General features: G+C 43.9%; 2 protein-coding genes and 1 long non-coding RNA gene across 6 annotated transcripts; 2 read left to right on the forward strand and 1 right to left on the reverse strand.

Annotated features, from left to right (window-relative positions):
• The first annotated feature begins 45,134 nt into the window (after positions 1-45,134).
• vrk2 (VRK serine/threonine kinase 2) lies at positions 45,135-61,170 on the forward strand. Its single transcript, XM_024424860.1, has 15 exons — positions 45,135-45,240; positions 45,656-45,807; positions 46,090-46,145; positions 46,472-46,541; positions 47,494-47,581; positions 47,770-47,878; positions 48,115-48,207; positions 48,399-48,531; positions 54,670-54,790; positions 56,227-56,285; positions 56,811-57,010; positions 59,234-59,365; positions 59,592-59,762; positions 59,876-60,025; positions 60,320-61,170. Exons 2-15 carry the CDS (start codon positions 45,678-45,680, stop codon positions 60,788-60,790), a joined length of 1,983 nt encoding a protein of 660 aa, XP_024280628.1. The 5' UTR covers positions 45,135-45,240; positions 45,656-45,677; the 3' UTR covers positions 60,791-61,170.
• fancl (FA complementation group L) lies at positions 60,900-75,169 on the reverse strand. 3 transcript variants are annotated; one of them, XM_024424863.2, is made up of 15 exons: positions 75,050-75,169; positions 74,790-74,911; positions 74,503-74,561; positions 74,153-74,213; positions 73,635-73,691; positions 73,409-73,506; positions 68,538-68,634; positions 67,489-67,557; positions 63,859-64,009; positions 63,590-63,673; positions 62,666-62,711; positions 62,347-62,428; positions 61,742-61,858; positions 61,398-61,469; positions 60,900-61,041 (listed from the first exon to the last, which is right to left on the reverse strand). In XM_024424863.2, the coding sequence occupies exons 2-15, from the start codon at positions 74,874-74,876 to the stop codon at positions 61,006-61,008; spliced, it is 1,116 nt and encodes a 371-aa protein (XP_024280631.1). In that variant the 5' UTR covers positions 74,877-74,911; positions 75,050-75,169; the 3' UTR covers positions 60,900-61,005. The 3 variants fall into 3 exon arrangements, with proteins under 3 accessions (XP_024280631.1, XP_024280629.1, XP_042179506.1); XM_024424861.2 differs by having other exon boundaries at positions 74,987-75,124; XM_042323572.1 differs by lacking the exon at positions 60,900-61,041 and having other exon boundaries at positions 61,409-61,547; positions 74,987-75,126.
• LOC112253011 lies at positions 75,140-121,459 on the forward strand. Of its 2 annotated transcripts, XR_002953920.2 has the most exons (6): positions 75,140-75,200; positions 75,768-75,806; positions 76,254-76,426; positions 88,757-88,848; positions 95,199-95,313; positions 119,768-121,459. It is a non-coding gene; the product is annotated as an uncharacterized LOC112253011 (long non-coding RNA). The 2 variants fall into 2 exon arrangements; XR_002953922.2 differs by lacking the exon at positions 95,199-95,313 and having other exon boundaries at positions 75,142-75,200.
• The last annotated feature ends 14,277 nt before the right edge of the window (positions 121,460-135,736 follow it).

The raw sequence follows: 135,736 nt of genomic DNA on the forward strand, positions 1-135,736 counted from the left end.
ACCCACAATCTAACCCCTCCCCGTTTCTCAACTGGTCGTTCAATTGAGCTTTCCGGAATGTAAAAATGCACTGAAAGCAGTCCTGAACACAGTTAACAAGATAAAGGATAGAGAGAGTTTTGTTGATGTTTATGTATGTTTTTAAATAACGTTCTGAGAACAATTCTCTGTTCTCTCCTGGTTTTTATGGGAAGTTTTCTCTGGGATATGTGGGATGCCAACAGCCAGTGGAATTGCAGGGCCAAATTCAAACAACAGAAATCTCATTAAAATTCCTCAAACCAAGTATTATACACCATTTTAAAGATAACTTCTTGTTAATCCAGCCACAGTGTCTGATTTCAAAAAAGCTTTATGGAAAAAGCACACCATGCGATTATGTTAGGTCAGCGCCTAGCCACAGAAAACCATACAGCCATTTTCCAAAGAAGGAGAGGTGTCAGAAATAGCGTTAAATTTAATCACTAACCTTTGATGATCTTCACCGGATGGCACTCCCAGGACTCCATGTTAGACAATAAATATGTTTTGTTCAATAAAAGTTCATCTTTATGTCCAGAAACCTGATTTGAAATTGGCGCATTATGTTCAGAAATGCATTGTCTCAAACAAACATCCGGTGAAAGTGCAGAGAGCCACATCAAATTACAGAAATACTCATCATAAACATTGATGAAAGATACAAGTGTTGTACATACGATTAAAGATGAACTTCTCCTTAATGCAACCACTGTGTCAGATTTCAAAAAGGCTTTACGGCAAAAGCACACCATGCAATTATGTTAGGTCAGTGCCTAGCCACAGAAAACCATACAGCCATTTTCCAACCAAGGAGAGGTGTCACAAAAGTCAGAAATAGCATTAAAATTAATCACTTACCTGTGATTATCTTCATCTGATGGCACTCCCAGGTCTCCATGTTAGATAAGACATGTTTGTTTTGTTCAATAAAGTTCATTTTTATGTCCAAAGACCTCCTTTTTGTTTGCGCATTTAGTCCAGTAATCCAAATGCACAAAGCACGCTCACAAAGTCCAGACGAAAAGTCAAAAAGTTCCATTATAGTTCGTAGAAACATGTCAAACAATGTATATAATCAATCTTTAGGAAGTTATCATAAATCTTCAATAATATTCCAACCCGACAATTCCTTTTTCATTAGAAAGGAAAGGGAACAGAGCTCGCGCTCACTGCCACGCGTGATAAACAACTCAAGGCTTTCAGCCTGACCACTGGTTGAAACAGCTCTTATTCGCTCCCTTTCACAGTAGAAGCCTGAAACAACTTTCTGAAGACTTGACATCTAGTGGAAGCCTTAGGAAGTGCAATCTGACCCCATAGACAGTGTATTGGATAGGAAATCACTTTTTAAAAACTACAAACCTCAGATTTCCCACTTCCTGGTTGGATATTTCTCATGTTTTTGCCTGCCATAGGAGTTCTGTTATACTCATATACATTATTGTAACCGTTTTGGAAACTTTAGAGTGTTTTCTATCCAAATCTACTAATTATATGCATATACTAGCTCCTGGGCCTGAGTAGCAGGTAGTTTACTCTGGGCACCTTATTCATCCAAGCTACTCAATACTGCCCCCTGTTCCCAAAGCAGTTAACGCTATTGGACCAATTTGTGAATGTAACTTTAAAAAGCACCATAAGGAAATGTTATGCTGAAGTACTGAAATTCCCGACAGAAGAACGTGGTTTCATAGTGTTCTCTGAACTATTTGAGAACATTCCCAACGTCAAACCAGTTGGAGAACGTTCCTAGAACATTACCAAAATGTAATTCAAATGTAACCATGTTAGAACTTTTAGGAAACGTTCTGGTTAAGTAATGAAATACTAAGAAAGTAATGTTTTTTTGTCAAGTTCCTTAAATGTGCTGAGAATGTTTCAAAGCCAAGCAACTATCCTGCACCATTCCCAGAAAGTTGTGGGAAGATTGTATGCGAAATAATCACAGGACAACATATGGTTCTCAGAACGTTATGTGCTAGCTAGGTTCCCTCTGCTCCCTTTTCTCTCTCCCCACCCCTGTCTCCTGTTGGGACTTTGATTGCCAGTCCTGTTGTGTGTCACTGACTATGGAAGGTAATTTATGTAGCCAATCTAGCGTTCATTTGTCAACCATCACTCTTAATTTGGGCGCCTGCAGGACACACATACGCAGGTCTCTGGGGCCTTGACATATGTTGTTTTGTTATTTTGATTGCAATTAGCGGATGTGTCTGCGTAATAACAAATGGTGGAACAGGGCCATGGCAATATGGCCATCTAACCGAGAGACTGGAGGGGGACAAAAAGAAGAGAGGGAGAAAGACAGACACAGAGAGAGAGAGAGAGAGAGAGAGAGAGAAAGAGAGAGAAACAGAAAGAAACAGAGACAGACACCCAGCTAACAATTCTAGGCAGAGAGAAAGTTTTTGTAATGTTACCCAAAATGTAGCCCTACTGTTGGAATGTCCAGTTTTTCCATTAGTTAGGGAAACATTCTATCTATCTATGTTAGCAAAAACCTTCTGAGATTATTTTTAGCATGTTTTGGTGTAAGTTAGGAGAACATTCCCTTAATGTTAAGCAGAACGTCCCACCAAACATACACAGAACATGGTTGCCATGACCTCAGAATATAAGATATTCATGTTCTAGACACGTTTCATGGGAACATTGAAAGAACATTCCTGTGTATCAGTTGTCAGGACGTCGCCTGATGGTCCCAAAGAGAAAACGTTCTCCAAAACGGTTTTGTTTCATTACACATCGCGCCTTGTTGCTGTTGCCAAGCCCATCAAGGCCATGATTGGTGAACCACTGATCCATTCACAGCTATTTTTAATTGATACAGTAATTATTATTCAACATGTCCTCAACTGGGATTTGAAATCACAACCACTTGGTTCATGGCATTCAGATTTCCCTGCTACGGCACCATGTCTGTCAGTTATCAGTTAATTAGACTATTCTCTCATCATTGAGTTGATATACTTATTTAATCAATTTAAGGGCTTTCTGTAATAGCTGTCTAATGTTGGTGGGGCATATTAACTTGTTTTAAAATACTCCTGAATCACTGTGAGCAATTCAATATTTTCTTGAGTGTACTTTTAACAGAGATGAGCTTAACTTCAAAGCGCATACACCCTACTGTTAACAACTGTCATTATAGGTTTTTTCTTGAGGGGCCCTAACTATACTGGCCCAATAAGCACATGCCCTAGAAATATATCTTATTGGGACAATGGTTAGGGTGTTTGCTGTTGGCCTGGGTTTGAGACCCGCTAGGTGAGTGTAACGTGTATGCTAAGAATTGGGAATTCACAGGGAGTGAATTTCATAAATAACGGAACATTGAACAAAATAAGAAACACGAGTAGCGCACAAACATAAAACACAGGAACAGAAACAATAATGTTGAGAAAAGAACAAAGGGGAGTGACAGATATAGGGGAGGTAATCAGGAAGGTGATGGAGTCCAGGTGAGTGTCACGAGGCGCAGGTGCGCGTAACGATGGTGGCAGGTGAGCGTAATGATGAGACGGCGTCTGGCAACTTCGAGCGCCAGAGAGCGGGAGTAGACGTGACAGTACCCGCTCCCTGACGCGAGGCTCCACCTGACGGACGATGCCGACCAGAGGAACAGTCTCAAGGACCAGGAGCGGGCCGGTCGCTTCTTCTGAGGTGCGGGAACCTGTAGAGCCAGCTGAGGCATGGGAACCTGTAGATCCGGCTGAGGCATGGGAACCCGATGAGCCGGCGGTGTTCGGGGCTCCCATCTAAATGCCGTGGCTTTCTACTTCTGTGCTCCCTCTACTTTACGCATCAGATGGGAGCCCCCACCACCGAGAGATCCAAGTTTGCCACGGTTATTTATCTGCTGCCTAGATGGTCGCCGAGCAGGGATACCTTCTACGTCAACACCATGACCAGCTGGCACAACTGGGAACGACTATGGAGTTCTTTGTAGTGTGCAACATCTCGAACATACTACTGTTATGTTGTCTCGTTCCATGTTTGTTGTTTTATTACGTTTCACCTGCATCTGCTTCTGGACTCTCAGCTTCCCTGTGACAGGGAGTCACCCTGCTCTCACATTCTTAACAATGTGTGTTGTCATTATTTGGCAACAGTTACAACACACCGATCTGATCTAATTTAAAAAAGGTACGGGTGTGGTACAGAAAACCTGTCAGTATCTCCTTCGCATAGAGTTGATCAGGCTGTTAATTGTGCTCTGTGGAATGTCGTCCCACCCTTCTACAATGGCTGTGCAAAGTTGCTGGATATTGGCGAGAACTGGAATACACTGTCGTACAAGTCGATCCAGAGCATCCCAAACATGCTCAATGTGTGACATGTATGCTGAGTATGCAGGCCATGGAAGAACTGGGACATTTTCAGCTTCCAGGAATTGTGTACAGATCCTTGCAACATGGGGCCGTGCATTATCATGTTGAAAAATGAGGTGATGAAGAATGATACATCGGACACAATGGGCCTCAGGATCTTGTCACGGTATCTCTGTGCATTCAAATTACCATCGATAAAATGCAATTGTGTTTGTTGTCCGTTTTTGTCTTCAAATATTGTAGTATTATTACAGTTACTTTTTTAAGTGTCCCGTACATTACTTTCAGAAGCATATTTTGGCGTGTAATATATATATATATATATGCTTTAGGCTAACCCCGTTTCCAATCGTAAAGCCAGAAATCAAAGAAAGATGGCAGCTGTGTTCTTACCCCAGTTAACATCTTTTTCTTGTGGAAATGCTCTCATTATTTAGAGTTAATCGAGGAGAAAGAGAACAACATTTTAGTCAAACGCAAACTCTGCAAAGGCAGCATTGATTTCCTCGTCCAGAAACACCACAAAGGCACAAAGCTGGCAGCCAAAGTTTCAGGAATGTGTGAAAGAGGAGAAGTCTATACATATTATGATAATAAACAAAGATGCATAAATAATATTTCAAAGTGTAAAACAAAATGTCCATATAAACAATCGAAATGTCTGATAAATACAATTCAAAATGGCAATAATGACTAACTCTAAACCCTCCTCCCTAGGGACTTATAGACCTGAAACAACTTTATAGGTGTAAGCAATACTTTGAAGAAGATCTCAGGTCTGTTAAAAGTTTATTCAAGAAAATATTTTATTGATCATAGTGATTCAGGAGTTTCAATAAAAGGTTGACAGGTTGACATTCCCCACCAACATTAGACGACTATACAGAAAGCCCTTCAATTGTTGAAATAAGTCAATCAAATCAATGATAAGAATAATCAGATTAGCTGATAGATGACATGGTGGCGTAGCAGGAAGATCAGAGTTCAAATCCCAGGTGCAGATAGGTTGAATAATAATTAATGTATAAATAAACAAGCACAATATATTTTTTATGTATGTCATATGTAAGTTGAAAACACTAGGTTAAAAGCACTGTGTGTGAGAGTATTCCTAGCCTTGCCAACAGACAAAGAGCTATGACTGGGTCAGTGGTTCACCAATCAGAGCCTGTATTGGCACAGTAACAAGACATGATTTGTAATGACATTTTTTTGTCTCACATAAATGCTCTTACAACATTCCCATTGTGAGTGCTTTCGGCTTGTCACCAAAAGCACTCACAAACTTCTACAGATGCACAATCGAGAGCATCCTGGCGGGCTGTATCACCGCCTGGTATGGCAACTGCACCGCCCTCAACCGTAAGGCTCTCCAGAGGGTAGTGAGGTCTGCACAACGCATCACCGGGGGCAAACTACCTGCCCTCCAGGACACCTACACCACCCGATGCTACAGGAAGGCCATAAAGATCATCAAGGACATCAACCACCCGAGCCACTGCCTGTTCACCCCGCTGTCATCCAGAAGGCGAGGTCAGTACAGGTGCATCAAAGCCACCACTAACATTGAGTGGCTACTGCCAACACACTGTCAATGACACTGACTCTACTCCAGCCACTTTAATCATGGGAATTGATGGGAAATGATGTAAATATATCACTAGCCACTTTAAACAATGCTACCTTATATAATGTTACTTACCCTACATTATTCATCTCATATGCATACGTAGATACTGTACTCTATATCATCGACTGCATCCTTATGTAATACATGTATCACTAGCCACTTTAACTATGCCACTTGGTTTACATACTCATCTCATATGTATATACTGTACTCGATATCATCTACTGTATCTTGCCTATGCTGCTCTGTACCATCACTCATTCATATATCCTTATGTACATATTCTTTATCCCCTTACACTGTGTATAAGACAGTAGTTTTTTTTAATTATTATTTTTATTTTTTTTGGAATTGTTAGTTAGATTACTTGTTCGTTATTACTGCATTGTCGGAACTAGAAGCACAAGCATTTCGCTACACTCGCATTAACATCTGCTAACCATGTGTATGTGACAAATAAAATTTGATTTGATTTGATTTGAAACGTGTCTAGAACATGAATATCTTATGTTCTGAGAATACGGCAACCATGTTCTGTGTATGCTTGGTGGGACGTTGATGGAATATTCTCCTAATCAACCGAAAGCTGGACACAAATGTTCTTACAACGTTCTCATTTAACGTGTCTAGAACATTATACCTTAAGTTCAGAGAACATGGTAACCAAGTTCTGGGCAAGATCTATTTGACATTAAAGGAATGGTCTCTTGTAAACATTTATTGCACATCACAGGAACATTCCTACATTCCTCTTAAGGGAACGCTCTCTAAAGTTGTGGGAATGTTTGTCGTTAGCTGGGTACCTTGTTCTATAATAACACACCACCTACTCGCTCACACACACTCTAAACTCCAAAACACACAGTCTCTGGACCCCACATATGTCCCTTACAGGAGAAATGTGCTCTCCCTCCAGGTGTGTCCTCTTCCCATCGTCCCCTCTGGTTCACCTGACCAGCTGCTGCCGGGCCAACCTAAAAAAATGAGTCCAGTGGGGAAAACCCCAACCTTCCTGGACAGACACACACACACACACAACCTCCTTATTTCTCGCCCCAGATTGCCCATCCTCGACCCAGACGCCTGTAACCTCTCTCTGCCCCTAAACACAGAATTATTGTGATTAGAGTGTTATTGACAGCGCTGGTTATCAATTCTAATCTTGGGCACGTATGTGGGGTGGTGGGCAGAGGGCATGCGGCTGTATGTGCCAAGAGGACGCTGCTCAGAGGCTAATTCACTCTGACAAGCTATCAGTGCACGGTCACATCCACTCCCCTGAAACTGGCAGTGCCTATTGGCAACACTAACTCTCATAGAGGAGGAGAGGAGAAAATTGTTGTTTCAAATGGGCCTCAAATGCACAAATCAGTTATCACAGCACACACTCAGCACCCCTCTCTTAAAAAGGGAATGTGGAGTATGTTTAAAAGTCCCTTTTTATCTCAAGATTAGTTTAACGGCCTTCCATTTACCTCTTGAGCATTTGTGAAGAGGTTTGAGTGGTTTTCATGCTGAGTGAAAGGCAAAATATAAGTTAGAAAGGAATGAAAATGTAAAATGTAAATGTTTAAAAAGCAACTCACCCCCTCCACCTGAAGTTGCTTTTACTCGTACTTATTGAAGATGTCTGTGGTGCCAAAAGGCCAGAGGGACATTACGGAGGACACACGTGGTTGTTGAGTTAAGGGGGTTATTTCAGAAAGGATTTAGGTACCGTACATTATTTATAATAAGGAATACTCTGAGAAAATCTTCCTTCTCTGTAATTATAATGGATGATCCTCCCAAAAGTGACCCACCGTCTAACCAACATAATGATAAAAACATACTGTAGATAGCAGATGCCTGCCGTTTACCCTCACTCTGGTTAACTAAACTGAACTAAATAAGTTTACAAATGTGTTGTGGTTCCATTTTTATTTAGTTTTCACACAATATTAAAAAAACATCAACACACAACATAGGCATAACAAACACAGTCAACACCACACAGTGCCATGCATGTGTGGCCGATGTGAAATGGCTAGCTAGTTAGCGGTGGTGCGTGCTAATAGTGTTTCAGTCAGTGACTTTTGTGGCACGATGGGTAACGGTGCTTCGTGAGTGATCGTGGTTGGTGTGTGCAGAGGGTCCCTGGTTCGAGCCCAGGTTGGGGCGAGGAGAGGGACGGAAGCTATACTGTTCAACATGCAGCTCCACAAAGTTTTTCACAAAAGAAAAATACACTTAAAATTTACATATTGGTTAAGCCTCCCACCAACAGCCTGTAGCTATATCTTCTCAAATAGCAAAGACTAGCAAAAATAAAGAAACTGAAAAGAGATGTAAGTTACCCCACCAATTGGTCTCTTATTGGAGAGATGTTCCTGCTTCAACTACTTTTTACTGTGGAGTATAGACTACTGAGACCCAGGACAGGCGTGGGTTTACAGTTAATTTCCTTTACCAATAGGGGGCACTGAAACACTATATCTTTATGGCAGGTAAATGCAGATTATGGAGTGGCCTCAGGGTTTGGTATGTACTGTATACCTGTCCTGAATACAAATAGTGTGTGTGTGTGTGTGTGTGTCAAATTGTGCCACATCCAATGTTTTGTTGTGTCCATTTGCTTTACTGTAAATGTAATTAAAACATCAGAGAGATGAACTACGATGAACTACTTCCCTGCCGTATAAAATCAAATCACAAGCCCACACACACAGACAAGAAGACAAGAAAAGACAAAAAAGACAGACAGACTGACACACAAACACACAAGGATGGGTAAGGGTGTTAGTGTAAAGGATCTGTCAGCGTGAGAGGGGGCTGTGAGCAGGCGATGGCTGCAGAGTGTCTCTGGTAATGGGCTAAAAAGACTAGGAGGTCTGGTGAAGCAACTCAATTCAATTTGTCAGCATGACTATTCATTGGGCCGGAGAGGTGGCGCACTGTAATTTCTCCATCTTGTCCCTTTGTGTGTGTGTGTGTGTGTGTGTGTGTGTGTGTGCGCATACCTGTGTGTGCGCCTTTGTTAGTGTGTGTGTGTATTTATCAACATCAACGAGAAAGAGAGAGAGAAATTTCTCTGTGCGTCTATGGTTATATGCACAATGGCACTGCCTACTTCATTTGTTCATTTAGCAGCTCATGATCCAGTGCCTTTATCCCAGTCAACACACCTATATTTGAGCTTTAATTAGCTTTAAAAAGCAATATCTTCTCTCAGCCTCATGGCAAATGGTGTAGAATAGCATGAGATTAGCTATAAAACTGCACATTTTCCTTTCTGCCCCATGGCAAAATGTGTAGAATTGCAGGAAATTAGCTTTAAAACAGCAAAAAAATTTCCCTCAGTCTCATGGAAAAATGTGTAGAATGGCATGAGATTAGCTATAAAACAAATAGTTTTGCCCACCAAAATTTCTGCAGGCCCACCAACCAGTATCTGGCTACGCTACTGCCGCCGCCTGAGCGTAAATGGAGTTGAAATTGCCTGAAATGAGCGAAGGAGGAAGGAGATGGAGAAAGGAGCGAGGAAAAGGAGGAAATGAAACATTTTGAATTTCATCCCCAGAGGAAATTACTAATAGCCATTTCTGCTGAAACCCTGTGCAATCTTGTCAGACTATTCAAAAGAAGAGGGTGCCTAATTTGCCAGTGTATTTTTCTCCCCGTTGTGTGCTCCTCTCACGGTCTCTCTTTCTGAACACTGTTTCTTCCACCTCCTCCCCCATATCTCCTTTCATTCTCCCCCATATCTTCCTCACCCCCTTCTTTCTCCATCTCACCCCCCCCTCCATCCAGCTCTCTGTCTATCTCCATCTTTCACCACCTCTCTCTCTCATTGCAAAGATGGACACAAGGCAGAGAGGATTGTGGGCATAATCATCAGAAGAGGATCTACATATTCAGTCCTAAATCTTATATAAGCTGTTCACTGCCGATTCACTCCTCTAACTTCTGACCCCTCACTCATCTGGAGAGAGCTCTCCCTCTCTGCAGACAAGGGCATTCTAATAGCCCTCCCCCCGTGCCCCACCTACCCCTCTATGCCTGCCCAACGCTTTTTCTCCCCAATATTTTCTCTGTCACTCTCTCCCTGTAATTCTCTGACACCTCTCCTTTCATTCTCCCATCATCTCCCCCCCATTCTGCCCTTCCATCAGTTTACTCTCTTATTTCCTTTTGTTCCCACAAAATCACAAGTACACTGCCTCTACTGGTGAATACATTGCAATGCATATTTAATGGTTGTTCTACAGGGGTTGTTTGAACTAGTGGTCTCTATTTTTGAGAAAAGGAAGGAGTTAATGATGATAGTCAAATAAGTGAATACTCTAGACTTATTCATACAGTAGGAGGTTATAGAGATAGAGAGAAGGGGGGCAAGAGAGGGAGAAGAGAGTGTGAGAGCTGAGGTGTTGGAGTGGCTCTTAATCATAATTAATACCGGAGGTGCATTATAGATCCTGGCCATAAATAGTGTTCTGAGGTGACGCGCTTAACAGCCCTCTCTGCCTTCATGTCAACATTTAACGACAGCTGTAACCCAGGGTGACACTATTGCTCCCATCCGTTATTAACACACAGCCCCGTATGCAAAGGGAACACAAGCAGAAGCACACACACACACACACACACACACACACACACACACACACGCTCACGCACGCACTCAAAGCTTCACCAGTACGGCCAGAGTAGCAGCCGCAACCCTCTACCTAATGATCTCTCAGGGCTTGGAGCGAGGGAGCATTCCTCTCTTTCTCTCCCTGCCTTTCTCTCTCTCTGGATGTGTCATCCTGTGCTGACAGCAAAGCCCTGTCAGCCCTCACGTCAGAACAGGAGAGAAAAACTCTACAAAGACCCCCCTCTCTCTCACTTCTGTCATTATTGTAATGATGTTTTTATGCAATTTCAGTGTCACCATCTTTTAAAAAACTAAAACATGAGAAAGAAGAGCCAGGAGAGACAATGTCCAAGTGGCATGGCAGAGAGCAATCTTTCATTTATTCAATTAGCTAACGAGGCGACAAAGCCAGACACGAGCAAAGGATTGATGGAGGAGAGCAACTACTGCCAGCAGGCAGTGCTTACTCAGGAGTTTCCATATTTTCTTTCCCTTTATCCAGGAGAAAGTTAGAGAGGAAGAGAGAGAGAGAGAGAGAGAGGTGGAGAATGGAAAGTAAAAGTCCTAGGGTAACCTTGAGAGGAGAGTTGGATTGAGCAAGAATTTCATCAGCATTTACATTTCTGTTATTTTACCAGATTATTTGCATGAACTAAGAATGACTTGTGCTACAGGGACAAATGTCTCTGCACATGCTAAATGACATAATGTCTGCCATAACACATGACACCATGACACTGACTTCCAGTTCCCCCACCATCAGCTAGCAGGAAATGACCTTTTTGTATGTGTTTAGTTTCAGTGGTGATTGTGCATTTAATTTGTCTTGTTACCACATGGAAAAGAAAATGACAGTTTGCCTTTAACCCCTTTTACGATATTTACAGCGGTGTAAAGCACTTAAGTAAAAATACTTTTAAAGTTGTTTTTTGGGGATATCTATACCAGGGGTAATGAACCTAAATTAGTTTCCAATCATTTAGTTCTGAACAGAACAACTGTTTTTATTTAGTTCCATTCCTCTGTTCCCACCAGCAAAATTAAGTTCTCAACCGGTTCCAACCCCAAAAAGTAACAGTTTATATCGTTCCTTTCTGTTCATTTTTTAACCTATGAAATCAACAGTTGCTTACATTTAGCTCATTAAATGACTTCACCAACCAGTGTGGATAGACCAGGCAAGCTAGTTGTTCACATGCGGGATGAACAGATAAGTGTAGCCTATGGCGCATGCGACTGACATTTCACGGGTGGGGAAAAAAGTCAGAGTGTTGAGGAGGAGGAGAAAATGGGGGTTCATGTTAGCAGGATGAGCAAAAAGTTCAAGTAGTAGCCTATGCTTTGGAGGGGGAGGGGCAGGTAGCCTAAACAGGCACACACACTGACAAAGATTTTCAGCTTGCAGACAGACACTGGAATACGAGTGATGGCTTCGCATAGGCACTTTGTTGTGTTTTTTTTGTGGGACTAGCAAAAAAAATGCCTGGAAAGTAAAAGAACATTATTAACCGGTTCCGAGTCATTTTAAAATAAGGGTTCTGTTCTGGAACTTCATAGATCACTTTCGTTCCAGGTTTAGTTTCTGTTCCTTGAAAAATGTGGTTCTTTTAAGGTTTTCTGGTCTGTTCCCTGAACAGGTTCCAACCCTTAATCTGTACTTTACTATTTATATATTTTTTACAACTTTTACTATTACTTCACTACATTCCCAAAGAAAATAATGTACTTTTTACTCCATACCTTTTCCCTGACACCCAAAAGTACTTGTTACATTTTGAATACTTAGCAGGACAGGAAAATGGTACAATTCACACACTTATCAAGAGAACATCCCCGCTCATCCCTACTGCCTATGATCTGGTGGACTCACTAAACACAAATGCTTAGTTTGTAAATGATGTCTGAGTGTTGTAGTGTGCCCCTGGCTATCTGTAAATTACACTGAACAAACATATAAATGCAACAAGTGTTGGTCCCATGTTTCATGAGCTGAAATAAAAGATCCCTAAAATGTTTCAGATGCACAAAAAGCTTATTTCTCTAACATTTTCTCTATTAGTGAGCATTTCGCCTTTGCCAAGATAACCCATTCACCTGAAAGGTGTGGCATATCAACAAGCTGATTAAACAGCATGATCATTACACTGGCGCACCTTGTGCTGGGGACAATAAAAGGCCACTCTAAAATGTACAGTTGTGTCACACAACACAATGCCACAAGTTTTGAGGGAGTGTGCAATTGGTATGCTGACTGCAGCGATATCCACCAAAGCTGTTGCCAGAAAATTGAATGTTTATTCCTCTACCATAAGCCACCTCCAACATCATTTTAGAGCATTTGGCAGGACGTCTATCCGGCCTCACAACTACAGACCACGTGTAACCACGTCAGCCCAGGACCTCCACATCCGGCTTTTTTACCTCAGGTATCGTCTGAGACCAGCCATCCAGACAGCTGATGAAACTGTTGGTTTGCACAACCAAATCATTTCTGCACAAACTCTTAGAGGAAGGTAGAGATATTTTATTTCAGCTCATGAAACATGGGACCAACACTTGACATGTTGCATTCATATTTTTGTATAAAAAAAATGTTTGAGCCATCATGTTTACTTAATATAAAGAATTTGAAGTGATTTATACTTCTACTTTTGATACTTAATTAAGTATATTTGAGCAATTACATCTTCTTTTGATACTTGTGTATATTTAAAACCAAATAATTTTAGACTTTTACTCAAGAAGTATTTTACTGGGTGACTTTCACTTGAGTCATTTTGTATTCAGGTATATTTTACTCAAGTATGACAATTGGGTAATTGTGTGTGTATTTCTTTAGATATTGAGATATATATATATATATACACACACACACACACACACACACACACACACACACACACACACACACACACACACACACACACACACACACACACACACACACACACACACACACACACACACACACACACACACACACACACACACACACACACACACACACACACACACACACACACACACACACACACACACACACACACACACACACACACACACACACACACATTGGTCAAGACAATTATTGAGATTTGAACTTGTTTAAAATCAGAGAAAAAAAAGCTGATAAAATGACTCCATTGAATTTGCTCATAGTGCATATGCTGTTACTCTAGGGGGGTGTGTGTGAGTGGATTTCTTTAGATATTGTTCTCATACACTACCGGTCAAAAGTTTTAGAACACCTACTCATTCAAGGGTTTTTCTTTATTTTTACTATTTTCTACTTTGTAGAATAATAGGGAAGACATCAAAACTATGAAATAAAAATAGCCTTTACACAGCCTGAAGGTGTGTTGGGTCATTGTCCTGTTGAAAAACAAATGTTAGTACCACTAAGCCCACACCAGATGGGATGGCATATCGCTGAAGAGTGCTATGGTAGCCAAGCTGGTTTAGCGTGCCTTGAATTCTAAATGAATCACTGACAGTGTCACCAGCACAGCACCCCCACACCATAACACCTCCTCCTCCTCCATGCTTCACAGTGGGAAATACACATGCGGAGTTCACCCACACCACGTTTCACAAAGACAGGGCAATTGGAACCAAAAATCTCCAATTTGGACTCCAGACCAAAGGACAAATTTACACCGGTCTAATGTCCATTGCTCATATTTCTTAGCCCAAGCATGTCTCCTCTTCTTATTGGTGTCCTTTAGTTGTTGTTTCTTTGCATCAATTTGACCATGAAGGCCTGATTCACACACTCTCCTCTGAACAGTTGATGTTAAGATGTGTCTGTTGAACTCTGAAGCATTTATTTGGGCTGCAATCTGAGGTGCAGTTAAATCTAATGAATCTATCCTCTGCAGCAGAGGTAACTCTGGGTTTTCCTTTCCTGTGGCGGTCCTCATGAGAGACAGTTTCATCATAGCGCTTGATGTTTTTTTGCGACTGCACTTGAAGAAACTTTTAAAGTTCTTAAAATGTTCTGTATTGACTGAAACTTAATGTCTTAAAGTAATGATGGACTGTCATTTCTCTTTGCTTATTTGAGGTGTTCTTGACATAATATGGACTTGGTCAGATAAAAAAAAATAGGGCTATCTTCTGTATACCACCACTACCTTGTCACAACACAACAGATTGGCTCAAATGCATTAAGAAGGAAAGAAATTCCACAAATGAACTTTTAACAAGGCACACCTGTTAATTGAAATGCATTCCAGGTGCAGCTGGTTGAGATAATACCAAGTGTGTGCAAAGCATCAAGGCAAAGGGTGGCTACTTTGAAGAATCTCAAATATAAAATAAGATATACTTTTTTGGTTACTACATAATTCCATATGTGTTATTTCATAGTTTTGATGTCTCCACAATTATTCTGCAATGTAGAAAATAGTCAAAATAAAGAAAAATCCTTGAATGAGTAGGTGTTGTAAAACTTTTGACCGGTAGTGTATATATATTGGTCCTGGCAATCAATATACCAACAATTATTATTCATAAGACTTGATTTATGAGATGTGTATAAAAAAAAAAATGTAACCGACACATGGGGTTGGCCGACTTACAAAATGTCTTCAGATCTGTCCATCAGCACAGAGAACAAGTGCACCAAAGAAAATAACACATTTCTGTTATGGACATGGATGGGTCAAATGTAAGTGTAACTACCTTTACTTAAGGAGGACATTGTGTGGATGCATTGGAAGGCCTTTGGCCGGGGTCGAGCCCTGACATTCATACTGACATTTAGGAGGAATCCCGTCACCGAACACAGGGTTGTGAGCTTTGACCCTGAGGGCACAAGTGATTTAGAAGGGAAGTGCGGGTGTCTGTCAGTCAGGTCACCTTGGTGCTCTTGTAGAAGTGGGTCAGGATCAGAATACCTCTCTGCCCATCTGTGCCACTGGAATACCATCCAACCTCCTCAACTACAGAGGACATGAGGAGACGGAGAGGAGAAGGGGGGTCAAAGGATGTTAGGAATTCAAGATTATGGCAAGAAAAAATTGCAGCCCTTGGTCCCTGAAGAGCAGCTGTCTGTGTGTATATATATCTGGTGAATTTAAACCCATGAGCTCTCTCAACGTAGTTATAAAAGCTATGTGCTCATAGACAGGGCCTCTCAACTGTAATGGATTACCTGGCCAGGTTCCTCTCCCAAACTGTCCCCGTTTGGCTAGGGCCTGTACACACACCTGCATTCACACACACACACACACACACACACACACACACACACACACACACGGAGGCTGCCAAAGGCCTCCAGGACCGCTGGAAGGGCAAATTAATAACTGATAATAAAACATCAAGAAACAACGTACACAAACATGCATACACACACAGCGTCTGAACCGCCAGTCGGCCAGCGGGGCCAGAGAGGACCTGCTGCCAAGTGACACACACATGTATCTGACCAACTGCCAACACACACACACACACACACACACTGATCTCCAGCCAGAACACAAAAGTTTACTCTCAACAATGCAATCTGACCCTCTAAGGCAGTGCACACTGACTGCAGTCATTTCTCCCTGTCACCACACAGCTGGTCACACCATCAGTCACACTGTATGATGTGTAGGCCATGGCTGAATTAATCATGTCTGCTGATACTATCATAATCATATACCTTCAGAATATTTGAGATGATTCAAACAGACATGCACACTTGCAGACAGACATGCAGACATGAATGCAGACATGCACACAATATCTTTTATAATAAGGTTGAGGAACACAACAGTTTGACCAAAGGTCTGCATTGTTTGCCGACTAATTATGCGGTACCTTCTATCTCATATAGTCAACCAAAATGGCAGTGCCCTTCAAACTACCTGCCCTGTTCAGTCCAGCGGGCTGTGAACTCCTCCCCTGGCTCCACACCCTGTCCCTGTATTCACCTCCCACCACCATACCACCCCAACCCCTTTCCCCCTACAGGCCCATCCCACAGAGTTTCTCCTTATTTACCAGAGGAATGCGGCGGAGTGACAGTTTAGGCCTGATGGATGACTGTGCCAGCGGAGGGGAGATAAACAGGCAGATGATGGATCTGCTGCCGGCCCGGTGAAGACATCACGCCACACGCTCCAGCCCGCCGCCAGACAGCTCTGAGCCACGGGTGGCCGGATGGCGGCCATTTTGTGTCCACGTGGGCCAGAGCTGGGGCCTAATCGCTCCCCGCATCTCCAGTTAAAAAGACCCCGACTAATGAGCCAGTTTCACAAGCCCAGAGTAGCTGATTGTGAGTGGAGAGGTCCTACTGAGCTGGTGCTGTTCCAAGTCCCCCTCTCATACTCTCTCTACCCTCCCTTCCCGTTTTATGCTCAAATAAAAATGTAGTTGCCTGTAATTGTCAGTAGAGAGCACTGTTAGGCTGCTGCCGAGGTCTGGCTGTACTGTATGTGTTCAAAGATCAGTGATTAGTACTGCGAGTGTTAGTAGTGACAAGTGAGTGCGTGAGTAAGTCAGAGAGAGAGATACAGAGAGAAGGATATTATCTTAAATTTGTAAAAATGGAGGGCTGTTTTCTTTTATCTTGGGCTTGAATTAAGCTCATTAGTTTTGCAAGTCTCTCAGAAGTTTTTCAAATCTTGAGTAATTCTGTCATTTTAGCCTGATTGATCTTTGTTTGGCAGACGAAACATTTCACCATAAGAATGACAAATTAATCATTCGGTCCTCTTGCAAAATAACAGGTAATACATTCATATATTCCTTACCTGCCAAGGTACTAACCGTATGGATCACTTATGAGATTCAACTGTGCTTGTATTGTACGGTCTCAAATGTAGTTGACACATAAAAGAGACCAGACTTGTCTTTTTACTGTCATCACACTGTGTTATCAAATTTCCATAATAAACCCGGTTGTAAATGGAACACATTCACATCATCCCTTCTATAGAAACGTGAAGTAACGACATGTCTGGATTTAGTACTTTATAGTTGCTAACCATCAAACTAAAGACTACTACTCAGAATTTGTCACACGTGCACGTTGCATATTGATGAGCAGTACAAAGAACTGCACTATGTCTGCATTCTTTATTGACAAAAACACTTCATCCCGATTGTCAAATGTTCACATTGAAAGAGTTAGAGATAAAGTATCGTGCAACATATTATCATCACATTACATTGACCTGTCTGGGGTTTTCACCCATATCATGATCAGTTTCACTTATTCACAAGCGTAAAGACTCACACAAGTCTCATCCAACCAAACCCGTTACCAGACAGTGCCAAATAGCCACTGGATCCATGACTCGCTGTAAAAAAAAAATCATGTTTTTGTTACGTTACCGTAGGCTATTTGAACACCTTCAATGTATATCATTTCATATTGAATGTTAAGATATCTACTTAACATCTTAACAAGTAGATACACTGGGAATGGCCTGAATCTGTAAACGCCATAAAAAAATAACTCTTACTCCCCCCCTTTCTCACCTTGTCTCCCTTTTCTATCTCTCCACATCTCTCTCACCATCCCCCTCTCTCTCCCTTTCTCTCCATAAGGATGTGTGAAACCTGCACACTGTGACGCTGAGGGAACTTTTTTTACAGGATGGCCGTGGCGCTAGGCGCTAGCTGGGAAGAGAGTCGCCTAATTAAAAAGTACATGAATATGCATGAGACACTTGTACTGCTCGCACTAATTACATATTCGGCAAGGTTTGTCGGTGTCAGTGTCAGTGGCGGTGGCAGTGGCGGTGGCGTGAGTGGTCCTCATTGATGTCTAACTCAACCCTGCGTGCTGACAAGGAGACATGGGGAGTCAGGATATCTCAATAGAACCATAACACCACGGTAGCAGGAAACAGGTTCTGCAAGGCCACAGAGGCTGTACCTTGGGACATTCCCGACATGGTGGAATGTTGACAAGCTTTAAAAGAGGAACGTTGTGAACTATATGGCGGGTCAGATGCGTGGCTAAAAGTAGCCTTGCTTATGTTTGATCAAGTTGTCGAAAACAGTACAGAAATGCAAGTGCAAAGCGTAATTACATAGGATATTCTACACTAGTTAATTGACTGTAGTGATACTATTGTCTAGTATGGGCACTACTGTGCAATGTAAAGTGGGACCCATTCTGTGAAATTCTAAGAAGAAGGAGAGAGAAAGAGAGGAAGAGTGGGAGATGGAATGAGAGAAAGATGGAAAGAGAAGAAGGGAAAAGGGAGTTATACGGTGGCAAATATGATGGTTAATCACCACTTTGCCAGGCTAATGTGGAGCCCCTGTGGCAACAGAACATGTTTTATTCAGAGACTTATTACATTCCAGTCCAGACTGATACTTAACACTACTAGAATTAGCTCACCCATAGGTAGTTAACATTATAGCATGCTAGCCATCCTATTCTTAACCAAACAGACTGCTAAAGGAGCATTTCGGTGAGACTTTAGCAGGCCTTTAGTAGCATCAGACAGACAGATCACTCTACTCCCTATGGCAGCACAAGCACTACAAGGAGAGGAGGGACAATTTGGAGGGTGGAGAAAGGAAACTGAATGGAGTGCAGAAGGAGAGGTGAGAAGATGTGACTGCAAGTAAGGTAGATTTGAGTGTGCTTATGGTTAATGGTATGAGTGTGTATGTGTATGTGTGTGTATATGTGCAAGCGTGTGTGTCTGTGTGTGACTGTGTGTGTGTGTGAGTGAGTGTACGCGCATGTATGTGCACGGGTACATGTCTGTGTGTGTGTTGGGCGTTATGCGGGTACATGTCTGTGTGTGTGTTGGGCGTTATGCGGGTACATGTCTGTGTGTGTGTTGGGCGTTATGCGGGTACATGCTGGCCATATGGAAAAGACAATGAAATAGAGTAATTAAAACAGAACAAAGAGAGAAGCGCAGCACCATAATTAGAACACTGATTAATCAGCTGATAATTTTATCTTGATTAATGTGACTGATTTTCTCTTCATATTGACCCCAGACAGTCGGGCCTGGTCCAATTAAATTTAAATTATGCGGTAGAAATCTGTCCAGTTCCCCCCACCACACCATCTCCCCTCTATCCAACCCCCATCTCAAAATCACATCACATGCTGAGAATTTAATTGTTTTAGGATGAAAATAATGTGGGAGAAAGAGGTTTTGGATATACATTTTGCACTAAATTATTTACACACAAACAAATACATTTAATTATTGGAAATTAATTCATTCTAACAACACCATATGCTGCATTCAAGTGTCTCTCATAGACAGTATTTGTCCGTCTCTCATAGATGGTATTTTTATGGGGGAAACCTAGGTTTAGCCATGTTCATGACAGTATCTTTGTTTGCGTGGACAAGTCTTATTCTGAAAACCGAAAGCATCTATCTTTGAAGCCATTTGCGATTTGATGAAGGGAAAGGTAACAGTGCTGCACATTCATATCTCTGCAATCGGCTAATTATCTTTCATTTTGAAAAAATGACACAGTAGCATTGGCATGTTCTTCTCTCAACTCCTCAAAATGCCATTAAAACAAGTGAGTGACTTCAGCATGCCACCATCCCCTAGGTCCATCCCTCAAACCGTTTCCCCTCTGTCACCTCCTCCTCCACCAGAACTAATCTCTCTGATACTACACAATGGCAGGTGCATTTATTCTGTCAATTAAAATGCGAGAAGGGAAACAGTTGGAGGGCTAAATGAGAGAGCTGCTCTCCTCCCATCCTCCTTTCCCTCGCTCCCATCCCTCGCTCCTCTCTTCTTCTCTCTGGCTGTTTTTTGGCCCGGACTCAGCTGACTGGGCGAGGGCCAGGTCCTGGAGAGTGACTTTGGGCCTAGCTGCCAACGCATGGTGCCTGTGCCAGCCCCTATTCCAGTCCCCAGCAGCCCTCTCTCTCCCCCTGGCCTTGCTGCCTGGCAGGTTGGATGCTCTGGCTACTGTTTTTGCTCTGTAGTGGAGGGCACCGCTGCTGTCACACAGGGTCCCCAGCGGGAGTGACCAGGGCCAGGGTGTTAATGCCTTCAGATCTGGTTAAGAGCACGGTGACAGCTCTGTTACCGATAGGGGGAGGAGGGGGAGGAGGAGAAGAGGGAAGGGGATAGAGAAGGGGAAGAAGGCAAGGGAAGCTGCTTCTTCTTGTGGGCAGGCTCTCACACATAAGATACGAGCCCTGTAGACACATACTGTATGTACACAAGCACTCTTTGTGCACAGAGACAGATGGCAAATCTCAAAGGATTGCACATGGGCAGCCAGTGTTGGGGAGTAGTGAACTACATATAGTTCAATTAGTAATTTAACTACATTTTGCAGTTGCTTGGTGGTATAGTAGTTGAACTAAATTCATTTCTAGGTAGTGTTTTAAGTAGTTAATTACTTTTTTTTGCCATGTATCGGTGTAGCGAACTGCTGGAACTACACACTAAGCAAGAATTCCATGTCTTCTTCAGCATCAGAACTGCCTAATTCTCACTTCAAATATAGTTATGTTTAATAGGCTAAATTTCACATTTTGTTAACATTTCCCACTGGGCACAAACATCAATTCAACATCTATTTCATTGAATGACGTGTAAACAGCGTTGATTCAACCAGTGTGTGCCCAGTGGGCTGACTTCAAAGTGAACTGTTTTTGCAATTTGTAGTCTCTGACATTTCCGATTTAGATATGATAATTCATCACAAAGTAGTTTGGATATAGTGAACTACTTTCTAAGTAACTTTAGTGTTGGGTAGCTTAACTTCTTCCAGTGCAAAGTAATTAGTAGCTTGGTAAAAACCACCTTCCTAATATTGAGTTGCACCCCCTTTTGCCCTCAGAACGTTGGAGCATGGACTCTACAAGGTGTCCAAAGCGTTCCACAGGAATGCTGGCCCATGTTGACTGCAATGCTTCCCATTGTTTTTTCAAGTTGTCTGGATGTCCTTTTTGATACACACGGGAAACTGTTGGGTGTGAAAAACCCAGCAGTGTTGCAGTTCTTGACACAAACCAGTGTGCCTGGTACCTACTATTATACCCCGTTCAAAAGGCACTTAAATCTTTCGTCTTGCCCATTTACCCGCTGAATGGCACACATACACAACCCACGTCTCAATTGTCTCAAGGCTGACTCCTGTCTCCTCCCCTTCATCTACATTGATTGAAGTGGATTTAACAAGTGACATCAATAAGGGATCAGAGCTTTCACCTGGACTCCCCTGGTCTGTATTTGTCATGGAAAGAGCAGTTTCTAAAGAAGAGGGAAACGCTGCACAATCTGAGGACCTCTTTTGAACTGGAATAAATACTGCACTTACAGTATTAAACAATGAGCAACACAGTCAAAATAGACGATTGTAACAAATACTGTAGCCTACATTGACTATATCCAACAGTTGTGCCACTATCATGTATTCCGGTGGTTTGCAAACTCTTTGAAACGTTACCCCCAAAAAGGAGTGGTACAAAACGTGCGACCTCCCATGCAAGCGCATGCATGTGTACACATGAATATGTGTGCACAATCGCTGTGCAAATCTAGTCATTACAGTCAGAAAAACTACATTTTGAGCTGAAAGTAATTTGTTGTTGGCAGTTAATATAAAACTAGGGATATACTGTATCATGTCACTTGACTGGAGTCCAGAGAACGCAAAATCATACGGCCTACTTGAAGGTTGCAGGATCAGATAGAAAACATCCGAACAAGTCTACAAGCCTGTTTTGCTAGTACAGACTAGGATATGTTCCGGGATTCACCCGATAGCATTAAGCAGTTTCACGCAACAGTCACAGTCTTCGTCAGTGTATAGGTGATGTCACCACAGTGACTGTAACAACGTATCCAACCCAAAAACCATGGATTACAGTAAATATCCGCACTGGGCTAAGGGCTAGAGTTACCGCTTACAAGAAACGGGAAACAGACATGGATGCCAACAAGACAGACTGCTACAACCTCCGACGAGACATCAAACATGCAAAAGGACAATATAGGAGGAAGGTGGAATCCTATTACACCGCCTCCGACGCTTGTCGTATGTGGCAGGGCTTGCAGACAATAACAGATTACAAAGGGAAACCAAGCCGTGAGTTGCCCAGCGATGCAGAACTCCAAAACGAGCTAAATGCCTTTTATGCTCGCTTCGAGGAATAGAACACTGTGGCTTACGTGAAAGCTCCTGTTTTTCCGGATGACTGCGTGATCTAGCTCTCCATGGCAAATGTGAACAAAATGTTTAAACAGGTTAACAATCACAAGGCCGGACGGAATATCAGCGCGAGTTCGTAAAGATTTTCAATCTGTCCTTGTCCCAGTCTGTAATCCCAACATGTTTCAAGCAGACCACCATTGTCCCAAGAGCTCCAAGGTAACCGGCCTAAATGACTATCACCCTGTAGCACTCACATCTGTAATTATGAAGTGCTTTGAAAGGCTGGTCATGACACACATCAACACCATCATCCCAGACACCCTGGACCCACTCCAATTCACATACTGCCCCAACAGATCCACAGATGACGCAATCTCAGTTGCACATCACACTGCTCTCTCCCACCTGGACAAGAGGGGAAATAACTATGTGAGAATGCTGTTCATAGACTACAGCTCAGCATTCAACACCACAGTCCCCTCAGCAGGGGACCCTGGGACTGAACACCTCTCTCTGTAACTGGATCCTGGACTTCCTGAAGGGCCGGCCCCAGGGGGTGAGGGTAGGCAACAACACCTCTGCCACGCTGACCCTCAACACAGGGCCCCTCAATGCTGTGTGCTTAGTCCCCTCCTGTACTCCCTGTTCACCCATGACTGCATGGCCACACAAGACTCCAACACCATCAAATTTGCTGACGACACGACGGTGGTAGGCCTGATCACCGACAGCAATGAGACAGCATACATGGAGGTCAGAGATGCTGGAATGTTTTGGGGGCCCGTGCTACAGACCTATAACAGCCAGCTAATATAGGACTAGTAAAGGCCCAGTGCACTACTTTTGTGCATTTCTTATTTTTTAGTCATATTTATTTTTCATTCTGCTTCTTCAGGAGGTGCAGTAGCACCCTCAGCCACCCTAACTCCCGTGGCTATGCTGATGCCTAGTCACTTTACCCTACCTTCATGTACATATCTACATAAAATACCTCGTACCTCTGCACAGCCTCATAAGCAAGCATTTTATGTTAATTTATTTCTGGGGCATGTGACAAATAACATTTCACTTGATGTTCTGTCCAAACCATGCCATCACTTTAGATGGAAGCCTACCTGCAGAGCTCTTCCTCACAAATATCGTAATAAATTCACCATGCTACATCGTCATCCGATAATATTGAAGGCAGTGCGATGTTACAGCTGCTTATCTTTAGACACATAGCGAGTAGCCACCCAAACAAGGCCCATCTGAAATAGGAAAATATCAAATCCCCAGGTATTGTTATAGTAAAGATGTATTGATAGTAGATTGTTAAACTGTATTTATTTATTTTATTGTGTGAATTTTACCCCTTTTTCTCCCCAATTTCATGGTATCCAATTGTTAGTAGCTACTATCTTGTCTCATCGCTACAACTCCCGTATGGAGTCGGGAGTCATGCGTCCTCCGATACACAACCCAACCAAGCCGCACTGCTTCTTAACACAGCGCGCATCCAACCCGGAAGCCAGCCGCACCAATGTGTTGGAGGAAACACTGTGCACCTGGCAACCTTGGTTAGCACGCACTGCGCCCAGCCCGCCACAGGAGTCGCTGGTGCGCGATGAGACAAGGACACCCCTACCGACCAAGCCCTCCCTAACGACGCTAGGCCAATGGTGCGTTGCCCCACGAACCTCCCGGTCGCGAACCCAGAGTCTCTGGTGGCACAGCTGGCACTGCAGTACAGCGGCCTTAACCACTGCGCCACCCGGGAGGCTGTTAAACTGTATTTTATATAGATGAAAAACATAGGCCTACTCCATTTTTGCCAGGCTGGACGAAATGAAATAAATTCTTTCTGGTCACTAATCTGGATTTGGGCGCCTATGCTGATGACTGTCATTGGTCAGCAATCAAGATGCACAACATTTGTTCTGAAGTGTACAGTGCTTTCTGAAAGTATTCATACCCCTTGACTTATTCCACATTTTGTTGTGTTACAGACTGAATTTAATATAGATGAATTAGCGATTTATTTTGTAACTAGCCTACACATAATACCCCTTAATGTCAAAGTGGAATTCTGTTTTTTAAAATGTTTTATTTAACAAATGAATTGAAAAAATGAAAAGGCTGAAATGTATTGAGTCAATAACTATTTAACCACTATGTTATGACAAGCCTATATAAGTTCAGGAGTAAAAAGTCACATAATAAGTTGCATGGACTCACTCAGGGTTTAACATGATTTTTGAATGACTACCTCATCTTTGAACCACAAATACAATTATCAGTAAAGGTCCCTCAGTTCAGCATTGAATTTCAAACACAGATTCAACCACAAATACCATGAAGGTTTTCTAGTGCCTTGGAAAGAAGGGCACCTATTGGTAGATCGGTAACAATACAAATCAGATATTGAATATCCCTTTGAGCATGGTGAAGTTATTAAATTACACTTTGGATGATGTATCAAAACACCCAGTCACTACAAAGATACAGGGGTCCATTCTAACTCAGTTGCCGGAGAGGAAGGAAACCGCTCAGGGATTTCCCCATGAGTCCAATGGTGACTTTAAAACACTTACAACGTTTAATGGCTGTGATAGGAGAAAACTGAGGATGGATCAACAACAGTGTGTTATTCCATAATACTAACCTAAAAGAAGGAAGCCTATACAGAATAAAGATATTCCAAAACATGCATCCTGTTTACAACAGGGCACTGAAGTAATACTGCAAAAAAAGTTCCAAAGCAATTCACTTTTTGTCCTGAATATAAAGTGTTATGTTGTATTGGATTTGCCCCTAACATATTACTGATTACCACACTCCAAATTTTCAAGCATAGTGGTGGACTGGGGAATTTTTCAGGGGGGAAAATAATTTAAATGGAGCTAAGCACAGGCAAAATCCTAGAGGAAAACCTGGTTTAGTCTGCTTTACACCAGATACTGGGAGATGAATTCACCTTTCAGCAGTACAATAACCTAGAACACAAGGTTAAAATCTACACTGGAGTTGCTTACCAAGAAGACAGTGAATGTTCCTGAGTTGCCAAGTTACAGGTTTGACTTAAATATCTACGGCAAAGACCTGCAGATCTTGCATTGACCAACAACCAATTTGACAGAGCTTGAACAATGTAAAAAAGAATCATGGGCAAATGTTGCACAATCCAGGTGTGGAAAGCTGTACATAACACAGATGATCTGATTTCAAAAAAGAAAGCTTAGGCTTGACTACTACATTTCAGTAAGTGAACCTCACTGGCTAGCAGTTCTTCAAAAGCTAGTAACGTCTGCCCAGCATCCACATACCTATGTCCTGAATGTCTCTTGCTGTGCCAGTCTGGTTAGTCAATAAATAAATGATGAAATGTGAAATGAATAAAAACATGAATGACTGTGGCGATGACACCCAGTGACAGCGCTGAGATGGGAATTAGGCCAAAGCAGCTCTAAAGCTGGTTATTGGGCAGGGGCCCCACTAACGAGCCGTGAGATTGAGTTTGACACGTCAGAGAACAGGTGCTCCTTTATTTCATGAATAAAAGGACCCGGCAACGTATTGCCCGCTGCCATGCCAGCGCAAAAACACAACAATATATATATTTTTTAATTCACGTTTTGTGAGAATTAAAGTGTGCTAATGAAGACAGCATGCTTGTTTTAGGTTTATCCGTCTCCCTATCCTCACTCTTCATGCCGCCCTGGTTTGCCGTTATCCTGTTCGCGACGCTCTTCAGATATTCTAATATCCGCCGGCTCGTTTTGGGCGCAGGTGTGGTAATGTGGGCAATAACAAGCTCCTAGTAATTACCATAGCTATATCCATAACAGCCCTAAACCCCCAAAGTATCCTCTGTATCCTCTGTACCCCTGGCACCCCCTCCTCCTCCCTTCCTCCACCCAAGCCCCCCTTCACTCTCTCGCAAAATTACAGAACTGGGCTTCTGTCCAGGCCCGGCACTGCCCGGTTAGAGGGAAATAAAGCTGTGGATCCTCGTGGGGACGCGCTAATTTCTGCGTTAATTGTGAGTTATGGGTAAACATGGCAGGACTGCCGAGGTCAGGCCTGTCAGCAATCAGACTTTTCAGGAGGAATTTATGAGATGCTTCCTGTTTATCCCGCCGTGACAGGAAGGAGCGGGTGGAATTAGTGCCTGGGTCTGTTGTTGTCGTTTTTGTTTTTGCATTTGCTCACTTCTATCAATGGCGTCCTCCCTGGCTGTCCTCCAATGGTAGCAGTTAAAACAGAGTTTAGGCTCCTCCAGCGCCTTCATCCTAAATGTAACGACGTCATTCAGTTCTGTAGCTTTGGGAAATACAGACATGCAGTACAATGGAATACAGCAGAGGAGGGATCATATTCATTCAATGGCTATATCTCAACCCCTCTCACAGTCTCTGGCTCCAAGGTGAAATGATACCCATAACACCCCTTAGAATGGGTAGTTATTCTCTCTGAACCATTGAACACTCAGAAACCAGGGTCCGTGTCTCCATTCCCCATTAATATGTCCGGAACATGCCAGGTGCCATACAAGAGAATGTATCAGAGCATGTGTTGTGCCAGACTAGAATAATCTGGTCGGGATAGGAGGTCAAGCAAAGTAGAGAGACAGACAGCGAGACAGAGAGAGAGAGAGACAGACAGCCAGCGAGACAGAGAGAGAGAGAGAGACAGACAGCAAGAGAGAGAGAGAGACAGACAGCAAGAGAGAGAGAGAGAGAGAGACAGAGAGAGAGAGAGAAAGAGAGACACAGAGAGAGAGACAGAGAGAGAAGGCAGACCTCAGGAGAGGTCGGTATTAACGGTTGTGAGCCACGCAGGTCCAGCAGCAGAAAGCAGGGTATGAGATAGCATTACTTTAACAGCTGTGCAAACAGCGCTGATGCCAGCTTCTGCTGGGCCCTGCGAGTCCACACACAGCTAATGATACCACACTTCTCTCTGTTTCTCCTAAAGCCCTGAGTTAAACAGAGATGCAGCCCCCCAAAAATGATGTCTTTCTCTGTTGTCATCCCAATGAGTCTTGAAATGAGCTGATGAAGATACGTAGACAAGGGAGAGATGTTAGGAAAGTTAAACACACACAGGTTGTGATGCATTTTTAACAGCATGCCGAGACAATGAGTATGGGTTTATTAGAGCCACCGCTACTTCCCTCTCTATGAGTTACTATCTCAAGACGTCTAGTCCTAACCTGAGCCATGTACAGTATTTAGAGTTAGGACAACTTTTAGAATTGTGAATATTGTCGTTCAGTTACATCGTATAATAAAACTATTCCCCATGTAATGTTAATGGGGTTCTAACATGGCTGACATAATGTCATGTCAATGTATCATGATACAGAACCCTCAATGGCCGGACTCTCTAAATACATGGCTCTGATCCTAACCCCCCCACATGACCTACGTTAGAGTTCTCTCCAGGATCACCTAGAATGCATCTGCTACAATTACCTGGCCTCTCCCCCTCCCACGACCTCTCAACCTGCCAGCGAACATGAAAGAGACCCTCGGTATTGTAAATAAATACATAGAAATATGTTAACTACGCTAGTGAGTGACAAGGAATAAATCATAAATAATACACACAGAACATCACAGGCTACGCAGGAGAGCGAGTGGCTTCCCTCCTCCTCTGGAGATAAATAATGCATTAAAAAGAAGGAAAAGCTTGTTCATATGTGGCTTTTGTGATTCTTCACAGGCAAATTATTCCTTGGGAATTGACTGATAGGTCAACAGACGGAAAGTGCTGAAGGTACAGTACATTTTTCTTACCGTGCTTGAAGTTGAATTACTGTACTGGCTGTAGTGTCAGAAGGAGTTTTGAAGGGGTGTGAGTCTAATTAGATTTAACTAACTACGCCACCTCTTGGTAAATAGTGGGAGCCATGATGTTTTCTAGATGCTGCATGGTTGCTAGAGTATGAACATATTAATATCCTACAATACTCTTCAGATGTGTTACTTCTCCTGATGTGAAACCTCACTTTATTGATGGAGAGTTTATTTACAATTTGAACACAGACCAGTTGACTCTCCTGAATGTCACATCAGGAGAGTGTGTGAGCTGTAAGAAAGCTTTCTGTACTCTGATGAGCTGTCAGATCAATGGAAAGCCTGTGTATGTGTGCATGTATCTGTGTGTGTAAGCATGTGTGTGCGGCTTTAAAGGCTTGCTGATTCCAACAGTGTTAAAAGTGTGAAAATTCACCTCACGAACAGGTCGGGCCATGGAGAGGTGTGATCCTCAACTCAGCAAGAGAAACAGTAGAGAGGTGAGAGGACAGCACAGAATTAGCTACAGCAATTAGAGCCACGGCAACACACAGGGATGCTTCTTGGTAAGGTGGAGGTGTGTTAGCCAGCAGGTTAAACCAGATACTGTGTTTAACAGGAAATGATGAAGGTCTTAGGTCTCACGGGTTTAGTGTCAGAAGGGAGATATCGCCAACCAAAATAGATTTTTTTTAACAGCAGCAACACTTGAGATTGGTGGATTTTATTTGATTCTTTGGTGGTGTGTAAAGCGTGCCAGTTGTGATGACAGGTCATGTGTGTGAGCGTGTTTACAGTATGTCTGTATGTGAAAGAATGAGAGAGTGTGCGTGTGCGAGTGCGAGTGAATGTGTGTGTGTGTGTGTGTGTGCGTGCGGGCGGGCGCGTGCAAGGCTGGTCACAGGTGAGTGTCATGTGTGATTATTATTATTATTTTACACCTGCTCCGCTCCTGCAATTAACTTTGGATATGCAAATTAGGTGCATTGCATCATGAAGCACTCTTTCCTCCTCTACAGACAAGAGGATGTTCATCTGCTGGATCTAATTAGGATAATGAGAGAGGGAGGGAGGGATGAGGAAAGAAGAGGAAGAAGGAGGTAAAGAGGGAAGGATGACTTGGTTGAGAGGACGAGTGAGGGGTAGAAATTGAAATATTGTGGTGAAAAAACAAGGGGGTGAAGTTGTGAGGAAATAGAAGCTCCTGTGTGTGTGTGTGTGTGTGTGTGTGTGTGTGTGTGTGTGATGACCTTTCCTCTGTCCTGTGCTTTCTCTGGTGGTACCCTTAATGCCAGCTCTGATAAGAGTGGATTGATGAAGTGTCGGAAGGAGGGAGGAGAGGAGGAGGATGAGAGGAGAAGAGGGAAGGAAACAGCAGGTGTTCTGACAAGGACAACAGCTTTCACACCACCATGCCAGTCACACACACACACACACACCTAAATGCTATACTGTCTCACCTCCCATCTGCAGAGTTAGTATCATCACCTGGATCTATCACACACGGGGTCAGACAAATATCCCCAAAAACATGTTTTTCACAAAAGTCACATTTGAAAGTGACCTCACACCAGATTATTGACTCACACCTTAAAGACATGCTCTAGAACTTTACTGATTATTTTTAAACCTCCCGCTTTGAGCTGGATGTGTCAATGTGTAGTTCATACATGCATAATCTAGGAGCAGAATTACTGTTTTACCTCAATTAGCAATGAAATGCCTAGTTTGACAGCAAGAGAGAGAGAGAGAGAGCAATGACGTGGTGCACATACCTGCACATATGTAACGTAGTACGCAATTTTTGGGTACCACTTTTGTCTCGTGAGCGCTACTTTCAGAACTACTGGCTAAAAAGTATTCAGGGGCATCGGAGAATATCTTTAACACTAATGACAAGTTACCCCTAAAAAGGTACAAAACTGCACAACTTGTTCTTATTGATTTGACTGAATAGTCTAGTGTTCCAGTGGACATTGAATTGCATGACTTCTTTATTTGTGATCAATCATTTTTGTTGATTTAGAAAAAAACAAGTCATATCTTGTTTTTTTGAGCACACGTTCCTATTCCTTGACATTTCAGGAGAGAAGTACAGACACACTGGAACCTCTCACTCTTCTTTTCCCCCTCTATCGCTCTTTCTCAAATACAATACAATGCAAATCCATCCATCTGTCCCTCTCTCCCCTCTCTCTCTATCAAATCAACCGCAGTTTCTCCCAGCAAGCGGCTCCGCTCTCCTCTTTCCATTCTCCCTCCTGCTTTTAATCTCTGTGCTCGAGGTGACTGATTGGGGAGGGTGTGAGCTGCTTATTGGATGCAAGGGAAACAAATTGCAGTTTTAAGTGTGCTGCCATGCTACCAGACGAGAGTCAAGATGAAGCATCTCGCCAGCACTCTCCCCAGTGTGGGCAAAACACAAAACACAGCCTTCATTTGGACTGCTGCCAGCTCAATCGCTCTTATAAACACTGAATGAGCACACAAACACATACACGAGCATACAAACCAATGTGGGTACACATGCACAAAGACATGAACACATAAACACACACATAAAATGCATACTCAAATCCATACAGCGCATATATGTTTTCTTCTGTCTTGTGAACCTACAGCGATGACCCTCAAGTTTTGTATGACCTGACCTGGTAGAGACAGCACACAGCAACAGCGCTTGAAACCTGTCACTATAGCCATTCGACAGCGCTCACCTATAGAAAAACGGCTGTAAAGATACTATCTTACAATGAAACATATCACAGTGCTAGGACTTGCTGTCAATTCCATTTAATTAAATCAATGCAGAAGTGAATTTAAAGTCCAAAGTCGTCTTAGGAAACAAACAGTACTTCTACTACCTTGTAGAATTTCTGTTATTTGCCTAACATGACTGAATTGAAATGGAATTGACACCAACCCTGCTCAATACCGAAGTTGTCTAGCTAGGATTCTATTGCAATATTATTTGCTACACTGAAGTAATTAACTGATCTGCATGTACAGTGCCATTAGAAAGTAGACACCCCTTTACATTTTTCCACACTTTGTTGTGTTACAACCTGAATGTAAATTTTTTTTTTTTCTTTTTTAAATGTCACTGGTCTACACACAATAACCTATAATGTCAAAGTGGAATTTTGTTTTTCAAAAATTGTACAAATGTATTAAAAATGAAAAGCTGAAATGTCTTCAGTCAATAAATATTCAACCCCTTTGTTATGGCTACCCTAAATAAGTTCAGGAGTAAAGATGTGCTTAACACGTCACATAATAAGTTGCATAGCGTTTAACATTCTTTTTTTATGACTACCTCATGTATGTCTGTACCCCACCCATACAATTATCTGTAAGGTCCCTCAGTCAAGCAGTGAATTTCAAATACCAATTCAACAACAAAGATCAGGGAGGTATTCCAATGCCTCGCAAAGGGCACCTATTGGTAGATGGGTAAAAAAAGCAGACATTCAATATCCCTTTGAGCATGGTGCAGTTATTAATTACACTATGGATGGTTTAAGCTAGAGATATCTACCGCATCCCCTTATGTCGGCCTTACGCTTCTGGTGAAAGGTGGCCTAGCTACAGCAGTGTTTGTCAGACCATGAGACATCCAAAAATTGATATTCTCATGAAAATGTCTGTAGCGTCTGAACGACCCCCGCAAGCCCGATGGGACTCGTCTGAAGTCAATACTGCTAATGTGCCAACTTCTGTCTGTAGAGTCCGAACCGTTTGGGCTACAAACTAATATGAAGGACGGCCCCCACAAGTCTCTACGGCCCCCACAAGTGTCACAGGACTCGTCTGTAGGTACCATGCCTTTGTTAGTAGCTACTATGTTAGTAGCTACCATGGAGGAAGTATGGAGGTAGTTTTGTGCCGACCAAAAAGAGGGGTTAAATATGTGTCCAAAAAAACAATTATATCTCAGAGATACACGACACACTTCAAAATCTTATTCCTTATTTTTGGACAGTCTGTTTTGCCATTTATGACCGTGTTATTTAATGCATTTCTATGGGTAGTAAAGGCCAAATTCTATATTTTATCAAACTATTTATTAATATATTTTTTGGTACCTACAGGTTTCATACAATTCTAAATCAAATAGCTAAATGATCCTTGGTATGACCATCTTAAAACAATTCCATATGTTAGCTTTCCATGGGAAACAATGTCATGCTTATGCTTGTAATCGTTAAGGACTGGGGAGGTTTTTTGGGGATAAAATATAAACGGAATGGTACAGGCAAAATCCTAGAGGACACTGGGATATGAATTCACCCTTCAGCAAGACAATAACCTAAAACCTTATCAAAAAGACGGTGAATGTTCCTGAGTGGCCAAGTTACAGTGTTGACTTATATCTACTTTAAAATGACAAGACCTGAAAATGGTTGTCTAATGTCTAGCATTATACTGTACAACGGGTGGGACTAATACTGAATGCTGATTGCTTAAAACTGCATTCCAGCTGGTGACCATTCCACAAGTTACCACCGGCTAAATCTGCGTTAAAATGCCTATTTACTCCGTTACATCTGACTGCGCAATCCCCTGTCTCATCAGCCCAGCCAAGCAATTTATAAACTTGATCTCCACTATAAAAAGCATCTACACATTATCTCACATTTCTTTTAGACTAATATTTCGCTTTAAAGAGCTGAGATTTGTATAAACCTTGCTGTTTGTCTCTCCGACATTTGCAACATTGAATTTGAATATTGAAACAATCTCCAGCTGTCCCATAGTAATGAACGTGTCAGGAGTCTGGATGAGACTGACAGGCTGGTTTCTCAACCACTTGAAATCATGAATCCTCTCATCATTTTTATGGATATATACAAATAAATGTCAATTGAAAAAGGTAAAATGAAATGAAGTTCAGATAGTTTGCTGTCTTTCCAGCTTCAGTTTGAAGTGATTGTGTTAGCTGTGTTGTTGGCTAGCTGCTCTGAACAACAGTGTCTTGAAGAGTGAGCACATTTTCTATGCCAGGTGAAATTGCACCTCATTAGGTCATTGTTATGGATGTATCCAAAGACATGTCACTAGAAAACAGCTTAAACAAATGCAAATACAGCTACTTTGCTGTTATTCTGGGTGCACTGTTTGACATCACTGTAAGTTAGCCATAGTTGGCTAGCTAGCAAGCAAGGAATAAGAACTTTGCTAGCTGGTATGGCATTGAAACATTTAGAATGAATGACTGGGTCGCATCCATAGATACAGAACAAAAAAACTGAACGACTGGGTCGCGTCTCTGGCAACCGAACCGATAGAACGAATGACCAGCCGGCATGGGAAGCAACCCTAGATTTGCGTGGGAAAAGATAGTAGCTACTAACAATTGGATACCACGAAATTGGGGAGAAAAAGGGGTAAAATTCACACAAACAAAATACAAAAAATTATGATTTTAATTAATATGTCAATCATCATTTGAACATGTAAAAGTGATAATGCCTTCGAAGCCGGTGTTTGGAGGATATATTGTCACAGTTTTCCCGGCCTCGACTTCGTCTCGGGGCTAACAACACCCGTGCCAATATATCCTCCAAACACTAGCTTCTTGGGCATTATCACTTAAATGATCAACAACCAATTTGACAGAGCTTTAAGAATCTTGGAACGAATAATGGGCAAATGTTGCACATCCAGGTGTGGAAAGCTCTTAGAGACTTAGCCAGAAAGACTCACAGCTGTAATCATTGCAAAAGGTCCTTCAACAAAGTTTTGACTCAGGGGTGTGAATACTTACGTAAATTAGACATTTTTGCATTTAATTTCAATAAATTTGCAAAAATGTATTAAAAGATGTTTTAACTTTATTATTATGGGGTATTATGTGTAGATGGGTGAGATTTAAAAAAGTATACATTTAATCCATTTTGAATTCAGGCTGTAACACAACAAATGTGGCATAAGTCAAGGGGTAGGAATACTTTCTGAAGGCACTGTACATGCCACATTATTTGTCGGGTGAGATGCGTAGAGCTGGACCACAGGGCTGCCATAAAGTCTTGTTAGAGTCCATCACCAAACAAACGTCTGCACTCTGATTCTTTTGAGAAACCCGACCTCCTCCTCTCTCTTCATTATCGTTTCTCTCCCTCCCTCTATTTTGCGTTGTGAAGAACGTATGTGGCAGTTTTGTTGTGTCTGTGTGTGTGCCTGTGCGTTTGGCAAGTGACTTTCTTAATGCCAATCTGTCTGCGCTCTCACATTTCTCCCTTCAGCTCCACCACTTGATGAAGTGCGATGCCTTTCCTTTTGTTGCCCTTAAATCGGGGCTTAACGTCTTTACTGGGAGATCAATATACTTTATTAATTATTTGGCCTCCGTCTATTTTCATAGCCTCAGCTAGCTCATTAGCATGCTGCCTTTATTAGCCGGAGTCTTTGACCCATCCTTTGTGTGTGTGTGTGCACGTATGTCTGAACTGGAGAATGTGGGTGCAGTGTGATTGCATTGTGTGTGTGTGTGTGTGTGTGTGTGGGGGGGGTTCCTTAGGTATCGTGACTATGACTCCCGCTGTAATTAATAAGCTGCTCCTCAGCTCTGATTAAACTCAGATACTTCATGATCACTCCACCAGTCTTCTTCAGGCCTCCCCAGCCTAGTCATACTCACCAGGAACAACAACACAGGAACAGATCTAGGAAACACAGGAAAACCAGGAAGTAGGGGATACTTTCAAGACCCTCACAAACCTCTGGGAGGTGTAAGCCCACTTAAACATACAGTATTAGCCCACACTGGTGCGTGTATAAGATAGAAATATGCATCTGCATATTCATGAACAAAATGACAGTGATATCTAAAGCCCCTTTATTACAGTGCTTGTGATTGCCCTTTATGAAATCAAGTCAATAAGATCTATTAGAAGCCTTTAATAAAGAGGTTTCTCAACTCAACGCTGAAGAGCTTCTTCTCAGTGTAATCTGTAATAATTGTAGCCGTAATAATCCTGCAAACAGAGGAAAAGGTCAGGGCTGTGAGGGGAAGATGGGAGGTAAGAAGGAAAGAGAGAGAGAGAGAGAGAGAGAGAGGAAAATAGAAAGTTCCCCGCACATCTCCCACTCACCACATGTCTCTGCTGTTGCATCACTTTTGCCTCCACTTCTATGTACTGTAGCTTCACTGAAAATAACACACTGAGTAACTATAGTCACTCACTCTACATCTGCTGTATTAGAAGGCTTTGCTCGTCAATGACTAAGCGTTTCACAATTTTGTAAGGCACGTGTCACAAGCAGCAGCTATTTCTAGCCTGGGTGCCAGACTGTTTGTTACAACACTCAAATCATCCAAAACTATAAGTCTAACTGTCAGAATTTAAACTTAGACCTACCTGTAAAAACAATATCATGGAAATTAAGTAAACTGAAGCAAATTAAAATACCTTTATTCAGAGATATGTATTAAAGTCACACTCTAGCACAAGAAACTACGCGTTCCAGATTCTTGAAGTGAAACTTTGAAGCAAACTTTTATCCAAAGTTTAAAAAGTCACAAGAGGCAAATATCACACAGCGCTGATTCACGATGTGACCAAACACGGCATCCAAGTTGAAACTAATGAAGTCTTTCATTTGGTTATAGTATATTAATGTCAGAGACACTCTGCGATTAATCACGTTATAACACCCCTGTGAGTGTGTGTGACTGTGTGTGTCTGTGTGTGTGTGTGTGCTCTTGCGTGTGTGATGGCTGAGCCTCTGCTGGTAATAAGATCATTTTAAAGCGCTGCCATTATCGCCGTGGGTTACCCCGGCCCCCGTCAGAATCCCCCCCAAACCATTTTCATTCCAAACTCATTAATATGCAAACTTATTCAAATGAGATTGTAATTAAGGATCTACTGAGTGGGAACCCTTTTCATGATAATTTATGATAAACTCACAGCACCTTTGATTGAGATAGATTTTTGGTGCAGGGAAACCGTCATGAATACAAAAGGCGCACCTGAAAGACCTGAAAAAAAACCAAACAAATTTATACACCTAACTTATTTCATGGATGATTGTGCCACAGTCATCTGAGAAGAAAAATAAACTAATAAAAATAGATGCTTCTGCATAATAAATTCTCATCTGAAAGAGTGTGCCTATCTAGCCTAGGCTTGATGTCCAGTAACTGTTTAAACAGGCACACATATTAACCTGCCATATAGCATGCTTATATATATGTACAAACTTTAAAACAAGCATTTACTGTAAGGAAGAGATATCTAAACATAAAATAACCCAACTGCTGTTAACGCTCAATTTTTATCTTAGTACAAGGCAAAAGTGTATGTGCATGTGAGAGTTTTCTCAATTACAGTGTGCAGTTCATGTACATTTTCACTCTCTGTATCTGTACGCTTCATTGCTGTTCATGTGTGTTGGCCAAATAATGCATATGGGCGTGGACAGTACTGCAGGCACTGAGAGTATGTGTGTATGTGTGTTCTGGTGCCTGCTTGTGCGTGTCCGTGTGTGTGTGTGTGTGGAGGATTTATTTAGATGCTGATGATAATATCCTTTGTAATTAACAATGCCAGAGTGGGCACCTCGGTGATAGGAATATGAATCCATTGTTGTTTAGGAACAACATGAAAGGGAAATGGAATCTTGAGCAAATGATAGGCCTGTAATTGCCATACCTGGGAGTATTGTGGAGATATTCTCTGAGCTAGTTAGAAGTCCCAGGTGAGACCAGAGAAGATAACAGTGGGGTTGGCTCCCCTGCATCCCCCAGTCTCCCCTCACACCACATTAAACAAGCACAAGTACAGACAAACACACAAATTAAATGTAAACTTTCAAATCAGCATCTGAAGTGCTTTTGTATTTCAAAAGTCTCCATTGTTTATCAAGGTCAGAGTGATTTGGAGAATGATTTGGGGCGAAACAAAAAGCACCACGGTTATTGTGTTTGTAGCTTGTTCGTGTTCGACTTCAAACTCGACTGTTAACTTTCACAGCCTTGTCAATCAACTCTAATCCAGTAAACTACTACTCAGCAGCTGTATCCTCCACCCCTCCTCTCTGTTAAATCACTGTCTCCTCTTTCTCCCCATATGTCCTCTACCTCTCTTTTCAACTTTAACTCTCGTTCTCTGAGCACTCTTCCTCCACCTATTTCATACTTACTGTACGCTCTACCCATCTTATTTGCTGGCCCTCTCCACCCCTCTCTCTCGTCCTCTCCCTTTAGGAAGTGGCCTGTTGGAACAAACAGAGCCTCATGGAGAGCAGTAATCTACCAGGTGTTAGGAATGTTCCTCTGCTCAAATCTGACAACCAGGCCATCAATTCTTCTCTGCCTTTCACCCTCTTCCTCCTCTCGCTATCCCCCCCTCTCTCTCTGCCATCTCTTCTCTGCACATGATCTCTGCAAGGTGAGACTACAGGTGGTTCCATATTTGCCAGAATAACTTCAAAAAGTACATTTCCCAGCCTCTGTGCTGTACAAGCCTTAACACCTTGCAGGCCATAAGGAATGCAGTCCTTCCTTTACAGATACAGGGCAAACCGTTCACTTTCCTCATTTTATGCTACAAAAGGCCAGGGCCAGACCTCTGAGGGTGTCCTGGCTTGTCTGTGTGTAGAGTTCTCTGATCAGACCGTCCATTCTTTTTCATTTACCATTTTTAGGGGGTAGATCAGTGTTAATATCACAGATAGGTTGTAGGCTTCCATCAGTGTAATTGTGTGCATCATTTCCAATCCCCCATATATATCGTTTTTTGTAAGTATAAAAAAAATATATATTTTTGAAATATATATTTTCCTTTATTATTTTCCCCTAACCCTACCACCCCTTCCCTAATTTGAGTAAACTAACAGACAACAACACTTATGCTTCTACTTACAGCTTATACATACAGTACTATATACATTTCAAGGCCAGTGTATTTTAGAAAAGTTATCTTTATAAGAGCACTGGGAGTACTGGGAATACTTTGTCTCGTCTCCCATGGTGTGCTAGTCTCTAATTGGTTGTCCTATGGGGCCAGGGTGTGTCAAATCAAATCAAATTGTATTTGAAACATGCGGCGAATACAGATGTAGACTTTACCACGAAATGCTTACTTTACGAGTCCTTTCCTGTCACTATGTGTGTGTGCATATGTCTCCAAAGAGACTCCTCAGTGCATGTGTCTGTTCAACCAGCCCTCCCCCCCACCCACACTGACCCTGGAATCAACATTGACAACAAGATGACATACATGTTCGTGTGTTTTCATTTAATTTCTCATTTCAAGACTTCTGCTCTCTCCTTGAACCACAAGAACACACAATGGTGAACATCAAGAAAATTGAATTGAAAATAAATGTTAAAGATTGAGAACAATTGATGGGATACAGTGACCACTGCAAAATACCAACGACATTTGGGGTGTGTTCGTAAATTCACTCTGGCACACTCAGACGAGAGTGCTCTGAAATGGGAGTAGATAGCCAGAGTGAATTTACAAATGTCCATTGGTATTTTAGGACTTCAACCAAGCTCCCCCCCCCTCTCTTCTTTTCCATAGGGCTCTAGCCTGAATTGGCCAAGCTCTCTCTCTGTGTGTTGTGGATGTGTTGCTTGTACGTGTGGAGCGTCAGAGATAATCGAGGAAAGAGACAAACTTGATTTTCTCTTTGTCAAACTTCTCAAAAACATGTATTTCTTATGCTCTGTGCAACTTCTCAATCATTAATTTCCTCTTTGCTCATGCTGTTTGATTGAAAATATAATACGTTATTATATTGATCAGTTTTTGACAAAGGAAACTGACATTGAATGGTAGTTACTAAATACATAGAGGTACTTTATTTGATTTTATACACCATGGTCTGACAGTTAGCAGCACTCCTTTTGTCCTCTCATTATTATGAAAACATCAATGCAATCATTAACAGTACAGTAATGTAAGGTTGCACAATCATGCCTGTCAAATGATATAGCATCACCTGAACATACATTCTCATAGGCCTAACTAATTTCAGTCTCATAGTTCTCCTGGAGATAACCAATGAGCTCTTTAGCTCAGAGTGGCTCTTTAGAACAAATTAAATTACAATCCAACTACTACAGTCCAACAAATTATAGTTCAATAACTCCAACAGAGGCGCCAATATCCACATGCAGGGCCACATCAACAGGGTAGACGTATAGGACTAAATTATGTTTGGTTTGTGGTTTTACATTTCAATTTAGCCCCAGGCCTAAGAGCCATTATGGCCTAATCTGAATCCTGGTCAGTGCCTGCTCCCTGGAGCAGAAAGCAGACTTTATCATCCTCACATCACACACACAGACCTGCACTCACACAGTGCCACTGTCTATTATAGAGACACTGCTTCACATTACTGGCCATTAGATGTATAATGTATGTTCATTTGAAATGGCAATCTCATATTTTTTAAAAATTGAGAGAGCCACAAAGCAGAAAAGTTACATGTGATGCATGATGGAATTCAAAAGAAAAAGACAAACACACACAGTCTCAGAAACACATTCCTGTTGATTAAATATTGGGAGACTTCTAGAGAGTTGAAGAGTTATAGGTAGATGACTACAATTCAGACCTCACTGTCACACGGTGGCAGCGATGCTCACTCTACAGTGCAAACTCGTATCACGACAGACGAACAAAAGGAACAGAAAACTCTCCAGCCAGACTGATGGCCGCGGTTCCATATTGAGTATCTCTTCCTGATGGACACAGCACATTAACTGGCTCATTATCTATTTCCCACCATATGGACTTGGGCTGGGGTGGGTCACCACAGCGCCACCCTGCTCTGCTCCGCCTAATTATAACAATTATGCCATCTCCATCACGAGGGCCAGTTACACAAAATGGTGTCACGGCCTTCCCGAGATTGGTGTCACTGTGCCCAGACTATGAGAGCTGGGGAGAGGTGCCCGGTGGCACTCGGAAGGCCTCTTGGAGCTCACAGAGCAATTACCCTGGGTGAAGGGAGAGGAGACGGAGAGAGGGCAGAGGAGGGAGACAGCTACACCAGTCTAGCCAGAGATTAGGGGATCCTCTGCGTTAATGTAGGTGACTTTTAGAGATGAATCGCCTTCTCTACATCTCGACAAAGTCAGAACCAAAGTGATGTTACTGTGAACTCCACTGTTCCGCATGAATAAGGCGACCTAGTTGGAATAACATTAGGGAAACGGCAGGCCATCAGAGATGAGAGTGCAGATGAGTAGGCTGTGGATGTTTCCTGTAGTTCCATATTAGCGAATGTAGTAAAAAACGTAACTTGCTTTGCAATAACACAAGAGACTTACTTGGAATTGAAGATGAGTGAATGCAAAAAATATGTGAGAGATTATGCAACACCAAGGGCTTCATGCCAATTATATAGAACCTAATCATTAGCTGGTCATTCATATACAGAAGGCCTACACACAATTAGGCCAAATTCATTATGTTCTAGTTGGATATAAACCCAATGTTATCCATTGATCTTTCATATGCAGCAACACATGCATTGGTTAGACTTCACTTTTTTTCTCTAAATTAACATTCTTCTGATTTTTTCCTTCCCCTCTCTTTGTGCTCAGCCTTTAATGTACTTTAGCAGAGTCCTTGAGTCTTAAATTAGGCCCTACGGGTGCCCACCGATCGATAGCCTCGCTGCAGGTGCGTGCCAATGGGAAAAAACGGCAGTTTTGCTCTGCTCTAAATAAAACAACCTGGGCTGAGAGCAGAGAGCGCCTCCGTTTGTTAAACCACTCTGGGTACATTATGGAAGGATAATATTGACCAACACATGCTGTAAAGCAACACTAGGATCAAGCTGTGATACATCTCAGAGACCACCAGACTGCTGTCCAAAAAACAACTGCCTATTGATCTGTGTGTGAACTAAACCAGCAAGAACTGAGAGGTTGTTATTCTGGTAAATAATTGTTGTTAGTGTCTCTCTGTTGTGGTTTCTTCAATCACTTTATAAATAGACTGAAATGGAAGTTTCACTGTATCAAGAACGGCTATAATGATAATGTGCTGCGTTGGCTGTTACACAAACCATGCTGGAGCAACATCAAGGTCTCGAAGATAAAGCCTAGGGCATTATGGGATCCGACAGGTTTGGAGCAAGGTTAGAGCCAATGTCATGACATAAAGGTTTAAGCTGATAAAAACTGATTGAGCTGATTTCCTTCCACTGGGTCATCTTGACTAGGACAGAGAAAACTGGCAGCTCTACGTTTTACACATCTTTGCGCATCTTTTACATGTCAAAAGTTTAGCTTGTGTTCAGTCTCTATAGCCTAGGCCCATGAATAGACAATGCCATCGATCACGTGACACCATTCATTCCTATGTGAAGACTCAATAACCCATTGAAGCCAAATTAAGTTGGTTAAGATGGCGTCTCATGGATACTTAATATGTGCAGTTTGACCTACTCCAGGAAGCAACGTTGCAGGCTAGCTCAGTGCTGCCCCCTCAATGAGTAACTAAAGTTGATGCCCTACCGGGGTACTGTAGGCTGCAATTAGCAACTAAATTATCCTTATAACGTCTTCGATGTGCGATTTTTCAAATAATCGGTTCAAGGACATACATCTGGTGTATTAGAAGTAATTATTGGTAACATGAGTGTCTCCTAAACGTGTTTATTATTTTTTTTACACAAAGATGGAACACAAAAATGGCCATTTTCCCATTCACTAAATTGAGGGGTCCTGTTTTCTGCAAACAATGCCTGCAGTACTGTTGATTGGCCTTGAACACCGTGGCTTCAATGAGAGGGGGCAGTTGTTCTCCCCTGGCCTCATCCCATGAGCTGAAGAGATTTTGGCAATAGTTTTACTGCCTACTTCTACAATCATCCAGAAAGCTTTGGTTTAGACAACTGAGGCAGTACCAACGCTCTAAAAAGTTGGGTAAACAATACTTTCCTGTAGATATTCTGTCTCAAATTTTGCCCGCGTGCAGAGTAAGTAGAAATGTGATTGTATTCAACATTTTGGCTTGTAAGGAAACTTTCTGGTATCATAGTCTGATTTATCAGCCTACCTGCATATCTGCTTCATGTAACCTATTATTCAGGCTAAGTATATTAATAGTATTGTGGAGAAGTGTTAATTCCACTGACTCTACACGTTTCACATTTGATTGTTCCATTAGCACTAGCCATGGCATAGGCCAGTGAACACAATGCAGCAATGTTTTGTTTTTTTGGTCAAAAGTTGAAAACATACCAGTAAATGAAATACACAGAGCTTGATCAACTCGTCTAACATTAGCATTAACTTGAATCTTGTCTTTGTTATTTTAGTTTCTCTCTCCAGGACAGAGTGGTGGGGAGTAGCAAGCTGCAGGTAGTGTGCCCAAGAAAGATTGTACAGGCGCTGGGAATGTTCAAAAGCACTTGAACACAATCATGTCAGACTTCCCAGTTGACCGTTTCCCATGAGCATGTGAAGCCACTTTTACAGCCTGTGCTAATATAATGCGGCATTGTGCAGCGAAACATCGGAAGCCATTCAAATTCAAGCGGAGTGGGCAGGGACCGTTGAGCGAAAGGAGCATGGGCAAAAGGAGCATTGGGGAAAGCTGAACTTTATGCAAACCTTTTGCGATATTGCGAGGAAAGTGGCCAATCAACCAGAGCTTGTGCAAGGTGGCCTGCATGGGGAACCGTCAACCTTCTAGCCCGTAGAAAGCTAGGTCACACTTAGCCCAATATTGGACTAAAGGAGCCTAACGTTACTCCTTAGTCCAAGGACCGTATGTGTTCTGTGTAAAGGGCGCATTGGCTCTAGAAGCCAAAATAGTCAAATACTCCATCTTAATGTGAATTGATTCTCAATTGCTGTACAGATCTAGAAACATAAATCCCTCTACTTTCATATCACATAAAAATATATATATTTTTTCAGTGACAATACATTTGTGGTGTCGGTCTTCCATTTATACACGTCACACGTGTTCGGTGACGAAAATAGCTAATTAGCACAGGTAGTCCACTGTCTTCCGTCTGTTTTCCGTAAACAAACGCTGCAACATGGAAATATGGCTGTGTGGGAACCCTAACCCCATAAAGGTGTGTATCAATTTAACCTTTCATTTTTTGAAAATTGGTTCTCACTGATATGAAAGACAGGGTTCTTATGCTTCCAAAACCATACCGCAAGCCATGCGTGTTACTGTTCAGACCGAGCTTCGCGGCTCAATCTTTCCCAAACATCAGGCTACTGTTCCAGCCCTCCCTTCTACAAAACGCTCCCCTACAAAAGACGCCTTTGTCCAATGACTTATGTGTAATGTAATGGAACGGAGTCATGATCAAGGGCTGGGTCACACTATTTTTGTACAAAGTTTCTGCAATATTTTTACCTTTTGAGCCCTCCAAGAAAAGGAAAACCCTAGACTTGGATTCCTGGTGCCACGACTCCCTCCTTCCACTCCATCAGTGCCATCAATCAGAAAGACAGGCAGTCCAATTCTGATAGTTGTTTTAACTAATTGGTATTTTGTCCAATCAGATTATCCCTGAAAAAGATCTTGGGAAAAAAACATTAAAATAGCGGAGGTGGATAAAGATCGCGGCCCCTTATCATTTGATCGTGATGACTCTCAGGTCCATTACACATAAATCATTGGACGAAGGCGTCATTCTTAGGGGGGAGTTTTAAGATCCCCAATGTTCGGTCTGAACGTTACTATGCATCACTTGCAGTGTGGTTTTGGAAGCATTAGGACCTAATCGTTCATATCAGTGAGAAATCATTTTCAAAAAACAAAATGTTAAATTAATACTCACCTTTTATAAGGTTATGGTTAGTGTTCCCAGATGGCCACATCACAGCGCGTGTTTATGGAAGACCGAAGCACCACCTGTGCTAATGAGCTATTTAGCATGATCCGAACACTTGTGCGTAATGGAAGGACGCCAGACACTTGTCACTGAAAAATACTGTTGGCTGCAACTGTGATAAAGACGGTTAAAACAGTGTATATTTTGATTGTGTTATGACATGAAAGTTAAGGGCTTTATGTTTTTATAATCATATCGCAATTCACATTCGATTCGCGTTTAGATGGCCTATTTGGCTGTTTTGGCAGCCAGAGTCAATCCACCTCTGAAAATAACATAAGATCTTTGGACCTGAAGGAGTGACGGTAGGGTCCTTAGCGTCACTCTTGGGCTAGCTGCCCCCATGCGCTCACCACAAATGCCTCCTTTTACTAAATTCCCAATATATTGTACATTGCTTTCCTTTACTCTTTTTTTTGTCTGGTCATTAAGAGGATATACATGATCCCAATTTCAGCTTCAAGATGCTGGGAATTTGAAATACAGAAAAAGTAGTTTGTGCTGATTTATTAGCACATTGAACCATATCGCAACATGTAGTTTAAAAACTCAGTGGATAGTGCTAAAACATTGACGTCATATCTGCGTTCTGTCATCTTTATGCACGTTCGTAATTTGGCCGCCTGCCTACGTGTCTTTCTTACAAATATATCAATTAAATTGATACGACTCCCTGGCCTAATCTAAATTACATAGCGTTTCTGTTCTATACAGTTTTACCAGAACGTTTTGTAACGTTGTACTCCACTTAACGCATCCCAGTCAGACGTTTTAAAGGTGACTGACAGCAGTGTGAACCTGTACGGCACGTGCTGTGTCATCGTCCCGCCTCTAGATAGCATTCATTGGCGGTTGAATAACCGGATCTATCGCTTCCTAGATCTTTGAGACATTTCACGGAAAATTATCCAAACTCTAATGGTAATGTATCGCTAGATGTTTCATTTTTATAGTAGATTTCTAGTTGGGTATCTTGCTAAGAACAAGTTGACACTGAACTGTGCAATGCCACCGAGCCAAATGAATCGAATATATTGTTTTGCTAGCTAGCTAATTTAGTTATGTAGGGAGAGCTAACTAGTTTATTCGATACAGTCTGTTAGCTTGCTGTAGCTATCTAGGTAACGTTAACTAGCTAATATGCTGGCCAGTTTCCAGATTTAACTGACTTTCAGTTTTGTTTCTGGATTTATTACGGGACTATATAGCTTCTCTCTACTTTGCAAGCTAGCTAGGTGGCTGTAGTTGCATCTGTTGACCACATGTCAATAGTCTGTCTGTACCATAAGTTACTATTGCCAGCCAACTAACTTGACTCTCTTTTACGCCCAAATAGGTTCCCATTGCTGGCTAGCCCCATGGCCCCTCCTAGGAAACGAGCATTGCCTGCACCCCTACCAGACGGGTTTACACTGATCGACACTGAGAAGAAGCAATGGAAACTGGGCAGAATTATTGGCCAAGGAGGTTTTGGATTGATCTACCTAGGTAAGTAACCAGACGAGTATGTCAATCTGTCAAGGTATCACAGATTCTCAAATAAACACACGCATCCCAATTTATTTTACCAGGAATCACAGATTTGGGTGTAAAGCATTACCAACAGAGCATAAAAACTGGAGTACATCTGATTGATGCCAAATTACTGTCATGTTTATCACGGTTTATTTATCTGTGTCCCTGTTTTTTTTCTCTCCTCTTTTTCTCTCTCACACACTCACACCCTCCTTTTTCCCCATCTCCTATCTTTCGCTCCCTTTTTTCCTTCAGCTTCGCAGGACATGGAAATGCCTGTTGGGGAGGACTCTCATTTTGTGATTAAAGTGGTGAGTACAGGGATGGCTGTGTTGTGAGTCAGGGCATTTCTATCACTGTATACGCTTTGCCATTTGTTCAGAGATAACTCCAGATGTGATCGACAGTTTGACTTAACCACAATAATTTGCTGTGAAACTCTCTTTCACTTTCTTTCTCTCTCGCTTGCTCTCTGCTTACTGGGTTTTTCGTGGATATGGGAAGGTATAATAAGGAACTGCCGTGTTAATATCCTAATAAATAAACCTATAATTGTACGGCAGTCACGTGCAACAGTTCTCAGCATTTCTATTTCCACATTTACTCATATTTCACCCTCTTATTTCATTGTCTGCAGGAGTACCATGAGAATGGGCCTCTGTTTTCTGAGCTCAAGTTCTATCAGAGGGCAGCTAAACCTGAGAACAGTGAGTATCAACAAATTCAATCAGTCAACATCATGATGTAGCAGAAATATGACTAAGAGTTCATAACCTATGTCCAATATAGGCTACATACTGTGTGGTTACAACCAAACCTATTTTAGGCTACATCTTATTTGAGTGGCCAGGCCCAGTGCAGCGGGAGTGTACTTGGCTGATGAAGTGCCCAAGACTGCTGCCTGGTGTAATTAATAAGCCAAAGCAAACATGCACCTCAGTGGCAGTTAGCCCCTTCCCTGCTTGTTTGAGCTCTTAATTCATAGAGAGGGACCCAATCCCACATAATGATGCCTGCTCCTCTGCTGGGCCCCTGACCACCTGCCAGTCTGGTGGAGAGCCAGCCAGCACTCCAAGACAGGCTTCCTGTTCACTTTGTGCGTTTCTGTGTCTGATTTAGAAGTGCATGATTATTTCCACTGTCTTTAAGTGGTCATATGTGTTTTTGTGAACAGTTCAGACAGTCCAACCTGAATCCACAGTCATTAAAACCACATCGCGTCCTAATTTGTTGCACCACTTTTAAGACCAAAGGCTTAGGTCCTCTAGGATCGTATCTTGGGCACTTGGCCATATTTGCTCAGCACCAGTTGTGCACCTGCTACCTTTCAGAGGGAATGAAACAAAATGGCATGAATGTAAATACTGAGAGCAACAAGTAATTTATAAAACAAAAATGCTAAAGAGCAAATATCTGTTTTTACACTCTTATTGTGTCCATTATTTCTATAGAAAAACAATAGGTGCAATCGTTGCACTGGTGAAAATACGTTGTGGAAAGGGGCGGCAGGTAGCCTAGTGGTTAGAGCGTTGGGCCAGTTGCTGGAAGGTTGCTGGATCGAATCCAGTTGGACAACTGAGTAGGTATCTCCCTTTCCCTAAATATAGTATGTAAGATACCATTTTTGGCCCTTGTAATTCTGTCCTGCTGTTGATTCAGTGCAGAGGTGGATGAGGAGCAAGACGCTGGATTTTCTGGGGATCCCTGCATACTGGGGATCAGGATTGGCAGAACACAACGGAACCAGGTACTACTGGAGCCACTACACTGACTGGTGTAGTGATGGTCATGGTGAAGGCATTAATAATCCCTTGCTTTGTGGTTGGGAAGTGTGTTCGAGATGATTTTACCTCTTATCCTTGACCTTTGCCCTGTACCATGTACAGTTTTTATCCAGGTGACTCGATTAAGAACAAATTCTTATTTACAATCCAGGTACAGGTTCATGGTGATGGACCGCCTGGGCAGTGACCTGCAGAAGGTGTGTGAGCGAAACGGTGGCAAGCTGAAGAAGCACACAGTACTACAGCTAGGACGTGTCCTGGTGAGTCCCTCCCTCTGTTCAAATCAAATTGTATTCGTCACATGCGCCGAATACAGTGAAATGCTTACTTACAAGCCAACAATGAAGTTAAGAAAATACGAGTTAAAAAAATATTTACTAAATAAACTAAAGTAAACATAAAATATAAATAAAAAAACACAATAAAATAATATTAATAAAACATCCTCTTCCAAGATGGAATGTAAAGATTTCACCTTCTCTTTGTCTTCCTACAGCTGGATGTGCTTGAGTATATCCATGACAACGAGTATGTCCATGCAGACATAAAGGCTGCCAACCTGATGCTTGGTCACACAGACCCTGACAAGGTTAGCGTTAGCACTGTCTCAGAACAGTAGGCATGCATATTCAAGGCATTTCTTGTACTGTGTATAAAACATACGTAGTAACATACGTTACTAGCTATATTAACATTGAGCAATGTATATGTTAAGCTTTTTACTTGTAGGTGGGCTGACTGTTATCTACACACACTGTCTGTTTATTCCCTGTACTGCAGGTGTACCTGGCTGACTACGGCCTGTCCTACAGGTACAGCCCAGACGGCGTACACAAAGAGTACAAAAAGAACCCGAAAAAGGGACACAACGGAACCATAGAGTACACCAGCATAGATGCCCACAATGGAGTCGGTAAAGTGGGATTTCATTGATATGAACACTCATAGTTTCAGGTGGCAACAACTATTGTGTAGTGAAAGGGCAAGGTTTCTGGGTATACATACAAGAATTGGTGGACAATAGCTCACTTGTCTTGACTGTGTGGCCAATGATCTCGTATGGATGTATACTAACTGCGTTACTGTATCTTTCAGTTGGCAGTGTACTTGTTTATCAATGCACAAAGTGAACCCCCCCCTTCGTTCCTTGCTATAAAACCGCCCTCAGTAGGGAACACATTAGCTGGCAAATTGCGTACATGGTCCTTTTTTATTGGACATTGATTCTCTCTGCCTCGTATTCCCCGACACAGACTCCATTAAAAAAATCCCCTAATTAGCTAAAGTCATAACCTGCATCGTGTATTCATCCCCCATTAATTAAGCCTTTGATGTTTGGTTAGAGTGGGACTGGCCACTGATAACCTCTGTTTGCTAAGAGCGGAGGACGGTGCCGAGTTCGATATGCTGAACGAGTGTGGCGAAGACTCCCTAATCGCCATGCAACTGTTTCAATCAATGCTGTCCATATGAAGGAAAACAGACAAGATGCTTAGTCAGCGTTATTGATAAAGGCAAACCCGTCAATTTTAATATTTTATAGAGTGAAGAGGGTGGTGGGGGTTAACATGCTGAACTTGTGTTTTTATGTTCGGTTCTCTGAATCAAGAGGTGTATGTTGGGCCCATGTAATTCACAGTTGCATACAAGCTAAAATGTGGCAGGCGGAACATGCTTCAACATGTTCCGAGTCGTTGATCTATGGCTGTGAATTTAATTTAACAAGCGGTTGGATAGGAATGACATTTAAATCACAGGACTGGTTTAAACACCGGTCTGTTCTTTTACAGACCTACATAGAAGTACACACACACTGTCATCTAGTGCAATTTGTTCTCATGTCACATATACTGTATGTCGTTGCATATGGTCCTCATTCCAACTTTTTGGTCTTCGCTTAACAGTAGAAGCTCTTGTATAGGTGAATCATTCATTTGCTTCTATAGCCCAGGGGTCATGAATCTTCTACAAACTAAAGTAGGTATAAGATGAAAATATACACTCACTGGCCAGTTTATTACATACACCCATCTAGTATCAGGTTGCCCCCCCCCATTTTTCCTCCAGAACAGCCTGAATACTTCAATTGGATGGTGGTACAGCAAGTTCCATCCCTAAGATGTTCTATTGGGTTGAGGTCTGGGGACTGTGCAGGCCACTCAAGTAAACTGAACTCGCTGTCCTGTTCCAGGCAATGTTTTTCCATTCCTCAATTGTCCAGTGTTGGTGATTTGCATGCCCACTGGAGCTGCTTCTTAGCTGATTGGAGTGGAATCCAGTGTGGTCATTTGCTGCAATAGCCCATCCGTGACAAGAATCAACGAGTTTTGTGTTCCGAGATGCCATTCTGCTCACCGCTGTTGTACTGTGCTGTTATTTGTCTGTTTGGCCTGCCTGTTATCTTGCACGATTGCTGTTCTCCTTCAACCTCTCATCAACGAGCTGTTTTTGCTCACTGGACTGTCAATGTAATGACGCCAACAGACATGGCCGCTCTGCTTCTTTGCAGTATTTTGTTTTTGGGGTGTAATTTCTTACATTATTAGCCCAGAATGTTTTTGTGTTTTTACATACAGCCGGAAATAACTTTTGGATATCAGAGCGGCGGTATCTAACCAGCAATACAACCAGGAATATGACTTTCCCGAATTGAGTCCTTTGTTTGTACCCCCTGGGCAGTCAAACTTATCCCAGAGGCTGCTCCATGTCGGCGCCGGCAGAGAAGAGGTATTTGGAGTGGACAGTCAATCCACTGCTTCCGAGTATTTTACTTTCGAATGTTCATCTTTGGACAATAAAGTAGACGAGCTCAGGGTGAGGATCTCCTTCCAGAAAGACATCAGGGACTGTAACTTACTCTGTTTCACAGAATCATGGCACTCGGGATATGCTGTCCCCGTCCATACAACCAGCTCCGTTCTCAGTTCATGGCGCAGACAGGAATAAAGAACTCTCCGGAAAGAAGAAATGTGTGGGTGTATGCTTCATGGTGTGATTGTGATAATATATAGAAACTTAAGTCCTTTTGTTCACCCGACCTAGAATATAATCAAATGCTGACCGTATTACCTCCCAAGAGAATTACCTTTGGTTATAGTCACAGCCCTCAAGAAACTACACTGGACTTTATGCAAACTGGTAACCACATATTCTGAGGCTGCATTTATTGTAGCTGGGGATTTTAACAAAGCAAATTTGAGGCAAACGCTACCGAAGTTCTATCAACACATTGACTGTAGTACTTGCTTAGGGAAACACTAGATCACTGCTATTCACCTTTTCGAAATACCTATAAGGCCCTCCCTTCGGTGACCTAGTTCATCAGGAAGTGTGTAGGGGATATTTTTCCTACCATGACTTAAACCTACCCAAAACAGAAACCGTGGATAGATGGCAGCATTTGCTCAACTGAAAGCGCAAACCACCACATTTAACCATGGCAAGGTGACTAGGAATATGGTCAAATACAGTGTAGTTATTCCCTCTGTAAGGCAATCAAACAGGCAGCATTTGTCAGTACAAAGTGGACAGACAAAGTATGTGGCAGGATCTACAGACAATCACAGATTACTGAGTAAGACATTTAAGCGTGTTAACCCTTGCAAGGCTGCCGGCCCAGACGGCATCCCTAGCCACATCCTCAGCATGCGCAGACCAGCTGGCTGGAGTGTTTACAGACATTCAATCTCTCTCTATCCCATTCTGCTGTCCCCACTTGCTTCAAGATGTCCACTACTGTTCCTGTACCCAAGAAAGCAAAGGTATCTGAACTAAATGACTATCACCCCATAGCACTCACTTCTGTCATCATGAAGTGCTTTGAGAGACGAGTCAAGGATCATATCACCTCCACCTTACCTGTCACCCTAGATCCACTTCAATTCACTTACTGCCCCAATAGGTCCACAGACGGAATTGCCTGCACACTGCCCTATCCCATCTGGACAAGAGGAATACCTATGCTGTTCATTGACTACAGCTCAGCATTCAACACCGTAGTACCCTCCAATCTCATCATTAAGCTTGAGGCCCTGGGTCTGAACCCCGCCCTGTGCAACTGGGTCCTGGACTTCCTGACGGGCCACCCCCCGGGTGGTGAAAGTAGGAAACAACACCTCCACTTAGCTGATCCTCAACACTGGGGCCCCACAAGGATGCATGCTCAGTCCCCTCCTGTACTCTCTGTTCACCCATGACTGTGTGGCCACGCACACCTCCAACTCAATCATAAAGTTTTCAGACAACACAACAGTCGTTGGCCTGATTACCAACAATGACGAGACAGCCTACAGGGAGGAGGTGAGGGCCCTGGCGGAGTGGTGCCAGGAAAATAACATCTCCCTCAGCGTCAACAAAACGAAGGAGCTGATGGTGGATTTCAGGAAACCGCAGAGGGAGCACGCCCATCCACAGTGACGGGACAGTAGTGGAGAAGGTGGAAAGCTTCAAGTTCCTCGGCCTACACATCACTGACACTGAAATGTTCCACCTACACAGACCGTGTACGGCAACTGCACAGCCCGCAACCGCAGAACTCTCCAGAGGGTGGTATGGTCTGCCCAACACATCACCGGGGGCACACTGCCTCCCTCAAGGCCGTCAGACTGTTAAATAGCCGGCTACATAACCCTGCACCTTAAAGGCTGCTGCCCTATATACATAGATATGAAATCACTGGCCACTTTAATGGAACACTAGTCACTTTAATGTTTACATACTGCTTTATTCATATCATATGTGTATACTGTATTCTACTGTATTTAGTCAATGCCACTCCGACATTGATCGTCTTAATATTTATATTTTTCTTAATTCCATTCTTTTTAGATTTGTGTATTGTTGTTAATTGTTAGATACTACTGCACTGTTGGCGCTAGGAACACAAGCATTTTGCTACACCCGCAATAACAAATGCTAAATATGTGAATGTGACCAATATATTTGATGGATGGATGGATGTTTGTTTGTCGTACCAGTCTCTGTAAACCATAGACACTGTCTCGCGTGAAAAGCCCAGGAGGCCGGCCGTATCTGAGATACTTGATCCGGCACACCTGGCACCAAAGACCGTAACACGCTCAGTTGCTTGGGTCACTCGTTTTGCCCACTAACATTCAACCCAACAGTAACTGAATGCCTCAATGCCTGTGCGTGCTTTATATAGCAAGCCACGGCCACGTGACCGTCTGTAGGAGCGATCCCAAATTTTTTTGTAAACTGGTATGTTTTTATGCTTATAATCATCAGTCCTTTTATGTAATAACTTCTGTTAGGCCTACAGTACTCTACTATTGGAATGAGTCAATCAGGTAACGTTTCCCTTTTTGTCTACAGTTGATAAACAAACCAGAATTATATTCCAGGTGGCTAAATATGATGGCTGGTCTTACTTGACCTCTACGTTGTAAGTTCCTTTGGGTCAAATGGAAATCGAGATGCATGCAGATTGACGAGCTACAAGACTACTTTTTGCTCAAGATCCCACACTCCCATCTTACCTATCATCACCCTCGCTGGGTAGATGTTGCCATGACAAGGGCGGAGATAGAACAGAGTGAGGCATCACTGAACTCTGAGCTAATTATCGCCTATTGGAGCAGGATGCTTTGGAACACGGAGATTCCGAAAGAGCGTGTTAAGAGTGAAAATCTGAACATCAATAGGAGAGAGAAACCCGTGTGCCTACGCAAGCATGAGCGTGTGTGCGCGTGCATACACGCTCATGCGTGTGCGTACACGCAAGCATATGCATGAATGTGTGGGTGCGTTAGAGAGAGCTGTATGTGTGTGTGTGCTGCCTTCTCATTAGGGAAAGATTCATAAATACACGACCAAACAGCAAAGGAAAAGCTATTGTGAACAGGGACAATATGGTCGAAGCACGCCACTGGTGCTTTACGTAGTTGTTGATCTTTTTAATTGTTAATCTATTTTGTGGCTGTGGGAGTTGGTGTAGTTTTTGAGTGCTGGTGTCACTTGTGTTTTTCATCTTTATTCCCTCTTATCTGCCTCTCAGTATCAATGAGGCTTTATATAATTGTTTACAACAATGGCTTAATTAGAAGTGGCAGCAACAAATATACTGTAATGCTGACCTATACACTTAAGTACTTTACACCTTCCACTCTTGAGATAATTGATTCAGTAAATTACTTAAACAAGCGGCTTAATCACAAAAATGTTGAAGGCAACAAGAGGCAGACGCAGTGGCAACCCACATCTAAATACAACCAACCAACCCGTTGTCCGTCTCTAGGCTAGCCAGTAGTGCTGTCCTGTTGGGTGCCGCTGCCTGGCAGCCACTGTGGCAGCAGCCTATTTAATTGGGAACACTGTCTGGGATCAATGCTAGCCATGGATCTGGCTCGAGATTTCTCCTTCTGACGAAGCTAGTCAGTCGATGGGTAATTTCTCCGGAGATGCACGGCCGTTACAGTATTGAGCTGCTAAAACTCCTCTGGCTCGACCCCTCACATGCACTCAATCCAGACGTATTGATGAACTCCCCACAGTTTTTCATAAAGACACTTTCTCAGTGCAGGGTTTGTTCACTTCCTTGTATTAAAACTAGATGGAAGGCATTGTTTACAACGAGGCAAGTCTAGAGGTTAATGTCTAGCCATCATCAGTATTTAGTATTTAGATATCTCCCCAGTGCACAGCACCCTGTCGACTTCTGTAACCTGTGGTATTGATTTGGGCGTAGATATCTGTGTGTTTTACTGCCTTAGAGAGGGGGTGTTTGAGCAATCGAGTGTGTGTGTTTAGGCTGTGCAGCGGGCGTCTGAATTATGTCAGAGGCCACAAGGATCCAGTTTCCTGGAACAGGCCAGAGAAGAAGGAAAACTGACATAAAATGTCAGCCCTCCCCTCAAAGCCCTGTCTGTCTGCAGAGCACAGGAAAAGTTGAGACTAACACTCACTCCATAATTGTCATCCTCCTTACCCTCTCTTTGCATACTGTTTTACCTCTGAACACAGCCCCTCAAACAAAGCTGTTTCTATCCTCCCAAACCAGGTTCTGATCATCTTCTTCTCTGTCTCTATGTAGCTCCATCGAGACGTGGAGACCTGGAGGTGTTGGGCTTCTGTCTGCTCCACTGGCTGTGTGGGGCGCTGCCCTGGGACTCTGTGCTCAAGAACCCTATACAGGTCCAAGAGGCCAAGACCAGGTAAAGACCACCCTCTCTCTGGATCCCTCTCCATCTTCCTATTGCTCCTTAGTGTTAAATCCCCATCAAAATCCGTCAGTTTTAAGCTAGAGGGATGTTTTTTGCATGGACCGCGTCTCAATTCACCACACCCACCTAGAATATGTCGGTGGCAGAGCTACAGTGGTGTTTGTCACGTGACTTGTCTGAAGGTAACCCGGTACCAGTTAAAAATAAAATATGGAGCTAGTTTTGTGTCAAATAAGGGGTTAAATGTGTCAATATATATTTCCTGAGCTTTGTTATACACCTGTCCACATACTTGTGTGTGTGTATATAGAGTATCAAAATTGAGCACACCGCCATGCAATCTCCATAGACAAACTGAATGGCCTTACCGAAGAGCTCAGTGACTTTCAACGTGGCACCGTCATAGGATGCCACCTTTTTATAACAAGTCAGTTCGTAAAATGTCTGCCCTGGTCAACTGTAAGTGCAGTTCTTGTGAAGTAGAAATGTCTCGGAGCAACAACGGCTCAGCCGTGAAGTGGTATGCCACACAAGCTCACAGAACGGGAGTGCTGAAGCGCATAGCACGTAAAAATTATGTCCCCGGTTGCAACACTCACTACCGAGTTTCAAACTGCCTCTGGAAGCAACATCAGCACAAGAACTGTTCATCGGGAGCTTCGTGAAATGGGTTTTCACGGCCTAAGCCTAAGATGACCATGCGTAATGCTAAGTGTCGGCCGGAGTGGTGTAAAGCTCGCCCCCCATTGGACTCTGGAGCAGTGGAAACGCGTTCTCTGGACTGATGAATCACCCTTCGTCATCTGGCAGACGTATCTGGGTTTGGCAGATGCCAGGATAATGTTACCTGCCCAAATGCATAGTGCCAACTGGAGGAATAATGATCTGGGGCTGTTTTTCAAGGTTTGGGCTAAGTCCCTTAGTTCCATTGAAGGGAAATCTTAACACTACAGCAAACAATGACATTCTCGACGATTCTGGGTTTCCAACTTTGTGGCAACAGTTTGGGGAAGGACATCTTCTGTTTCAGCATGATAATGCCCCTGGGCACAAAGCAAGGTCCATACAGAAATGGTTTGTCGAGATCGGTGTGGAAGAACTTGACTGGCCAACATCTGTGCCCGACCTCACTAATGCTCTTGTGGCTGAATGGAAACAAGTCCCCGCAGCAATGTTCCAACATCTAGTGAAAAGCCTTCCCAGAAGAGTGGAGGCTGTTATAGCAGCAAAGGGGGGACCAACTCCATGTTAACGCCCATGATTTTAGAATGAGATGTTCGAACCTGTGTCCACACTAATTGACAAAGTATATCTCTCGGATATAGGACAGACCCTTCAAAACTTTGTCCTTACAGTATGTCTGTTGTCTTTAAGTTAAACCCTTGTTTCTCTCTCCCCCTCTATTTCATGCCTGTTTCTCTTTCCAGACTCCTAGGTAATCTACCTGGTTCGGTGCAGGAGCTGTCGGTGGGTGGAGCTTGCACAGGTGAGTGAGAGGGCCTCCGTACCAGTCAGTACTTGTCCAGTAGTCAGACTCCAGAGTCACCACTTTGTCCCAGAAGGGAATGAAACATTTTTAGGAGGGTTTTTTGAAATATGTTCCCACAACTCCATTATCCATCCCAGAGAGATGTCTTAGAGACTCCATTGTTGTTATCTCTGGTACTGTAAACAGAGGTCACGTCTCTGTGAGGTTATGGCTATGTGATATATGGTGATGACTGACTGGGATGATTCTCTACACCTCCTCCAGAGGCAGGGCCAGGCTGGTCGCCACAGATAAGGCCCAGGACATGCATCAACCCTATTGTATATGAGTGTGATACACACTCAACCACAGTGTGTGTGGGTACACTAGGTAGCTGGACATGTTAGTTGCAGTAAGGGGTGATGGTTTCTGTGTACTGAAACACGCAGATCACACGGCACATAGCCAGTGTTAAAACATCACAGATACGTCGGAGTGGGACTATTGCGCATTCTCTCTCTTTTGTCCCTCTTCCTCTCCCAGATGAGTTGGCCAGTTTCCTGCTCAGTGTCAAAGCTCTGGATTATGAGGAACGTCCGGACTACCAGAGGCTGAGAGAGCTGCTGTCTGAGGCGGGACTGAGAGCGAGCGGAGGCCAGGGAAGGCTGGACCTGTCTATGCCACGAGGAGCAATGTCAGGGGGTTCCTCCACCAGAGGGTCTGATTGGCCAGACAGGGGCAAGGTGAGAGTACCTGAGAGATTACCTTGCTCAGAAAACTGCCTATTGGGGACCCCTAATGTACACCTATTAATCAATCGCACACATCCAGATCTACTCACAAATGTAGGCTAAATAGGCTCTTCTGGGAAAGCTTTCCACTAGATGAAGGAACATTTCTGCGGGGACTTGCTTCCATTCAGCCACGAGCATTAGTAGGTCGGGCACTGATGTTGGGCAATTAGGCCTGGCTCACAGTCAGCGTTCCAATTCATCCTGAAGGTGTTCGATGGGGTTGAGGTCAGGGCTCTGTGGAGGCCAGTCAAGTTCTTCCACACCAATCTCAACAAACTTTTTCTGTATGGACCTCACTTTGTGCATGGGGACATTTTCATGCAGAAACAGGTAAGTGCCTTCTCCAAACTGTTGCCACAATGTTGGGAGCACAGAATTGTCTAGAATGTCATTGTATGCTGTAGCATTAAGATTTCTCCTCACTGGAACTAAGGGGCCTAGCCCAAACCTTGAAAAACAGCCCCAGACTATTATTGCTCATCCACCAAACTTTACAGTTGCCACTGCATTCGGGCAGGTAGCGTTCTCCTGGCATCTGCCAATCCCAGATTCGTCCGTCGGACTGCCAGATGGTGAAACGTGATTCATCACTCCAGAATCCAATTTACACCACTCTAGCCGACACTTGGCATTGCGCATGGTGATCTCAGGCTTGTGTGTGCGGATGCTTGGCCATGGAGACCCATTTCATGAAGCTCCCGACAAACGGGTCTTGTGCTGACGTTGCTTCCAGAGGTGGTTTGGAACTCTGTAGTGAGTGTTGCAACCGAGGGCAGCCGATTCTTACGTGATACGTGCTTCAGCACTCAGTGGTCCCGTTCTGTTGGCTTGTGTGGCCTACCACTTCAAAGCTGAGCCACTGTTGTTCCTAGACGTTGCCACTTTGCTCGATTTTTATACAGCTGTCAGCAATGGGTGTGGCTCAAATAGTTGCATCCACTAATTTGAAGGGATGTCATAATTATGTGTGTCATGCTGTTTTAATGAGCTTCTTGATATGCCACACCTGTCAGGATAGATTGCCTTGGCAAATGAGAAAGCCTCACTAACCGGAATGTAAACAATTTTGAGAGAAATAAGTTGTATGTGGAACATTTCATTTCAGCTCATGAAACATGGGACCAACATGTTGTTGATATTTTTGTTCAGTATCTAATATAGCTGGATAGGGTAAAGTGCAGGTCAGGGGAGTGTAATGGAGACCAGATGGCTAGACTCACTTCATGTTCATTGTTTATACTCTTGATTTATAACCCTCTGGGAGAGGTGATGTGTCTGTGTGTGGGTCTGTCGGGAGCCCCAGTGCAGTGTGGGAGATCTACACACACTGATAGCCTCAGCCACAAATCCAGGTCTTTATTTACAACACACATACACTCCAGAAAGTATTTCTCATCAAATATGTGCATTTCAATTGGACTACCAAATATGTCATCTCTCTGGCTCTTTGCATAGCGGTGTAGAGGTGAATCACATTTTCTTCTCTAAATGCCTGGCGGGGATCTTGACCGCAGTAAAGGGGGTCAACTTGCCCCTGACCCCCATGGAGGCACACCTCGTCCCCCTCAAGAGGCTCTGGAGCGGAGAGGTGGTGATTTTCTGGAATTTACCGGAATCACTTGAGCCTCCAATGGTGACTAACTTGACCCGCAGATGGCCAAAACAGCCCAATTTGAGGCGATTGATGACACACACTTTACACACACTTTACAGGGGCAGAGGATCAGCAGCCATAATTGTTCTAATTTTCTCTAATTTCCATGCTGAACTGCTGGGCAGTTGGATCTGTAGTCAAATATAAGTCAATTTTTGGAGGTTTGGAAAGTGAGTGTAAATGTCAGTCGAATTAATAGGGGTCATGGAAAGGCTGCTTTCAGTGTCTGTCCTACTCCTCTATTGTTATTTACTCCTTTTTCCTCCCCGATTTCATGATATCCAATAGGTAGGTAGTCGTTGTCCCATCATTTGTCCTGTACGGACTCCTGTATTATTATTTATCTTCATCATTCAAAGACAAATGAATAATTCAGTGAACAATGCTTCGTCTTCAACACAGTAGGTGGCCTTCTCCTGGTCAATGGAGAATCAAGCAAGTTTCTACTATCAGAAACAGTTGCATGCTAGCCTCTTACTAAGCCCCTCACCCTCTCTTCCTGTATCCTTTCCCCACAGAAAGCAGGCCGAGGTAGAGGCTCATCCAAACTAAAGCCCGTAGTTGTGGTGGATGAGGAGAGTGATGAAGAGGATGAGAAGATGGAGTTGGATGAAGCGAGGTCCAAACCTGTACCACCCAAGGGCGTAAAGGTGTTGGCTATAAACGGGATTCACTAAACTTTACTACTGAGCTGTTTGCAACTGGTTTTAGTACAATATGACCCAAAAATAAATGCATTGGAATGTACAGTAGTGGACACACATGGAGAAATGCCCTTTTATTCTGATGTGTTGACAACAGGAGTAAAAGTATGTTTTCATTCAGTTGTTTGTTTGCGTCACATGAAATAATTATTCCGGTGTCCTTTCCCCACAGAAAGCGGGCAGGACTAAACCTGCAACTAGAGGGGCCTCCAAACCAAAGCCTATATATGTGGAGGATGACAGTGATGAAGAAAAGATGGAGATTGAAGAGGGGAGACCCAAGCCTGTACCATCTCGCTACATTAGGGGACCACCAGTATCCAACCCCCAGTCAGAACATGGGGTAAGGTGTTAGTGAATTCACAAGCAGGAAATGTCCAGGAGTATGTTGTCATAAACTAGTGCATGCTAGCTTCACGTGAAATCTCAATCTGGTCTTGTATCTTTTCCCCACAGAAAGCAGGACGAGCTAGAGGGTCGTCCAAACCAAAGTCTGTATATGTGGAGGATGACGAGAGTGAGGAAGAGGAGATGGAAAGACCCAGACCTGTGCCGTCTCAATACATCAGAGGACCACCCAAATCCAAGCCCCAGCCAGAACAGGCGGTGAGGCCAAGGCACTAAGTCCTGCAATATTGACAGGATTCACAGCATTTTACTACAATGTTGTCCAACTGGTTTTACAAGAATGGACAAAATGACCAGCTACTTTACATTGATGCCCAACTGATAATGAAATACGTTTTATCAGAGCAAGTTCAAACCCAAAATAAATCACTTTTTAAAATTGTCATTATAATTATTTTAATTGCCTTTGTTGTAATTTCACATTAACGGCTGTTACAAAAGTTCAGGTCAATGGAAGAAACCCAAGCAAATGTGTGAATTATCCCCTAACAGAAAACATCAACACAAACCAAACGTCGTGTCAGGAAAATAGTTGCTGATGACAGCGTTGCTGTGACATCAAGACCACAAGTCAACCATAGACTGTTCCAACCCAGAGAAAGTACAACCCCTACAAAAAGCAAATTGGGTCAAACACATGATGACCAGTGGGAGGACCACAGTCAGACACACTGGGAAAAACATCTGTACAAAGAGGATGGTTCAGAAATCTTCAACCATGACCACCGGTGTGGGGGTAAGAGTAATAAGCACAATCCCCCAGAATCTGACCACTGGGAAAGTCCCATCCACATATATGACTGTGGTGAGTGGGAGGAATACAGCCACAAAGACCATGGCCAGAGAGCAGAGCCTTCTCCCAAACAGAAGAGTGGCTGTAATGTCACACTGTACTGTAGTGCCTTGGTGGTCTTATTCCTGTCCCTGGCCTTTCTATTCACTCTGGCTGACAGTCCTGAATGATGACTGTGGGTGCTGTTTCCCTGCAACTCTTTGAGCTTTTTTGTTGTTTCCTATTCATCATGCCTATTTTAGGTTTGCATCATCCCCAACTCTTACTCCAGTTCGCTATAGTGTCATGACGTGAGTGAGACGATATACATTAGATGAGATGTATTATGGATTTGCTGAGGCTCATGTTAAACCATATAGCTCTATGCCCAGGCTTCAGTCAGCTCTCAGGGTTTCTGGGTGGACATCTTCACTGTGATGGGCTGTAAACAACAAGAGTAAAAATGTAATTTAACATGGACTACATTGTTATTGGCAAATGTCAAAACAGGCTCGCTGTATCAATTACTAAAAGAAAACTTTGATTTGCAACTGTACCTCTGGGGATTTTCTATAGTCTTACAGTGTGATTTATATGCGTGACTGTTGTATAATATACTAACCAAGGACATGGTACCTCCACACTACTAAATGTGATCTGCTATATTCAATGTACTTATTGTGCATGAACAGCGCTCTATATTACCTTTTTTGAAACTTTATAAGGTATGTTATGACCTTTTTATGAAGGACATCGACTGTAAAGTGAGTCTTAATGCCATATGGCGGCTTGAAATACCTTGCTGCAGTAGGGACACTCTCCAAACACTATGTTGAAGCTCTGGCGACTGGAAGGTAGTCCACGCAACCACTGGAGAGAAACCGAACAGGAACTAGTCAAACTAACTAACAGGAACTAGTCAAATTGAAGTCGACCAATTCCTTGTGCCTGTAGTGGCAAGATTAGAGAAATGCAAAGAAGCCAAACACCTGAAATGAATTTGACATTTAAAAAAAAAACATTCACATCCCATTTTTGTATGAATTTATAACAAATGATTTTAAATTCATGTCTTATCCTGGATAGTGTGTAGTGTTTTGTAAAACAGACATGGGTAGGATAGTTGTGTGCGTGTCCCTTACCTCGTACAGACAGGCCTGGTGGAAGGGTTGGCCGCAGCGAGGGTCGTTGCACACCTGATCAGGAATGGCCGACTCCAGACGGTAGGCGTAACAGATCCCACACTCCGCACTGAAACTCTACAGGAGACATTCTTAGTAGCTCTCCTCCTGTCTATCCCCTCTACCAGTGTCCCCTTTCCCTCTCTGTTTGCATATTTCTTTTCATGTAACGAGAAGCCCTTTTTCTCTCCAAGCGATCCATTAAAAAGAGGATGGCAGGTACAATTTCAACATCTGGTAAAGTAAACTTTGCTCTTCGGAATGTTAATGATGCTGAGGCATTAATCACCGTGGCGACAGTGGATAAACACTGCGCCCTTTCAACCCATCCGGCGGCAAAAAAGAGATAAATGGGGGTGTGATTAAAGCGATCTCGATAGTGCCGAGGATTCTGCCATCTTTGTTATTCTAATGATCTTATCTGTAAACAACCCAATTAAAGGGGATGCACACCCACCTCCAGCAAACAAAAAAGACCAGAAATAAAAATATATTTCTATACACAAGATTCCTCGGCAGAGGTAATTGTGAGGGCTTGGTGTTTGAAACAGGGAAATGCAACGTACAGATTTTTCGTGGGTGGCAGGTGATGGGAATTCTATCTCCAAAACATCCCGGAGGTTTTGCAAGATGCTGCAGTCCGGGTTCCTGAAAGACACAAAACAGCTCCTTCACACACTAATTAAACACATGCAAATGAAGGCGAGACGGAGGGAAGAGAAGTTTGCAATTATGACCAATATGTCTTTCTCTCCCAGCTAGGAAATGTTGACCAATGCTATCACGTTGAAATGGCATAGAAGACCGTTAATTTAGAATCACATTGTATGGAACATATAATACCAAAAAGTAGACTGTATCCAAATGACTGACTACCTAACTTACCATAAATGCATGTTGGCATTCAGCTTGTTCCTCAAAGGTGTTACCACTGCAGGGGAAAATAACCCACACAAGTTGTGAATTCCAAATGGACATTGTAAAAAGAGAGGTTTAGAGATACACAACACTTGCAGAGGGATTTAACAGTCGTTTTTGTGCATTTCAATGCATTTCAGAAAACATTGCCCCACATCTAATTTGGGGTGATGTCAAGTGTTTTCCTGGATGCAGCACACAGGCTCTTACAAACAGCTCTTCATATTTGATGACAGAGAGTCAGGCAAAGAGGAAATATTCCAATAACTTCCACATAAACGCTCTGCTCTAGTCCGTTCCACCCCATGAGCCTCGTCTTTGTGTACAGCCATCATTGCATTCTGTTGTTTGTTATTCTTAAATGCAAAAAGCAATATTTCTGCGTGACCCCATCTATTTGAGGGTCGCTGCCTGCCTCAGTCTTGGCGACAGCAGTGTGTGTTTAATAGCATTGCTAGGCAACCAACAATGAGTTCTGTGTGGCACTGTTGGCCAAGCATGACCTTGGATTTAAAGAAACAATTGGCAACAATTGTTAGGACTTAAATAGAACAAACTCGACCTTGGTTGGTCCGCTCCTACTCGTACCAAATCAAAAGCATGATTATGTTGTAAAAAACTTTGTTGGGTAGTACACATTCATCAGCTTTCCTTTTTAATACAGCTTTCCTTTGTCTGTGATCACAGATATGATAGAATAAGGGTAGGTGGAAGCCAGGTTTCCTCAATACTACATGTGCTTATCAAATTGAGTCAGATCAGTTCATAAACAGGAGGATGCATAAAATAAAATGAAACATGGCAGTGTGCCGTCATTTAATATAGGGTACACATTTCATATACATTATCGATTAAAAAAACGAACAACCATAAGTATAGTCTTTCACCTACCATGCTCAGCTCCAAGCAGGCAGCACTCTGGCAACATCTTTGGGTGTTGTGTGTCAACCTCCACTTTTATGGACACGTTATTTGCTGCAGACATAGTTAATCAGTGATTGGAGACGAGGAATAGCTGACCACAACACAAAGGAAGCAATGATGAAAAAGTGATAGGTAGTAGCAGTAGTGGTCTGTTGTTTAGTTCAGTGTGCATGAGGGTTAATTATGGCCTATAGAGGTCTCTAGTTGGTGAGTTTGCATGTCTGTGTGTGCGTTACCGATGGCAATCCTCCTCATGGTGTCGGCTCTGCTGGGTTTCTCTGGCTCTAGAACCCAGGTCTTTTCATCGATCTCATCTAGAACCGCCCAAAACTCAGCCAGAGACTCTAGAAGCAGCAGGAACTGAGTGTGAACATGACCCAGAGAACTCTGTGGGGAACAGAACACCGGTATGACAACCTAAACTAGGGTTCAAATGTGTGGGTGGATACTTTTTGAATAAAGAAATAAATGATATTAACTGAGAAATTATAATTACCGGTAGTTAATACAGTCCCTTCAAAGTATTCACACCACTTTCCCCACATTTTGTTGTTCCAAAGTGAGTTTAAAATGTATTTAATTATATTTTATCTAAAAAAAATGATTGACACAAAATACTCTTAATGTCAAAGTAGAAGAAAAATTCTAACATTTGTAAAATATATATAAAACCTAAAAACACTAATATCTTGATTAGATAAGTATTCAACCCCCTGAGTCAATATATGTTAAAAATCACCTTTGGCAGTGATTATAGCTCAGTCTTTAAAATGATTACTTCTGAACTTATTTAGGCTTGCCATAACAAAGGGGTTGAATACTTATTGACTCAAGACATTTCATATTTAATTAATTTGTAAAAATGTCTAAATACAAAATTCCACTTTGATATTGTGTGTAGGCCAGTAACAAAAATCTCAGTTTAAACCATTTTCAATTCAGGCTGTAACACAAAATGTGGAAAAAGTCAAGGGATATGAATACTTTCTGAAGGCACTGTATCATTATACCCATGTACATTAAATGGTAAGGATTTGCAGAAAAATTGGCATCTATAAAAGGTCTGACCTTGGAGAGAATGACCCGTGTAACCTAATAAGTTTATTTGTATTAAAATGACCACAATTTACACCAACTAAGCTATCTAACAGTTAGGGAAATATTTTTGCCTAGATTTGTGAGGTGAAGATGAAACATTATATACAAACATGATTTAGAAAATGATTTGACTCTTTATTCAGCATTTAATGCAGGCACAGGCTCAAAAAAACAAATTCCCTTTAGACTAGCTTTGTCCCGGGAAATCCGACATGAGGGAGAAAAAAAAAAAACGTACAAAAAAAAATAGAGAAATGAACCAAAAATGATGGGTCATTGTGCCAGCACAGTGCACACAATTTAGCATCGCACAGGTGCAGAGACTCCGCAATTACTGGCCAATTAATGCCAGTGGCGTGATTATGGTTATGGCTCCATAGAAATACAGTGGACCCAGTAAAAGGGGGCTTGGTAATTGAATTCCTGCTGGATTTGAGTGGCAGGATGTAAGAGTGTGTGTCTGTGGAAAGCTAAGATCCGCTCAGTACTCCTTGAGTGCCTCAATTAGGCCTCTTCATCTAGCACTGAGTAAAAACAGATCTATCCTCGCTACAGGCTTAACTCCTGAGGAAATGAGAGCCTAACCGTACATACTAAAACACTTCTAATAAAAGCAATCATCTAGTGTGGTTCAAATGGAGTAATGATGTATGAATGGATACACCTAAAGCCTTTATAATGGTGGCTTGTGTAGACATTGTGGGTACTGTGATGCATCTGCCTGGGCCCTCTTCTCCTGGCTGATGACAGATAGGATTCTAATCATCTATTACTGTAGGTCCGGTACATACAGTTGTACACGCACGGACTCACAAACACACAGACTGCTGGCAGAGGTTGCTCATGCTGTGCCACACCTGCATTGGTGGGTCTGGTGCCCACCAATGGTCCTGCCCAGCCACAATCTGATTCGTACGTCAATCACCACACACTGATTTTAAAAGACACAAAACAGGTATGTATTACTGTATGAACATACACTCATTTGCCAGTTTATTAGGTACACCCATCTTGTGCCCCAGAACAGCCTGAATTCTTTGGGTTGGAAAACATTGCTCAATTTGTATCAAGGGACCTAACGTGTGCCAAGAAAACATTCCCCACAACGTTACACCACTGCCACCAGCCAGTACCGTTGACAATAGGCAGGATGGGGCCAAGGTGTCATGTTGCTTACACCAAATCCTGACTGCCATCAGCATGACGCAACAGGAACCAGGATTTGTCTGACCAGGCAATGTTTTTCCAATTCTCAATTGTCCAGTGTTGGTGGAGCCACTTCTTGTTTTTACCTGATAGGAGTGGAGCCCGGTGTGGTCGTCTGCTACAATAGCCCATCGGTGACAAGGAACGACGAGTTGTGCATTCCGAGATGCCGTTCTGCACATCACTGTTGTACTGCACTGTTACTTGCCCTTTTGTGGCCCGCTTGTTGGCTTGCACAATTCTTCCCATTCTCCTTCGACCTCTCATCAAATAGCTGTTTCAGCCCACAGGAATGCTGCTGACTGGATGTTTTTGAGTGTGTAGCACCATTCTCTGTAAACCTTAGACACTATCATGAATAAAAAGCCCAGGAGGCCAACTGTTTCTGAGATACTGGAACTGGCGCGCCTGGCACCGACGATCATACCACGCACAGTCGCTGAGGTCACTCGTTTTGCCCATTCTTACGTTCAACCGAAAAGTAACTGAATGCCTCGATGCCTGTCTGCCTGCTTTATATAGCAAACCACAGCCACGTGACTCACTGTCTTGTAGGAGTGAACCATTTTCAATGGGAACGTGTACTTGATAAATTGGCCACTGAGTGTATATGACGAATTGTCTTGTTTTTCCTCTCTAATGTGCACACAAACTACAGTGTCTCTCTGTCCCTCTCATTCTCTCACACAAACACAGTGTGGCACATCTTGGCCCTGCAACAGAGCAGGCAATAATTACTCATTCAAATGAACATGTCAGGACAGCCGACAGACAAGCCCTTCCCCCACAACACACACACTCCTCTCACAGCACAGGAGAGATCCATCAGCTGCCCAGCAGGCAGACAGGCTCCATACGGCAGCGCTGTACTTAGCTCGTCTTCTCTGTATGGCTGCCATGTACCACACACACACACACACACACACACACACACACACACACACACACACACACACACACACACACACACACACACACACACACACACACACGTGTAGAGGGACACACCCAGCACATAGCAAGAGAACAGCTGTCAGTGTCTAGGGCTCAATATTACTGACTGTAACTGAGAAAAAAATAGGAGTTAAAAGTGTGTGAATTGCAACTGAAAAAGTGTGTTAGTGTGTATAAGTAGTAAAGAAAAATAAAATCTAAAATTAATATAGTTACATATCACAATACTATTTTTGACAAAACAACTTTGTTGTTAGGTTGCGTTAGCTAGCGCTAGTCGGCTGTACTTGCGCTACAACTCTGGTATTTTTCATCCTATAGCTTGTTATCCATATTTTTAAATAGTGAGCCAACATGTTTTCAGCACTTTCATTCCATGACTGATCAACATTTGTTTTCTCATGGCTCTCTTGTCTCTCTGCAGCAGACATAGGTGAGCAATATGTTTGGAATTTCAAATCGCAATAAAATCCCAGTATCGAATCACAATACATATAGAATCAGCACCTAAGTATCGTGATAATATTGGTCCCTGGCAATTTCCACTCCCATGTACGAGTGTGAGACAGTTGGACTGAAACAGTGTGATGTTTTTGTGTGTACAGTACCTGTGGTGTCCAAGTCATGGCCAGTGGAACAGGTAGGTCTGCGGAGCACCATGGGGCCTCTACAGGGTGCTGTGAATAGGAGGGAAACTTGCCTTAACACCCTAGAGTTGGCAAACATGTATATCAATGTCCCTGGGTACTTGACTGTTCCAATACTGTATGTACACTAAACAGGCTATAGCCTACTGGTAAATGTGTTTTTCAGGAAGTAACCCACACCCTTTCCTTACATCTCTTTTTTATGATTCCTCTCCTTCTTTCCACATATCACTTTCTCCCTGCCCCCCCCTCCTCCCTATCTCTGCATGCCAACGCCTACCTTCCACCCTCTGACTGTGCCTATGTGGGGTGACCTGGGTAGGGGAGAAGGGCGGGCGAGGCAGCTGGGCCACAGGGGGAATCCAGGCTATTTTTACACAGCGACGGGGGCAGGCAGGTGGGCACACAGGCAGGTGGGCACAGGGTGAAACCAACCACCTCCTCTGGATATCATCTGGGCCAGCTACCACCAACTTGCCATGCGGCCACCCTGCTCACTACTCCCGAACCCAGCACTGCCACCCTGCTATACTCAGAGGGAGGGGCAGGAAGGCATGGAAAGAGTGATATGCCGGCTATCGCTAACCAAGATGCAGGAGCAGTCTGTGCTAAAACTGATCTAGATGTTCTACCTTTTAAGAGGACCAACCATATGTATTTCTACTAGTTATGCCCACATGCTCTTATCTCCCTCCTCTCCTCTGCTTCTGGAGGGTTGTATCATGCAACTGTGAATCTAAAGTGGATATCTCTACACTTCCATCTCACAGGGTGTTGGAACCTCTCACGCAGACTTCAGCAAACTATGTTTGTCCTAGATATGGGACTGCTCAGAGAAGTACTGTCTTTTTAACACAAGATGGATATTTGAACGTACTGTGTAAGAGTATAACTTGGGGTTTTTCATTGACTGTTACAATGTGTGTGTTCTCACTTCAGGCTTTAGTTAGCTTAGCTGTAAGTGTACATGTGTGAACATATTAGCCTGCATAGTGTGTGTGTTCCCTTACCTTGGGCTTCAGTTTGACGGTGACGATGTGCTGTCGCCCTGAGGAGTCCTCAGCCCTCAGTCTCAGTGTGCGGAACTCTGTGTCAATGGACACCAGCCTGGGAACACACAGATATTGGTCAGTCTGGTCAGACACATACTGCATAAAGAGGTGATGCGTTCTCACACACAGACAGACTCAGAGGTGTTTAGTAGAGGGAAAGCAGGTTGCTCCCATCGTAGCCCATTAATCACACCCTCTGAGAGGCAGTAAGATGTCTAAACAGATAGAAATCCCCGTAGGTACAGCTCTAGGACCAGCTTACATTTCCCTAATCCTAACCTTAACCTTTAGCGGAGGAAATGTCAAACTGACCCTAGATCAGTTTCTAGACTCTGGGGGGTAACTTCCTCCTAGATTTCCAGTGCAGTAATGGAACTCTGCTGTGGCTGACATGGCCATATTTCTGCTGAAGATTTATGTGGTGTGGTGGTCAGTGTGCAACTTCTGAAGGCATGGAGCAGGGCAGCGTTTCTGATGGACCCGACTAGGATGATCGTAAAACTGACAAAACCACAGAAATGAGTGGAAATATGCTCGAACACACACACTGTGACCCAACACCGCACCTCACTCCTTTAATCTAGTAACACACAGAAAATGTTTCACTCACTCAATTCATCTCCCTCTTTCCCCCCTTCCCATTTCATTGCAGTGACAATCTAGCAAAAACATTTCTGCATATCAGTATCACAGCTCCATTCTTGAATCACAGTCCCATATCCTCTACTCTGCATTCACACGCGGCCTCCCGCCCCACAATAGCAGGGGCTGGCTGGCACTTGGCGCGATGGACACAGCGTGACAGTGTGATGCCCCACTGTGAAGACTGATGATAGCAGTGCAATTGGAACTACAGGAACGGAGCTGCTTAGAAAACAGGAACAGATGACACACGTGTGTTTGAGTGAGCAGTATATGGATGGAGCTAGCTGTACACAGTGGTGAAAAAGTAATTTGTTAAAGTAATGATGAGAACTGTGGTACTCCAGATATCAGTATGAAAAGTATGAGATCTGTGTAGAAAGCCAGACAGTCATGTAAAATTCCATTCACTATTACAGTGCCTTCGGAAAGTACTCAGACCCCTTGACTTTTTCCAAATTTGGTTATGTTACAGCCTTATTCTAAAATAGTTAAATAGTCCCCCCCTCATTAATATACACATAATACACCATAATGACAAAAACAGGTTTTTAGAAAAATGGAAATATGATATTTACATAAGTATTCAGACCCTTTACTCAGTACTTTGTTGAAGCACCTTTGGCAGCGATTACAGCATCAAGTCTTCTTAGGTATGACGCTACAAGCTTAGCACACCTCTATCTGGGGCGTTTCTCCCATTCTTCTCTGCAGATCCTCTCAAGGTTTGTCTGGCTCAATTTAAAGCAAATTTGTCACATGCGCCGAATACAACAGGTGAAATGCTTACTTACAAGCCTTTAACCAACAATGGAGATTTAAGAAAATACAAAAAAAGTAAGAGATAAGGATAACAAATAATTAAAGAGCAGCAGAAAAAATAACAATAGCGGGGCTATATACAGGGGGTACCGGTACAGAGTCAATGTGCGAGGGCACTGGTACTGAGGTAATGTACATGTAGGTAGAGTTATTAAAGTGACTATGCATTGATAACAGAGAGTAGCAGCAGTGTAGAAGAGGGGGGCAATGCAAATAGTCTGGTTAGCTATTTGATTAGATGTTCAGGAGTCCTATGGCTTGGGGGTAGAAGATGTTTAGAAGCCTCTTGGACCTAGACTTGGCGCTCTGGTACAGCTTACTGTGCGGTAGCAGAGAGAACAGTCTATGACTAGGGTGGCTGGAGTCTTTGATAATTTTTAGGGCCTTCCTCTGACACCGCCTGGTATAGAGCTCCCGGGTAGCAGGAAGCGTGGCCCCAGTGATGTACTGCCCCCCTGTACGCACTGCCCTCTGTAGTGCCTTGAAGTTGGAGGCTGAGCAGTTGCCATACCAGGCAGTGATGCAACCCGTCAGGATGCTCTCGATGGTGCTGGGGGAATAGGTTTTGTTGTGCCCTCTTCACGACTGTCTTGGTGTGTTTGGACCATGTTAGTTTGTTGGTGATGTGGACGCCAAGGAACTTGAAGCTCTCAACCTTCACTACTGCCCCGTCGGTGTTAATGGGGGCATGCTCGGTCCTCCTTTTCCTGAAGTCCACACTCCTCTCCTTTGTCTTGATCACGTTGAGGGAGTTTGTTGTCCTTGCACCACAGGGTCAGGTCTCTGACTTCCTCCCTATAGACTGTCTCATCGTTGTCGGTGATCAGGTCTACCACTGTTGTGTCATCGGCAAACTTAATGATGGTGTTAGTGATGTGCATGGCTGTGCAGTCATGAGTGAACAGGGACTACAGGAGGGGACTGAGCACGCACCCCTGAGGGGCCCCCGTGTTGAGGATCAGCATGGTGGATGTGTTGTTACCTACTCTTACCAACTAGGGGCAGCCTGTCAGTAAGTCCAGGATTCAGATGCAGAGGAAGGTTGGATGGGGAGCGTTGCTGCACAGCTATTTTCAGGTCTCTCCAGAGATGTTCGATCGGGTTCAATGTCCGCACTCTGGCTGGGCCACTCAAGGACATTCAGAGACATGTCCCGAAGCCACTCCTGCGTTGTCATGGCTGTGTGCTTATGATCATTGTCCTGTTGAAAGGTGAGCCTTCAACCCAGTCTGAGGTCCTGAGCGCTCTGGAGTAGGTTTTCATCAAGGATCTCTCTGTACTTCACTCCATTCATCTTTGCCTCAATCCTGATTGGTGTCCCAGTCCCTGCTGCTGAAAAACATCCACACAGCATGATGCTGCCACCACCATACTTCACCGTAGGGATGGTGCCAGGTTTCCTCCAGATGTGACACTTGAAATTCAGGCCAAATCTTGGTTTCATCAGACCCGAGAATCTTGTTTCTCATGGTCTGAGAGTCTTTAGGTGCCTTTTGGAAAACTCCAAGTGGGTGGTCATGTGCCTTTTACTGAGGAAAAGGCCTGATTGCTGCAGAGATGGTTGTCCTTCTGGAAGATTCTCCCATCTCCACAGAGCAACTGTAGAGCTCTGTCAGAGTGACCATGGGGTTCTTGGTCACCTCCCTGACCAAGGCCCTTCTCCCTCGAGTGCTCAGTTTGGCTGGGTGGCCAGCTCTAGGAAGAATGTTGGTGGTTCCAAACTTCTTCCATTTAATAATTATGTAGGCCACTGTGTTCTTGGGGACCTTCAATGCTGCAGACATTTTTTGGTAGCCTTCGCCCATATCTGTGCTTCGACAAAATCCTGTCTAGGAGCTCTACGGACAATTCCTTCGACTTTAATGCTTCGTTTTTGCTCTGTCAACTGTGGGACCTTAAATAGACAGGGGTGTGCCTTTCCAAATCATGTCCAATCAATTGAATTTACCACAGTTGGACTCAACAATAAAGTTGAAGAAACATCTCAAGGATGATCAATGGAAACAGGATGCACCAGAGCTCGATTTCAGGTCTCATGGCAAAGGGTCTGAATACTTATGTAAAAAAGGTATTTCTCTTATTTTTAATACATTTGTAAACACACACAAAAAAAAAATATATTCAATGATGCCTAGTAGACTCCTCCAAGTTAGGGAGATGTGACACCTATATCGATTACAATTAAAGCCAAATGGATGTATGGACATTAGGGGTAAAGGCAAAGTATACGGCAGGGGTGTCAAAGTCAATCCATGGAGGGCCTAGTGTCCGTGTCCCCCCCCTTCCTGTCAATTAAGATCTAGACCATCAGGTGAGGGGAGTTGTTTACTAATTAGTGACCTTAATTCATCAATCAAGTACAAGGGAGGAGCGAAAACCTGCAGACACTGCCCTCCGTGGAATGAGATTGACACGTGGTATACGGTCTTTGGGAGACCTAAAGGCAGATTGAAGAGCAATACACAAAAGGTCAAGGCAAAAACACATTCACACACCTCTTACTCCAAACGGAGAAGAAAAAAATGTATATGCCTCAAAGAGTTGTGAATATGGAATAAAGTTGTGTCTATTTAATGATGCCAAACACTTTAAAGCATGTGTTTTGGGCATAGAGGGGGCTGGAGTGGAGATACTTGACTCCATATTCCCATTCACTAACTCATGACTTCTCAAGGCAGTCTCAAGCCCATTCAAATGACCAGGCTCAACGCAAGCCTCTCTTGCCTGCACCCATCAGCAGACAAAATGAGTGAAAAGCCTGGCTATTAATGCCACTGCCAATTAAGACGTTAAACGAATCTCGAGTGCATTGAGGCCTGCTGCGTAATGCCTCTAAAGGTAATACAGTATTGAAATGACGTTCACCTCATTTCCACATAACTTCAACATCCCCCCCATTAAACCTAAGAGTAGGGTCTTCAATTAGACCAATTTGCATTTGCTAATATCATAATTGCAGCTGTAGTCATTAATAGGGAAAGTGGAAAATGAGTAGCCGAGCTAAATGGTAGCTGAGATGCATCACCAGTCACAAAGAGAAGACGGTATTGGCCCTGGCTGACATATAGCTAGACAGTGTTATTAAATGGGATCTGGCTTTAACTATAACTCAACAACAAAAAAATAAGGATGTCATTATGAGTCAGTTATTAATGCAGTATAATATTGTCCTAAGCCTTTATTTTATGGTTCAGGCTGATGGTATGGCCGCTATAGGGTAATAGTTAGTCACTGGCTGGTATAATAGAACTCAACAGGAAATAATGCAGGTCATAGTTATATTCTATGACTAGTGACAAGAGTTTTTCCTGGTCAGGTCACATGGTAAAGCTCCTGGCCCTATCCCTACTTGCCCCAGTACATACTTATCCCATCCCAGGTCCTCCATCTCAATGATGAGCTGAGAGTAGTACTGTGGAGGGGGGATGGAGCGACACTCTGGCCTGCACTTGAGGGCCACTTCCTGGAACAGAACACTTCCTGTTTACATTCAATCACCAGCATTTCAGTGCGGTATTATTTTACTGTATGTATTATGACATCAAGGAATATGTCAATATCAATCTGAAAGGTAAAAACAGATGCTCTTACCAGGACAGTCTTCAGCTCCAGAACAAAGCTGACTAGATCAGGAGAGTGATGTAATCTCTGCGAAAAGACAAAACAACAAGAGAGATCTCTGATCAGCTGGAAAATTAAATGTTACTGTAGTGTCTTCTTTCAAACCAACTTAGTAGCTGTTCAAATCAAGGCCAAAGTTGTGATTAATGGAGCCTGCCACTAGGTTTAATAATTAATGATAGCTTAAAGCCTGTGAAAATAATGAACTTTACAGCCTGGGGTGAAATATAAATCTAATCCCAATAACCCAGAGGTGACCACATAACAAATAGGGACATTTCCAAGGCAATGTTAATTATGCAGTGGAAAATATTTTTTTCAACAAGCGAATGAAACACAGCAAGTGATGGAATACATAAGTGAACATACAGTTCACTAAGCAGTCCAGTCTACCTATCCTTGAAAACATCTTCATCTGAAATGAGTTGGCCTCTCAATTCATTAGAGTTATTAAAGTGTTGGTGTGGTTAGCTTTGTTTTTTTCTTACCTGTTTTACTATGTGTCCATATCCACACAATAGCTGTTTCAACTGCCAGCAGCATTGAAGCCTGCAATGCAGAATGATATTTAGTGAATCATTGATTCCATTTGATCCAGGGGACTAGAGTGAAATATAATTAATTTGGGGTATAAAAGAGGGCAAGCAAACATGTATCATTAAGTTTGAGGCCAAGAATCCTCTGCATAAGTCTGTCTGTGTGCGTGTAGAGAAAGCAAGAAACAGATGAACAGAGAGAGGAATTGACAGACAATTTCTTGTGTCGGTCTTTCTCGGACTCTGACACACACACACACACACACACACACACATAGAATACAGGGGACTTGTAACGTTACTTAGCCAGTTTAAGTTGATGATCTGGTGGAAGCAGTATTCTTATTCTGAAGTCTCTCTCCTAAAATAAAATAGCAACAATAGTAGATAAAGTAGGTCATCAGATCTTGTTCAAACCATATTCTTCTGGCAACTTCTAAATAAACAGCTGACTGTCCAAGAATCGATGCATGCGCGCGACTACTACACAGCTAACAACGTTACAAATTATATCTAAGATACAACATTATCTTGACTTGATTGTAGCGCAAGTAACAGTTACCTAGATCAGAAACCATGTTTCTCCCACCTGAACCGTGATAAATCCATCATAGACAGTTTTCTCCTTGTTGAGTGGTAACAACAGCGGACTCTCTTTGACAAGTAAACTCTCCATTCTTGACAGTTCGAAGTCAGCTGTGTGGTGCTGGGCTAAAATAACAACATGGTTAGCTGACCATGCTAGCATGTAAACATCTCAAGTTTTCAGCTGCATACAGTACTCACGTTCGTGCCACTTGAACATTAACTAAGAATGCGTTTGAGAAAAGGTATTTCAGAAATACGTACACAAACCGATACGTTATTTTTGGTTGAGTAGCTAGCCAGCTAACTGTTTTTCCCGCAAAAAAAAACAATAAAAAAGTGTAACATACGTCACTCAGGCTTTGGTTTGAATTACAAAACTTTATTAGCCAGTGCCAACAAAGCAGTGTTTCGGGTAAGCTACTATTATTTTAAGTATTTATGCAATTTTCACTGAAAAAGTTAATTGATTAAGAAAAATGGTTATTATAAGTTATTACACATGATCAATTGCCATTCTCCATGTAAATTATTGTTGTAGCCTGTTTACAAAAATATTGAATGGTTCATGAATGTTGCTGACCAGACATAACCCTATATTAGCTTGGCCTCAAATTAAATACATGATTAAATCATGGAAATAGGCTTAACCTCACTTCTAGGATGTTCAGCTAACTGGTCCTTTTATATGAATAGCCCACAGGTAATGGACACCTTTTGATGTACAGTATAAAGAATGGAATTTCATGGTCGAAAAATGTACCAAAGCAGTAGCTAAAAGAGTCTCTGGAAGGCATAGGCCTAGTCAATGTTTTGAAATGTAGGCTAAGCAAAATGTGTGGTTATATTTACAGTGGGTATTCCTTTTTTATTCATTATAAAGACAATATGTAAGGGACTGGGATAGGTTAAGAAATAAAAGTATTTGCTTATAGTTTTGTGAAAGGATTCTCAGTTTATTCTGTTATATTCTAATCTACAGGTGACATTGCCAACCACAAATAATGTGTTCTCCTTTGAGGTAGGTATTGACATTACATCTATTTTTAGTCTAGATTACCTTGACCATAAGACAACAAAACAATCACACTGTCATGTAATGTTTCTGCCAGTATCATTCATATTCCATATATTATGAAATCCAATAAGACATCTGTCTCTGTTTCAATTTACATACGTATTGTCACAACATGTGGCATGAATCCCCTCTCCCGAATGCCAAATATGTCATTACAATTCCTATTCAAATCCAATCAAACCATGATTACTACAAACGCCACCGTATTGCCGTGCTCCTATATACAGGTTTGAGGCTTAGCTCCCTTTAAGCAAATATTTATCCCTCCAGCCAGGATGACTTTATTGCAGTTTGTGATTATATATGGGTCTGTGAGAGGAGTGTGTCAACCGTGCATGCTCCACAATGTGCCTGGAGAGATTGATGTTTTGTCATCCACCTGCTTCAAAGCTGTAAAACCCGGGAGGCAGCAGCAAACGGAGAGACCTACCCAGCCCGGGAAAAAAACAAACAAAGAGAGACCTTACTGGTGCTGTTTACACATCTGTGTGGAGGACTATCTGGGCTTGTGTGTTTTGACATCGCGCTCAAATGGCTGCACGGCTCCTGTCTCAGTGAAACGGGTGAGTGATATTCTCCTTCTCTCTCTGTCTCTCTTCATGTGCAAAGTGCAGCAGTCATGCAACACGGCTGGCTTAATAGCATTCAAAAAGAAAAAAGGCTTAAAGAATTGAGTGTTGGAGAATAGCCCAAGCCGGTGCATAGATTGTGCTCTCTCTCTCTCTTTCCCTCTCTCTGTCCTTCCTTCCGCAGCCTCCAGCGCTGGGCTCCAGCTCTGAGAGAAATGATCTATTGTGCTTTGTTTATCGCTAGCCATGGTCACTTCTCTGAAATGCAATTGGCTGGAACTACAGCGTGTGGGTCCTGCACCTAGTGTTTTTTCCTCCTCCCTCTCTTTTCCTCTCTCTGCCTCGCTCTCCCTCTCTCTCTCGCTCGTTCGTACAGATCCCTTTGAGACAAGATATGAGCAGGGGTGTCTGGTCCAACGCACTTCTCTCTCTCTGTGTGTTCTGCATTCATCTGAAATGACAATATATAGGACATATTGCTGTGCAAGAGTTGAAATGGACATAAAGACTAAATAGTAAAATAATAATGACATACCGGTAAATATAGTTTTTATTGATAAAGATGTAGGTTGTGTTTAGGTTACACTATTTCAGCTATCTTTTGAATGCTGGTGGGATTGCTGATATGACCTATATTTTATGTTACCACTTACCACAGATTTATACTTAATTTACACTTTTGTCTCACATGTCAAATGTGTGTTGCCATTCTATGTCAGCTGTTTAGAAATAATTGAAGGTATATATTATATTATGGGAACCCCCTGCCCATTACCCAGGTCTTTATCATATTATTTGAGCCAAGATCTGTTCTGCTCGAATGGCTCTTCAGACATGCACGCTAGACATTTTTTAAATTTACATCATTATAGTCAGAGTTACAAAATATTTGCAGTGTGCACCTGTTATTTTCAAGAGCGAATATATGATAGACATAATGAAAGACAAAACAAAGACTATGAAGAGTTACCTATCAAGTGTTTTTGTACTTTACCTTTGAAAAAAAGAGACTGGATGTGAGTGGTCCCACACCAGATTAGTTCCTGATTAGGCACTATGAAGGTTTGAAGTAATGAAGGGAATCAGACCCAGCCTCACTACTGACCAGGCCAGCCCAGCGTGCCAGAGTCTGGCCCCGGTCCGGATGTCTTATTTAGGCCCATTAAATAGACTCACACAGGCAAACAAGACAGACAAAAACACAGCGCTTGTTTAAAAAACAAATAGAATCAAAATCAAATGTTATTTTGAATATTCTTTGTAAAAAAAACAGGTGAAGACTAACAGTGAAATGTTTAGTTACGGGTCCTTTTTCAACAATGCAGAGTTAAAGGCAAAAAATTTAATTGCAAATAGAAATAGTGACACCAGGAATAAATATACAGTGAGTAACAAATAACAATGCAGAGTAAAATATAACATGGCTATATACAGGGAGTACCAGTACCAAATCAATGTGCAGGGGTACGAGGTAGTTGAGGTGGCTATATAGATATTTTTATTTTACCTTTATTTAACCAGGCAAGTCAGTTAAGAGTGGGTTAACTGCCTGTTCAGGGGCAGAACAACAGATTTGTACCTTGTCAGCTCGGGGATTTGAACTTGCAACCTTCCGGTTACTAGTACAACGCTCTAACCACTAGGCTACCCTGCCGCCCCTGGTGGCAGTGCTTGAATTGGGATGAAAGACGTGCTGGAGCTGTCTTTTTCCAAGTCGGTCCATTAGACTATGTTAACAGAAATTCACAAATTACATTATGCTATAGAGACCTCTGATTATACACTGTTAAGGGTTCAAAAACAATGACTATTATAATAGTCTGCCTCCTGGACCTGCCTGACCCTGACCTGATTATGTACCTCTGTCTGCCCTGAACCGAGCCTGCCTCCTGGACCTGGGTGACCCTGACCTGATCACAAACCTCTCTCTGCGTGACCCTGATCCGAGCCTGCCTGCTGGCCTGTACCTGCGTGACCCTGACCTGATTATGTACCTCTGCCTGCCCTGACCTGAGCCTGCCTGCTGGCCTGGACCTGCGTGACCCTGACCTGATTATGTACCTCTGCCTGCCCTGACCTGACCCGAGCCTGCCTGCTGGCCTGGACCTGCCTGACTCTGACCTGATCACAAACCTCTCTCTGCCTGCCCTGACCCGAGCCTGCCTGCTGGCCTGGACCTGCTTGACCCTGACCTGATTATGTACCTCTGCCTGCCCTGACCCGAGCCTGCCTGCTGGCCTGGACCTGCTTGACCCTGACCTGATTATGTACCTCTGCCTGCCCTGACCCGAGCATGCCTGCTGGCCTGGACCTGCTTGACTCTGACCTGATCACAAACTTCTCTCTGCCTGCCCTGACCCAGAGCCTGCCTGCTGGCCTGGACCTGCCTGACTCTGACCTGATCACAAACCTCTCTCTGTCTGCCCTCAATCTGCTCTTTGCCTGCCCCGTGTTTCTAATAAACCATCTGAGAACTGTACTATCCGCCTCCCGTGTCTGCATTTGGTTCATATCCGGAGTCGTGATAGTATAAGGTGCAAATAAACATGTTTCAGGGGACATCCATGCACAGCAAGTTATATTTTTAACGTTGCAACAAATACATTGCTACTGTTTAATAGACGGGAATCCAAGTTTTCCAACGGTGCAGATTTATTTAGGCTAGATTTAGTGGCGGTGGAAAGACGACGACGATATTAATGCTTAGTTAGCTATAGTTAACTAGCGAGATAACTGCTAAATGGTATGTTTTGAATTGGCTATCTAGTTAGTCTGTCATTATTTTATACATGCTGCTGATTTGTCGCGCGCTCTCTACTCGGGCAACGGCCTACTGGCATGCAACACACAAAGAAGGGTCTTTCCGATAATGGTTGATATGTATATTTATAAGTGATTGGTCATATTTAAAAGCGTAGCTTCATGAATTACATTACTTTTCATGATCTTACAAACCCTCATTTGACCATTTGGAACGGCGCATCAAGCGCATTCAGGTTGGTGTATTTTCAATCTGCACAATCTCGAACAGCCTACTGTCACGCACAGATTTACAGAGTAGCGGCAAATAAATTTGAACAAAGCGGAATCAGGAAACGAATGCCCACTCACCATTGCTATTCAATGCAGATCCCGCCTTCATTCTGCATTGATGAACCTTTTTTGCTTTATGCGTGAATCTGGGACGGTGATAGGCTACTTTGTGTTATAGAGGAGCTGGTACGCAATTACCCAAACATTTGAAATGCCGGTATGGTGCTCTGGATAGCTCCTGCACAATTCAAGCGCTGCATAAACAGTGTATTCGGAAGGTATTCAGACCTTTTGACTTTTTCCACATGTTACATTACAGCCGTATTCTAAAATTGATTAAATTGTTGTTTATCCTCATCACTCTACACACAATACTCCATCATTACAAATATTTATATATATTTTTGTATAAAATAAAAACGGAAATATCACAGTTATATAAGTACTCAGACCCTTTACTCAGTACTTTGCTGAAGCACCTTACAGCCTCAAGTCTTTTTTGGCTATGATGCTACAAGCTTGGCACACCTGTAATTGGGGAGTTTCTCCCATTCCTCTCTGCAGATACGCTCAAGCTCTGTCAGGTTGGATGGGGAGCATCACTGCACAGCTATTTTCAGGTCTCTCTAGAGATGTTTGATCGGGTTCAGGTCCGGGCTCTGGCTGCACCACTCAAGGACATTCAGATACTTGTCCCAAAGCCACTCCTGCGTTGTCTTGGCTGTGTGCTTAGGGTTATTGTCTGGTTGAAAGGTGAACCTTTTCCCCAGTGTGCTCTAGAGCAGGTTTTCATCAAGGATTTTTCTGTACTTTTTTCTGTTCATCTTTCCCTCGATCCTGACTAGTCTCCCAGCCCCTGCCTCTGAAAAACATCCCCACAGCATGATGCTGCCACCACCATGCTTCATTGAAGGGATGGCGCCAGGTTTTCTCCAGACGTGCCGTTTGGCATTCAGGCCAAAGACTTCAATCTTGGTTTCATCAGACCAGAGAATCATGTTTCTCATTGTCTGAGAGTCATTTAAGTGCCTTTTGGCAAATTCCAATCGTGCTGTCATGTGCCTTTTACTAAGGAGTGGCTTCCGTCTGGCCACTCTACCATAAAGGCCTGATTGCTGGAGTGCTGCAGACATGGTGGTACTTCTGGAAGTTTCTCCCATCTCCACAGAGGAACTCTGGAGCTCTGTCAGTGACCATGGGGTTCTTGGTCACCTCCCAGACCAAGGCCCTTCTCCCCCGATTGCTCAGTTTGGTTGGGCGGCCAGCTCTAGGAAGAGTCTTGGTGGTTCCAAACTTCTCCCATTTAAGAATGACAGAGGCCACTGTACTCGTGGGGACCTTTAATACTGCAGACATTTCTATGTACCCTTTCCCAGATCTGTGCCTTGAGACAATCCTGTCTCAGACCTCTACGGACAATTCCTTCAACCTCAAGGCTTGTTTTTTGCTCTGATATGCACTTTCAACTGTGGGACCTTATGTAGACAGGTGTGTGCCTTTCCCTATCATGTCCAATCTATTGAATTTACCACAGGTGGACTCCAATCAAGTTGTGGAAACATCTCAAGGATGATCAATGGAAACAGGATGCACCTGAGCTAAATTTCGAGTCTCATAGCAAAGATTCTGAATACGAACATAAATATTGTTATTCTGTTTTTATTTAGCATAAATTAGCAACAATTTTGAACAACCTGTTTTCGCTTTGTCTTTATGGGGTATTGTGTGTAGATTGATGAATAAAAAAAATATGTAATCAATTTTAGAATAAAGCTATAACGTAACAAAATGTGAAAAAAACATTTCTCTCCTCTCGTAGGCTTGCGTCGGTGGGCAACTTACAGCTGGGTTTTCCTTTGCAATGCGTAATAGTTTGCAAGCCCTGCTTCATCTGCCGAGTGTCAGAGCTGGCATAGTAGGATTCAATCTTAGTCTTAGTCCTGGTATTGCCGTTTTGCCTGTTTGATGGCTCATCAGAGGTCGTAGTGGGATTTCTTATAAGCATTGATATTAGTGTCCCGCTTCTTGAAAGCAGCAGCTCTAGACTTCAGCTCAGTGAGGGTGTTGCCTGTAATCCATGGCCTTTGGTTGGGGTATGTACGTACGGTCACTTTGGTGACGATCCCAGATTTTTTTCAAGTCTGTGCTAGCAAAACCATCCTGCAGTTTAGCATCTGCTTAATCAGACTATTTCTGTATTGAGTGTTCCACTGGTACTTCCTGTTTTGAGTTTTTGCTTGCAGGAAGCAGGAGGATAAAGTTATGGTCTGATTTGCCAACAGGAGGGAGAGGGAGGGCCTTGTATGTGTTTCTGTGGGTGGAGTAAAGGTGATCTAAAATGTTGTTGCCTAGTTGCACAGGTCACATGCTGGTAAAATAAAGGTAAAACAGATGTCAGTTTTCCTGCATTAAAATCATCGGCCACGAGAAACACTGCACCTGAATGTGCATTTTCTTGTTTGGTTATATCTCGTTGAGTGCGGTCTTAGAGCCAGCATCGGTTTGTGGTGGTAAATAGACAGAAACTATCTTGCCAAATAGTATGGTCTGCAGCATATCATGACTGGTATTTCAACTCAAGTCAAGCAAAAACTTGAGACTTCGTTAACAATAAAGATAGCGCACCAGCTGCTGTTAACAAAGAGACACACCCATTCTCCCTTCGTCTTACCCAAGGCTGCCGTCTGGTGTTGACAATGCGTAGAAAAACCAGAGAGATGTATATTCATGTTCTCGAATATCACAGTTTTTCAGGTTCGTTGATAGGATAGTCTTGAACAGAGCTCATCCAGTTTGTTCTCCAGTGACTGCACGTTCGCCAACAGAACAGAATCCAATGGCGGTCTGTTTGTTTGTCGACGTAGTCTCGTCAGGATGCCGCCTCGCCTGCCTCTTTTTTTCACTCTCTCTTCCTCTTTAGAGTCCCAGGGAATAGGGTCTGGTCCGTATTAAGCAGAATCTCCAGAGCTGCCAACTTGTTGAGGTAGGCATGTTCATCCAAATCGAGGTTCATGATCATTGTTCTGATGTCCAGAAGCTGTTTTCGGGCATAGGAAATGATGGTGGACGCATTATGTACACATTTTTATTAGATCAGCTTTAAAACCCCACGAAAAATAGCAAAATTGTTCAGGAGCTTTTAAGACGGCTGCTATACACTGCAGCTCCATCTTCATCTTCAAACCTCTTGATTCACTGTGAGCACTGACAGGACTGGGCAACAGTCTGAGAAATGTGTTGAGTAGCACTAAACTGCTCTCAGGACCCAACTCTGAGCCAAAGAGTCAGATGTAATGTGCTGCAGGAAGGAGGGCTGCCAAAGACTATAATATGAGCTCTGATTATCTGACATCAAATGACATGGCCGTTTTTAAAACTGCTGTTTAAGTTCTTACCTGGCAAGCTTCTTGATAAATAAGTATAAATACTTTTTCTGTGGTTTCGTGCTTTTTCTGTTTGTTCTAGCCTGTATCGTGGCATTCACCATGAAGTTTAGGAACTGAGTACATTTATGGTTTTGTTTGTGTGTTTGTTTGACTATGCACATATATATATATATATCTGTTAGTGTGGGTGTGTTTACTCTAATTTGCTGTATCACGGATGTGTGGTGATCTGAGTTGGAGCGGCGCAGAGTGAGAAGTCTTAGCCTGGATTACAGGGCTCAGAGATAGGGCTGAATCCAGCCAGCTGTCTGACATGAATTGATCGGATTAGAAAGTGTGGGTTCCTTTCCCCCACGGGGAGACCAAGCAGGTTGTGTATAATTGACTTTACTCCCTGAATGTCTTGTGGGCTAGGGAGGTCTGTCTGTCTGGGAGGGGGTTATCCCTAGGAGCCTGGCGGAGGCTTAGGAACAGATCGATATCACCAGTGTTGAGTTGCAGCAGGGAACCTACCTAAATAACAGTAGGGGGGTCTTTCCACCTCAGAAAGCACAATAAAGGAGGATATCGACACCCAGCATCTCAGATTGTTCTGAAATTGTTTCTGTAGTTAGAGACAGGTAACATTAGAGTTCCTGAAACATTATTTTGTTAAAATAGTTTTTTTTATCTCAGAGAAATTGATTGCACCCAAATTGGCCATTTTAATTTATAAGATTCAGATAATATTCAATGAATATAGTGCCCAACAAACTTTTTCCTACCAATGAGTAAGACTTGAGGAATCTAAAACGTATTCAAAAGCCACCCACGTACCTCTCATATCCCATGCCAATCCCACCCCAACAACCAGTGAACAGTATTAGTTCTCTATGTTTGACAAGTAGTATGAAGCTGTGGCTTGGAGTATTGCTTCTTCATTCTTTGTCATGTATTCCCTGTTAATATGATGATGTTTTTTCCCCTTGTTCAGATACATTTGTCATTGATGTTGCTTTCATTATTTACCATAAAGTAGTGTGAAAGTACCAGGTTTTGACTACTAGATAACACTGTTGCTGATATACCACAACACTTTTTAAAATCCATTTTGCTGGTCTCTTGTGTTTATTAAATAGATCAACATTTCCTTTGCAACTTTGTGTAGAAAACCAATAGAACTGTCTTATTATGAAAATAAATTGTGTGGTCATCCTCACAATTCAAGCCTGTCCTTCATGAAAGCATTTCAAAAAGCTTATTTCTGGCCTCCTGAGTGGCGCAGCGGTCTAAGGCACTTGTGGGGGGCTAAACGTTTTCAGGGATAAGCGAGCGGGTGTCAAGGTGTTATGAAGTGAAGCTTGGCGGGTCATGTTTTGGAAGAAGCATGACTCAACCTTTGCCTCTCCCGAGCTCATTGGGGAGTTGCAGCGATGAGACAAGATCGAAATTGGGGAGAAAAGGGGGTACAATTACAAAAACATTTAAGAGAAAATAAGCTTATTTCTCTGTTTACATCCCTGTTAGTGAGCATTTCTCCTTTGCCAAGATAGTCCATCCACACGACAGGTGTGGAATATCCAGAAAATTAAACGGCATGATCATTACACAGGTACACCTTGTGCTGGGGATAATAAAAGGCCACTCTTTGCAGTTTTTTTTGTCACACAAAACAATGCCATAGATGTTTCAGGTTTTGAGGAAGCGTGCAATTGACTTGCTGACTACAGGAATGTCCACCAGAGCTGTTGGCAGAGAGTTTAATGTTAATTTCTCTACCATAAGCAGCTTCCAACGTCATTTTAGAGAATTTGGCAGTACGTCTAACCAGCCTCACAACCGCAGACTACATGCAACCTCGCTAGCACAGGACCTCCACATCTGACTTCTTCACCTGCGGGATCGTCTGAGACCAGCTACCCAGACAGCTGATGAAACTGTGAGTTTGCACAACCAAAGAAATTCTTCTTCAAACTGTCAAAAACCGTCTTAGGGAAGCTCATCTGCGTGCTTGTCGTCCTCACCAGGGTCTTGACCTGACTGCAGTTTGGTGTGGTAACCGAATTCAGTGGGCAAATGTTCACCTTTGATGGCCACTGATACGCTGGAGAAGTGTGCTCTTCATGGATGAATCCTGGTTTCAACTGTATTGGGCAGATGACAGACAGTGTGCATGGAGACATGTGGACAAGCAGTTTGCTGATGTCAAAATTGTGAACGGAGTGCCCCATGATGATAATGGGGTTATGGTATTGGCAGGAATAAGCTACGAACAATGAACATAATTGCATTATATCAATGGCATTTGAATGCACAGAGATACTGTGGCGAGATCCTGAGGCCCATTGTTGTGCCATTCATCCGCCACCATCACCTCATGTTTCAGCACGATAAGACACGTCCCCATCTCGCAAGGATCTGTACACAATTCCTGGAAACTGAAAATGTCCCTCATACTCACCAGACATGCCACCCATTGAGCACGTTTGGGATGCTCTGGATCGCCTTGTATGACAGCCTGTTCCAATTCCCGCCAATATCCAGCAACTTCCACAGCCATTAAAGAGGAGCTGGTACGCAATTACCCAAACATTTGAAATGCCGGTATGGTGCTCTGGATAGCTCCTGCACAATTCAAGCGCTGCATAGACAGTGTATTCGGAAGGTATTCAGACCCTTTTACTTTTTCCACATGTTGTTACATTACAGCCGTATTCTAAAATTGATTAAATTGTTGTTTATCCTCATCACTCTACACACAATACTCCATCATTACAAATATTTATATATATTTTTGTATAAAATAAAAACGGAAATATCACAGTTATATAAGTACTCAGACCCTTTACTCAGTACTTTGCTGAAGCACCTTACAGCCTCAAGTCTTTTTTGGCTATGATGCTACAAGCTTGGCACACCTGTAATTGGGGAGTTTCTCCCATTCCTCTCTGCAGATACGCTCAAGCTCTGTCAGGTTGGATGGGGAGCATCACTGCACAGCTATTTTCAGGTCTCTCTAGAGATGTTTGATCGGGTTCAAGTCCGGGCTCTGGCTGCACCACTCAAGGACATTCAGATACTGGACAACATTCTACAGGCCACAATCAATAGTCTGATCAACTCTATGCGAAGGAAATGTGTCACACTGCATGATGTAAATGGTGGTCACACCAGATACTGACTGGTTTTCTGAGCCCCAACTCTTTTCTTTTACGTTTCTGTGTCCAACAGATGTGTATCTGTATTCCCAATTGTGTGTAATCTGTAGATTAGGGCCGAATGAATTAATTTCAATTGACTGATTTCCTTATATGAACTGTAACTCAAAATCTTTAAATTGTTGCGTTTATATTTTTGTTCAGTGTAATATCTAATCATATCAAGACAATTTAATAATCAAGAGGTTCCCATGTGATAAGGTGAGAAAATGCAGGGTGTGGATGTAGAAAGTCCACTTGATCTAGTGAAGTGTGCTTGTTATACAGACTGTGGAGTGTTATTGTGATGTATCCTTCACCCCATACTGTTGATTACAGTCATCTAACCAGTAGGCTACGGTAGGTTTGCCATGCCCAGTGATACAGTAGTGTTATAGTATGTATACACTTATCTTCAGTAGCACTACTGACTAAGGAAAGAAGCTTGGAAGTGTTCTTTTGTCTTTTTAAATACTATATAGCAAAATAATCACAAAGCCATTATATAAATATGAACTATACAGTGTCGGCTAACACATCAATCAAATATGTTATTTCCAACTTCATTTTCCTAATGTCTTGTAAATAGATGCACTGGTGAGAGATGTCTTTTAGATGTACTTAAAACAGAACATTCATTTATTTTTAAGTTAGTTCTGCATGCTATCCTTTTGTTTTTCTCTTTCTTAAACATCAACTTAAAGTTATCCATGGAAAGATACAGACTATAGTATATTTCAGTGAAGTAATGAGTGTTCTTCATTTCCAATAAGCTGTCATTAATTCTGTCTCTCGGTAAAATATAGCGATTCTCCACATAGGCCTTATAGGCACGAGTAAAGAGTGAAGAGTGGACTAACCTCGCCTATTTTGGCACAGACTAAGGTTCACTTTAATGGATCAATTCTTTTATTATTAAAGGCGGCCTCTGTAGTGCAGACTAATACATTCTGAATTGATCCCCCTCCAAACCTTTATTGCCATTTCTCCAGCGAAAGATGTTCACTAGAATAAAGATTTTACATAGTGACTTGCCGTTAAATAAGCCTATAAACTGAAGTATTCACATTCTCATGGAAAGAAAATAAAAGGCGAGAGAGAGAAAGAGCTGGAATTGCCAGCAGGCTTTTGGAATATCATTACCACATTTTGCTAAAATTCAAATCATAGCATAAGGACAGTACCTGATAATTAAAACTGTCTCGGTGCGCCAGGGCTTTGATACGTACTCAAACGTCTGTGTGTGTTTGTCTGACTCTGTGTGTGTGTGTGTGTGTGTGTGTCTGTGTGTGTGTGTGTGCGCACGGGTGTGTGTTTGTGTGTGTGCACACCATCCAATAGCGTTCACAGTCTAGGATATATTAAATCGGAGGCCATTCTTTCAGAATAGGGATGTACATTCAGTTTACCTTGTCTGTCTGTTTTGTGGATTGATTGGCTTTTGTCTCTGTGGTATGCTGAGGTATTTCCATAGACCGGATAGACTAGTGAAAAGTTGTGGCTCTATGTAGTCACCTCTTTAACTCATTTTTTGGGGCCTGAGACAAGGGCCCTGTTCAGTCAAAAAAATTATAAACAGTGAATCCCGTTAATCCAATGTAAGAAATGCATTCAAAATGCCAGGTATGTTTCATTGTAATCATATTATCATTGAAACAAAATGAAACTCAACAATCAGAACATGCTCTCTTGTTGCATAAAAGCAATGTTTATTTCTGTGCTACCTAGGAAGTCATACTCTGGCAGTTTTAAGTGAACAGGGCCCTCAGTCAGAGCTGAGAATAGTGTGGAGTCTTTGCGGTAATGGAGCCTGAAGCGTGCCAGACCATTATTGACCAAATCTGTGTGAATGAGCCCAGCAGTTGAGGACATAATGATCCAGACTCACTGGGGTCTGTGTACCCAGCCCACGGGCTAGCCACTCGATCGCTGATCAATAGCTTTTTATTAAAATTGTTTGCAAAGAAATACAAATCCATATTGTTTTCCTTGGACAGGGGCACTGTGAAATATGTTGATATATTTATATATTTTTCCAGATGAATGCAGAAAATGATTGGTTGATATGCATGAGAAAACCACAGGCCAGTGGTGGGGCGATATCGGAATATCCACTTGGAATTGATTTTTAAAAAAAAGATGCATTTATGATGATCTTATTTTCCCTCTCTTCAATAGGGGTTGAATTACATATCATATTACCCTCATATTAAGAAAAATGTTATAACATAAGTCATTATAATACTTCTGCCAATAATGATATGCTGAGAGAGGCTTATTGATTCAGCTTATGATGCACCTGGACTAAATGAATTGCAAATTTGCCTATTGGCAATCTCTGCCACTCACTTCGATTCAGTGTTAGTATGTTGAATTGCACCAGCCAGAAAATTATCTTAGCATTTCAGAGGCACTGGAATACTCAACAAGGAAACCTTGTCACCAAACAAGATGTGTCTTCTATCCTCTTTCTCACTATTGTGCCGTGCTTAAATCACATTTATAATCCTTCCACTGCAGCAGACTATCTGACATGTAATGGAATTTGAAGACCATCTTTATTTAGATCTGCAGTTGGGTGAGATTACCAAACAAACTGCCCACCTCTCCACTTCTCCTCTCTGGGGGAAGACAAGGAAGGAAACAGGGACGGCAAACAGACAGGTGTAAAGACAGTGTGAAAGGATACAGGAAGACTTAAAGTCCGGGTTTATGTTTTCTCTTTGCAGAAGATGTAGAGGAGCTGAATGCTGGAGAGTGATTGAAGGAGTGAAGCTGAGCCCTGGATGGAGGGATCTGCTGGAGGAAAGGAGAGAGAGAGGTGAGTTGGGAAAGTGGTGTGGAGAGCGGGTGGGAGGGAGTAGGAAAGTGGAGAGAGAGAAAGAGAGAGAGAGCTGGAGGAAATTGGGAATTTCTACAGTGTTTGTTATCTAAAGTGGTGTATTTCTTTGAAACGGTTCCTGGTGAGGCTGGCATTGCTGCTGAAAGAGGGCATGCGGTCTCTGTAGTGCCGTAGCTTAGATGACTGAGATTTCTTTGATCACCTTGGTAACCGTCTCCTAATGTGACTGCTGCTGGTGAATTGTTGCTGATCTCAGACCAGAATTAGGCTGGTCTGACTGTGTAGTGTATTGTTTACCGGATGGGGTCATTGCTGCTTGTCAGTCCATTAACACCTAGTCTGTCCTCAAGCACAAGGAGATAAATAGACATGTGGAAATATTAGCAGGTGTTTCCACAGCAAGGTTAATACATTCATTATTTAGTTCCTGTGACTGGTATGACTGCTTCTCATTGTCTGTGAAAGCTTCTCATTGTTTGTGTTAATGGTCCCTTTTCAGTTGAACCAAAATGATATAATTTGTTGTTGTATTATTAGATTCTTGAAGAATTGAAAGTTTAACTTTTTTGTACAGTTTACATTTTCAGCAATATTTGTCACTTACTTAATATTTTTTTCTGGGCATCTAGTAATTTAATCTTGAATGTTGAGATAAGGAGCATGTTGCAGTGAGGAGAGAGTTGCAGTTGCACATGCCGACCAAAAGAGGGCAACATGATGTCAGAATTCCTGTTCTGGGTCCTGAATGAGATTGTATGTGTCGGGTTAAACGCGTAAGTAACAATAATTTACATTTACGCTTGGAACGGCTTCCCTCGCGCTGTCAGTCTGCAGTTCAAAGCGCCTTCCACTCTCCTGGCTACAAAGCAGCACCTTGTCACATGGTAAAGACAGCGAGGCTTGGGATGAAGTTCTTCACAGTCAAGGTGCCATTATGAAAGACCTTGCCTTGGCGTGGAAGCGAATCAAAACAAGGGGAAAATTAAATGTGCCAGTCTCTTCCTCCTGAAACCATCTCAGCTGCCTGGCTGGGCCTCAGCCAAGGACGTCTGGATGTTAAACAAACCCTCTTATATTACTTTACTTTTATTACTATTCTAGTCTGAGTTTGAGTTATCTTTTAATTATATTTATATTTAAGATTTGTATCATTATCTTTACCATTGTTGTTAATGGAAGCTTTGTTAATGGAAAATGTGAGAAATCTCCAAGTCATCTCTAAAAATTATGCATTTACAAAACACCCCACATTCAGATTAAAGCTGTCCAGTTGAAGTGATCTTTGATTCGTACAGTTGATTTTTGATTGCTCTTGAATGCTTTTACAGTAGTTTTATGGGTGTACATCAACACGCCCCCATAGTTGTCCCAGTCAAGTAGTATCCCCAGTCCATTCTGCTGAAGAGACCACCATCTTCAGCTCCACTGCTACCCTCTGTACCACGAAGCCCCTTACCCTGCACTCCTGTCCTCCCTCAACCCATGTCCCTGAGTGGAGAATGATAGCCCTCTTTGGCACAGTGTTCTGCCTTTGTTCCCTGTCAGGGACAGCCTGCTGGAAATACAGTGGCAGGGTCAGTGGTAGTTCAATATCTGGCCAGCAGAGGGCAAGGTGCCCTGGCATGGGGACGTAGTTCGAGAGAGAAGGAGATATTGTACAGTAGTGGTATGGCATTTTAAAAACCACAGGGTTGTCCCGACTAGAGAAAACACCAGACTACATGTTCAGTATTATTTTCTTATTTTTCTTCATATTATTACTATTAAAGGTATAAGTGGGAAGGAGTAAGTTATAATATATCTACTCAGTAGTATTACTAATACTGTTAATAGATAGTGCTCCTAATTACAAACTAATAGATAGATAACTGCTGTATTAGCCCAGACAAAAACTAATACTGGTACCACTGGAAATGCATTACAGTACAGTAATTGTAGAACAATTCAATTAAGTTGTACATGCTGTACAATTAGACTTTCCTGTTATGGAATTTAACAGTAAATTACTTGCATATTTGTGAGACATTTGCAAGTATTCAGGGATCATTTCATTTGTCGGTCATTGCTCTCCAGGATCACCAAGGTGGAACTAAAAACATTCATCTCTCTTGTCAAGCTGTGCTCAAGTGATATGCAACAATTTACTCTAGTGTATTGAAAAAAATTGATTGCACACAACAATAGATTGCACACAACAATAGATTGCACACAACAATAGATTGCACACAGGATTTCCAAGTCTATCCATTTACTGTTTTCGTCTTCAAGGTCATAACATTTTTATTTACATTTTTTCTGACTGTCAATAGATTTCTGACAAATTTATGTGGCAAGCTCATTTTCACCCAATGTCTGTTTAGAAACAGCAATAGCAGGTGCATTTAGACACCCTGTTTCCATTCTGTAAAACAAACCCCTTGTACTGCCGAACAACCCTCGAAACTAACTCATTACAAATATATCTCCTGTTTCCCTCTTTTGTCTTTGGTCTTATCTGGGCTAATGTGGAATTCATATTCAGAGACGAGAGAGTTTTGCTGAAGTAGACATTTTGTGTCTTCTCAAACACCAAACAGCCAAAAAGCAGCTTGTTTTTTTTGTCTAACATTTAGCTAATTGATTATCACATGCCTCAGTCTTATCAGCAAACTGTTATTTTGTAAATGAATATACAGGCACGATCTGCCTTTGTAGTACATTATTTGTGGACAAAATATGCAGACAGAGAAGAACACAAGTAGGTTTTCTGTTGCAGTGTCTAATTACGTATGCTCGCACCTATACAGAGACGGGAGTATTTATAGCTGAAATGTATTCACACTCCCCCAGTGAAATCATACGCCAGGCATCTGTTTATGAAGTGGCTCTTTTACTCCCAGCATTCCGGAACGCTCTTCCACGACCCGGGAGAACGAAGGCTTAATCGCTCCTGTCTTCCTGATTCACCGAATGATCTTTATGTGATCACTTTGACTTGTTTATGTGGTTTCTGCAGGATCTCTCGTCGCCGCCGCAATCCTTTCAGGAGAAATAGATTGTGAGAAAGGGATAGAGGGCGATGGATGGCAAAATGGAAGGAAAGGTCATCATAAAATGAGGGATGAAGGGACAGAGGGAGATAATTTATCTGCTACACCTCTATATAGATTCCTTTGTAGTTGCAGTCCCGTTGCTTTCTAACAAAGCATACACAGACAGACAGACAGACAGACAGACAGACAGACAGACAGACAGACAGACAGACAGACAGACAGACAGACAGACAGACAGACAGACAGACAGACAGACAGACAGACAGACAGACAGACAGCCATAGTCAGTGACTAACACACACAGCAGCAGCAGCACCTCACTGCACCCAGATAGTCTGATGTGTCTGACCGGCCCTGGCAGAACATCCTATGCTTCATTTTAGGCATACAGACGGTGAGGGGGAAATGATACTTTAAAGAGAAGGGGAGAAAGAAGGGAAGGAGAAGAAGAGAAAAAATTTGGAAGGTGATTAGTTGTTCTGGCGGATCTTGGCAGTGGAGAAGGCTGGAACACTAATCTGCGCTTTGGTTGGAGACATTTTCGCACAGTAGGTCCCTCTTTCCGCCCCCTCTCAATTTTAAGCCCCGTGTCAAGCTCAAGCTCCTCTCCAGCGCTCGCTGCTCTCATTTCCTCTGCCTTCTGGCGAGCCCTGCTATTTATAAGAAATCATTTTTCTTCCTCTCTTTTATTTAATTCTTTCCCAGCGTGTTTTATTTTCTGCCCTGCTTAGGAAGGTGCCCAGATGAGTGGCAGGCGGCCAGAGGTTTTCTCTCCTCTTCCTCTCTCCTCCTCCTCCTCTTCCTCTCATCGCATGTCTTTTTCACATCCAGAATCCTCAGCTTAGAAGCAGTCCAACTGCTTGACACTACCTGAGGAGATGTGTAAACACACGCACACACACACTGATACACACACACACACACTAGCACAGCACAAAATTTGTGTTATTTCTACCAGAAATGTGTAGACTTATTTAAACTATTTTGGATAGCAAGTGTAGCAATGTGTGTAGACTGACCAGGTAAATCCAGGTGAAAGCTATGATTTCTTATTGATGTCACAATCCACTTCAATCTGTGTAGATGAAGGGGAGGAGACACGTTAAAGAAGGATTTTTAAGCCTTGAGACAATTGAGACATGGATTGTGTATGTGTGCCATTCATAGGGTCAATGGGCAAGACAACATTTTTAAGTGCCTTTGAACTGAGTATGGTGGTAGGTGCCAGGCGCACCGGTTTGAGTGTGTCAAGAACTACAATGCTGCTGGGTTTTTCACACTCAACAGTTTCCCATGTGTATCAATAATGTTCCACCACCCAACGGCAGGCCAGTGGTCAAAAACGGGTAATTGACGAAAGGGGACGAAGGAGGCTGACACGAATTGTGCAGAGCAACAGACGGGCTACAGTTGGTCAACTGACAGTCCAGTACAACATTGGTGCCCAAAGACACATAAAGGAATGCGCAACTCGTCGTAACTTGACATGAATGGGGTGTGGCAGCTGATGACCTTACAGGGTTCCAATGCTGCTGCAGTGGGCCAAGGAACGAAAACACTGGACACTGGAGAATTGGAAAAACATTGCCTGGTCTGATGAATCCCGGTTCCTGCTGTTTCACGCTGATGGGACGACTAGAGTATGGAGAAAACCAAATGAGTATATGCATCCATCATGCTGCGTGTTAACATCGCAGGCTGGTGGTGATGGTGCGGGGCGTGTTTTTCATGGCACACATTGGGCCCCTTGATTAAAGTGGTGGAACGTTTAAATGCCACAGGATATCTGAACATCATAGCCAATCAGGTGCATCCCTTCATGGCAGCAGTGTATCCATCTGCGAATTGATTTGTTTTCAGCATAAGGCCAGGATTGTCCAGGAATGGTTCCACAAACATGACAGTGAATTCAGCTTACTGCAGTGTCCTGCCCAGTCACCAGATCACAATCCAATTGAGCACTTGTGGGATGAGATGGAACGTGCAATTCGGAGTAGAGATCCACTGCCTGCCAACTTGACACAACTGTGGGATGAATTGGAGTCAACATGTGCCAGCATCCCTGTTGAAGGCTTTTGACACCTTGTAGAGTCCATGCCCCAACGAATTGAGGCTGTTCTGATGGCAAAAGGGGATGCAACTCAATTAGAAAGATGTTTTGTACACTCAGTGTATAGATTTAGATCTCAATAATGTATGAACAGCAAATTAAATAAAGTAAATTTAGTGTAGTGATGAGTATTTGAATTATATGAAATACAATAAGGTGAAACACTGTACTCGCAGTTGAGAAAAAGAGGTTCAAGTTACATGATTTTGATTGAGTTTGCAATATTTCTCTCTCGATCCCTCTTTCTTTTTATTTGCCTTCGTCTTCCCTCCTCAACAGTCAGTAAAATTAATTTCCCTGACCTTAGCTTCGCCCGAGCTGCAGGGTTCAAATTCCAGCGTTCTCTCTACACTGCCGTTTTATTTCACTATAAAATATGTTCAACAGGATAATGAGAGCTTTGGGGAATCCGCTTATAGATTTTTATTTCGTGGCCGGAAAAAAATACAAAATTATTAAAGTTGAGTAAACAGGCACCTGGTCAGAGGGGGACTGAACCGGGGGGGTGAACTTTAAGACAATTTGGAGTCTTAGTTTTCTCATCTCTAACGTGAGGGAACTCACTCAAGCTGATGACCCAGAGAGTTGAGAGTGGCACAGACATGAACAGAGAGTAGGAGCTGGAAGGGGGATAATATTTCCTATAGGGGAATGATAAGGGAACATCCACATGGTAACAGCACCAGGTGTTTGTGTCCTATACCTAAACAGACATGTAAGGATGCTAATTGTTCCACTTAGGGCCCCAAGCTGTGTGCATTTACCTGGAAATAACATTTAGAGGCATCAACCCACCACCCGAACACAACAGCTGCCACTTAGAGGTGTCAGGCTTTTTTAACTTCTCTGTCTATCTGATGAATGCTATTAGGGTACAACCATTCATTCAGATATGGGCAGTAGCTACACGGCCAACATTGTCCAAAGGCCTTAACCATAATGATCCATTAGACTCTGTCAGAATGTCAGTTCTGATACTGTAATGTACTGTGAATTGGTGTCTGATACTATGTGATGGATGCCCAACTTAGTTCATTCTCCAGAACTGCAAACTGTCCCTTTCTTCCGAAACTTTGCAAAAGCTTAGTCTTTCTTAATCCCCTCACCTTTGTCCAGTTGGTAATGGTGCAGAATGAATAATGTGCTCTGCTTCCCCTAAAAGTAGTCATCTGATCCATGTTTCTCAGGATGCGGTCTCTTAAAGCCCCTGCCACCGGTGTCCTTGCCAGCCTCCATCAATCGCCCGGCGATGGGCGGAACAGAGGAAGAGAGGGGCGATAGATGAAGTGAAAACTTTTCGAGGTATGTAGAGTGTCGCCAGCCGGCCGGGGCGATGGGGAAGAGTTGCCCGGCCTTCTGTAATGGGAGCGAGAGAGAGTGTGAAGGGAGAGCGGGCGCTGATAGATATTGATAGAGATTTTAATGAATGTTCAGGAGAGATGGCACCTAAAGCGCTCCTCTGGTAATGCAGTGTGACAGTGTATTTGTACTAATAACCCCTAAAAGTGGTGATAAAATACTGTGGGCTCCTACTGGAGCTGTGATGGATGTGATGTGAGTAATTAAACTCCATTAGGATGGGACTTCACTTACCCAGGGATGTGTGTGTGTGTGTGTGTGTGTGCGTGTGCGTGTGTGTGCGTGTGCGCCAGGGCAGTGCCGGACAGTCAGGCGGCTGGGAGGTAGAAGAATGCATGAAAGCAGCATTACCCCCAGCCAGTCCATCCTAGGGAAAAGGGCATGTGTGTGTGTGTGTGTGTGTGTGTGTGTGTGTGTGTGTGTGTGTGTGTGTGTGTGTCTGAGTCTGTGTGTGAAGGACTCATGAGTGCAAGCGTCTCTATGATCTCCCATGTTTCATTGCTGATCCCAAAAGAGTGTGTTTACGTGTGTGCGTGTGTGTTAGTGTTTGTACAGTTTACATGACAGGTTGCAGCCGAGGCAACGTCACACATACTGTAAGGGTTTTTGTGTTGACAGGAAAGCATACTTCAGTCTGTCTTCACCGAGTGCTCAATGTCCCTCTGCAGGACCACTGTGGTGTTTAGATGCCAGGAGAGAAACCCTAGGCTATACTACCTACCTACCGCACTCACTGGGAATACACTGGCCCCACACTACACCACCGTGTTCTACTACTCTCTCCTCTTCACCCTCTCTCTCTCACACACACACCTTCTCAGGCGCTGGTCCCAGCAGCAGTGCATCCCCCTCCCCTGCTGTTTTAGTGAGCGTAGATTCCAGAAGACAGGCATCATGGTTGGCACCCAGGCCTGGGATCTGCCCTCTCTGAAAATGGCTGCGGTAATGACCCTCCTGGGAGCGCCCTGTTGGGCGGCTGAGCGGATATGTCCAGGTGCTGCAACATAAGCATTTCATTAAATATTGAAGCCACCGTTTACAAGCTACTAGCAGTTCTAGTGGCAGAAAAAAGCCTTTTTGGCATCGGTCCAAAAGCGACTATGTATGTGAAATTTTTTCCGCTCTCTTTTTCCACTCTCTCTCTCTCTTTCTCTCTCTCTAATCACACTCTGCTTTTACTTGACCTTTCTTCTTCTAATTAGTTGCCTTGTTGAAAAGCATTGTGGGTAATATATCTTGGGCGATGCAGTTCTCATCTCCCTGTGTGTGCTGCCGATGGTGATGGCTCGCAAATGCTGATTATTTATTCAGGGAAGCCATTTTCCTCTGATCCCAAAATACACAAGCCATAAAGCACTGGCCCGCTATGACCCAACTACTCAAAACAGGGGAAAAGGAGAGAGTTCTGTGTGGTTTGGGACACATTGACATTGCGAATGTGCTTGTACACATCTACAAGGCCAGACTTATATGCTCTCTATTCCTGTTATGAAATGTACTGTTCTGGTGCATACACATGAGTCTATGCATTTAATTGGTGGCGTTGCTTTTATTAATGCAATGTAAGAATAATTGTATTAAAACAATAAATGTTAATCTAAAGTAAATTTAGTTTTACTCTACTTAGAGTGAGTAATGAGGGAGGCTGGACAAATAAGGGAAAGGGGGATACCTAGTCAGTTGTACAACTGAAATGTGTATTCCACATGTAACCCAACCCCTCTGAATCAGAGAGGTGCAGGGAGCGGCCTTAATCGACATCCACGGCGCCCGGGGAACAGTGGGTTAACTACCAGGGGATTTGATCCAGCAACCTGTCGGTAACTGGCCCAATGCTCTAACCACTAGGCTACCTGCTAGTCACAGATGTCAGATCTTAATATGCCCCATTTCATCGCAGGAGGAAAATAGTCCTGCAGCAGGAGGATTTGAAAGAATATTGAATATTTAAAATGGCTGTCAGGAGGCAGCTGGAAGCAATGTTTGTTTGTAGGCTATACAATGAAGTACCGTACCTAGGTGGCTGTAGTTGGTGGAAGGCTCTGCCAACCAACCATCAAGTATCATCAAGTATTCTCACAGCTTGCTAGAGCATTGTAAACTGCCATAGTGCAGTGATCTGGGCAGCACACTTTGTCTCTGAGCATCAAGAGTTTGCACCCCGTGCTGGGCAATCGCTTTGACACTTTGTATGAATTGAAACGAACGTTGGTGTAGCCTACTGTTATTATTTAACCAATCCAAAGGCTGCTGCCTACCTACCTCCAAAGGCACCTACCTTAGAAGTAGAACTCTTCCAGTTAGGTTACATCCATTTGGGACAGGATTCGAAGGCAGCATCACGTGATAACACATAATAAAACTCTATTGATGACAAATACATATTTTGCAGGTGTTCACGTGTGTAGTGAAATGCTCCTAGCTCCAACAGATCAGTAATACTTAACAATACAAAACAATACACACAAATCCCCAAAAATAAGATGAAAGGAATTAAGAAATCTCAGAACAAGCCAAGTCAGAATCCGGAATATAACTATATACAATATGTTTATGATGTTGTGTATAGACGGTATGGACAGGATATGAATAGAAAAGGTGTGTACAGCAGTAGTTCTATAGAAGACATATACATATGAAGTGGGTGAAACAGTATGTAAACATTATTAAAGTGACCAGTGTTCAATGACTATGTACATAGGGCAGCAGTCTCTAAGGTGCAGGGTACCGGGTGATGCCGGCTAGTGACAGCAGAACAAAACGAATAAGATCTTCCAAGCCTGTGATTACCACAGACCTTATTTTCAGTATTTATTCCAAACCCCTATTCTCTCCACATTCATTTTTCCAATAAGGATGGCTCCATGAACCAGGTAACTTATATCCGGGTTTTAGAACTACAAGCTGGTGAGCTCTATTTTGGTCGATTACCAGCAAAATAATTATTGCATCGCCGTTTATCCAAAAACCCTACAAAAACGCCATTCATTTTCCTCATAGGCTTTGTCCGACGAACCATGGTGGAGTTAGTGCCTACAAAAAGAAACCATTACTATTGCACTCTATAGTTAGCTATGCTTGCCTGTTCAGCAGATTGTCTGCCTGTATACAGCACTGATTACTACCACCAGAACAACTGAATGAATACCCAGCGTGGCCAGTCAAGTAAACAGTGTCTCATTTGCATGACATATTGGTGGACTATGGGCCATCAAGTCATAGTGACGTTAGCATGACACATTACACTGGTTATAGCACAACGCTACAGCCTATGTACAGCCTAGTGCATTCGGAAAGTATTCAGACCCCTTGACCTTTTCCACATTTTGTTATGTTACAGCCTTATTCTTAAATAGACCAAGTAAAATAAATTCCTCATCAATCTACACACAATACCCCGTAACGAAAACAGAAATACATTATTTACATAAGTATTCAGACCCTTTGCTATGAGACCCGAAATTGAGCTCAGGTGCATCCTGTTTCCATTGATCATCATTGAGACGTTTCTACAACTTGATTGGAGTCCACCAGTGGTAAATTCAATTGATTGGACATGATAGGGAAAGGCACACACCTGTCTATATAAGGTCCCACAGTTGACAGTGCAAGTCAGAGGAGAAACCAAGCGATGAGGTTGAAGAAATTGTCTGTAGAGCTCCAAGACAGGATTAAGTCAAGGCACAGATCTGGGGAAGGCTACCAAAAAATGTCTGCAGCATTGAAGCTCCCCAAAAACACAGTGTCCTCCATCATTCATAAATGGAAGAAGTTTGGAACCAACAAAACTCTTCCTAGGGCTGGTTGCCTGGCCAAACTGAGCAATCGGGTGAGAAGGGCCTTGGTCAGGGAGGTGACCAAGAACCCGATTGCCACTGACAGAGCTCCAGAGTTCCTCTGTGGAGATGGGAGAAACTTCCAGAAGGACAACCATCTCTGCAGCACTCCACCAATCAGGCCTTTATGGTAGATTGGCCAGAGGGAAGCCACTCCTCGGTAAAAGGCCAAAAGGCACCTAAAGGACTCTCAGACCATGAGAAAGAAGATTCTCTGGTCTGATGAAACCAAGATTGAATTCTTTGACCTGAATGCCAAGCATCATGTCTGGAGGAAACCTGGCACCATCCCTACACTGAAGCATGATGGTGGCAGTATCATGCTGTGGGGATGTTTTTCAGCGGCAGGGACTAGAAACATGTCAAACGAAGTATAGAATCAATCTTTAGGATGTTTTTATCATAAATCTTCAATAATGTTCCAACCGGAGAATTCCTTTGTCTTTAGAATTGCAATGGAACGCAAGTCGTTCTCACTTGTGCGCGCGTGATCAGCTCATACCACTATGGCAGACACCTGACTCAATCAGCTCTCATTCACCCTCACTTCACTGTAGAAGCCTCAAACAACGTTCTAAAGACTATTGACATCTAGTGGAAGCCTTAGGAAGTGAAATATGACTCCGTAGACACTGTATATTTGATAGGCAATGGTTGAAAAACTACAAACCTAAGATTTCCCACTTCCTGGTTGGATTTTTCTCAGGTTTTTGCCTGCCATATGAGTTCTGTTATACTCACAGACATCATTCAAACAGTTTTCTATCCAATACTACTACTAAAATGCATATATTAGCTTCTAGACCTGAGTAGCAGGAGGTTTACGCTGGGCACGCTTTTCATCCGAACGTGAAAATGCTGCCCCCTCCCAAACAGGTTATGCTCCGTTCATTTTTCACTTGATCCTGACTAGTCTCGCAGTCCCTGCCGCTGGAAAAACATCCCCACAGCATGATACTGCCACCACAATGCTTCAGTGTCGGGATGGTGCCAGGTTTCCTCCAGATGTGACGCTTGGCATTCAGGTCAAAGAATTCAATCTTGGTTTCATCAGACCCGAGAATCTTGTTGAAAGGTTGGTAATGGCTCACATCAACACCATTATCCCAGAAACCCTAGACCCACTCCAATTTGCATACCGCCCAAACAGATCCACAGATGATGAAATCTCTATTGCACTCCACACTGCCCTTTCCCACCTGGACAAAAGGAACACTTATGTGAGAATGCTATTCATTGACTACATCTCAGCGTTCAACACCATGGTACCCTCAAAGCTCATCACTAAGCTAAGTATCCTGTGACTAAACACTGCAACTGGATCCTGGAATTCCTGACGGGCCGCCCCCAGGTGGTGAGGGTAGGAAGCAACACATCTGCCACGCTGATCCTCAACCCTGGAGCTCCCCAGGGGTGCATGCTCAGTTCGCTCCTGTACTCCCTGTTCACCCACGACTGGATGGACAGGCATGACTCCAACACCATCATTAAGTTTGCAGACCACTCAACAGTGGTAGGCCTGATCACCGACAACGACGAGACAGCCTATAGGGAGGAAGTCAGAGACCTGGCGGGGTGGTGCCAGAATAACAACCTATCCCTCAACATAACCAAGACTGAGGAGATTATTGTGGACTACAGGAAAAGGAGTACTGAGCACGCCCCCATTCTCATCGATGGGGCTGTAGTGGAGCAGGTTGAGAGCTTCAAGTTCCTTGGTGTCCACATCAACAACAAACTAGAATGGTCCAAACACACCAAGACAGTCATGAAGAGGGCATGGCGAAGCCTATTCTTCCTCAGGAAACTAAAAAAGATTTGGCATGGGTCCTGAGATCCTCAAAAGGTCCTACAGCTGCACCATCGAGAGCATCCTGACTGGTTGCATCACTGCCTGGTATGGCAATTGCTCGGCCTCTGACCGCGAGGCACCACAGAGGGTAGTGCGTACTGCCCAGTACATCACTGGGGCTAAGCTGCCTGCCATCCAGGACCTCTACACCAGTCCAGGCTCTGGGTGGGCCAGTCAAGTACATTCAGACACTTGTCCCGAAGCCACTCCTGCATTGTCTTGGCTGTGTGCTTGGGGTCGTTGTCTTGTTGGAAGGTGAACCTTCATCCCAGTCTTTTCTCCTGAGCGCTCTGGAGCAGGTTTTCATGAAGAATCTCTCTGTACTTTGCTCCATTCATCTTTCCCTCGATCCTGACTAGTCTCCCAGTCCCTGCCACTGAAAAACATACCCACAGCATGATACTGCCACCAGCATGCTTCACCATAGGGATGGTGCCAGGTTTTCTCCAGACGTGACGCTTGGCATTCAGGCCAAAGAGTTCAATCTTGGTTTCATCAGACCAGAGAATAATGTTTCTCATGTTCTGAGAGTCTTTAGGTGCAGGCCTAGGCCCTTCTCCCCCGATTGCTCAGTTTGGCCGGGCGACCAGCTCTAGGAAGAGTTTTGGTGGTTCCAAACTTCTTTCATTTCACGGTGTTCTTTGGGACCTTCAATGCTGCAGACCTTTTTTGGTACCCTTCCCCAGATCTATACCTCGACACAAACCTGTCTCGGAGCTCTACGGACAATTCCTTCAACCTCATGGCTTGGTTTTTGCTCTGACATGCACTGTTAACTGTGGTGGAGTTCAATCAAGTTGTAGAAACATATCAAGAAAAATCAATGGGAACAGGATGCGCCTGAGCTCAATTTCGAGTCTCATAGCAAAGGGTCTGAATACTTATTTAAGTAAGGTATTTCTGTTTTTTATATTTAATACATTTGCTAAAATGTCTAAAAACCTGTTTTTGCTTTGTCATTATGTGGTATTTTGTTTGTATTTAATCCATTTTAGAATAAAGCTGCAAGATAACAAAATGTGGAAAAGGTCAAGGGGTCTGAATTCTTTCCGAATGCACTGTACCAGTTTTTCATGAAAATTAAAAACCACAACTCCATTCCACTACTTTGACCCTAACTGATCCTACTATTTCGTTTAACACATCTTGTACCTCTTCAGCAGTAAAACCTTGTACACCCAAGTAATTCTCTGCAGCTGCCACCACAACATTTATTTTCTGTGATTTACGTTCCATTTCTGCGGTACAGTTGATGACCATGGCAATGAATGCTAAGAAGCCAACCTTACTGAAGTACAAATTCATATCACACTGTTTTGGCCTGGGCCTACTACTCACCCTTGACCCGACCCATCATCCTCTACTCTCTCCACTGCCTCAGCGTACGAAACCTTCTGTTCTACTCTGACACTGGCAACCTCAACTTGTCTTTACACATGCCTTTGTCCCATGCCCTTCTGCACACATCTCACATCTCGGTATCTCCCTACTACACACTGCTGCAACATAACCATAAGCTTGGCATCTGAAACACCTTGGTGAGTTTGGCACAAATCTCTCACTGGATAACTGACATATCCTAACATGACTTTATCAGGTGAAGACTCTGCTTCAAAACTTTTTTAAAAAGCGCCCTGCTCTGGAGAGCAAAGCAAGTCACACGGCTCGGACTCGGGGGTCTTCACCACACATGCCACCACAGGTAATTCATCCTCACTCTCTTCAGGTTTAATTTTTGAGCCATCAGAGACAGCAGAATACGGTTTGTACTTGGCGACATTCTTCCTCAACTCATCTTCCTATTGCACTCAGCTCTTCTCCTTCTTCATCACTGTCCATAACCACGTCTATCTGTTCACCACGCTCTTGCCATACCTTCATCTGCTGTATTGCTTGCAGAGCACACACTGGCGGCGTTTATCCAAAAGCCAACTTCTGCTCCTTAGCCAAAGTCTGGCTATCTCTGGCCTCTCCATGCTTCTCTTTTATCCAAGTTCCTTAAATGTTGCAAGATTTTGGTGCCCTTCCCCAGATCTTCAACCTTGTATTCACTTTGTCATTATGGTGTATTGTGTGTAGATTGATGAAGAAAAACATTTATTTAATCCATTTTAGAATAAGGCTATAACATACCAACATTGTGAAAAGGGGAAGGGGTCTGAATACATTGCGAATGCACTGTAAATAACATCTTTAGATGCATGTCAATGAATTAACTGTAAACATTAACCCTGTAACCCATTAAAGTTATAACAGTTATACTTACAATTCGCAACGTTATTCCTTATTCTCTTGGAAAATGTTGTCCCAAGTGTGGACTTCTGTCCACTATTAATTCAGAAATTATTAACATTTTTGCTGCACCGCAAGCTGATATGGGATAGCCTCCCAGGCGAAGGATACACGGGGTTGGGACATGCACATTTTGACTTCCTGCCTACAATTTCTTCCTCAAAAGGCGGCATCCTTGTTATCGCCAGCTGATGTTTCATTGAACCATCGATATGAATTGACCCGCATAGTTGATCTCAATTGCAACCATTAATAGTCACCTCATTACCACTCCTGTCACGTTCTGACCTTTATTTCCTGTGTTTTGTATTTAGTTAGTATGGTCAGGGTGTGAGTTGGGTGGGCAGTCTATGTGTGATTTTCTATGATTTGGGGTTTTCTATGTTTCGGCCTAGTATGGTTCTCAATCAGAGGCAGGTGTCATTAGTTGTCTCTGATTGAGAATCATACTTAGGTAGCCTGGGTTTCACTGTGTGTTTGTGGGTGATTGTTCCTGTCTCTGTCTTTGCACCAGATAGGACTGTTTAGGGTTTCACACGTTCCATGTTTATTGTTTTGTAGTGTTCATGTGTACATTTACATATTAAAAGAACCATGGACACTTACCACGCCGCATATTGGTCTTCTGATCCGTTTCGCCTCTCCTCTTCGGAAGAAGAGGAGGAAATCCCTTACAACTCCCTAAAAAGATGATGTCGGTGTCCTGCTTGCAACCAAAGTCTTTTAAGATATGTTCGCCCACTGGTTGGCATTGGCATCTCAAAAATGTTTCCTTTTTGAACAGACTAATGGTGATTTTTCACTCACGAGGCTCATGAGTGAAGAGCGACATCTGTAGTAAACATTTTAATTATTTTAAAAACAACATATTTGACCTAGACAGTAGGTAGGCTTACCATAATGAGAATATATTTGCCTGTGTGTGTGTGTTTGTGTGAGAACAGCTGGTTGTGACTCAGGCCCTTGGCTGATGACTGCTCTTGGGACTCTGTGTTGACGTGTGCCTTCAGGTGCACATTGCTCTCCAATTCATGCATAACAGAGTTACCCCTCAAACACACACACGGCCAAGGAGAACAGGCAAGAGTGTATGTGTGTGTGCATTTGCACATCTGTGTGTTTTCCTGTGTGTGTGTCAATCTCTGCAAGGACTTTGTGTGCTTATCTTCAGTGTTTCAAAGCCTTCAGTCATTTCACTGCAGTAGTTTACCACTGTCCAGATGTTATAAGACCGGTGAAGTTGTGGGATGGCTTGGCGTTTTATCTCCATATTGCCAATTGCCAATTGTCCGCTAGAGGCAACACGAGTGCCTGTTATCATCCAGTAGGGTCCAGTAGGACAGCATTTCCCAAACTCGATACCACAAGGGGTGCACGTTTTGGTTTTTGCCCTAGCACTACACAGCTGATTCAAATAATAAAAGCTTGATTATGAGTTGGATATTTAAATCGGCTGTATAGTGCTAGGGCAAAAAACAATGTGCACCCCTTGTGGTCCCTTGTACTGAGTTTGGGAAACGCTGAGCTAGTGTGGTGGGAATGGGTATTGGGTATGGGATAAAACCGCAAGCTACATCTCTAAACATTGCGGGTTCAACCTTAGTGCTAGGCACTCGTTACCTAAATTTAACCCAAATGCCTAAACTTAACCAAATTCTCGGAAATAATGCCTTAACGTTGAGGTTAGTTTTGGTTTCACTTTTGCATAGTTTGACTGATGACAACACACTCTGTAAAACACTCAAACGGCAACACGCTACGTGCCTTAAAAGTTGTGTTCTACAAATCCTGCCTAATTTTAGGCTAATGCTTTAGATAAATTATTTGATTTGATAAAACAAAGGTTTAGCATTATACAGTAATTTCTTGATACAAACATGTTAAGGAGAATATTGTGTGTGTGTGTGTGTGTGTGCATGTGTCAATCACTCGAAGACGATTTTGGGAGCTTATCTTAAGTGTTTCTATCATGACACAAGACGAGACCCAGATGCAGATGGTTGGAGTCTTACAATGTTTAATAATCCAAAAGGAGTAGGCAAGAGAATAGTAGTGGACAGGCAAAAAGGTCAGAACCAGATCAGAGTCCAGGAGGTACAGACAGGCTCGTGGTCAAGGCAGGCAGAATGGTCAGGCAGGTGGGTACAAAGTCCAGAAACAGGCAAGGGTCAAAACCGGGAGGACTAGAAAAAGAGAATAGCAAAGTTAGGAGTACAGGAAAAACACTGGTTGACTTGGAACATACAAGACAAACTGGCACAGAGTGACAGAAAACACAGGGAAATACACTGGGGAAAATAAGTGACACCTGGAGGGGGTGGAGACAATAACGAGGACAGGTGAAACTGATCAGGGTGTGACAGTTTCAATGGCTTCGATCATGTCGCTGCAAATCATTGCTATTTTAAACTACTGCTTTAGATAATTCCTTGATTTGATAAAAACAAAGGTTCAGTGTTCTGTATCATTTGCTTGATACAGAATATTGAACTTTGAAAATAATGATGAGCACTTCGTTCTTATGTGGGTGGTGTTAATTTACATGAACAATTTAGAACATTCTATGAATTCATTCGTAGATATTATAGTACACATTTCCGTAAAACCCCTTAGCCATCAACTGTGAAGTGGAATGATTTAAACCACTCCCGATTATGATTGATATTGCATGATTTGTCTTAGTGATATGTATAGGTATACTTTTTGATTTTCAAATTATAGTCATTATGTTGCATCACAAATGTGACCGACTGCCTCTATTCGGTCTTATGTAGCAACATTTGAAATGTAGTTTTTTACATTGTATAAAAGTATAGACTCAGTGCTGCAACAGGGCATTTCATACACTACAGTTGAGGAACAATGGGAAAGTCATTCTGCTTTTAAAATGGTAAACTTGGAACCCAACTTTTGAGAAAATGACCCTTAATGTTTGATACACCTACTGGAGAGCTCTTCTTTGTCTACCCCTAATCAGCATCGTTCACTCTTAAGCCTCAGCCCCACCCATCTCTTTGAGGACTCACATGTGAGGCCATGTGCTAAACAGAGTCAGTCCTGTAGTAAACAACCAAAGATTTCAATAGTGAAAGTGATGAAAGTAGTTGCCTACAATAAGGGAACACCCCAGGTAAAAATAGACGGTATCTAGTCTTTGGCCTACAGTATATCCCAATCTGACTTTGGCGCAGGTCATGTTGTATTTCACGTTACCGTTTCTGTTAAACATACACTATATCAAATAAAAACAAAGTTTATTTGTCACATGCACAGGATATAGAAGGTGTAAACTGTACAGTGAAATGGTTACTTGCATATTTGCATAGTATATATATCAACAATAGAACGTGTCCAGATAAAAATATGGTATAAATATTTAGTCTGCTTAACCAGACACAGTTGTCTAAATTGATCTGTCATATGAAAGAACTGCTATAACCATGCCCCAGTCACATCTAGCATAGTGGATGGGACACTATTTTCTAGACATGTACACATGCACATGGCCATTAACACCCCCGGATAACTTTTATTTTACTAGGCAAGTCAGTTAAGAACAAATTCTTATTTTCAATGACATCCTAGGAACAGTGGGTTAACTGCCTTGTTCAGGGGCAGAATGACAGATTTGTACCTTGTCAGCTCGGGGATTTGATCTTGCAACCATTCAGTTACTAGTCCAACGGTCTAACCACTAGCCTACGCTACCGGCCCCAACTTGATGGGTAATGTAATTATCTGGTGACGTGTATAGTTTTGTTTAGACATGTAGCTAGCTAGCTAAACAATGAACCATAATCCCAATCCATAGCTTCAGTACAAACGGAATGTCATAGCTAGCCTCCATACATTAACTACTGTAGTATGAATCTGCAGATAGGTAAAGGCTACAACTAGCAATGCAAATGGCTTTCTGAGAAACAAATAATATTACTACACAGATCATACATGTAACGTTAGCTAACGAGCCAGCATGCTAATGTTCGCTAGTTAATGAACAGTACGCTATAACTTGCAATGAAAACGACTTTCTGACAAAATTAGAAACTTAAATTATCTGAAAACGTCAGGGTGTGTTTTCCATTTTGTTTGTATCTAGCTAACGTAAACTCACTCGCTTTTGTACATCGCGCTGGTCCGTACAATTGACCTTATTTTAGCGGCCAAAAAACGTAACACTTCCAGATCAACTGTAATAACGATACCAATGTAAAGCACATCTTCTCCCCTTCTCCCCAACTAAATCAATGATGAGACCTTCATTATGCCCATCTCTGCATGATTCAAGAAGGCAATGAGCTCCGTCGGGTCTTTTAAAAAATGGCGGGTGGGGAAGCTAAACCTATTGCATGATAGTGAGAAGGAGAAATGTCGTGTGGGGAAACTGCTTTTTTCACTCGATCTTTCCAACTTATCACCTTATAGCCTCTAAAATGTAAATAAAACACTATAAAGAGTTTATATAATGTGTCATTACATACCTATTTGAAGGTTGATGTTGAATTTGAATGGGGTTTTTAGGGCGGTACTAAAGTGATCTTAGAAGTAAACAGCGGCTTTTGAGAGTCATGATCGCTTGCAGTGATGACGCAAAAAAAGACTAGGTATCCCCCCCTTACCCCCGTCACTGTCCATTTCTTGTTTTTAAAGGATGAGATAAGTGCTACACCTGGTGGAGAGAGATTGTAAGACAGAATTAGTTGCTTTAAGTGTGCTGTACGTTACGCCATGGCACGTCACGATGTAAGGTACAGCATCGGAGGGATCACTTTTTTCAACTTTTCTCCAATACTATAGAGCCATTGTCATGTCAATGAACACTTGAATAGAAATGTAGTTTACACCCCAGATTTTGATATCAACACAGTCGCTACAATCCCATTAGTTTTCTTTGCAGCCACGTTTGAATGTCGCGGTTGTGCACATTTGTACGGAATGGGGTTAGCATACGTTACAGCTTTTTTGGCCTGTTGTGTCAAGTCACTCCTGTTCACAGTGACTGTGTGCAGAAAGTAGGCCATCACAACTTTTTCCCACTGATCTTTGTCAATAGCGCCTGCTAAATTCATGTCAGAAATTATGTTGAGAGCAGTAGCAACCCTTTTGCAGTTCTCCATGGCTTATGTTATATCTTTAAAAAAAGCTGCGGTACCAAGTATTATCTACACATACTGAGCGGCGCGTGTTATTGGCAGAAGTGTGCTACATGGCAGACCAATCCAAACTCATTTCTTGGCATGTCCAGCCCACTCATTATCTCAGCCAATCATGGCTAGTGGGAAGGTTCCTGACTTTTTCCGTGGCTAAACCAACTAGGTTCTTAATTTAATAATTGTATTCGTATTTCCAGATGGCATACACGTTTGTTATTAAGGCACATGAAAGTTCACATGTTCCAGAAGGCATTTCTTCCAAAAAACACATTTTGATCAAATAAAAAATGATACGTTCAAATGCCTCTCCTGTGAAGTAGAGATGTGCAACATACGCCTAGCTTCTAGAAACAGGTCGAATATTTCATTGATGTGAATTAAGTTTGGGTGCACACTCCTATTAACTTGCTTTTATTAGTGTAGTTATGTCACATATTTGTTTTGCAGGGTCTTGTAAGTATTAATCATAACCCTATATGATGTAGCCTACTGTATAGGCTATAGGCTATCATGTTCATTCAAGTGAGCAATAAATCCTGACTTTTGAGTGATACTAATGGTATAAACAGTGTGTTCAGTCTGTTACCATTATGCTGTCTAAAATACAAAGCATATTTTGAAGGCCTCTATGTATCAAACAACAAATTGAAGCATACTTTATCCTCCAGACAAGGTAATATGCACTATTCTCCATAAAATATGCATCAATTAAGTATGATGTAAAGAGAAAGGACAATTTATTGCTCTAAGGATTTATTCAATTTGACTCTGTAATTGCTTGCAATTCACATGCTCATTATATTACAATTTAGTGCATTTAACAGCAGCTGGTCTGCAGATAATGGTAGGGCTATAGGGGGTAGGGCTGGTCCCAAACGGGTCCTCTCAAGGTGGAACTCGACAAACAATTACGTTTTTTGAGATCAATTATAAAGTTCCCTCTCAATATAAAAATATATTACAAGAAAGAAGAAGATAAAGACAAATTAGCCTATCCGGTGTAATTAAATTGGGTGTTCTGTGATAAAGACTAGTTATTTTCCCTCCAAAGATAAACATTCATCTCTAGACCAAACGGAGATCTCTGACCTCATAGTAAGTTATTCTGAATTTGTGATAAAAGCTTGTATGAACAATATAACTGACATTGTATTCGTGCCAACACTAAGAAATGAAAAGTGGCTATATGCATGACACTTTTATAGTGGGGTCCAACGTTTCTGCAAAATCACTTGCGGCCATCAAAGAGTAATGCTTTGAAGGTGGCATAGCCATTCACTAGCTCCAGCCATTGTGCTTTAATGACATTTATTATGAAGTGTTTTTCGTCTATTTGGGGATTGAACACTACTACACTCTTAGAAAAAAGGTTCTTTCTAAAACCTAAAAGGGTTATTTGGCTGTCCCCATAGGAGTACCCTTTAAAGAACCCTTTTTGGTTCCAGGTAGAACCCTTGTGGTTTTGGGCTCACTGTAAAACCCTTTCCACAGAGAGTTGTAAATGGAATCCAAAAGAGTTTTACTTGGAAACAAAAAGGGTTCTACTTGGAACCAAAATGAGTACTCCTATGGGGACAGCCAAAGAACCCTTTTGGGGAAAGAAATGCTCAGAGTGTACAGGACATTTTATTTTGAGGTTTTGTTATTTGGTCTTTCCTCACCAATAGTACTCCACTAGATGTGTGAGTTATTGTATGTATGTGTATACCCAACATCAATTAAATGTAGGATATACATAAAATAAGTTGAACAGTGTGCATTTTCACCCATTCTGGGTTCTCTCTTGAGTGTGTCCTGTTTCCCATTCTGTCTCTATGAAGCAACAAGAGCTAGTATGAGATATGGCTGATTCTGGAGAGGTCCATCCTCCTCTCCCTCTTCCTCTCTCCTCCTCTTCCTCCCTCTGTGTCTGACGTGTATTACTGACTGTTAACTGAGTGCTTTCCTCTTTTCCTGCAGCATCCCCTTTTTCCCTGCTGTAAGTATACCATTTTAATTAGGAATGCTGACAGGTCCAGCACATGATCCAAGGCCCTGTATCCATCACTAGAGAGAAGAGAGAGAGAAGAGAGAGAGAATAGAGAGAGAGGGAGAGAGAGAGAGAGGAGAGAAAGATATGCTAGGGTGTAGATCTGTAGCCGCTCTCCCTCCCTACCCCCCCCCCCTCTCTCTCTCCCTCTCTCTCTCGCTCTCTCTCTCTCTCTCCCTTCCTCCATCTCACCCCCTCTCCCTCCCTCCCCCTCTCTCTCTCTCTCTCTCTCTCAATCTCTCTCTCTCTCCCCTCTCCTGACACGTGAGCCGGAGTTGAGCAGCAGGTGCCATATTACTGTGTACAGAAAAGCAATTAGGAAGCATATTGGATGAATGAGTAGTGCATTAATATTAGCAAGTGCATTTGTCAGTTGGTTTGATGCAAGCCCTTTTCTTTTCTTTCTGCAACATTAAGATTGTGGCGCTCATAAATTCTCTGCTTAAACCACCATCTGCTCCTCTGTCAGGCCACACCGGCACACTGAAGGGAAGGAGAGAGAGAGGAGATGGAGAGAAAAGGCATTTACTTTCTTCCCCTTTCTTTCTTTTTCACGTGGAAGGACTCGGTATTAGGATTTATGGAGATGTTGGGCACAGACCTAGCGACAGTGGTCTTAAATCTATCTCACTCCTTTTGTCCAGATCCATACCTTTTGTTACTGACACATGCATGGAGGCATTGCTCTTCATTGTCTTCAGCAAAGACTTATATCTAGCACATGTACCTATTCAATAAAAAAGCGACAATAACTCATAATATATTAGGGGGGGTTGTTGAATCATGACTGAGAGTGCTGAGAACACTGTTCTGGAATGGCACACCAACATCATCCACCTCTCCACCCATCTCAACCCATTGTCTATCATTTGGCTGTTTATGCGATAGGGGCAGCGGCTACAGCATTGCACTGCATAAACCAATTATGAGATGTATTGTGTAATAGTATTTTTAGCCCGGGATGGTTTCTCTCCTGCTGGCTGGCTGGCTCCTGCATTGTGGCCAGCCTCTTCAGGGCAATCGTCTCAGTGTCATGGTGGCAGTTTAATGACAACGCGTCCAAACTGTCACTGCAAGATTACTGTCACTGTCACCGTGACGATGCCCCGCGGGCAATGTGGGGGTGGGACTGGGGGTCGAGGAGAGAGGGGGGGGATGAATGAGAACCCCCCCCACCCCCCAAGTGATTAGCTAGCCTGCAGTGAGCTCTAAGCAGTCTAATCTACCCGAGGGGGGGGGGACCTGGAAGGGGGGCACAGAGGAGGCTCACAGACCTGTTCTTTGTTTCAGATTCTATATTAGTCCCTGCTGTCTGACTGAAATTGCAGATCCAAAATGGATCCCCCTCAGATTCTGTTCTCTCAGGGGCTGACCCAAAATGGATCCCCTCTCAGATTCTGTTCTCTCAGGGGCTGATCCAAAATGGATTCTCAGCTCCAGTAGTTGCTCTGGAAGTCATTCGTCTGAATGTCACAAGCATATGGGCACCATATTGTGTATGTATACTGTGTCTATGGTGAATGGTGCTGTGTAGTTTGATAGTGGTGGATCTGAAATCTGAAGTGATGTGAAATCAGTATTTTCATGCTGAGAGACCATCGCCTCTGTGACTCCCTCTGGAGCACATATTGTACACACACACACACACACACACACACACACCAACACACACACACACACACACACACACACACACACACACACACACACACACACACACACACACAAAACACCTAATATAAGTGCCACACTTTTATCTGCATTCCTATCTTCTACCCAATGCATTTCTCGCCCCCATGGATAACATAGCATTCCAAACCGGCACACTGAGTCCATAGTGGATCCCATGATTTTCCTCAGGCCTTTTCCATGAGTGAGCCCATTAAAACGTCCCAATGCTGGTCTCCCGTTCCAGAACCTGTGACTTCTCTCTCTGCTCTTCCCCCATTACTCTTCTGTGCAGCCCTTTGGAGGATCGTTCCTAAACATCTCCAGTGCCAGGTTTGTCAGCCAGCAGAGATTTAACGGCCTTGTCAGTAGCTGCTGTCCTAATCTGTCTAGCAGACTCTGGCCCCCAGATTAAAGATCAGGAGATTTGAAGGAGGCATGGAGAGGGAGAGGAGAGAGGAAAAAAATTGAAGTTGGAGTCTTTGTGCCAAAATTCCTTTATAAATAAGCATGTTTAATCTGGCTAGTCCCTAGCAGACCTCCCCACTAGATGTTTATGGCTGGAAAGCTGCAGCGGCCGCTTCTTTTGAAAGGGGCAGACTTGGCACATTCTGCACCTAGTGTTCTGAATTAGCTAAGGCCTTTCTCCCCCTCCTTGCTTTTCCTGTTATTCTTCATTTTGTTTGGTAATAGCTTGCGGCTTGCCTTAAAGTAGGCAAATTTTATAAAAATTCTACTGTTCAGCCTTGCTTTTGTGTGCGTGCGTGCGCGTGTGTGTGTGTCTGCGCGTGTGTGTGTGCATGTGCGTACGTGCGCGCGTGTGTGTGCGCGCATTTTTCTTTGCACATGTGTGAGTTTGTGTGTGTAATTTGCGCCTGTGTGTGCACATGTTGCGTTTATATTCGAGTGTGTTGGCGAGAGACAGACCCGGGTTAGAAGGATGTGCTTCTGCTTGTGTGAGTGTGTTCTGCATTTGAGCGTGATCCACTGGTGTGTATGTACTGTATGCCTGTTTGCACTGTTCTCTCATCGCAGTCATGATCACCTACATGTTTTCTTCCATCATTCAACAGGTTAAAAGCTGATACATCAGACTGTATCCTGCTGTGTAATCCTGTCTCATTGTTATTCCAGACTGCTAGCAAAGCTGAGTGTTTCCCCTGTAGCTCCAGTCATTAATAGCACTAGAAGCTCTCTTAAGAGCACTGTCTAATTGCTCTCACTCACAACTATCCGATGGGCTCGGCTATTATGCCTGATCTTGGGGGCCAGGCATTCATAATCTATGCCCGATTCGCCCAGCTGACCTGTGCTCTAACACTGTGTCCGTATCACACAACCAACAGGGGGCGCTCTAAGCTGTTATTACCTTGAATAACCAGTGCTCTGTTCGAGATATAGACATACAGATGTGAAACTATGGCTTGCAGTGACCTGACATTGAATTCTCCCACAAAACAACACAAGGCAGGGAGCTGTTTTTGTACATCTGGGAGTGAAATAGTGGGCTTCTGTAGGGGAAGGTTGTTTGTGTTTTTCTTCTTCCACCCAATTGGTATTATGACGGCAAAAATACTTGCACACACATGCATACAACAAGCAAGGTCACAGCTCTCACTGTTCTATAATCTTTCTCTCTCTCTGTGTCTGCTCTCTCTCACTTTCTCTCTTTCATTCTCTTACTTTCTCTCTCTCTATTTAGCTCTCTCACTCTGTCTGCTCTCTCTCTTTCGCTCTCCCTCTTTTGCTCTCTCTCTCTCTCTCTCTCTCTCTCTCTCTCTCTCTCTCTCTCTCTCTCTCTACATGGACACTCTCTAGCCAATTCCAGCCTCACCGGCCTATGAGCCCTCAAATATAGAATTGTCTCCACCATTCGGATTAGTTTGTCTATATATCCTCCGTGCCCTTTTCCAATATGAGCCTGCGACTCTCCCTGTCACTCCGTCTTTCACAAATCACATGGAAGCAGGGCGCGATCTGAGAGGGACAATTTGCCAATGGTATGCATGAGTAAGCAGGGAATTCACCATCCATTAAACTGACCAGAGAGAGGGAGTGCGAGAGAAAGAGAGAGAAAGAGAGAAGATTAAAGGAGAGAGAGAGCATTACACTTTCTTTGACAGCCCTCTATACCATGGTATGCACACACACAAAAAACACAACACAAATATTCATGATTCCTGTTAACCTGCTGCATGTGTATATGTGAGTTTGTATGTGATTTCTGTTCAATCCCATTTCTCTCTCACCTCTCCCATTGATAGAAGGATGGTATTCCTGTGTGTGCTGGAACTTTTACCATGTGAAGGTCAGACAGGTTTTACAAATCCTTGTTTCTGCTAGGTGTGTGTGTGTGTGTGTGTGTGTGTGTGTGTGTGTGTGTGTGAGTGTGAGTGTGTGTGAGTGTGAGTGTGAGTGTGAGTGTGAGTGTGAGTGTGAGTGTGAGTGTGAGTGTAAGAAAGAGAGAGTCTTTGTATGAGAAAGATGGTGAAAGAGAGAGATTTGCTTAGCAGACAGATTTGGCAGAGTTTAGTTTTACTCAGCACATGAAACCCCTGAGTGGTCCCACATCCTCAATGAATGAGTGTGTACATTCTTCCTCTTCTTCCTTTAAAACTCACACCTGACCAAATAGGTTCCACTCACAGCGCCACAGTCCAATGAGATGAATAGTTATCACTACCGGCTGCCTGTGTTCCAATAGACTTAGAAATCTTTCTTTCCTTGTCTCCTCTCCTTAATTATGACTGAGCTGCCTGCTCAGTACTGCCTGCTATGTACTGCCTGCTATGTACTGCCTGCTCATTACTGCCTGCTATGTACTGCCTGCTCAGTACTGCCTGCTCAGTACTGCCTGCTCAGTACTGCCTGCTCATTACTGCCTGCTCAGTCCTGCCTGCTATGTACTGTTTGCTATGTACTGCCTGCTATGTACTGCCTGCTCAGTACTGCCTGCTCTGTACTGCCTGCTATGTACTGCCTGCTCAGTACTGCCTGCTCAGTGCTGCCTGCTATGTACTGCCTGCTATGTACTGCCTGCTCAGTGCTGCCTGCTATGTACTGCCTGCTATGTACTGCCTGCTCAGTACTGCCTGCTCAGTACTGCCTGCTCAGTGCTGCCTGCTATGTACTGCCTGCTATGTACTGCCTGATATGTACTGCCTGCTCAGTACTGCCTGCTCAGTGCTGCCTGCTATGTACTGCCTGCTACGTACTCTCTCCAACCCACCAAACCTGCCTCAGCTGTGTTATTCCAATCTAATAGACACCTACTGGAGTTACTATGTCCTTAAGCCATGATACACACACACGCACACACACGCACACACACACACACACACACACACACACACACACACACACACACACACACACACACACACACACACACACACACACACACACACGCATAGAAACACAGACAGATGCGCAAACACGCTGCCACACACAAACCCTTGCCTAGTGTTGCTCTTATGCCCCTCAGCCACAGCCCAGTTGGGAGGGAGACGTTTTTCCAGTAAACTAACCTTGATCAATACCCTTCCATGGACCCTGCAAACCCCACTGTTCCCTCTGCCTCTGGATTTCAATATCATGCCTCTTTGAACGCTGTAGCCACAGGCTTATAATGTGTGTGTGTGAGTGCGTGTACATGTGTGTGTGTGTGTGTGTGTGGCTGTTGGGTCCAGCATATGCATTGATAACTGGCACTCTGAACTCCCTCTGTGAAGAAAGATGAGAGCCACTGGGCATGTGCAGAAGACGCCATGTCATTTACCTGGCTTTTGTATGTTTATTCAGACAAGAGGGACTCCAACTCAGGCGTGCGCGCACACACACACACACACACACACACAATCACACACACACGTAGACACAAACACCCTGACAAGCCAACTCACTGTTGCCTCTTGCCTGAAACTCAAACACACAACTTTGCTCCCTAGCCATAAACACACTTCAAAAGTGTCTTATTTTTGGAAGCGATATGGGCGATAGTATTCCCCTGTTTCAAGGGCCTAATCGTTCTCTTCATGTGCCCTTGCATGCCTCCTGCCTCTTCGTATGCCCCTCCGCGCTTCAAACCCACCAGTTAACATCCAGCACAGAACTACCAAAACAACCTTTGGCTCTTAAAGGTATCTACTTCACACTGTACTCTTTACATATGCTGTGTATTTAGGCTTTTTCTGGAGCTCTGACAATTCAAATAAGTCAAAAATGCTACAGGGATGTGGTCAACATAAATAATAATCACAGATAGTTCTTCATCTTGAAGTCAATTATGAATGAATACGTGATACAGGTTTCCTGTATGTGTATAGATACATTTGTATGAGTTTTTCAGTCCTGTATGGCTCAGCGTTTGTGTTTATAAAGCGTGTGTGTGCGTGCCTGTGTGCATGTGAGAGGAGGTGAGGGCAGCTGACCCAGATGTGTTTAAGTGGGTCAGGGGAGCCCCACCGCCCCACGCAGGGGCATTGTGGGGGAGGGTGCATGCTCGTGCAAAGGACTGTTAATTTGAATGAGTTATATTTTAATATTCAACAAGGTTCTTTCTATGGGGGGGGGATATCCGACAAAGACATTAGCATACAGAAACAATGATGACGACGAAAGGACATGTAAAGTATGGAATGTTGTGATGCTGTGTCAGCACCCTTGTTATGGTAAAGGTCAAAGTTTGTGGTAAAGCAGCAGTGTGGTGATTAAACATCATGGTAGCAGGAAGAGAGGAGTGGGAGGTAGAGAGGGAGAGATGGGAGGTAGAGAGGGAGGGAGGAGAGGAGGGATGGGAGGTAGAGAGGGAGATAGAGAGGGACGGATGGGAGGGAGGGAGGGATGGAAGGGAAAGAGGGATGGGAAGTAGAGAGGGAGGGCAGAGAGGAGGGATGGTAGGTAGAGAGGGAGGGAGGAGAGGAGGGATGGGAGGTAGAGAGGGAGGAGCGGAGGGATGGGCGGTAGAGAGGGAGAGGAGGAGGGGTGGGAGGTATTCCACCTCTCCTCCCTCCCTCTCTACCGCCCATCCCTCCTCTTCTCCCTCTCTACCTCCCATCCCTCCTTTCCTCCCTCTCTTTCCTACCTCCCTTCTCTCCTCTCCTATCTCCCTCTCTTTCCTACCTCCAATCCCTCCTCTCCTTCCTCCTTTTATACCTCCCGTGCCTCCGATCCTCCCTCCCTCCCATCCCATCCCTCCTCTCCTCCCTCCCTCCCTACCTCCCATCCACCCTCTCCTATCTTCCTCTCTACCTCCCATCCCTCCTCTCCTCCCTTCCTTTCTAGCTCCCATCCCTCTTCTCCCCCTCTCTCTACCTCCCATCCCTCCTCTCCTATCTCCCTCTCTTTCCTACCTCCCATCCCTCCTCTCCTATCTCCCTCTCTACCTCCCATCCCTCCTCTCCTCCATCTCTTTCCTTCGCTCCCATCCCTCCTCTCCTATCTCCCTCTCTACCCTCTCCCTCCTCTCCTCCCCTCTCTCTACCTCCCATCCCTCCTCTCCTTCCTCCCTTTCTACCTCCCGTCCCTCCTCTCCTCACTCACTCCCTCCCATCCTATCCCTCCTCTCCTCCCTCTCTTTCCTTCCCTCCCATCCCTCCTCTCCTACCTCCCTCTCTACCCCATCCCTCCTCTCCTCCCCTCTCTCTACCTCCCATCCCATCCCATCCCTCCTCTCCTCCCTCCCTCCCTTTCTATCTCCCACCCCTACTCCCCTCTCATCCCTCCTCTCCTCCCTGCCTCTCTACCTCCCATCCGCCCTCTCCTATCTCTCTTTCCTACCTCCCATCCCTCCCTTTCCTACCTCCCATCCCTCCTCTCCTTTCTCCCTCTCTACCTCCCATCCGCCCTCTCCTATCTCTCTTTCCTACCTCCCATCCCATCCCATCCCTCCTCTCCTATCTCCCTCTCTACCCCATCCCTCCTATCCTTACTCTCTCTCTACCTCTCATCCCTCCTCTCATTCCTCTCTTTCCTACCTCCCATCCCAACCCTCCTCCCTCTCTCTCTACCGCCCATCCCTACCTCCCTCTCTTTCCTACCTCCCATCCCTCCTCTCCTATCTCCCTCTCTTTCCTACCTCCCATCCCTCGTCTTCTATCTCCCTCCCTCCCTCCCTCCCTCCCTCCCTCCCTCCCCTCCCTCCCTCCCTCCCTCCCTCCCTCCCTCCCTCCCCCTCCCTCCCTCCCTCCCTCCCTCCCTCCCTCCCTCCCTTGCTCCCCTTCTCACTCCCCTTCTCACTCCCCCTCCCATCCCTCCTCTCCTCCCTCCCTCTCTAATTCCCATCCGCCCTCTCCTATCTCCCTCTCTACCTCCCATCCCCCTCTCCTCCATCTCTCTCTACCTCCCATCCCCCTCTCCTCCCTCTCTTCCTACCTCCCATCCCCCTCCCTCCCTCCCTCCCTCCCTCCCTCCCTCCCTCCCTCCCTCCCTCCCTCCCTCCCTCCCTCCCTCCCTCCCTCCCATCCCTCCCTCTCATCCCTCCCTCTCTACCTCCCATCCCTCCTCTCACCCCTCCCTCTCTATCTCCCATCCCTCCTCTCATCCCTCCCTCCTACCTCCCATCCCTCCTCTCATCCCTCCCTCTCTACCTCCCATCCCTCCTCTCATCCCTCCCTCTCTACCTCCCATCCCTCCTCTCCTCCCTCCCTCTCTACCTCCCATCCCTCCTCTCCTCCCTTCCTCTCTACCTCCATCCCTCCTCTCATCCCCCCTCTCTACCTCCCATCCCTCCTCTCATCCCTCCCTCTCTACCTCCCATCCCTCCTCTCATCCCTCCTCTCTACCTCCCATCCCTCCTCTCATCCCTCCCTCTCTACCTCCCATCCCTCCTCTCCTCCCTCCCTCTCTACCTCCCATCCCTCCTCTCATCCCTCCCTCTCTACCTCCCATCCCTCCTCTCCTCCCTCCCTCTCCCTCCCATCCCTCCTCTCCTCCCTCCCTCTCTACCTCCCATCCCTCCTCTCATCCCTCCCTCTCTACCTCCCATCCCTCCTCTCATCCCTCCCTCTCTACCTCCCATCCCTCCTCTCCTCCCTCCCTCTCTACCTCCCATCCCTCCTCTCCTCCCTCCCTCTCTACCTCTCATCCCTCCTCTCCTCCCTCCCTCTCTACCTCCCATCCCTCCTCTCCTCCCTCCCTCTCTACCTCCCATCCCTCCTCTCATCCCTCCCTCTCTACCTCCCATCCCTCTCTCATCCCTCCCTCTCTACCTCCCATCCCTCCTCTCCTCCCTCCCTCTCTACCTCCCATCCCTCCCTCTCTACCTCCCACTCCTCTCTTCCTGCTACCATGATGTTTAATCACCACACTGCTGCTTTACCACAAACTTTGACCTTTACCATAACAAGGGTGCTGACACAGCATCACAACATTCCATACTTTACATGTCCTTTCGTCGTCATCATTGTTTCTGTATGCTAATGTCTTTGTCGGATATCCCCCCCCCATAGAAAGAACCTTGTTGAATATTAAAATATAACTCATTCAAATTAACAGTCCTTTGCATGATTTCTTAAAGCAGAATTATGAACACATTTCTCCCCAACTCTTTCCCTGTGTCTCTCCCCAGTGTCGGCGGAACTGGGCCACAGCATCCGAGCTGGGAGACCTGAGAGAAGAGATGGGAGAGGGCGGCTCCGCTGACTGGAGGAGTACCAGCTGGTCTCAAACAGGTAGGGAGCCGTGCCAAGTCCCTGTGCCAGCGTCCGTCGTGCCCGCTGACGTTCGTCGTCTGTTGGCTTCCATCAGGGCCTCTCTCTCTCTCTGATCTGGAATGAAGATGATTTGATTAGACCTCTGGTAAAGGCTGGGCAGGCCCTATACAAAGTCATTAGGATGGCCAGGAGTGGACTGGGGTGTTACGGGTGAGTAGTGGGTGACCGCAGCGGACTCACATTTGCACTGGACTGTTAGTTGTAATTCGGTTAAAATGTTGTTGTGTGTCTGTGCATGTGTGCGTATGCACCTTTTCAACTTCCCTACTCTCATCCCTCTGGTAATTGAATTGTGGTACAATAATGGATCTATGATTTTATTTTGTCTTAGGTCCAAATGAGTTTTGGTGTGAACGTACACACACTGGCAGGTGTTTACACATTACAGGGGCTCAAAGAAAATCTCCCAAACTCTGTAGATCACACCTGGCCTATACACTGTATGTAGTCTATATGCTATGCAAAGAGGTATGGATACAAGTATAGAAGGACCAAGTCTTTGTATGGGAGACAAGGATATGCTAATTGGGAAACTGAGAGGGACAGGTAGTAGCAGACATAAGGGAGTGACATGAAGGAGTGTGTCTCAGTTGGTAGAACATGATGCTTGCAACGCCAGGGTTGTGGGAACAGTATGAAAATGTATGCAATCACTACTGTAAGTCGCTCTGGATAATAGCATCTGCTAAATGACTCAGTTGTTATTTATTTTTTATGTAAAAAAATGAAAGGAATGGGTAGGCCTTCTTTCTGGCTAGGAGACAAACTGAGAAAGCCCGGTACGCCTACTTGGAGACAATGCAAGGAGGACAGCTACTGTAGCTGGCTAGGGACCACCTGAAAGAGACAGGTAGCTACTGTGGCTGGCTAGGGACCACCTGAAAGAGACAGGTAGCTACTGTAGCTGGCTAGGGACCACCTGAAAGAGACAGGTAGCTACTGTAGCTGGCTAGGGACCACCTGAAAGAGACAGGTAGCTTCTGTAGCTGGCTAGGGACCACCTGAAAGAGACAGGTAGCTTCTGTAGCAGGCTAGGGACCGCCTAAAAAAGACAGATAGCTACTGTAGCTGGCTAGGGGACTGAGAGTTACAGTAATGTAACTGATGTTATCCTGTTAATCACGTCTGCCTGGCCAAACAGCCCTGCGGGTACAGACTAGTGTGTGTATGGCCCAGCCTTGCCAAGCTGTTCCCACGACCCAGAGGTCAAAGGACATGCTCAGAGTGGGCGCCAGGCAGAGACCAGCCAGATAGACGACCTTGCCGTACATACACACACACAGCCGGCCAAGGCTGGGCCTGCCAAGTCCAACATGCCGATGGCCAGACGGTGGGCATGAAGAGGTCAGCCCTGGCATGGTGGCCAAACGCTGTCCGAGGAGGGAAGGCTTGGCAGGACTGTGCCCAAACATCCTCAGGCTGAGGTTAACTGGACTGAGGCAGAACATAAGTGTGTGTGTGTGTGTGTGTGTGTGTGTGTGTGTGTGTGTGTGTGTGTGTGTGTGTGTGTGTGTGTGTGTGTGTGTGTGTGTGTGTGTGTGTGTGTGTGTGTGTGTGTGTGTGTGTGTGTGTGTGTGTGTGTGTGCGTGTGCGTGCGTGTATAAGGCCTGGATTTGTTTACCCAGGAGTCTATGGGGTTTGTACTGGCTCACTTGGCTGTTGGTTGGCTACTTAGCAGTTGGCTTACCATTAGTATAGCCTTTCACTGTTGGTTATCCCCTCCCAGCAGACCCCCCTCTTTGATCCACTGACCCCACTCTGACCCCATAACTATCATTGCCCATGCCAACTCCCCCTGGCACGCCTCTGTTCCACTTCGGGTCCAGAGCCCTGAGGTAAGATGGCAGGGTCTGTGTTTGGCAGACTGGCAGCCAGCGCGTGGCATACTACCTCTCAGGACACACAGGTACTGTGTCCAGGGGCTGGGTTACACACACATCTCTCCCTCTCTCTCTCTCTCTCTCTCTCTCTCTCTCTCTCTCTCTCTCACACACACACACACACGCACACACGCACATGTCCAGGCCCTTGTCCAGGCCAAACATAAGCTACAGCCAACACACTCACAGGCCATGCAAGGATAAGCACACACTACAGCCAAGCACGTCCGCTATACCTCTATGAGGCCAAAGGCATCTGCAGTAAAATACCACTTCAGGGGATCCCAGCAAATTTGGCCCCCATCTCGCTGGAAAATCCATTTGGAAAAAAAAGTTGGACAATCAAATATTACACAGTGCTTAACATGTCTTTTCAATCGCGAGCCTTTTAATTCTCTGAATTCTAATTGCAACTGTAGCACCACACTGGTCTGGTTTTAAATGACTTCTGCTCGGGTTTGAAACGTATGAAATCCACGGCGGAGCTGAAATGACTTCACAAAGGTTCACATTAAATAACAGTAAGCTAATTGCTTTGTCCTCCCTTTTGTCCTGCCACTGTGCATGTTATCCCGCCTCGCCTCGTTCACATGTCTTATAGTAATGAGTAAAGCAAAGCCCAGCACCTGCAGACTGTAATTAAACATATCAATTCTCCCCATGTGGAATTATTTGTGGTCACCCATTGATTTATAAGGCTCCCTAAGTTGCAATGTGGAGCTTATTTTCATTTGCCTCTGAAAGGGCTAGAAGTGAAAGTCATTCATCAGAGGTCTTTGCCAGAGGAAAGCTCCTCTAAAACTTGGCCCGGTCAAAAGTGGAGTTTTCAACAACAACACAAATGGGTCTATCGGTCTATGCTGTCCTGTTAAATCTCAGAAACTTCTCTGGTCGGTCCACTGAAGGTTGACTAGGTAAGGCAGTGAAATTGGAAACTATCCATATTCTGATATCTTTAAGTCAACGTTAACCAGAGTGACCGGACTGTAATTTCCAACACTTCATTGAGATGTTATAATGATTAGTTCACCCCAATCAATCAAATATAGAAAACATTGGATTTGATCATTCAGACATTTGTCGTAATATTTCTTTTCTGCTTTCAGGCAAATACTGTACAGACCACACAAGGTTTATTGTAATAACCGGTAACTTTTACCCTGAAAAATGTTTTATTTGAAGAATTATTGGCTTTGTCAATTTGGGGTCATTGGCTTTGGTCTGTGTTTTTGAAGGGTAGGACCCACAGTGTAGAGTGATGAGGTGGCCGTGATAATGCCTGAACAACCCTCTCACCTGGGAGGGCCTGTGACTATCTGAATGTCACTCATCGAGCTGTTTATAATTTATTACGCTGGTGGGATTATTAACTGATACCATCTTAATGTTACAGGGTAACAGTGGGGAGTTGGCTGAATGTGTGTGTTTGTGTGTATATATGTGTGCGTGCATGCATGAGCGTGCATGTGTCAGGGCCGTGTATAATTACATTGAAATGAGACATTAGCATTTTGGATATTTTCTTTGTTAATTGTGCAGTTCAGTCACCATGATGTCTGTGATCGAATCAGAAATCCTTGTTGACTTGACACTTCCAGGCATAAACATTCAATTCATCTCTCTCTCTCTCTCTCTCTCCTACTTTCCTTTTCTTATCTATCCTCTCTCGATTCAACTCTCTCTCTTTCTCTTACTCTCGTTCTCTCTCACCTCTTCCTCAAATTTTTTTGGTTCGATTAAGATTACATTTATTTATTTAATTCAGTAAAAATGTTGTGTCCTTTTCCTTTTTTTGCATTTGGTGGAGTACTGCTGCTTTTAGAGCCTCCCGGACACTTTGTTAATAAATCATTGCAGAGTTAATGAAAACGGCATTCAGGCATATCCAAAATGATTGTGTTCTTTGTCATGCTAATAAAGTGAAAGATGTTGGTCCAATGGGTGAATCCTTGCCCATTACCAGCAAGTTTTTGATGTGTGCCTGTTGCACCTCGACTTTTCTCTTTTTTGTCTTAATTTTCACTTGTTATTTTTTCCTCTGGTCAGATGGATTTTTATATTTATCTTGCGAGGTTATCGACATTAAACTAATAGGTTCCGTAGCAAACGTTCATGTTTCTGTAAATTGCATTGGAGAAAAGAAAGAGGGTCATGCTTGTGTTCTCTCTCTCTCTCTCTCTCTATATATATATATATATATATATATATATATATATATATATATATTTTCTCTCTCTCTCTATATATATATATATATATATATATATTCTCTCTCTCTCTGATACAGACAAAGACACAAACACGGTTTGTACAGTACCCTAGTGTAGTCTGATTCCATTCCCTTGTATTTATCACATACATTTATATTTGAATTGACATTTTATGTTGTTGTCTTTTCAGTACAACTGATAATCAGTTTCTCATTGCCGAAAAAGGTGGGTAAAAATAATGTTATGTAGGGCCAGAGATATCCACCAATTCTATCTGATAACGTCTCCTTCTAACCTGGACAGCTTTTTTGGGGGCGGCAGGTAGCCTAGCAGTTAAAGCGTTTGGCCAGTAAACAAAAGTTTGGTTTGAATACCGGAGCCGACAAAGGGAAAAATCTGCTAATGTGCCCTTGAGCAAGGCAATTAACCCTAATTTGCTCCAGGGGTGCCGTACTACTATTGCTTACCCTGTAAAACAACACATTCTACTGCATTGATGTATGAGACAATAAACATGTATTTTATTTTTCTCTTTCTCTCTACTTTCCTGCTTATCAGTCTGCACAGTTTGTTCTAAAGATTCTCCAGTCCATGTAGGCACTGAGTGAGTGTGCTGATTTTAGAAACTGAAATGCAAAAAAAAAAAAAATGGAATATGTGATAGCCTCCCATAATGGGTCTGAAATCTATGTCATTATCTAGTATCACACGTCCTTTTTTAAGAGCATCAGGAGTTACCAACATTTTACATGAATTTCAGCTCTGGGCCGCTATTGAGATTGGAATACATTTGCTAGATCGGTCTGCCCGGGTCCCCATACCTGCCTTTTTGTTCACAAACACTCTGCATAGCTCCCACAAAAACCCTACCATGATCAAATCCACACACATCGAAAGTGAAAGAGAAGGGAGAGGATTAAAGAGAGACTGCTTTAGTAATAACCTGTTGATTACCACACTGTTACTGCATTTTGGCTTCAAACATGCATTCATATATTAAATCACATGTAATATTTATACATATGGGGCAGTAAAACCAGTTATTGTGTGTTTGTGTGTGTGCTGCCACGTGCATTGTCTTTTCTTTCAGTGTGGGCTTTTTGGGAGTCTCAGTCAGCTGCCTCAGATTTGATTAGACGCCTTAATGTTTTATTAGAGAGGAGAGCTCACAGATAATTAAAGAGCTCTTTGAGGGGAAGGGGGTAGATCTGCTCTCTGTGGCTAAGGGGGACATCTGTTTGCCTGGGGTGGGGGGGGGGGGTCAGGTTCTCAGAGGCTGGGGGCGCTGGGGAGGGGGGGGCGCTGGGGAGTACAGAGACAGCCACAAAAACACCAGAGCCCTAATGGCAATGCTGGCAGGCTACGTTTCCTCCAGGCCCCATGTTGGAGCAGGAAACTGTGGGCAGGGCAGGGGCACGCCACAAAGAAAACAACAACACCTCAGCGAGGCTTAATTGAAGTGGTGCTAGGGTCAGTGGCTCCGCAATATGTTGTTCATAAGTTACCATCGTGATAAACACTAAATTATGGGAAGTTTGGCCTCCACTCCAGAAGAAAAGTTGAAAGTTGGGTTTCATTGGCTGAAAACTTTCAACAGACTGCTTACAGAGACAGTGAGTTCACATAAAAAAGTTTCCCTAAAAACCTCAGTGAATAATAGGCTAGTCTTGTATCCGGGGGCATGTTTTCCAATGAGCACCTTGGAACACCCTTACAAAATGCTGAGCCAAGTTCCCTCGATCATCTCTCACTGGGCCACTGTCTTGACCCCAAAGGGTCAGAGTACATGTTGCCCCTAACCAATGATACAGGGTCAGGTATGTTTTTCATCCCCCTAATGGTTAACTATTGGGGGTTATGGTAAACTGATCGTAGGTCTGCGGCTAAGGGCAACTTCTAGCGCCCTCCCCCTGCTCAACACCTCTATGTTTAGTCACTAGGGTAGAAAACAGCAGGGATGCGCCCTGTGCAAAAAGGGGAGTGAATAGGCCTCTAAACTCCTGCTAACCATCCATGGAGTAGGTAGAGTTGCCCGCAAACCACTGATCCAGGGTTAGACAGTTTTTCATCCCCCTGGTTAGGGTTGGGATTGGGGGTCGGATAATCTGATCCCAGATCTGTGGTTAAGGGCAACGTCTACCTCGAGCGCCAGCCAAGCAGCCTACTGTGGCCAGGATGAAAGGGAGTGAACTGTACGGGCCTGCGGTATTGATGTTGAAGAAAATGAGCTCCTTTAGCGCGAGAAGCGCCCTGACTCCTCCATCGATCCGAACAGGGAAAATGTAGAAATAGACACAGTAAATATGAAGCCCGTCTAACAGGTTAACGGCGGCCATCTTTGTTTATGTAAACTGGGCCAATATTTCCACATTGATGTTTTCCAGAGGGCGGTAAAGCATTTGAAAGCTATCGGCTTGTTTGGTTATTTTCTATTTGGGTGAGTGATAGTGTTTTTTTAGAGATCAAGAATCCCAGTTGAGTTTATAGCAATAAGCAGTAGTCATAGTAATTGTAATAGTGTAGTAATAACAGTTGTGTTACTTGTCATGATGGCAGTAGTAGTCAGCAGTTAGGGTGGTAGATGTACAGTTGTAGTCCACTGCAATCTTTAAAACTTCACCACACGTTGATACCATAGAACTCTAGTAGAGTTCCAGTTTCAGGTCGGCATTTATTGAGATGACTCATGTACTGGAGGCAGCTCTGCAGAGTGGTCACTAGCTGGCACAGCCACAAAGTCATAAAATCTGATTTTAAACCTAACCTTAACCAAACTGCTAACTCTAATGCCTAGCCCTAACCTTAAATTAAGACCAAAAAGCAAAAACATTTTTATGATATAGCCAATTTTGACTTTGCAGCTGGCCCATCTAGCGGATACCGCTCAGTTCTCCCTCCAAGGCAAAGCTCATGACAGTAAATTCAACCTGTGTCCCCTGCATTGATTTGACCATTAGTTCATACCGGCTGTATGGGTTCTGGGCTAATACCTCTATGCATGTGTCTTTGTAAATGTGTGTGTGTGTGCTTACGTGCTGGTGCATGCATGCCTGTCTATGTGTGTGTGTGTGTGTGTGTGTGTGTGAGTGTGTGCGTGTGCGTGTGCACGTGTGTGCGTGTGTGCGTGCGTGTGTGAAAGACTGCCCGACCCATGATCCAGCATTCATTCCTTCCATCCTTCCATCATAACGCAGCCAATCGATGTTCAGAGATTGCATATGCGACCCCTCCCCCTGTGTGAATCTGCATGCAGTGCTCAGAAAAGAAGCGAGGAAAGAAGGTAGAGATAGATGAAAGAGGAGAGAGGGGTAGAGATAGGTGAAAGAGGAGAGAGGGGTAGAGATAGATGAAAGAGGAGAGAGGGGTAGAGATAGATGAAAGAGGAGAGAGGGGTAGAGATAGATGAAAGAGGAGAGAGGGGTAGAGATAGGGAGAGCATGACAGAAAGGAAGAGAGAGAGAGCCAGAGGTGGAAGAGAGGAGAGGAGACTGACACTTGGCTTGGTCTCCTGTGAGACATGCCTCAGGGGAAGTAACAGGAGTATTAACAGAATAGAGGCAGAAGGAACACTGGGACATGGCAGCAAAACAAAAACAATCAGGCCTGGTTTGATTGGCAGGACCCCTGAGGGCTGTCCCACCTGGGAATAGAACTAATTGATGACGGGTCACATGATTCTTATTGCCCCTCCAGCTCCTCCTGCCCCCCTAAAGGGACCTATGGACAAGGGCAAAGGGGGGCTCAGGGTATGAACAGGAGTAAGGGGTTGAGGAGGGGTGTGGGATATGAATTGAAGAGCAGGCTTAGGGGAGGACTGGTAGAGGATAACAGTTTAAGGAGAAGTTATGGAAGAACACAGGCATATGATAATTGAGGTTTATTGAGAGTGTCATGTTATTGGTGGGTCATGGGCAAGGTACTGAAGGAGGGATAGGTGAGGATTGTAGTAGAGGAAACCGAGGAATGAGATAAGTGGCATTGGAATGTGCTAAGTAATGATGTGGTGCACATACCTGCACATATGTAACGTAGTACGCAATTTACGGGGGACCTCTTTTGGCTCGTGGGCGCTACTTTCACAACTACTGGCTGAAAAATATAAAAGTACTGGAAAATCTCTTTAGCGGACAATAGGCCTAAGTGTTCATCAGTGAGGTACTTCAGCATGGTATTGGCACCACACACAGTTAGCATTTCATTGGGAAGCATTGTGTGAGCAGATGACCGTAGTGAATTCAAAATGACTGCAACAGAATATTCAAGTCCAAAGTTGGAAGAAAGTGGAAGGAGGGATGGAAGTGAGATGTAACAGTAATTAGAAGAAGACCTGGTATTAGAGATTCCCAAAGGAACAGCTGAGTCACCTGCTGAGTGTGTGCGTGTGTGTGTGAGTGTGTGTGCGTGTGTGTGTGTGTGTGTGTGTGCATCTGTGCTCCTGGCTTAGCTTACCTAGACCCACCAGGGAGTGAGGACTCTTGGCTTAACTGTGAGATGTACCTGTCTCCATGCTCCAGGCTGAAGAGGCTGGTTAGCATATGCGTGGCCATGTGTGTGTTTACCCTATCTCTCCGTGTGTGTGTGTGTGTGTGTGCCTCTCTCTCCTCATTGTCTCACCTGAGACTGGTTTTCTAAGATTAATGAAGGTCACTGGAATCCTCAGAAGTATTCTGATAATTAAGGCTTTGTTTATCAAAAACAAGTTATATTAAGAGCAAAAAGATTTATGGTAATTATTCATAATCTTTACAATTCAAGTGTAGCCACCTCATTTGTGCCTTTAATTCTTCTTGTTAATGTTTTGCATAAATCTGCATAATTACTTGAGATGCCTGTTGTAATTTTGACAGCTACTCAGTTCGTGTGCACTAAAGGGTATCGAAGGCAGCGCCTGCTGCATACTTATAAACGTACGTATGGTCTTAGCATAATGTCTCCACAAACATTTCGCCCTCCTCACCGGCTGTGCTAGCACTAATGCTGGGAGAGAATGGCTGTTTCTATCAAATGGACTAAATGAATGTTTCTGCCACTGTGGGGGACAGGCGCTGGAATGAGCGCTTTTACGAGCGAGGCGTTTCCCAAAGCACAACACCAAAACAAATGTGTGTATCCGCTTATAAATCCTCCCCCTAAATGACCAGCCTGCAGTCACTCAGTGTGTGAGTGTGTGTGCGTGTGTGTGCATCTGTGTGTGTGCAGCTGTGTGTGTGCAGCTGTGTGTGTTTGCACGGCCAGAGCCCACCAAGCACTGTTTCGAATCACAGTATAACTCTTATGCAACAATCACATGTAAATGACCATCGCTTGGAAATGCTGCTCTTTTAGTTTACATAATCTTGTAATGACCCCTTGTGTTACACTGTCTGTGATATTGCCTCTAATAGATTGTTCTTGCTCTAGTTTTTTGTCGTTACACTTTTTTTATGTGTAACATTGGCCTCAGAAATGACATTTTGAGTGAGGCCAGGCCTATTAGCACTCTGACATGAGTGATTTAATTTCTCCCCATTCTCTCTCTCTCTCTCTCTCTCTCTCATTCTCTCTCTCTCTCTTTCTCTCTGTCTCTCACTCTCTCTCTCTCTCACTTACTCCCCGTCTCTCTCTTGCTTATTCAGTATTCATCCAGCATTGATTATAATGTGTGTGATTGGCCTGTGCTGGGGATGCTTTTAAACACATGCACGCTGTAGAGTCACAGGTCAACTGTGTTTGAATTCATCAGCTCAACAGGAGTCAGGGTGATAACAGAATACAGAACAAAGACCACTGTAGGTGTGTTTGTCTCAGATGAACACACACTTGAGCATGTGGGCACACACACTTTGAAAGACTCTCTTATGGGCTTAAATTGCATGGTTTGAAGTTGATTTAGGAGAGAGTGTGTGTATGTGTGCTGTTGTAATGGTTTTCTGACAAGGTAAGACTATGAAAAAAAGGTGCATGTCTGCCCATGTCTATACATGTTTGTGCAAGTGCGTATATGTGTGTGTGTGTGTGCGTCTATGTGTGTGTGTGTGTGTCTATGTGTGTGTGTGCATCTATGTGTGTGTGTCTATGTGTGTGTGTGCATGTGTGCACGCTAGTCAGGAGACCACTTCACGGCCCTGTGCGTAGCCAGAGAGGTGTGGAGGCCTGCCGGGCTGGCTGGGGGAACATGTGGCTCCGGTGTTAATTGAAAGTTGTCTAATGAAGTAAACTTATGATGGAGGGAGAGAGAGGAGGAGGAAGAAAAGTAGGGGGGGTGAAGACAAAGGGAGGGCAAGGGAAAAAAACTCAACTTTCTTTAATTATGTTTACCCAACAGGCTTTGCTTCCTAATTTAAATAGCATAAACATCTGGACTGGCGCAGCAGTAGAATGGTAGCAGTAGTCAAGCAAATCTTGTGGAAAATAATGAAATTAGATCCCTGGTGCTGTGTGACAGTCGCAGGGCAGGAGACATCAGCTCCATGTTAATAAAATTGGCATGAATGACTGAATGCAATTAAGAAATTGTCAGTGGTGGCTATGAACTTTTGTCACTGGTGGATGTTTGCATCGTTTGATTATGGTGTCAATTTAAACGTGTTTATTCGTGTCTGCATTAGAGTATTCATTATGACCTTTTGTGATTGGCCGCGATTAAGCTAGTCACTTAGAAGTAAAGTGACGATGTCAGATGGGTGGAGTGATGTTTGTGTGTGTGTGTGTGTTTTTAGTTTTGTCTTTATTTCTTTGTGTGTGACTGAGCCATGTGACATGGTGTGACCAGAGTAGTGAGGATCTTCTAGCCTGTATTTATACCCAGCATGGAGCTAAAGGTAGACACAGACTATTTCTCTGCTTTATTAGACTGCTATAGAGCTTCTGTTGTCTCTGACTCCCTACTGTAGTACACACACTACACATCCACATAGGCTTTTATACATTCTCAATTACCTAATATTTCCTTTACTCTTGTGTCTTGAAAATAAAGTTAGACACTTTTTCTAAATAAAACGAAAGGAGGTGTCATGATTGCCAGGTTTATTCTCCATAGTTATATTGTCGGTTTAGATGGTTGGATTTTCAATCCTTTCCTTGCTTGGTTTAGGTATTAGTACTCTGAAAGCGGACCTTTCAAAAAATATGAACCTGTACCTCTCTCTGTCTCACTCCACACCTCTGTTTATCGTATCACCCCACACAGTGGCGGGAGGAGAGGATTATATTTCAGGGAATGATTTGTCAGTTTAGGAGGTAATAATGGATTTGGGCTGAGAGCTAAACAAACAGAACTCTCTCACTGATCAAGAGAGGCGATAAGAGGAGAGGAGGGGAGAGAGAGAAGGGAGAGAGGAGAGGAGAGGAAAGAGAGGAAAGAGAGGTGAGAAGAGTAGAGAGAAGAGAGAGGAGAGGAGAGGTGAGGAGAGTAGAGAGTAGAGAGAGGAGCGGAGCGGAGAGGTGAGGAGAGGTGAGGAGAGTAGAGAGAAGAGAGAGGAGAGAGGAGCGGAGAGGAGAGTAGAGAGTAGAGAGAAGAGAGAGGAGCGGAGAGGAGCGGAGAGGAGAGGTGAGGAGAGAAGAGAGAGGAGCGGAGAGAGGTGAGGAGAGTAGAGAGTAGAGAGAAGAGAGAGGAGCGGAGAGGTGAGGAGAGTAGAGAGAAGAGAGAGGAGCAGAGAGGAGAGGTGAGGAGAGTAGAGAGTAGAGAGAGGAGCAGAGAGGAGAGGAGAGTAGAGAGTAGAGAGAGGAGCGGAGCGGAGAGGAGAGTAGAGAGAAGAGAGAGGAGCGGAGCGGAGAGGAGAGTAGAGAGAAGAGAGAGGAGAGTAGAGAGAAGAGAGAGGAGCGGAGAGGAGAGTAGAGAGAAGAGAGAGGAGAGTAGAGAGAAGAGAGAGGAGAGTAGAGAGAAGAGAGAGGAGCGGAGCGGAGAGTAGAGAGTACAGAGAAGAGAGAGGAGCGGAGAGGAGAGGAGAGGTGAGGAGAGTAGAGAGTACAGAGAAGAGAGAGGAGAGGAGAGGAGAGGAGAGTAGAGAGAGGAGCGGAGAGGAGAGGAGAGGAGAGTAGAGAGAAGAGAGAGGAGGAGAGGTGAGGAGAGTAGAGAGTACAGAGAAGAGAGAGGAGCGGAGAGGAGAGGTGAGGAGAGTAGAGAGAAGAGAGAGGAGCGGAGAGGAGCGGAGAGGTGAGGAGAGGTGAGGAGAGTAGAGAGTAGAGAGAGGAGCGGAGCGGAGAGGAGAGTAGAGAGAAGAGAGAGGAGAGGAGAGGTGAGGAGAGGTGAGGAGAGTAGAGAGTACAGAGAAGAGAGAGGAGAGGTGAGGAGAGTAGAGAGTAGAGAGAGGAGCGGAGAGGTGAGGAGAGTAGAGAGAGGAGCGGAGAGGTGAGGAGAGTAGAGAGAAGAGAGAGGAGCGGAGAGGAGAGGAGAGGTGAGGAGAGTAGAGAGAAGAGAGAGGAGCGGAGAGGAGAGGAGAGGAGAGTAGAGAGAGGAGCGGAGAGGAGAGTAGAGAGAAGAGAGAGGAGCGGAGAGGAGAGGTGAGGAGAGTAGAGAGTAGAGAGAGGAGCGGAGAGGAGAGTAGAGAGAAGAGAGAGGAGCGGAGCGGAGAGGAGAGTACAGAGAAGAGAGAGGAGCGGAGAGGAGAGGTGAGGAGAGTAGAGAGAGGAGCGGAGAGGAGAGTAGAGAGAAGAGAGAGGAGCGGAGAGGAGAGTAGAGAGTACAGAGAAGAGAGAGGAGCGGAGAGGAGAGGTGAGGAGAGTAGAGAGTACAGAGAAGAGAGAGGAGCAGAGAGGAGAGGTGAGGAGAGTAGAGAGTAGAGAGAGGAGCGGAGCGGAGAGGAGAGTAGAGAGAAGAGAGAGGAGAGGAGAGGTGAGGAGAGGTGAGGAGAGTAGAGAGTACAGAGAAGAGAGAGGAGCGGAGAGGAGAGGAGAGGTGAGGAGAGTAGAGAGAAGAGAGAGGAGCGGAGAGGAGAGGTGAGGAGAGTAGAGAGAAGAGAGAGGAGAGGAGAGGAGAGTAGAGAGTAGAGAGAGGAGCGGAGAGGAGAGGAGAGAAGAGAGAGGAGCGGAGCGGAGAGGAGAGGTGAGGAGAGTAGAGAGTAGAGAGAGGAGAGGAGAAGAGAGAGGAGCGGAGCGGAGAGGAGAGTAGAGAGTACAGAGAAGAGAGAGGAGCAGAGAGGAGAGTAGAGAGAAGAGAGAGGAGCGGAGAGGAGAGTACAGAGAAGAGAGAGGAGCGGAGAGGAGAGGAGAGGTGAGGAGAGTAGAGAGTAGAGAGAGGAGAGAGGAGCGGAAAGGAGAGGAGAGGTGAGGAGAGTAGAGAGAAGAGAGAGGAGCGGAGAGGAGAGGAGAGGTGAGGAGAGTAGAGAGAAGAGAGAGGAGAGGAGAGGTGAGGAGAGTAGAGAGAAGAGAGAGGAGAGGAGAGTAGAGAGTAGAGAGAGGAGCGGAGAGGAGAGTAGAGAGAAGAGAGAGGAGCGGAGAGGAGAGTAGAGAGTACAGAGAAGAGAGAGGAGCGGAGAGGAGAGGAGAGAGAGAGAAGAGAGAGGAGCGGAGAGGAGAGGAGAGGTGAGGAGAGTAGAGAGAAGAGAAAGGAGAGGAGAGGTGAGCAGAGTAGAGAGAAGAGAGAGGAGCGGAGAGGAGAGGAGAGGTGAGGAGAGTAGAGAGAAGAGAGAGGAGAGGAGAGGAGCGGAGAGGAGAGGAGAGGAGAGGAGAGGAGAGGAGAGTAGAGAGAAGAGAGAGGAGCGGAGAGGAGAGGTGAGGAGAGTAGAGAGTAGAGAGAGGAGAGGTGAGGAGAGTACAGAGAAGAGAGAGGAGCGGGAGAGGAGAGGAGAGTAGAGAGAGGAGAGAGGAGAGGAGAGGAGAGGAGAGGAGAGTACAGAGAAGAGAGAGGAGAGGTGAGGAGAGTAGAGAGTACAGAGAAGAGAGAGGAGAGGTGAGGAGAGGTGAGGAGAGTAGAGAGTACAGAGAAGAGAGAGGAGCGGAGAGGAGAGGTGAGGAGAGTAGAGAGTACAGAGAAGAGAGAGGAGAGGTGAGGAGAGTAGAGAGTACAGAGAAGAGAGAGGAGAGGAGAGGAGAGGTGAGGAGAGTAGAGAGTAGAGAGAGAGGAGAGAGGAGCGGAGAGGAGAGGAGAGGTGAGGAGAGTAGAGAGAGGAGCGGAGAGGAGAGGAGAGGTGAGGAGAGTAGAGAGTACAGAGAAGAGAGAGGAGCGGAGAGGAGAGGTGAGGAGAGAGAGGAGCGGAGCGGAGCGGAGAGGTGAGGAGAGGTGAGGAGAGTAGAGAGAAGAGAGAGGAGAGAGGAGCGGAGAGGAGAGGAGAGGAGAGGAGAGAGGAGAGGTGAGGAGAGTAGAGAGTAGAGAGAGGAGAGAGGAGCGGAGAGGAGAGGAGAGGTGAGGAGAGTAGAGAGTACAGAGAAGAGAGAGGAGCGGAGAGGAGAGGAGCGGAGAGGAGAGTAGAGAGTAGAGAGAAGAGAGAGGAGAGAGGGAGGAGAGGAGAGTAGAGAGTAGAGAGTAGAGAGAGGAGAGAGGAGCGGAGAGGAGAGGAGAGGTGAGGAGAGTAGAGAGTAGAGAGAAGAGAGAGGAGCGGAGAGGAGAGGTGAGGAGAGAGAGGAGCGGAGCGGAGAGGTGAGGAGAGGAGAGGAGAGTAGAGAGAAGAGAGAGAGAGAGAGGAGCGGAGAGGAGAGTAGAGAGTAGAGAGAAGAGAGAGGAGCAGAGAGGAGAGGTGAGGAGAGTAGAGAGAGGAGCGGAGAGGAGAGTAGAGAGAAGAGAGAGGAGAGGAGAGGTGAGGAGAGGTGAGGAGAGTAGAGAGTACAGAGAAGAGAGAGGAGCGGAGAGGAGAGGTGAGGAGAGTAGAGAGAAGAGAGAGGAGCGGAGAGGAGAGGAGAGGTGAGGAGAGTAGAGAGAAGAGAGAGGAGCGGAGAGGAGAGGAGAGTAGAGAGTAGAGAGAGGAGCGGAGAGGAGAGTAGAGAGAAGAGAGAGGAGCGGAGCGGTGAGGAGAGTAGAGAGAGGAGCGGAGCGGAGAGGAGAGTAGAGAGAAGAGAGAGGAGCGGAGCGGAGAGGAGAGTAGAGAGTACAGAGAAGAGAGAGGAGCGGAGAGGAGAGGAGCGGTGAGGAGAGTAGAGAGTAGAGAGAGGAGCGGAGAGGGAGAGAAGAGGAGAGGAGCGGAGAGGAGAGTAGAGAGTACAGAGAAGAGAGAGGAGCGGAGAGGAGAGTAGAGAGAAGAGAGAGGAGCGGAGAGGAGAGTAGAGAGTACAGAGAAGAGAGAGGAGCGGAGAGGAGAGGTGAGGAGAGTAGAGAGTAGAGAGAGGAGCGGAGAGGAGAGGAGAGGAGAGGAGAGAAGAGAGAGGAGCGGAGAGGAGAGGAGAGGTGAGGAGAGTAGAGAGAAGAGAGAGGAGAGGAGAGGTGAGGAGAGTAGAGAGAAGAGAGAGGAGCGGAGAGGAGAGGAGAGGTGAGGAGAGTAGAGAGTAGAGAGAGGAGCGGAGAGGAGAAGAGAGAGGAGCGGAGAGGAGAGTACAGAGAAGAGAGAGGAGCGGAGAGGAGAGGAGAGTAGAGAGAAGAGAGAGGAGCGGAGAGGAGAGAAGAGAGAGGAGAGGAGAGTAGAGAGAAGAGAGAGGAGCGGAGAGGAGAGGAGAGGTGAGGAGAGTAGAGAGAAGAGAGAGGAGAGGAGCGGAGAGGAGAGGAGAGGAGAGTAGAGAGAAGAGAGAGGAGCGGAGAGGAGAGGAGAGTAGAGAGTAGAGAGAGGTGAGGAGAGTACAGAGAAGAGAGAGGAGCGGAGAGGAGAGGAGAGGAGAGTAGAGAGTAGAG

This window comes from Oncorhynchus tshawytscha, linkage group LG06 (genome assembly GCF_018296145.1).
Source record: "Oncorhynchus tshawytscha isolate Ot180627B linkage group LG06, Otsh_v2.0, whole genome shotgun sequence".
Taxonomy (NCBI): domain Eukaryota; kingdom Metazoa; phylum Chordata; class Actinopteri; order Salmoniformes; family Salmonidae; genus Oncorhynchus; species Oncorhynchus tshawytscha.

Bases quoted from the DNA above. Each gene is read 5' to 3' on its own strand.
- vrk2 (XM_024424860.1), top strand. From the start codon at position 45,678: ATGGCCCCTCCTAGGAAACGAGCATTGCCTGCACCCCTACCAGACGGG. The intron at 46,146-46,471 runs GTGAGTACAGGG...CATTGTCTGCAG, and splicing joins CTCATTTTGTGATTAAAGTG to GAGTACCATGAGAATGGGCC. The intron at 59,763-59,875 runs GTAAGGTGTTAG...TTTTCCCCACAG, and splicing joins ACCCCCAGTCAGAACATGGG to AAAGCAGGACGAGCTAGAGG.
- fancl (XM_024424861.2), bottom strand. The intron at 74,562-74,789 runs GTGGGAGAAACA...ATTTTATTTTAG, and splicing joins ATGGATTTATCACGGTTCAG to GAGAGAGACTTCAGAATAAG. The intron at 73,507-73,634 runs GTAAGAGCATCT...GTTCTGTTCCAG, and splicing joins TGGAGCTGAAGACTGTCCTG to GAAGTGGCCCTCAAGTGCAG.